The sequence below is a fragment of the Sardina pilchardus genome, chromosome 10 (assembly GCF_963854185.1).
Source record: "Sardina pilchardus chromosome 10, fSarPil1.1, whole genome shotgun sequence".
NCBI classification, from domain to species: Eukaryota; Metazoa; Chordata; class Actinopteri; order Clupeiformes; family Clupeidae; genus Sardina; species Sardina pilchardus.
In genome coordinates this window covers 2,345,777-2,484,467 of record NC_085003.1, presented here as the reverse complement: position 1 = coordinate 2,484,467, position 138,691 = coordinate 2,345,777, and the positions used below count along the sequence as shown (strand labels likewise).

At 42.0% G+C, this 138,691-nt stretch overlaps 9 protein-coding genes across 15 annotated transcripts; 6 read left to right on the top strand and 3 right to left on the bottom strand.

The window, feature by feature from the left end:
- The first annotated feature begins 10,237 nt into the window (after positions 1-10,237).
- LOC134094058 (iroquois-class homeodomain protein irx-3-like) lies at positions 10,238-12,727 on the top strand. The gene is made up of 2 exons (XM_062547439.1): positions 10,238-10,593; positions 10,996-12,727. Exons 1-2 carry the CDS (start codon positions 10,381-10,383, stop codon positions 11,956-11,958), a joined length of 1,176 nt encoding a protein of 391 aa, XP_062403423.1. The 5' UTR covers positions 10,238-10,380; the 3' UTR covers positions 11,959-12,727.
- A 28,783-nt stretch (positions 12,728-41,510) lies between these two features.
- rpgrip1l (RPGRIP1 like) lies at positions 41,511-56,528 on the bottom strand. Its single transcript, XM_062546605.1, has 28 exons — positions 56,441-56,528; positions 54,750-54,886; positions 54,519-54,644; positions 54,235-54,326; positions 53,984-54,128; positions 53,277-53,587; positions 52,995-53,100; positions 52,661-52,804; positions 52,171-52,276; positions 51,569-51,715; positions 50,994-51,067; positions 50,744-50,883; positions 50,344-50,450; positions 50,184-50,234; positions 49,904-50,077; positions 49,690-49,807; positions 49,140-49,592; positions 48,894-49,036; positions 48,371-48,731; positions 47,953-48,215; positions 46,537-46,626; positions 46,300-46,374; positions 46,003-46,162; positions 45,080-45,177; positions 44,204-44,390; positions 43,781-43,865; positions 43,232-43,368; positions 41,511-42,341 (listed from the first exon to the last, which is right to left on the bottom strand). The coding sequence occupies exons 4-28, from the start codon at positions 54,320-54,322 to the stop codon at positions 42,217-42,219; spliced, it is 3,888 nt and encodes a 1,295-aa protein (XP_062402589.1). The 5' UTR covers positions 54,323-54,326; positions 54,519-54,644; positions 54,750-54,886; positions 56,441-56,528; the 3' UTR covers positions 41,511-42,216.
- bmal1a (basic helix-loop-helix ARNT like 1a) lies at positions 54,624-70,403 on the top strand. 3 transcript variants are annotated; one of them, XM_062546608.1, is made up of 19 exons: positions 54,624-54,687; positions 61,985-62,049; positions 62,203-62,347; positions 62,440-62,460; positions 63,707-63,745; positions 63,908-63,946; positions 64,213-64,370; positions 64,759-64,838; positions 64,933-65,025; positions 65,113-65,230; positions 65,708-65,857; positions 66,251-66,497; positions 66,865-66,971; positions 67,093-67,243; positions 67,449-67,534; positions 67,919-68,027; positions 68,186-68,279; positions 69,457-69,550; positions 69,676-70,403. In XM_062546608.1, the coding sequence occupies exons 2-19, from the start codon at positions 62,037-62,039 to the stop codon at positions 69,831-69,833; spliced, it is 1,902 nt and encodes a 633-aa protein (XP_062402592.1). In that variant the 5' UTR covers positions 54,624-54,687; positions 61,985-62,036; the 3' UTR covers positions 69,834-70,403. The 3 variants fall into 3 exon arrangements, with proteins under 3 accessions (XP_062402592.1, XP_062402590.1, XP_062402593.1); XM_062546606.1 differs by lacking the exon at positions 54,624-54,687 and adding an exon at positions 56,727-56,856; XM_062546609.1 differs by lacking the exons at positions 54,624-54,687; positions 63,707-63,745 and adding an exon at positions 56,727-56,856.
- Positions 70,404-72,016: 1,613 nt separating this feature from the next.
- btbd10a (BTB (POZ) domain containing 10a) lies at positions 72,017-84,694 on the bottom strand. 2 transcript variants are annotated; one of them, XM_062547314.1, is made up of 9 exons: positions 84,545-84,694; positions 83,189-83,339; positions 79,512-79,708; positions 78,702-78,951; positions 78,506-78,608; positions 75,048-75,168; positions 74,374-74,571; positions 73,486-73,596; positions 72,017-72,873 (listed from the first exon to the last, which is right to left on the bottom strand). In XM_062547314.1, exons 2-9 carry the CDS (start codon positions 83,284-83,286, stop codon positions 72,557-72,559), a joined length of 1,395 nt encoding a protein of 464 aa, XP_062403298.1. In that variant the 5' UTR covers positions 83,287-83,339; positions 84,545-84,694; the 3' UTR covers positions 72,017-72,556. The 2 variants fall into 2 exon arrangements, with proteins under 2 accessions (XP_062403298.1, XP_062403299.1); XM_062547315.1 differs by lacking the exon at positions 83,189-83,339.
- A 7,651-nt stretch (positions 84,695-92,345) lies between these two features.
- si:ch211-176l24.4 (uncharacterized) lies at positions 92,346-94,502 on the top strand. Its single transcript, XM_062547045.1, has 3 exons — positions 92,346-92,551; positions 92,860-92,939; positions 93,116-94,502. The coding sequence occupies exons 2-3, from the start codon at positions 92,889-92,891 to the stop codon at positions 94,202-94,204; spliced, it is 1,140 nt and encodes a 379-aa protein (XP_062403029.1). The 5' UTR covers positions 92,346-92,551; positions 92,860-92,888; the 3' UTR covers positions 94,205-94,502.
- A 3,065-nt stretch (positions 94,503-97,567) lies between these two features.
- On the bottom strand, positions 97,568-111,985 carry vac14 (vac14 homolog (S. cerevisiae)). Of its 2 annotated transcripts, XM_062548428.1 has the most exons (20): positions 111,848-111,985; positions 110,489-110,631; positions 109,913-110,063; positions 109,313-109,480; positions 109,077-109,139; positions 108,843-108,950; positions 108,213-108,322; positions 106,446-106,567; positions 105,268-105,405; positions 104,786-104,929; positions 102,638-102,701; positions 102,205-102,349; positions 102,014-102,079; positions 101,780-101,924; positions 101,410-101,542; positions 101,095-101,269; positions 100,797-100,915; positions 100,447-100,526; positions 99,853-100,003; positions 97,568-99,627 (listed from the first exon to the last, which is right to left on the bottom strand). In XM_062548428.1, the coding sequence occupies exons 2-20, from the start codon at positions 110,590-110,592 to the stop codon at positions 99,468-99,470; spliced, it is 2,346 nt and encodes a 781-aa protein (XP_062404412.1). In that variant the 5' UTR covers positions 110,593-110,631; positions 111,848-111,985; the 3' UTR covers positions 97,568-99,467. The 2 variants fall into 2 exon arrangements, with proteins under 2 accessions (XP_062404412.1, XP_062404411.1); XM_062548427.1 differs by lacking the exon at positions 111,848-111,985 and having other exon boundaries at positions 110,489-111,120.
- On the top strand, positions 111,324-114,527 carry zpd (zona pellucida glycoprotein d). 2 transcript variants are annotated; one of them, XM_062548435.1, is made up of 9 exons: positions 111,324-111,487; positions 112,338-112,395; positions 112,471-112,584; positions 112,682-112,890; positions 113,043-113,200; positions 113,279-113,521; positions 113,655-113,838; positions 114,107-114,218; positions 114,379-114,527. In XM_062548435.1, exons 3-9 carry the CDS (start codon positions 112,554-112,556, stop codon positions 114,504-114,506), a joined length of 1,065 nt encoding a protein of 354 aa, XP_062404419.1. In that variant the 5' UTR covers positions 111,324-111,487; positions 112,338-112,395; positions 112,471-112,553; the 3' UTR covers positions 114,507-114,527. The 2 variants fall into 2 exon arrangements, with proteins under 2 accessions (XP_062404419.1, XP_062404418.1); XM_062548434.1 differs by lacking the exon at positions 111,324-111,487 and adding an exon at positions 111,999-112,237.
- A 325-nt stretch (positions 114,528-114,852) lies between these two features.
- Positions 114,853-120,644, top strand: mmp15a (matrix metallopeptidase 15a). 2 transcript variants are annotated; one of them, XM_062548433.1, is made up of 11 exons: positions 114,853-115,226; positions 115,329-115,496; positions 115,866-116,014; positions 116,339-116,461; positions 116,615-116,922; positions 117,105-117,266; positions 117,395-117,642; positions 117,767-117,905; positions 118,375-118,525; positions 118,672-118,787; positions 119,051-120,644. In XM_062548433.1, exons 2-11 carry the CDS (start codon positions 115,380-115,382, stop codon positions 119,479-119,481), a joined length of 1,944 nt encoding a protein of 647 aa, XP_062404417.1. In that variant the 5' UTR covers positions 114,853-115,226; positions 115,329-115,379; the 3' UTR covers positions 119,482-120,644. The 2 variants fall into 2 exon arrangements, with proteins under 2 accessions (XP_062404417.1, XP_062404416.1); XM_062548432.1 differs by having other exon boundaries at positions 114,854-115,496.
- A 9,547-nt stretch (positions 120,645-130,191) lies between these two features.
- On the top strand, positions 130,192-137,367 carry LOC134094340 (involucrin-like). Its single transcript, XM_062547836.1, has 12 exons — positions 130,192-130,246; positions 130,949-131,252; positions 131,785-131,955; positions 132,414-132,473; positions 132,775-132,834; positions 133,471-133,530; positions 133,875-133,934; positions 134,228-134,287; positions 134,583-134,642; positions 135,850-136,288; positions 136,548-136,581; positions 136,841-137,367. Exons 1-12 carry the CDS (start codon positions 130,192-130,194, stop codon positions 137,365-137,367), a joined length of 1,890 nt encoding a protein of 629 aa, XP_062403820.1.
- Positions 137,368-138,691: the final 1,324 nt, after the last annotated feature.

The window sequence follows — 138,691 nt, the reverse complement described above, 5'->3', positions numbered from 1 at the left end:
ACTCTGGGAGTTTGCCTGGTGGAGGTTGGCCTGGCGCTGAGTCTGTCTGTCACTTGGCCCTGGGGAGCCAGGAAGCGAGACTGGCACCGGCTCAGCGCTGGGTTTCACGCGCTCTATTTGTGTCTAGCACAGACTGCACTGCACACACCCACAATTACTCAGCCGCCGACTTTCGCTCAGGCTTGGGTTTCGCTCTTTGTCTTCCGTTGGGCAAACAAAACCAAAAAAAGTGACGGAATGCTCGTTTGAGCAGCTGAATGTCCCGGGCAGAGGAGAGGGCAGGCTGCTGGTCGTGAGTGCCCTCTTCCCCTCAGCAGGTGCCCAGGGATGCCCTGGACGAGATGGACACAGAGCACGCTCAGTAGGGTTAGGGCTTGTGTGCTGTGTGAGAGCACAGTAGCAAAGTAGGAGTGCTGTGTGAGTCGGGGGAGCACTATCAGCATGTGTCCTGGGTTGCGCCCTCTCTGCACTGTTGAGAGGCTGAGGTCACATGGCATTGAGATGGCACAAGTGTGGTAAGACTCTGCAGTGTGCTGCATTACATTACCCATGATGCCGTCAGAAGAGGAAGGGGATGAGTGTGCAGACGGGGGTCTGCTAACGGGCGTGATCACATTCCTGCTATTGTGCCACTTGTCCTCTCCAGAGAGTGGCGTGCGGATGTGAGTGAGTGGGTGGCGTGAGGCGGGCGCTGCCACAGGCGCGCTGCTCTCTGGGTGTGCGGGCGCTGTGCTGGGCAGCTGCAGTAGTGGGCGAGAGTCCCGGAGAGTCTCACTCCTCCCAGCAGCATGATGGATGACTGGCTGGGCTGAGCAGGCCTGAGGTCAGATGCAGAGGGAGCGCAGCTGACAGTGTCACTTGAGAGGCACCTTTACTTCTCATCTATCTCGTTATCAATGCACTGCCATGTTCTGTTTACGATACCAAATGAACCTCACACTGACCCAATGCAAAAGCACACACATCACAACAGAAGTCGGAATGTGTATTCAATTACGTCTGCTGACAAGTTTTTGGAAACGCGACAAAATGACAAATTCATTGATGTAACAATGAATTGTTTAAACACGGCCTACACCCACAATATAAACATGTTGCCATGTCCACCATCTGATGTTTGTTTGGTACAAAACACAGAGAATTGAAGAAAGGTGTGTACACTCCATTTGTTTTGGATCAAGTACAATTGATTTGAATTGGCGGTGATCAAGGACTCCTTTAAGAGTAGTGGTGTTGTGATGAAGTGCTGGTGTGTGTTGTTCTGCACTCGTGGAGAAGAGAGTGGTTCATGTCAGAACAGTCACAGTTTTTGTTGTTATTTTCAGTCCCTTTTCTGGATTAAACACGGACCGTACAGGTGTTTACAAATAAACACATTTGAACTCCACTCAGCAAGAGCACTGCAGCCTAATATCATTATGGTGTTTCATTTCCCTCAAGCTGTCTCCCAAAACAGAAGTGCCAAACACACATAGCCTACACATCTATTTTTGTGTCAGTTATTATGCTTACACTACATTCATCTTGCAAAGAATGTCCTCAATGTACTCATCCAAAAGCAGTATGGTTAGTATAACTATGTATCTGGTTCTTGCAAATGTGTTATGACAAACACATTAAACTGATTGTTGTACAGAGCGGAGCATTGAACATAATCAACAAGGGAAATAATAAAGAAAACGTGATCTCGCCCCCACGTCTCTGCTCTGGGCTGAAAGAGGAGAAAGCCCGGTGGAGACACAAGGGGCATCTTTAGTCAGCCCTGTGGTTTGCCGCCATCATCATTTTCCACCCAAACAATCCAAATCCACGCTGTGCCGAGCCTCCTCTTCAGCTGAGCGTGATCTTTCCACTCTCCCGTTGTCCTGTCTGTCGGCCCGCGTCTCTAATTACAGCCCTCCACTTCAATCCGATCCTCCTGTTAACCAGGCGCACCGGCGCAGCTTAAAACAGAAACAACATGTTAGCGCCGCCGGCAAGACGGGGTGAAATCAGAGGACGCCTGAGTCACCTCCTCTGCACCTCTCCTGCTGGAGGAGGCTGAGACGGACAGGGAAGGATCCTGTGTCACCGCCATAGAGAGCGTTTAGCTGCAGGCAAAAACACAAAGCCAACAGCTCGCTAATCAGCTTTAATTTGCCTGTCCTGGGGCACACACACACACGGAGACTGAGAAATGATTCTGTTGAAGTGAGTGTTCTGAGAAGTGGTGGGAGAGAGGTGTGTGTGTGTGTGTGTGTGTGTGTGTGTGTGTGTGTGTGTGTGTGTGTGTGTGTGTGTGTGTGTGTGTCCGTGTGTGTGTGTGTGTGTGTGTGTGTGTGTGTGTGTGTGTGCTTATGTGGTGTGAATGTCAGTTGAAAATAATGTGTTTCATGTGGCAGTAGCAAGAATTTTACTTGCAATTCTCTAAAGCAGAAGTGACATGATATGGATATTCAGCATACAGTATCTTAGCTGCACAGTTCTTCTTCTAAGGGCTGTAAAACAATGGGAAAGCGTTAGACTCCAAATGGTCCATATCAGTTTCAGCATGTTCCCCTCTGCTCCTTGTTATGCAGATATCCATTTCCTCCATTTCTCAAAAGAGCTCCTGCATTATTTATTATCCATATTTATTATTCAAAACCACTGAAACTGACAGTTTGTTCTGTAAGAGGAAAGCTTCAAATATAAATCATCCACAATCATCAGCCAAATAAAGACTCAGTATAATCCCTAAGGCCAATAGAAATGTATGTCTTCACTGATAGATCATCGTGGTGCTCCAAAGGTCCAAGGGAAATGTTGATGTGCTTGTCTATTATCTTAGAAAACATCGAATTACAGCCAACCTCATAATACATGTTACAGTGCACCTGAAGGAGGATTATCTGTAGGGCTGTTATCACAACAAGGAATCAAGGGACAGATTGTATTTCAAAATCCACATTTTATTCCACATTAGTGTATCTCAATATAGATATGTATAAAGACTGATGACTAATGAATGAATATAATAAATTGTAATGCATAATACAATGGGTAATGTAAATATTCAATAGTCAAAACCCGAGGAAAAAATAGTCAAAACCCGAGGAAAATGCTACAGTACACATTTGTGGCTGGAAAGCTCATTTGTAATCTAATTTGTGAAGTTCAAATTGCTCAGTTTTGTGACCAACGGAACACAGTGATACCAAACACTGTGTAACCAAAGACAAAATGCAATATCAAATTCACCACAACAACGTTTAGTGTGGTTATTATGTCCTAGATATTTCTCATCTGATTCAGCAATGATATTACATTGTATACAAAGGTCATGCCAATGCAAGGCAATGAATGTGAACTAAAATCCCAAGAGTTGTGTATTAATATGTAGACATGTCGTGTAGAAGCCTCACAGGAACTCCACTATCTAATGACCAGAGTTGAGAGTTGATCAGTCCCCTCAGAAGTATTTCCTCAAGGTGAAAGAGCGGATAATGTCTCTGCAGACAGGAGCGTTTCATCAGCTGGCCAGTTGGAAATCCTCTTACCGCTAAGCAGCCGATTCCCTCCATATAGACTCATATAGAGGTGAGGGGAGACGCTCACCATGGAGGGCTGTGGGGATGCTGGGGTCGTGTGCTGTGGTTGATATGGTGGCTATGTTCTTACAGTTTACAGTACTAAATACACAGTGTTGCATTTGTACACGTTCATGTGGCAGGCTCTTTTGTGTCGCCCCAACTCCTGATGACTGTGCCGCCAGATATCCAAATACAGAGTACTAGTGCCATATCATAACTCAAATGTCTCTTGGTGCCACTGAAAGGCAAGTTTCCCATCATAAAATATGATTGCTTGCTTAACCTATTTAACTATTTATGTAGATAGCACATTGTCATAGGCTTTGGTAAATCCCAGCCACCTCCTATTTGGCATCTCAGGCACTTGAGAAGAGATGACAATGAATAGCTAATCTGCTGCCGTAGTTAACACTGCACATCAGTGGTGCCTGAGTTAAGTGCTGCTGCTTCAGTGAGACGCACAGCACTCCTCAGTCCTTCACTCTTTCTCTTCTGCTGTGTTGTTCTGTAATCTACCAGTCATGTATGTGATTGGATTTCAGCTCAACAAAAACCTGAAATTACATAGCTATTGTGCGGAGGCTAAACCCAGTTAAGCAAGGAGTATGCTTGGGTGCTAACTGCTCTTTTGGTGGAGGCTGGTTGAGATCCAACCCTCCTCTTCACTGATGCTGGGGAGCTGCTAATGGGATTAGCCAGTCTTAGCTCCCCAGAAGCATGGGCCGACACATTCAGCCTGACAAATGGAAAATAATGGGGAGCGTTCAGCAGAAGAACCCCAGGTTTTTGGGCTGCCCCTGTCATAGAAACGCAGTGCACTGTGCCAAAAAGAATAACTTGTGTAGCAGTGGAAACGGCAAGGCTCCTCATAGCCCTGATTCAGAGCCATCCGTCATGCTTCCCAGTAAGGCTGCACTCACGCTGGAGTATCACAAAGACAAAGATAAGATAGAGTGGAACTAATGTGCCACACAATATCTAATTCCACATCTCAGATAAAGAGAAAAACGCTGCCTTAGAGCTGGAATACATATTATCTGTTCAGTGACCATGTTAAGAGCACAGGCTACAGAAGTTCTGTGTTAATAATGGTGTAAGTGACCATGTCTGTTTTTGCTGCAGTAATGCTTGTTAACAGATATTTAAAGTGTAACTTTTTCCTTGCAAAAACTACCATTTACAACACTCAGTCTTATCAGTTAGAGCATCATGTCAGTGGAAGAAATAACGGATGCTACACCACTCATGTTAATCTAAATGCATTAATGCCAACAGGACCAAGGGCACAACCAATATAAATCCCTATAAAAAGGATGCTTGTTTATTGAGGATGGGGGAGAATGGTTTTCAAATTGAAATAAAGTGACATTGACAACTGCAGGATCAACATCTGGGTCAATAATACTGTCTCATCTTATGTGCTCTCTTTGACCTAGCAGTATGGCCTATGCACACAAAACACCTCATATATTCTGTTAACAGCCACTGATATTTCAGCAAATGCAACTTCATTTATGACCGAATAAACACTTAACTATCCACACACGATAAGCTAATTCCATTCTGGCAGAAACACATAAATGTTGCTGGTATGCTGATTCTTTAAATAGAAATAAATCTCAAATAATAGCTTACATCCAGGTAAAACAAACATTGACCATGTGAACAATATGAACCTGTTATACACAGGTGGATCTACAGCTAGAGTCAGCTGCCGTTGGCTTTTCCAACCATCTTGTGTCTTGTGTCATTTAGCTGACCTTAGAGTAATCCGTTGTCCCCACTGTTTGGAGACTCCCCAGCAGAGGGGCTGGATTATCTTATTAACGAACATGGAGGCCTTGTCACATGTGTCTTCTGAAAACTCTCTGTGGACTGCATCCCCTCACCACAAATACTGTCAGACACTTGCTATCAGGTGTGTGCGCGTGTGCGCGCATGTGTGTGTGCGTGTGCGTGTGCGTGTGCGTGTGCGTGTGTGTGTGTGTGTGTGTGTGTAGGAGGTAGTATAAATAGTATGCATGGAAAACAGATCCCACAGCTAATATTGCTGTTAAAACAGGTTCCATTCCCGGTCTTGGGAGCCTGTAGTCAAAAAGACATCACAATTATTGGTAGTGGGGACTTCGCTGGAAGATGATGGTTTCCCTGTGAGGACTGGTTGAGCAGGAAGACAAATGGCTGTTATTGTGTGGTCTGCCAGAGAGCAAGCCCAACCTGCAGCGGGCAGGAAAGCAATTAATCTGGAAATGAGCAGGAGAGCAGCTGGCCAGAGAGATGGAGTCTCCCTCCACCCGCGCTCCACACCGGAGAGAGGACACCACGCCACAGCCCAGCACAGCACAGCACAGCACACTATTTATTGTACATTTCAATTAAGCGCTTGTTAACACTCTTTATCTCAACAGTCACAAAATTACCATCGCAATGCATTCTGCAGGAGGAGCGGGAGGACTGAAGGGCTGCTGATTGTGGCTGAAATGAGCAGCGGCTGAGCGCTGGGACGCGGCGAATAGATTCCGAGGAGGCGGCATGTTGTAATAGATGTGGGCCTGGCCGCTAATGGTTGTTTAATATGACCATCACTGTTCCCAACTCCCCCAGCACACTGGGCACGCTCGCCAGCGCACCCCCCCCAAGCCCAGCGCCAGCCCCCCCCCCCCACAGCCCCTCTTAACACTCATTCAAGATGACAGGAAAAATGAAAGCATCTGAGCTCTCAATGGAAAAAGTAATCATTGGTACATTATCCCCTGCTTGCCCTGTCATGCTAATGCCGGCCAGAAATGTCACCAAAATGTGGTTAAGGGCTGACGCCGTGTTGTTGAAGCGCTGCTACCGGGATGATTAATAATAATAAATAAATATAAAATCTTCAATTTGTATGTAAATGCACTGAGGGTTCTCATATCACTGTCTGCTGCTACCTGCGTCTGGAGACAGATCATAATAAAGTGAAGCTTAATGTGGTCATTATGGGCCTTGATCATGATTCAGCTGGCCTGCTAGAGCAGAGGGGCCATGCAGACCCATAGAGCTCGCCGCCACACTGTCTGTTCACACACACTGCACGTGCTGCAGGTGTGTTTGGCTTCACGGATTTCACTTCACATCTCAACGTTTATTCGATTCTTGTGTGGACTCATATGTTTTGCTCCATCAAATTCTCGGATCTTTTCATGCAAAAAACTTCCACTTTCTTATACGTTATTATATTCTCAAATCACGGGCCAGTACACTTCAGATATCTGTAACAATTAGCATATAAAACACACAATATGCAGACACTTTGCCTGAGGATAGAACAATTTTGCCTCTTTCTGTGAAAGTTCATTCCCATCACAAAGGAATAAAAATCATGCACCTGCATCTCTAATAGCTTCAGACAGAAGGCATTCAGGTCTGCTTATCTCCTGACTCACTGTAAATAAGTCTGCTTTGTATTAAATTGGATTTCACAGATCACCAAGGCTAGCAAAATGCTTCCACTCAAGTGTACCTCTTCGGAGAAACTTATCAACATCTTTAATAATATTTGGCATAACTGCTGCATTCATGCAATGCCTTTAAATCAATAAACAACATATAAATATTAATAGTTTTGGATTGTGGAGTTGGAAGACAGGCCCAAAGAGTGGAGTCAATAAACCTAAACCCTATTGAAAAGGAAGCATGAGCTAACTCTTATTCATATTTACGAATATTATGATAAAGGAATGTGGAAATGAAAAATATAGAAGAAAGAAATCGGGACATAGGCACCAGGCATAGAACAGTAATGGAGAAAGTGAGAGAAAAAAAAATGTTTTCATTTAGTGTCAATAGGCTCAACCAGAAACCGTTTTAAGGACAAAGGTCTGGAAATTTTAGCTGAAAATATTGCATCACTCTTTATCCATTCTACAGTTTTTTCATTATTCTATGAAATCTTAAACATTTATCTGTGATACCCTCTGAGTAAGTCCCTAATGCAAGATGGTCTTCAACTGCAATATGTCTTTGTATTGAAATTTAATAATAGTTGGCAAGTGTGCTGAGCAAATCTACATGTGATACAGTTAGGCTATATGATGTGCATCTTCAGTCACCTTAACCAAAGGCTATATTTTCATTTACCCTATTTAATATATTCATATGAACCAATGAGATGTATGCATACAATTTCATATTATAAATGATTTCTTATATGATCTCCACAATCTTGTCAGTACAGTATGACCTTCTCACAAACGTTTCCAACTTTGACTTTTTCCTCTGTCTTCTTGAGCTATCATCTTAAATCATTAGGAAACCATCTTTAGCAAACCTCAAGAGTTTAAGGAGAGGACGTTCTACAGGGAACCCTCCAGAGTATAAACTTTTCAGTGCTTCATATTATTATTTTGTCCAAGTGTAGCGATGAGATAACTCTTTTCCATAGACAAGAGTGTGTGTTGTGTTGGACATTTTCAGGGGATTGTCTTAATAGCTCATCTAGGGATATGTGTCCTCAGTGGCACAGCACACTAGATACAACATTCATGAGTCCAGGGAAGCAGACTGCAGACACTAAACAGTTGGTTAACATAGCTGAATTCATGTCTACAGGAGCTGAATGTTTTGGCCAAACCAATGTTTTGTTGAATTTGGTAAAACCGTGGTCATTACTTGTCTCCACAACTCAAAACAAATGCAGACCATTACAGTTTGTTTCTGGATTCCTTTTTCCTGTCTTTGCGTCTGACCTGAGGATAATTGTTTAAATGATACTGTGTTTTGTGTCTTGGTGATGTTACTGTTTTAGAAATGTAGAGATGTTATTGTTTCATTTTAGACATTTTATTCCTGTCCCATATGTTTCAACTTGTATCTAAACTGCTGAATATTGCTGCCTTTATGGACATGTGGGAGAAAAGCCTTTACTTCCATTTGTCTCATCCAAAGAACTTGAAGTTGTAATTAAATCATTAAATTCTTGTCCATGCTTCACAGAGCATGGAGAAATTAACTTCCCACCAACCTCATTTTGTATTTGAACACGAAATAATGATTTTCTGCCCGTCTAATTACAAACCTAACATCTGATCGCACCAACATCCGAAGGGGTTTAGCAAAAGCAAAGGCATTAGACCTCATTACCAGCTTGAGTGCAGAATTATTGCCTCTTGTAATTGGATGGTGAGATTTATATACAGATCAGGCAGGTCTCCGTAATACTGTAATAACAAGCTTCATTGGTCAGCCACTTATCTGAACTTCACAGGAAAACAAAACAAGTGACTGAGCTGAGTACGCATCTCATTAACCTGTAACCCCTCAGCACAGCTGCAACGTTCATGTTTACATTAAGGGAAAATGGATTCATCCACTTCTGCAGCTCACTGTAGAGCTCCTGTGCAAACAGTCTGTTTCATTTATTTAACAGAGGTAATCTGGGCCGGGGAGAGGGGGAGGAGGGGCTGAAAATGAGCCGTCTCTTCAGCTTCACTGAGCAGATCTATTACTTAAGGCTAACTGGCTGTGAAACTATCCATTTGGAGTGTTCTAACGGGACGCTTTCTTCTGATTAAAAGGAGCGTATTGATTCTGGTGAAAATGAGAGACACATTTACAGATTATCAAGCAGATATTATTTTTCTGCTTTTGTATTCTTCTCAAAATACATAGGCCTAATCTAAAGTATTAAGTGAGTCTAAAAGATTGATGTCCAGAAACCCCATGGAAACCATTTTATTGTAAGTTCATATGAGGTTACACCTTACAGCCACAATGCAGCAGTGAACTTGAATTAATCAATGTTACACTGTGTTGAATGTGACAATTTTGCTACATATTTACATTGAGTTATGTGAAATACGTACAAATCACCAACTGAATTGATGAGCTCTAGGGGAACACTTAAATAAAGTACCAAACCAAGACTTAAACCTCAGTCCTCCAAGCAAATTACACTGTGGTCTGACACTGGTTCCCCCTCCTTGCTATACTCTGTAATGCCTGAAGTTACTGAGTCTGTGTGTGCCTTTTTCTGAACCCTGACTGGGGGAGATTAAGAGGACTGTGTATAGGGCTGTTCACCCCACTGTTGTCTAACACCACAAGAGTGCTGCTCTCAACTTCAAATGTATTCCTGTCTAAACTGGTGTTGCATCAGGCTTTAGCATTTTTGAATACTCATTTAGGGGCTAGCATGTGGACCAGGCGACCAACAGTCTGGTAGTCCTGGCTGTGATGAACCACTTTCTTTCCCCCTTTTCTATTAAAGGGAACAAGAATTCAACCATATCGCCACAACTGACATATTCACACGCACCCTTGGAAAACTCGGCAATAGCAATTGATATAGCCTACATAACAATTGTGCGCTCTAAAACTAAATTCGGTTCAGTTAAACTGATCAGGACATGCACTATGGACATTCAATTGAGCATTCCTACTCAAATGCAAAATCACTGTCAAAACATAAACATAAAGTTGTGCATTAGTATACCTGCACAAAACACATTCATTTTTGGCCATATTACATGCAAAAGCACAAGTATATGCAACAGAAGAACAAACAGAGGTGGGGGTTGTGGTGCGAGTGTGTGGCTTTGAGAAAAAGAGGAGGAGTTTCGTGTGGAACAGAAATGTCACTCACACCAAACGCTCTCATCTGAGGCAATCTGCGACGACCTGACCCCCAAGTAGGCAGATCAATTGCAAAGTCAGGGAGGAGAGTGCAAAGGGAAAGCTCTTCATATCGCTCTCAGAGACAGACGTTGCCGTTTTACTTAACTGCTGTAAATTGGATCACTTTGTCAAGGGAGATTCTGGACTCTTTGCGGTGGCTGCAGCCTATGGTGTGACCATGTCCCTTCCCCAGCTGGCATATCAGTATATAGGACCACCGTGCTCTTCCGAGCGCCACGGCGTAGTAAACGGCCGAGCTGGAGCGGAGTTTAGTCCGTCCGGCACCCTGTCCAATGTGTTATCCACGATGTACGGAGCACCTTTCGCGGCCACACAAGGATACGGCGCTTTTCTTCCGTATTCATCAGACATTGCTCTTTTAAATCAGCTGGTAAGTCGACTATTTTCTATTCTTAAAACTAAGTCAGTAAGAATAGGCCTAACTCAAAATATTTTTTGTTTCTCCAAGAGGTAGTAACCTAATTTATGTTGGAGTAGTATTTTTGGCACCACTATATTTTGCTCACCGATTTAAGAGTTGCGATGGAAGTACACTAAACGTGCAAAGTAGGCTATGTTTCAATAGCAAACTTTTATTGGGCATGGCAAGGTTTAATTGTTATTTACAGAGGCCTCTGTTCTGTTCGAGTTCGTATAAAACAAATACCCTACTATGATGAATTAATGCGAATATGTTTTTAATGAGCTACGATTAAGCACTTAATGTGAGTTTCTAAGATGTGTGTGACAACGCAGTTTTTCTCATTTTTCTGTCCCCCTCTAACTTCCAAAGGGCGCTCATTATGAACTCAAGGAAGCTCCTGGCATGCAACACCCCGGACTTTCTCATCACCCATCGCCGTTCTACCCATACGGCCAGTGTCAGTTTGGCGATCCGAACAGACCCAAAAATGCCACGCGGGAGAGCACCAGTACACTGAAGGCCTGGTTGAGTGAACACAGAAAGAATCCGTACCCAACAAAAGGCGAAAAAATTATGCTGGCCATTATCACTAAAATGACTCTCACTCAAGTGTCTACCTGGTTTGCCAACGCCAGAAGGAGACTCAAGAAGGAGAATAAAATGACCTGGGTTCCAAAGAGTAGAACCGATGAGGAGGAGAATGGATATGCAAGCGATAACGACGGTGAAGGAGATAAAGAGGACGACGAGGAAATTGACTTGGAAAATATTGACACAGAGAAAGTAGAAAATAAGGACGATTCAGATTATCAGGAGGATGTCCATTCTGAAAGGAAACTTGCTGATAAAAGCGATTCTGAGTTATCCGACGCTAATGAGGATATACCCAGACATGACGCAAGATTCATTGACCATCCGATGAAAGAGAGCAAAAATATTTGCATGGTCGCGGACAAGCAAGAGAGCAATCGTGTGGCTCAGCCCAATGTTACTCAGTCCAGCGATAAAAGTAAAGCTAACAATGAACCACTTCACACTAACCCCAATCCTCCACAAAAACCAAAGATTTGGTCTTTGGCTGAAACTGCAACCATGCCGGACAACCCTCGAAAGTCTCCACATCTGAACAGGACATCTGCACTTGTTACCCACCCGGTCCTAGCTCCACAGAAACCCCTCTCCTGTGCAGTCGCGAAACTTCCAAACTGGACAAAACTGGCGTTTTCATCGCATCACATTGCTTTAAACGACCACTATCTTGAACTTGCAAAACAGGTTTCTTTGAATAAAAACCTCTTATTCAGACATAGAGACGAAAAGGATCACAGTTAGATTTCCCACTGGATTGATGGACTGTTTTGAATGTGTATGAATGCTTCACTGCTCAATGAGTTCTTAAGTAAAATAATGGGATTCAATGGGATTTTGATTAATTTATTTTTTATTGTTTATTTTTTATTATTATTTCAGTAGCATACCATTTGTGGAAAATGAATGAGCAAAGCATTTTATGAAGCGATTGAAATGGGAAAAGATGAGTTATGTCAAATGTTTATTTACCCATCGAGTCTGTGTGGTGTAACCGACTTCCATATTTTAAAACCACTTTTTCACACAAATAACACTGTTCTATTCTGTGGGGGCCTGACTTGTCAATACAAAATGATGAGAGATTGCACCCTGAAATTAAAGGTATTACCGTTATATTATAGGCCATCCCCAAACAACATTGTGCCTTTGAAAATATCAAACTTAAATGTGTAGCCTAAATGAAAAATCCTGCATACGCGTTTGCTATTTTTTTGTTGATATTCTATTGCAGAATTTTTAGATGGATTTTTTCCTGATTTAATCAAGAAGGTTAGTACTCGGTAGACTAATCGTTGTTAGGCCTACCTCAGAGATTCCGAAAAAAAGCTAATCTTGAAATTGCAAGCATGCCCGGCGGGCAACAACAAATTAAATGTTTTTTAATATGATGTGTCTTGAGCCTACACAATATGTAAATTCATGTTTAAATGGGTTTGTTCATAGGCAAATACAAATAACTTGTATAAAAGAATCTGTGAAAGCTTTATATTTTTGTTATTAAAAATGTTGCAACATGTTTCATTCCTATTCTCATTTTTGGGATAAGTTAGTCTATATCCTACAGCTTAACACCGTTAGATATCTCAGAATTATTTCTCTGTGGACGTTTCTTTATCAATAGCAATCAATAGCAAACAATGTGGCTGATTTTGTAACACGAATGCTAGCTCAATTTGTTTGTATGGCGCCGGTGTTGGGGCTAACCCTAACTATTTTCATATCTGCGAACTGGTCCTCTCTGATTGCTTTCAACCCTTACCCCACACACCATGACATATAACCCCAGCATGGACCACCTGACGCTCCAGCTCCCTCTACAGTCTTAACTGAAGACGAGTTTCCTGAGCGCAAAGAAACAATTTGGACATCATTCCATTGCGCTGATGCGCTGCGCATTTAGTTTCTCCATGTCTCCAAGACATTAGGGCACAGCATACAGCCAGCATGCACATATTAGTTCTGTCTATATTCTATAATACAAGCGCAGAAAACAGAATAATGTTAAGTGGGTTTATCCAATCAGCTTTCGAAACACATACTGCCTTGCCTGCCTAGGCCTATAGTTACATATTTTAAAATTAAATTATGCTTTGGCTATAGATTACAGCCACACTCTTATTTCGGATGTAGTGGGCAAGAATGTTCGATGCTATTTGGTAGCCTATATTTTAGCGATCTTTATGTAAGTCCTTTTAGGCTGTTGGTCAAAGTATTTTTTTTATTTTTTAAAATGAATTGGGAATAGAGAATATAGAGACATATAGAGACATAGCCTACTGAACGAAGTAAGGCTAAATTGTACAGAATATTGGACACACTTCTTTCCGTTATTGGCTACACAGTGAACATTTGCCTGTGCATTTACTGTTTGAAAAGAGAGAGAGAGAGAGAGAGAGAGAGAGAGAGAGAGAGAGAGAGAGAGAGAGAGATAATTTATCAAGAGATGTCTTGGCTCTTGATGACTGACTTCTCAGGTTTTGTCTAAGTCACAAAGACAAGTCCATGTTTTGAGGACAAGGCAGAGTTTTGCACAGCTGAAAGATTACGCCCTTTTATTGGCAAAGTCGACCGTTTATTGGCAAAGCTACACACGAAAACAGACCCGCCAGGACGATTGGGTCAAATATTTTGGGTTGTCCTGATGTTTAGGATATTAGACACTATCAAACATTAACTGATGGAGTAAAACCGTACTGTATAAAATTGACAACATATAACACATTGTAATATTTGAGAAGGCCCCAGCAGTAATAATTCACACAATTGACGTTGCCAATTATTCTCAGTCGCTTTGGGCATTTCTAGAATAATTATTAACGTTTGCACAACAGTATATTTCTCGAAACAAACTGCACCAATGGATTACTTGCAAAAGCATGTCACTTGATCAAAATGCTCATGTCTCAAAAGAAACTAGCTCTACCAACATTTCAGTGGCATCAGAATGAGCATGTCCTGTGTCATTTGCACAAGATAGTCAAAATGCTCTGCCACTGGGTAGGACATCAGACAGGATTCATATTTACTGTCTACTTTACTTGAAAGATTACATATGAGAACTGGTGCAGCACTTTTGCATGTAATGAACCTATGCCTATAGATGTTTTGGAGGGAAGGACTATTCAACAGAGAACCTGCATAATGCATTTGATCATGTAAAACAGCAGACATCTGCCCAAGCACATACTGGTTATTCAAAATAATGACAAATTGCTTTTATGGTATGCACAATGCACAAGTGACTTCATGATATGGAACTTGGACAAGTAGCTTCAAGAATTTCAAGAGTAAAACTATAGGGTCACAGCAGGAGAAATGTTTGAATCTCATCATTGCTGTTTACAGAATAGGGCCAAAGACTGCATGGCATCTGGTTTTGTTACATGATACACTGTAGTCTATTGTGATGAAAGCTCTACCTTCTCCTGTGTTCCAGAGAAGACATCCAGAGTGAGTATAACATTGCCCTTAACATTCTGAGCTGTGTTTATGATTCGCCATCTTGGCCCAGAATTTAGACACCCTCTGTGAGCTAATAAGACAGTTTCTCATTGGCCTGTGTAACTATGATGGGGAAATGTAACAGGAGCGCTCCAATTTCAACACAAGGGTCGAGTTCTTCTGCAAAGCTGGAGAGCACTGCGGGAGAAATATATTATGAATCGTATCGTCAGAACCACAAGTAGTAGGTTTAAGACCACATGGATTCACATCTAACATCATTGTGGAAAGACAATTTTCTTGAAATTACTAGAAATATTCGATGTGTTTAAATAGCATGCAGTTGATGGCCAGTACTATTCCAATTAAAGCTCAAGTTTGTGTCTCTGTATGATATGAGGAAGAGAGGAAGAGCCACAACTGGGTCCATGGAAATATATTTGCCTGAAAAATACATCATGAAAAAGTTGGCAATTCACAATATATGCACAACAACTGAAATAACATTGGTTCCAATAATGTTTTGAGAGGAAAGTCATATTACTGTTGCATATACTTCCCTGCCTGTGCAGATTCATGTCACCAATTCTTCATAATCGGTTGTGGAGCTAAATGAGGACATACGTTTCCAAAGACAACCTCAGTGGAAGTGTTTTAGCACTGTCTCAGATCCTGTGCGGATATGTGGCTGTGAATGCTACCTTCTACATTTTGCTCATTAAAAGATAATTTGGTGCTGAATGTGGTGTTTATTTGATTATTCTAATTTACATTCACCAGTGTACCAATGACTTTGGCATCTACATTCCCACACAATGTAGCAATGCTGTTGCCATGCTTGTTCATCAGTCTCAGAAGAAGATTGGATGAGGGCATGAGGGATCACATCTCTACTCCACTTTAACAGAACAGACATGTGTGTTTACCAAATGTTTACCAAAACACTCACCACTACCCCTCTCAAACATTGTCTCTGATTGCTCTGATTGCAAAATTGCACTGAGTTGAGGATAGAGATGGATCCTCCATGCTGTCATGCTTGGCCATGTTCTGAGCTGCTGATGTGGGACTTGCGGCCCTGGCTACTGTGCTGTGAGTGACACCCTGTCATGGCCAAGCCACCTTTGGAACACATGTGGACACAGCCGCAGGAGCTGTCCAACACCCTTCACACGCCGGCGCCAAATAGCACTTCCAGGATGGAGATGTGCAGCTCTGGCCCTCCGGCACCAGCGTGCTACATGAGCCAGCAGGGAAGGGGAGCGGCGGCGGGCACGGCCCACCCTGTGAAAGAACACGCCGCGCCGCCCGGTGTCCTAACACACAGACTCTAATGAAACGCTAGCTCACAGCCATGCATGCACTCATTTACACATGCAAACACCCACAAATAGCTGCATGCGCTAATACAACAGGAAGGCCTGTTATTGAACTGCTGAAGCTGACAAAATGATACATGAAAGACAGAAATATACATAAACATAGCAACATTTGAATATTTATATACAGTATTGATGCACGTCTTTATGTGTTATACATTAGCCTCCTTCGGCAACCTCAGAAAGGCTCTGTGGATCACATATCAATGTCCCACTTACACTTGGTTCATTTTGAATAGAGATAAAGTGGCCATCACTTCGCTTGGCTGGGCATGGAATAAGCCGTGCAGGTTGAGCTCATCACCTCTGGATCAGTTTAGCGGCGGGGCCACTGAGGGGCTGCCTAATCTCCCGGGCTAATTTACTGTCATTCATCTGAAATACCTTTCCCCTCCCCGTGCTGCTCTACCGCAATTACCCTCCACTTCCACTAAATAATCTGCAAGCTCTTCAGCTGCAGACGCATTCAAATGAGGGGCTCACCTTAGGGGGTTGGTTTACCACGGGCAGTTCACACAGATCTGATGTACTATGTGCACACTCTGCAGAATGTTCATGCCTTACAACAGAAAAGAATATGATGTAATTTCTGTACCACTATTGGTTGTGTTTTTGATTGAATTTCACAGATTAAAAATGAACCAAAAGAGGGTCAAAAAACCACTTGTGATTGCCACCATAGTATTGTTTGAAGCGTTGTGTCTTAGGGGAATTAGAGGAGACATGCAATTAGTGCTGTTCTATGAAATCTAGTTAGCCCTGGAAATGCGTTTAGCATTCCTTGATTTGCTTTAGAAGAATAAGCTTTGTGCCCAGACAACTATTTGAACATTTGTGCCCAAATGTAGCACAGCCATTTTTGCCTTTATGTCCATCTCTGTCATAAAGCAGATCTGCTCTTCGGCTGTCTCCTGAGTGTGGACCAAAGGCCAAGATGTCCAGGCCTGCAGGGGTTTGCTATTGATTTACTTGAGAGAGAACATCTACTGTATGGTCTGTGGACACACACCTTTCCCATCTTAATGCCTCTGTCAGCAGACACAGATCTTGGCAAGAACGAGGTCATCATCAGGGTCTTGACACACCTTGAGATCCTCCAGAGCAGTCTGTCTCTATACTGTAGCTATCAGTAGTAAAATACTAAAATATGAGAGAATGTCTCTGTGTGTGGCGTAACTCTTTAAGTGTGAAAGTATGAGCAATATTAATGCTTTTATGAGGAAGTATAATATTTCATGAAGCTTGAACAATTCCTTTTGCATCTCTTCATTGGCCCATGCTGGGTAGAGAAATGGTTGGAGTAGTCAGGCTGGAAGAAACAGCAAGGCACTGATATTTTTCTAAAGCCTGTCAAACTCATTCTGACTCTGCATTCTGATTCTGTCACTCAGTTGAAGGAACATACCAAAATCTTTGACCTCTGTAAAGACTCGCGCTCTTTAAACGAGTCTCTGGTGGAAACAGCGTCAATCTAACAGTCTGCTCTGGAAGACAAACATACTTGGACTGCCCACACATAGAAACTCATGGCTTTAACGGACCACATTTACAAACAGTTGGCCTACTTTTCTATGAATAAAAGCACTGGTCATTGCAATGGTAACATCATGAAACCCAATATGCACCTTCACCAGTGTCATCACTAACTGTAGACGCATAATTCATCCCTCACATAAATGTCAATAATCTTAGTGTCAGGCAGCCTTCACCACATGCAAAAAAGAACTAACTGATCCGTAACATGGTTAGAGTTGTAAATAAAATAGCATTTCCTGCATTGGCTTACATGATGGGAACTTCATGGTCTAACATGCAAAGTTTACATTTGTGAGAGCTTTTGGTTACTTGGGCGGTTTTGTAGACTTTGGTGGACTTACAAACACACACAACACTGTTGGTCTGTCCATGCTTCAAATCACAAAGGAGTTGGTATGGGCTAGGTTGATGTGGGCCCTTGAGATCAACACACCATAAAATGTCGTCATCTTTGGTGACACTAGCTATGCTAGTAACAGTATTATCATAATAATTTCAAGGTAAAATAACCAGGATGTTATACGATATAGAACATTTTCCCTTAGTGATTCCACCAGCAGGTGCCAACAAAGTGCATGTTCTGTCCCTACAGTGGGTTGTGGACATTGACAGGACAGTCAAGATGTCATGTACATAGCAATTACAACAATCAACAATAACAATCATGCAGGATCATGCAAGTGATTACTCATAGTAATACAATTGGAACCCTTTCTGATTTAAGCAACACATTTTATATCTGGCTACTACATACCACTAATCATAATTATTTTAATGAAAGGATACAGATTGTAAGCAACACCATGAAGTGATAAAAACCTATTTAATATTTACTGCAGCACAGAAATAATAATATATAAATGTACAGGTGGCATATTGTATTCTCTTGCAGTACACTACAGTGTAGATCATTATACAGTGTACTTTGTAGAACATTTTTTGGAATTCTCTGTTACTGTACGTAGTTTCTGTGGCCTAACAGTTACAGTAATGGCACTCGTTAAGAGAGTCAAGGAGGGAGTACAGTATGAGATGACAGCACACAACAGTAGATGAGTACTACAACAGCATCTATCCTTTATCAGCACACAACCAGCACACACTCTCCACATCGTCTTCCCAGCTCATGGATCATAGCCTAGTCTTTCTTTATGGATAAAGAAAAAACATTGCTTTCTTGTCACATCACCACTCACACCTTGCACCATAAAAACAGTTAGGGAGGAGTGTGTGTGTGTGTGTGTGTGTGTGTGTGTGTGTGTGTGTGTGTGTGTGTGTGTGTGTGTGTGTGTGTGTGTGTGTGTGTGTGTGTTGGGGGGTCGTTCGGCCTCCCTGGCTTAACTCTGGGAGGTGGGGAAATGGATTGGGTCATCAAAAGATATGTGAGCTCCGTGACCCCAGACAATTCCCCAGGCCAATAATCAGCACTTCAGAAGGATCCATTATCTTATTCTGTTTGCTTTGTAAATTATCTTGATACAAATCTGGACCCAAATTAAAATGGACAAAATTGCTCAATAATGACCACATAATTCCACCTGCCATAAATAAGGTCAAACACATGTTCTTATATATTCAGCTTACATTGCCATAGACACTTCATATGTACATTATAGCAGTGGTTCTTTAAAGTTTTAGTCCAGCGACACCCCAAAAAACATCGGTCAAGTCTTGCGACCCCTTTCTCTCCAACCAGCAAAATTTGTTTTCACGTTGGAAAATGTTGCGAGATATGGATTGGAGGCAGCGGCAGAAAATGTTTTTTCTCATTGTGTAGGTAGGCTATGTCAACACCAAAGGCATTGTTATTTATTATTTATTTACCTATTTAATTATCATTATTATTTTCCAAATGATAACTAACACTCATCCAATGTATAACTGCCACTACTGTGGCAAAAAAAGATTGCATAGTGTTCTGTCACAGGTAAACTGCAAGAGGCGCAGGTAGAGATCTGAGTTTGTACTCTCTTCACTCAGTGAATTGTAAGCCTATTGAATATCCCAGTTATAAAACAAAATGGTCTAAAAACCTTTAGAAAAATATTTAATTCAGTCTGCAAATCATTTCCCAACCCCTTCCAAATGTTTGGCAACCCCCAGTTTAAGAATCACTGCATTACAGGATTATTAAATTAGCCCTTAATCAGTGTAGTTGTATATTTTGTTGGTATGTTTGTCTTCTTTCTTTACAATTAAATTCTAGAGAGCTGAAGAGTTTCCTCATGGCTATCTGGTAGGTGACAGATTAAGTTCAAGCAAATAAACTAAACCAAGATGAAAAATGTGAATCCACTAAACCAGTGGTTGTCAAACTGGGGTACGCGTACCCCCTGGGGTACGTGGACCGATTTCAGGGGGTACGTGAAAAAATATCAAAATCATATGCCTTTCCAAACGTTTTTAATATCCCACGGAGGTTACTTAACTTCCGCATTTGCACTGCACATTAAAAATGTATTTTCTCCGCATTAACTTAATATTGGAGAGTGGAGACAGAGATGGTAAAGTAGAGCTTTACAGCAGCCTGTTGCAGCGCTGATTACAGCTCGGCGTCATAATACATTTTGCTATTTGTCGCACGTAAACTACGACTAGCCTATTTGACAAAGAAAATTGCAATCGATGGATAAATGGCTGAAACGCAACGGGTTCACGCAGCGACAACAGAAAAGTATCACCTGCTGTCGGGACAAGCTTTTCAGGTCAAGACACTATCATAGCAAACTAAAACTATCATAGAGTTCGGTCAGAAGACAGTGACAGATGTCTGGGTTAGTTTGCGGACAGAGTATCCGGTCCTGGCAAACCGAGCTATTAAGACGTTGATGCCATTTGCTACAACGTTTATGCGAGACTGGATTCTCAGCGTTGGTCTGCCTTAAGAGTAGCCTACAGACTGTTTGTTGAAAATTATCGGAGACTGAAACTGTCCCCAATTCGGCATACATCGCCGCATTATGCAAGAACATCCAGGCACATCCCTCACATTGATTGGTGACGTGGGTGGAGAGGTGGTAGGCCTATTCGGTGTGGTTTACTCCAATTTAGTTTAACTATTGTTAATGTGCTTCCTTTTTTATTATTACTTTAAAGCAGAGAAGTTAAGTATATAAAAATATACAATTTTAATATGTGAAAAGCAATACTTGTTATCAGTATGTGAGAAGTTAACAATAGCTTTAATGAGATCTTGGACATGTGTTGTAGGCCTAATGTGTGTGAGATCTGTTTGTGACAAAATTGATCCGAATGAATATTAATAATAATTAAAAAACGTGTTGTTAACAATTCGTGGTGTGGGGGTACCCGAGAAGATCTATAATGTCTCAGGGGGTACATGCCTGTTAAAAGTTTGGGAACCACTGCACTAAACAAACAAACAAAAAAAATCATGAGCTCCTAAAAACAGTCTTTGCAACTGGCTCTTGAGTGATCTTCCCTCATTCACACAAATAACTGCCATAACTGAGGTGCCTCTGAGTTCCATTTTCTTCTTTATCTAATAGAAAGTAATGACACAGACAGTGTGCCAGGCCACTTTGGCAGGAATTGGACCCTCCGGGGGAACACAGGGAAGCCATTGTGTACCAGCCACGGCAATAACAATAAACGCATAGGGGAGTCTATTTGGCTGAGTGCGATGGCTAGTGAATGGCTAATGGAGGCCCAATAAATCTCCATGTCTCACTGAGAGATGGGAATGGTTATCACATCAGCGCAGAGCTGAGGTGACTCTCGTCTGACAGAGTGACAGCTGCACCCCCCCACGCACACACACACACACACACACACACACACACACACACACACACACACACACACACACACACTCACACACACACACACACACACACACACACACACACACACACACACACACACACACACAACCCTCACCCCCATATATGATTTATCCACAGGGAGGCTTCTGATGTGATTTGGAGAGACAAGAAATAAAGACAAAATGAAAAATATTAAATATGAAAAAAAAAGAAATCAGGAGATGAATGAATAAAATAGCTGATTTCTTTTTAAGATGATGACCATGCACTGAGTAAAGAGTTGATGTGATAATAGTAAATAAAGGTTACTGCAATTCTGGAAGGCTATTATGCGGCTAAAAACAGATGCACTCTTTTCCCAGTGGGTGTGGATGTAGGCCAGGTCAAGAATTGGTATACCAACATTGTCACCTTGTGACCACGAGGTGTGGATGGACGGTCAATTGAGTCAATTCATACCATTTTCAAGTGTTTGAAGTATTTTGCTACTTCAGCATAAAACTGAATAAGTGTCTTTTTCATTTTCATTTTTTAAAGATGCTACCTGCCAATTGAAAGCTGCAGTAATCTGTATCTATTCCACCCAGGGTGTAAGCAGGTAGCTACAGTTAGCTTTTATTCCTTCATAGTGCAAAGTCAAAATGCTAATTGAAGCCTACATGTAGCCAGAACAAAGAAGAACTTGGTTCAGATAGAGTTGATGAAAATCATCCACCCCAGAATCAACAACTGCAGTGCTACAGACCATGATGGGAAATGGCCAACACGCACGACACAATAGGCAGTAGACATTTGGTATCATGCAGGACTTCTTCACTTTCACTGATGTCTCACAGGTTTTACTTTTGGACAGTGTCTGTGTCATATTCACTAAACTTTCCTCTGAAAAGAGGATCACCGCGGCTAATATAGGAGTACATGCCAGAGACACTCCTCCTTTGCAGTTGTAGTGGGGTGGTGGTGCAGTTGTGTTTACCTCCAGCAGCTCTCTAAGAACACCAACCAACACTAGTCTAATTACTCCTGCAAGGCCATCTCCTCAGCTGTCACCCAGCAGCAGCTTCCAGAAACCTCCGCCACATTCATCCTGACTAACAGGACAGCAGCTCGACTATATTTAGGGGAATGCTATGTAATTATAATCAGTACTGTCACACACATCTCTTGAATCACACAGTCCCAGATTCATTGATCATTACCAGCCTTCAAATATAGCGCTGCATTTAGTGTCACTAGAGGAGAAATAATAAGGGGAGCCCAGATGAATAATTGATGTGGATGCTCTGATGTTCTGAAACAATGGCGTCTTCATCATTACTATGGAGTGTGCTGGTACCAAGTCTTACCTTCTCCGTGTGCCTGGGAGAGTGGAGGAAACCAGACAGTACACACAACAAACTACAGGAGTCCAGTTCAACCTGAGAGTGGGGAAGGATAAAAGAAGCTGTCAGTCTCTGCTAATGAAATGTTTCATTTGTTTGTTTTCCTCTGACAAGACCCCTCAAATGTCATGTTCATCCAGCCACCAGCTTCTCATTAATGCTCATAATTAACTGTGGAACTGTCAAGACCACTGGCACCTAACTAAACTGAAGCCACCACGGCAGCGCTCTGGGACGCTCATAAATCACTGAGTGAAACAGCAGCTGACAGACACACCACAGGATGTGCAGCGGCTTTTTAAGAAAGGGGGAGACACCAACACAACATCTGGGGAGCTCAGAGAGGAGACGGCAGCAGGGCGAGAGGGACGAGTCTCATCTGATTACTCTCATTATGCACCAGTGGAGAGTTAACAACGGCCAGGAGTCTATTTCCATGGTCTAGCCAGGTAGAGAGAGAGAGAGAGAGAGTTAATATCATCCAGGAGTCTTTGTATCTCTGGTCTAGCCAGGTAGAGAGAGAGAGTTAATATCGTCCAGGAGACTGGCCAGAAAGAGAGAGTTAATATCGTCCAGGAGTCTGGTAGAGAGAGACAGTTAACAACGTCTCGGAGTCTATATATCTCTGGTCTAGCCAGGTAGAGAGAGAGAGTTAATATCGTCCAGGAGTCTGGCCAGGTAGAGAGAGAGTGAGCGCACGCATGCACAACAGAGAGAGGGAGAGGCAGAGAGAGTGAGAGAAAGAGTCACATTCTCGGTCACAGTCTGGCAAAACTGCCTTTGCACTGTTCACTAGATGGGGCCGGTGAAATCCCATGGGCTTGTGCTTTGATTTATGACACACTTGGCCATCTCTGTGCTCTGTCTGAGAAGTGTCTTCCCATTAGAGAGGAGATGAGGAGGGGGGAAGAGGTGACAGGGGAGAATCATATGGCCATTATTGTCAATCAGCGCTGGATGTGAGCATCAACTGTCCTGTTTCCATATCTCACACAATGATATAGTTGTCGTGGAGACAAAGAAAGTGGTTCTAATGCAACTCAGATAGGAATGAAATTCATATCACTCCTTTCCCCTTCGCCAAGCGGGCTGTGTGAAACTCGTGCCCAAAGGCTATCAAAGTCTGATCAAGATAACATAATGAAGGAATAAGTAGGCTATCTCTAAATCTTGCTAGACTGCTTCTAGTGTTATTCTTATGGTTTCAAGATATTGGTCTTTCGCTTGTCTCCCTGTGAAGATAAAACATAAAAGGCCAACAAATATTCTATTTCTGAAAGATACTCATTTATGATTGATCTATGTTTTTGCGTAAACTAACTCTCATGCTATGGGTAAACCCGCAGATGACCATGATAACTGCTGAATAGGTCATTAATACACTACTTATCAGAAAACGTGTCAGCAGCCAGAGAATCATCCGGTTAACTTTAGCTAGCTAGCAAACGACAATGCTCAGATAGCTTTAGTGTTGAGAAGATCAACACTGAGAAGGATCAGACGCACCTTCCTGGAACTGAGCGATGATGAACAGCAAAAACATATGTTAGTTAAATATAGTTTAGTTATTTATGTATTAGCATTTGTATTAATTTGGCAAAATACTTTTTGCTTAACTGTTACTGCAAGCAATTATTTAATGAAGGTATTTTTCATTAGATATATGGCAACATTGTCATGTTAATAGCTGAAATAGCTGCCATGTGTGAGGCTGTGCATATTCCTGTCTGTATGGTTGAACACAGTTGACAGACTGTGTCACTAGATGTGGTAATTGTGCCAATAAATGTGCAGATGTTGTGTTTGTTGTGTTGTGAAGTCTTTACTGTGACACACATAGCCACAAATAACACAGCATCTGCCTTTACATGACTATCTTTTATTCATGCTGGAGTCTCTATTGATTACCCCTAACAGTAGAAGGGGCCGATGTGGCCTGCTTCAGTCAGAGGTGAGTGTGCTGTGTTGGTTTGTAAGCCAGCTGACCTCAAACCGTGTTTTTATTTTGATGTATATGATGGAAGCAGCGTTCTAACAAGATGGGAGCAAATGTATTGTCTCTTTTACAACCAACATTCAAGTACATAACGGTTGTTATGAAGGTACATTGTTAGCACATAATACACGGGAGAGTCTTTTTCATGGGATATTGCCATTGGCGTGCTAAAGCAGAAATGGAAAATAATGTCATGACATGGGTAATATGCATGCTGTATGCGCTACAGCTTCCATTTCTCCTCTGGATCCCTCTGGATCAGAATGCAATTACTGTAATGAATCCGTCAAAACATAAACTTATGCTGGACATTTTCACTCATGCATTTTCATGTAGCATGTAGCATGCATACAGTTTATTGTTCTTTACAAATGAGAAGATGAGAGGCTTACTTCAATAACTTTTTAAACATTTAAAATGAACCTAATGGATGAAACTACAGTGTGTGTGTGTGTGTGTGTGTGTGTGTGTGTGTGTGTGTGTGTGTGTGTGTATATTTATATGTGTTATTATCATCAGTTTGAGAAATAGTGAAACCCACAGGAAGTGTTGCTGGCCTTGGCCAAACTGCCAACACTGAGTCCCAACAGCATCTAACAGCCTCACCCCGCGGAGAAGCCAGTCTGTTCACTGAGCCCTAATTATACCCCATCTGACACATTCACAGTGCCAAAGCAGCGCATTTCTCCACTGAGGTACACCAGCCCAACACAAACACAGTGACAAGAATGAAATGGCAGCATGCATTAAGGTAAATATATGAAGGACTTTATCATCTGCCCGCGTCTTCTCTCTGTTGACAAGTGACACTTAGCTCTTGTCTGTTTTGCACTCCCGCACACACTGATCTCAGTGCCATTCCAGAGTATTAGAGGTGTGTGTGCCGATAGCACAGACATGTTTTACTCACTCAGGATAAGCCCCAAGAGTGTGCATCTGCTGCTATAGGGGGGTGTGGACATAGCTGTTAAGTCCTACATACTTACATACCTACATTCCTCATAGATGGCTCACCCAAAAGTAAATCCCTCATGATTAAAAGAAGTTAGCGGAGACTGGTCATGTCCCATACTGCTAAGGCCACAATGATTAAAGAATAACAGCAAACAACATTCTACAACAGCAAATGGCATCGTGTAATCTGCAGATCAGCAAACAGAGAAGGCACTGTCCACACATTTGTCATGGGCTGGAATTGTTTTTGGAATCCATATGAAGAGGACATGTAGGAATGACAGGAATAGGAATCTCACACTGCCTCTGCACAATGCAAATATTTCCTGTTATTATATTAACGCTATAATGCGGTACACATGATGTAAGGTCCTTCAGGCTTGGCAATAACTAAGATCCGAGATAATCCAATTATATCAAGTCGTCAAATATTGTATATAACATAATGTTGCACTGTATATGTAATATTGTACATAATAGATTTTATGACTTGGAGCATTTTATTATGTTAGGTGGTTCTACCACAGTTTTGTTCATTTTTAATGTTTTTCTTTGACTGTACTGGACCACTTGAACAAGCCCCACATTGTGTTTACAGTGTTCACTATGTCAGCTCAAAGTATTGCCAAGTGCACCTAATGTGGTCACATTATGCAAACACTGTGCACACCTCAGAGCTTATCCAATTCAGAACACAATTACACCTGGATCATTACCACCGAGCATCGTATCCTGTCTAAAATAAAAACAGACTGGACTAAAGCTTCGCTGATCTCCGGACGTCATGTTCTTGTGTAAAATTAACGACACTCAAAGCCTCCTCCTGGCAGGGCTAAAAGTGCTGGTACAATTACCCCTAACACTGGAATAACAGGGCACCAAATGGTGCCGTCAGCCTGTGGTTTAATTGCCTTGGCACTGCTGCCACTTATAATCACCTGTCATCACAAACAGGGGCTGCATCTGTTTCCACGTCTGTCCCGGCTGCCAAAACGTGCCAGTTTGAAGAGGAGACGGCTTTCGCTAACACCTTTCGCCCAGACCCACACAGGGAAGGTCACTCGCACAATCAGACATCAGATGTCCTCCCACAGTGAAATCATTTAGAATGCTGGGCCACATTCGACTTTCTCCCGTGTCAACTGAACAGTCTAGGGACGATTCTGACCACTGCCAAGTGTCTGTGAGAAAGTAGACTTGTCCAAGTGCTGCTGGTCTACAGACTAGAAATATGTATCCGCTCATTTAGCTAATACAAGTCTTCCTTTGAAAAATCCTTTGAAAAGAGGACATATTCACAGAAATAAACAATCCCTCTTAGACCAGCAATACTTAACTCATATATCAAAAGAGGATATTTACACCTTAGATGAGAGGAGGCCACGCGCTCTGTTGTTCACCAAGCTCCTAGCTGTAGACCAGACAGCAGCGCTGCAGTTAGCTGCACAAGCCCTCACCTCTTGTTAATTGACAGATTGAGGAATGGGTCAGGGGCTCCACACCTGATGGGAGGATGCTACGCGCTGCCATCCCACACCTGAGTGCCAGTCTCTGGGGTCGGGCTAAAGGATGGGCAAGGCGGCTGATGTATGGTTGCGGATGGGTGGCACAGCTGTTGGCAGGATGGGGCACTGGAGGGGGGGACCTGTGCCTGCTGGTCCAAAATGCTGATCCGAGGAAGTGCAGAGGACGGCGATTAAATCAGCCTTGAGCGGCCATACAGGGATTCATCTTCAGGAGCGGAGAGTAGCCTACCCATCTTATAGAGCTGATGGAAGAACAATAGTGTACACAGAGACATCCGTGTGTGTGTGTGTGTGTGTGTGGGTGTTTGAATACACCTATTTTAAAGGGACGGCGGTGGTCTTGTCATTCTGTAAAAATCAGCAGGGGGACACCACAGTGAGCGTCCTGCTCGCTCCACAACATGAATAAATGATTGTGGAATGTGGTCACTTTGGCGTTGACAGTGCCAGAGCAGGCAGCTAAAGCTATGACAGGTCCTCTGTGTCCCCCGCGGGCCTGCCCTCGCCATCAGCACAACTCCGCTGCAATGTGGACTCTGACAGGAACAGCTGTGGCTCTAAGGACAGATTGATGAAATTTTCATAAGCGCTTCCCCTAAGTTCCAGTTCACCTTCAAGATAATTTATAGCCCACTCACACGCTTTGAAGAGACGATATGCCTTACTGGAAATGAACAGTAACTGTCGTGTTAACTGTGATTAACTGCAGTGCAGACAGGAGCTGCTACCCACTAAACATGAATATAATCATATTACTATTACTATCAATGGTGATGAGGAAATGTACGTAGAGGCTCCAGAAATAACATTTAGAACCTCACACGTTGGTAGATATATTTAAACAAACAAAGAATTACATTACATGATTAATATATTATTTTAAAATCAAAATACCATGGAGTGTATCTTTATTGTGGACACTTCACACAGCATACAATTGAATTCATGCATGAGTCTATGTTCTGGCCGCAAACTAGCCTTGATCATTGGCAATTGCAATGGTCAATCTTATTTCTAAAATGCTAAAAATATCAATACACAGTGATTTTTATTGTATCATAATCACCCACTCCTGAACAATTCTTCCACACTTCTATGGAGGAAGTCAAAATAAGAGACTAGGACTATACAGTAGCATTAAAAAGGTCCGTTTCTCTTGTATTTCTTTATGTAGCCTGTCTGAAAGGCACTATAGGAAATCCAAGGATGATGAATGGGAGCATTTCAACTACACAGTGATTTCTCAGACAGCATACAGCATGTACATGCAAAGCTCCAGCATAAGCTCCAGCGTGTGAGGAGCATATGAGCATCTCTTCACAGATCATTTATCAAATGCGCCCCGCCAGGCTCTTCCCTGCCCAGCCTTGGCTGCCCACTGTGGCTCTGGAGCCCCCACACACTTAAATAAAGCGGCCTGTTATTGTGTAATGACCTCTCTAAAAGGCTCTACATTGGCCTGAACGTATCCAACAAACCCCCAAGGCCGTTTTCTGCGGGGTCAGCTTGCTTGTGGAGTCACCACCCATATTTAACCGGTCAATTCACATCCCTTCTCTGACAGGAGAGTCCATGTGAGGTCACTTCCCGAAGTAGTAATGGAGGTACGGGTCAAAGTGGAGCTCACGTGCTATCATCTTCATGCATCTGCTACACCTTGACAGGTGCTGTAATCAGCTTGTCATAAGCACATGCTCCAGAGCCTTCCACATTATTTATATTGTAATGGATTTTGATAATGCAGTGAGCACACATTGTTTGGTTCATAAGCAAAATACGTTCTACAGTGTGCCCAGACTATGTCAAATAAATATAACTCGGAATAAGCTCCAAATTACTTTTTAAAACTCTTTTGTTAACTAACATTCTCCTCTACCCTCAGTCATGAATGAATCTTAACAGAATGTTAACATGCCCACCCGGTTGGGTTTTTCACAAAATCAACATGTTGATGTCTGGTCTTATAGCTATGACAGACAGACATCTTGTGATGTTTTTAACACGTCAATAAGAAACAATGTGTGTGAAAAAAATCAGTATTGTCATTGATATGCTGATGACCCAATTCAGTTGTTATTTGCTAATTATTTCAATTTGTTTGCTAGGCCAAGCATTCCTCCATGCCTCTAGGATAACGCCAACACTGATGTATGCTACAGTACTGTGTGCAGTCTTGTTTTGTCCTTATCGTTTTCCTACAAATCATTCTAAGCATTCAAAACAAATGTTTGGAGATGATGCTCAGGATCTGTCACATCATACTAACCGTTACGGTTAACCAGTCATGTCCGTCTCCTTCAGTCCAATCCTCAACATGTGTCGGTTTACAGAGTAACCTACCTCAATTAACCATTCAACTGATAAATCATTAATTAACAAGTGCTGCTTTAAACATTACTGTTGAGGGCTATTACTTCTCACATACTTCAAGAGAATTACAGTGCCTTTGTCACCTCACATGCACTGAGTACATGAATCACCCACAGTAGAGACTCAGCTGTATACTGTATTGCATGAGATATGAGGACTTATTACCCTATTACAAATGATACTGCAGTTACAGTCACTGTGGTCCCCATCTTCTACCAAAATAAACTATTCTTTTTATTTTCACATCTATAAACAACCAGCTGGGTGTGTCATTATGTTGGTTTTGGAGCACATTTGTCAGCATCGTTGCAATACTACTTTGCACAAACAACACACATGAGGTTTCAGGTCTAACCTGATAAGTGTTCCAGGAGCACAGATGTGTGCACTTTCACTACACCTGAGCAAAGGTATCATGACACTCCTATTATTTATCTGAAGCATGAGAGGACAATGATAAAAAAGCAAACAAAACAAGGGAGGGCAAGTAATACACATCTACATGTGTGTAAATAGACAACTTTAACTGAACCCTAGCGTAGCTATTCCCAATAGCTCTGATAATACCCGGCAGTAGCTGTGTTGTCCCCTGCAGACCCATCCAACTCCCAGAGGGGCCACAAAGCGCCCTGGCCAGCACCACTTACATCTACATCAGAGTGTGCCTCCTAAAGACAGCCACACAAAGGGACTTTATGGCGTGTCAGGCATTTAAAGACGTGTCCGAATTCTGGAGGACCTGAGGACCAAAGTCACAGTGAAAAGGGAAAGGATCAACATATTGCTCCAATAATGGAGACTGTGTCTGATCCACTTGGGCATACCACAGTAGGACAGAGCTTTTGTCCCTGGGATGCTCTGTTATTCTGCCCAACTGTTTCTCACATGCTTGGCCATATGCTCCATAAGGGGCAACTGAGGCGGAATGATGGGGCCAGCCTATTCCAGGGGCAAGAAAGGAGAGAGATCTGTACAGGCTTCAATCAAACCAGCCCCTAACAACACCCAACCCACAACATGCCCCCTCGGGCTCAATCAGAGTTCAACAGGCTTGCGCTCTTTTCATTCAAAACAGACACTATTTTGTTTTCCCAGAGTGACTTGAATGAAGACTTTGCGTTTAAAATTGGCTTCAAAACTCTACATGGGTGCAGCAAAAAAAGACACACTGTCTGAGGAAGTTGACCAAAACATCTCTGGTGATAAATAAAAGAGATATAAAATATTTGATATAAAATATTAAAAGATAATGCTCTTTACATCTAAGTTGTTGCAGAATGTAGTGAATGAAGTGTTTGTCATGGTTGGAAAGAATTGAAATGATATGGAGGAGAGAGCCAACCACAGCAGTCCCTTCCCCCTGGAATAGCTCTGGGAGTTAGATATAAGCCATCACAATGTGCGCGTGTGCACGTGTCTGTCTGTCTGTCGGTCAGTGTGCATGTGTGTGAGCGTGTGTGTATGTGTGTGTGTGTGTGTGTGTGTATGTGTGTGTGTGTGTGTGTGTGTGTGTGTGTGTGTGTGTGTGTGTGTGTGCGTTCATTAATTTACCAAGGAAACCCAGGCAACAGTTGTTGTAAAATGCAGCAATGGTTGACATGGCTGTAAAGGCTGCATGGCGGTGGGAAGGGCCGAGTGGCGCGGTGTCACAGGCAGGACGGTGTAAATGCTTTGTGTCGGGCTTGACAGTAAAGGGTCAACTAAGCTGACGCACAGGTCAAAGAAGCTCAGCATCGCTCCCTTCTCCTACAGCTCCATTCAGCTGTCCTCCCAGTTCAATAGCTGCTGTGCTTGGCTGCACAGGTCAAATGCGGACTCTCTGCTCCTCAGTATGTTCCTCTTTGTGGCTCTGCTACAATGAGTGATTTAAAGCAAGCCCAGACCTCTGCTGCGGCCACTCCTTCATGTCCTCCACTACTGCACATCTAAACACGCACAAAAGCCAGCGCTCACCCAATTGTTACCATGCCATGAGGCTACCGACGTGACCTTCACTCCTGGCTGCTTTGAGTAGAACCTCTTGACAGCAACAAAAAATGGCTAATAATGCCTGAGGCTATTTGATAGCCTTTGATTTCATATGGAGTCTCCAGCTTTAAAATGGTTTTGAATCTAATGAAGTGTTAACTATGAATATGCGCTTTTCCTATTATGATAAAGAGGGTACCGGTATATAATTTCCTGTGTGTGGTTCAAATTATGGCTAATCCATTTTCTACGGAACCCGGGAAATTAGATCTTTTTGAGTATCGAGAGAATGTGCACTTATTTGACTAAATTTTGCACTCATTTGACTAAATCATGTGCTCATTTTTACCAAATCATGTGCTCATTTACTAAATCGTATGTTTGCCTTAATAATTTTGTTCCCACATTTTATTCACAGGAACTAGGAGAGGCAGAACAACAGTCTGTATGGTAAAGATGGAAGGTTTTGGCAATCAGCACATTAGACATTCAATATACCAGAAGTCACAAAATGACAAAGTGATTTTTACAGACTGCAGTAGCCAGTCTCTTTTTGGTGTTGCACTCTTTGGTGTCGTCCCCATGCACTCTTTCTGACATCCAACAGCACACAATATTGAGCCATGTATGCAGTTTGTAGGGTTTGATCTTGTGAATATTAGGCTGTAGCATGTTGTCTACCTTACTTAGTTATTGCTTTGACAATGCCATGCCTCTGACTTAATGATCAATGGGAACTTTGTATGTGTACAGCAAAGTAGTCCAAGTTGGTCTGTGGCGCTGGCCTAGTTTCTATGAATAAATAATGGGAATTAAATCTTTAAAAAGAGTGCACAATTTGATTAAAACAAGCACATGTTTTTGTAAAAGATGCCACACATATAACAAAACGAGTGTACACTGTGTACACAGAGTGCATGTTTTAGTAAAAGGTTCCTTCGATATAAAAGAACAATGACTCTGTAAATTCTCACATTAATATCATAATAAAACAATTCTAGTTGAATCACAAGGGTGCATTATTCTGGAAAAAACACAAATAATTCAATAACACCATTAAAATGCAGCAGGAGATCAACAATTATACCGTTGTTTGCACCTAATATCACTGTAATGTAATTAAAGTGAAGGCCTGAGTGCTAAAACAGCCTTTTTAAAAGACTGAATCTCAGCGGAGAGAATCAATTCTGCTCCCTGACTAACTGCGCTGCAGAGAAGTGCTTACCCTCACCGGTCAATAAAGGGGATTACTTCACACTTCAATTAATCTGGACCATCGTGCCTTTAGAACATGATTCTATGGAAACTTACTTATACGCACTTGAGAATGCCTAAAATAATTCAGCTCAAAGACCCATCAGTTTTAAAGGCTTGTGGTGACTGTTTTTTTTTCTGTGGCTTAGATTTTGTTGCTGTGGGTGAAAAGTTAAAATGAGTTTGAAACCCATCTGCATTTTGCGCGGCAAAACATGGGGGTTATGCTGAAGTAAGCAAGTAACATGGGATTTTGTTGCATGAGCTAGTGATACAATGTAATACGATGTAGGCTACTTAATGTAATTTATGGAATAAAGAGGCATGAAAACCTTTTTCAGATATCATATAATGCACCTTTAGCTTTCCTCTCTGGAGGACGGAGTAGATGTGGATGGGCTTTTGCTGTGGCCACGACGCATAGTTGATGAGCGTGACCAAAAGGGAATGAAGCAGTGTTGGGACCAGCGGCCTGGAGAGGGCTGAGCTGCTGCTCTTCCAGGGGCTGCACAGGCTTCATCTGGAGCTACAAAGCTGAGAGCAGCAGTGGCTTTACCAAACACAAGCGCAGGATTCTATAGCCATGTCTGCTCACTCTCTGGAATTCTCAGTGGAGTTGATCCATTTTTCACTGGGGTGCCATCAAAAGAGCTTGTTTATCCTGTTATAAGCACTTCAAAGAGTGGCAAATATTCTGCATGCACCATCTTTTAAGTCATGTATTTTTTCTCTTGCTGTATTTCCAGTTTACAAATGGTCTGTGTAATAACCATTGTGTAGGAAAATGGCATGTTTACTGTAGGGAAAATCAAAAGTATTATCATGACATAGGCTATGTTCCAATTTTACTGGCAAAAAAAACAAACAATTTTGCTTGTGATGCAGAAAAGCTAATATGTCCTAATTTCAATCAAATACTCCCATACTCCCATACTCTCAGCAGATCTTCTCAGATATTGTTGGCCAGTTTCTGCCATTGTAGATATTCTTTATGAAGTGGGTTTATGGTAGACCGAGCAACCTCACGAAGCACTTTATGTACTGAGAAATAATAAACATTTTAAAACAAAGACTCATAGTCATATAAATGATTAACACATTGAAACAGATAATGAAGAAATTATGTCATTTTCAAGTATTTTCTAGTCAGTTTGTGTGGCTATGCTCAGTGAAAAAGAATTTGTGATAAATGTCCAATACACCACCTGACACACTAACAAGAACAATTAGCCAAAGGAAAAAACTTTTATGCTTTATAATATATTGGAATGTATTCAAGATCATTTGAATAATCAAAGAGACACTGTTGTGTCAATTGTTTGTCCTGAGCTGAGAGGGAGAATGAGAATCTGTGTTTACAAGTATCTGTGCTCACCCATCTCACTCATGCTGTTCTGCTGTCTGGGCAACTGCTGGTTGTTACCATGGGATCCAGTGGGCCAGCAGTGCCCCCTGCTGGTGAGCATCAGGGCCGCCGCTCTGCCGACTCCAATATGAGCTTGTCTGCCGAGTGGAAGTGAGCGTGAGCCCACATAACTGGGTGATCGTCATCACAGGGATCAGCTCTGTGTTTTCTGCTGTAGACGCGGCCTTTGTTGCTGCTGACAATCCAGAGCTGTCAGATTCTCCCCAGCAGTGCAGCTCAAGGAGCTGAGAGACTGAGTCAACATCAGCCAGCAGAGTGCTTTCAAACAGCTCTCACGGCAGCGGAGTACCTTATTAATTTTGACAGGTCAAATTGTTTATTTGTCCCTTCTCACACCTGGCAATTACAGGGACTCCCATTTGGCAACAGTTATTATGGTAATGTGTCAATCATGTGGCAGAGACTGTTAGACTTCCTCGGTGTCAGCGGCACTGTGGAGAGAGCTGTCAGGCCGGCTGATTGGATGGCTGATGCTCAAAAAAGAATAAAAAAAACCAGATGGCTTGATGCGGAGGATCTCCACCCACAGCATGTGTAACATTTGGGAACAACATCACATCCTTCCAGTTCTAGAGGATTCACTCTCAATTACGCCATTAACTTGTCATGCTGCTCCTGCATCAAATACTGGGAGGTGCACTGAGTTAGAGTAGCTTCAATTAAAACAAGAGGCTTCCCCTCAGCTATAGACAAGGTTGCTAAACAGGCTGACTCTCCAGATATTACCACTTACTGCATATTCACAGCATAATGTAAAAAAGAACAATATCACCGTCCGAAGGGCAATGTTTGTTCAAAATATTCTGCAACTTCAAATTCAACTGCAGCTGAACTTCAAAATTGTAAAATGGCTTAGGAGGCTGAAACAAGTTACCCAAATATTGTTCTAAAAAAGAAAACAAAACTGTGCATTGGTTTGTATAGTGTGCTAGTTTGTTTTATAATCTGTTGTGTAGAGTGGGAAGGTGTAGATGTTCCACATGCCTTATTTTAGGCCATATAGCAGACTTGGTGAAAGTAAGGACAAACTGTGTGCTGTACATTTCTGTGTATAAGTCAGGACAGCAGTAAAGCCATGACAGAAGCTTCGATCACTACTGTTAACAAATGGTGTCGCAGAGCTTGTTAAATATGTCCTTTGCTGTGCGACTCCATAAATCACCACCAGGTTATAGGATCAAAGGTCATTCAATCAGGGACATTTCAAATCAAATATAATGTCAGGAAATAACCAATCTCACCCCTACATCTGTCTGTCTTCATTGAGCACCAGCTAGTATTCAGACAGGACACTGTTCAGAGGGAGAGAAACTAACAAGGATGTTCTCTCAACAAATGACAGATTAGTTTGAGTTGTGCCCAGTCACAACATTACACAATCTCCGCTCTATGATGATAGGGGAGTGACTACTTCGGTTGGTGGGGGGATGTGTTGCTACAGCGTGTGGACTGTGTTCAATCACAGTTGCTACAAAGTGTGAGGTTCAAATCCACACAGCTGAGAGAGCAGGCCCGTCTCTACTCTGGTGCTGTATGAGGCAGAAGATGCTATGCATGTGTAAAATACCTCACACCAGCAGCACATTCCACACAAAAGGCCACTGCGCACCAGATGGGGTTCACCCAGGTTGGGCAATATCACACCTCTGAAGGGAAATCTGAATTAAAGGATGAAGACACATGCTTCCACGCTGAAGATAATAACGAGATTAATTTGAGGTTGCGTTGCCAGCATCTTCCCTGATGTGCTTAATCCCTTTCATTGTAGCTAATGGTCTTACATGCCTGATTGTTTGATATGATACCCACAATACAGAGCTAAGTATTAGTCATGGCTCTTACATGATGTTTAGCTACAACCTTAGAACAATTCAGACTGAAGAAAAATATTGTGTCCTCAAAACGTGCGTTTATTTAAGTACACAACCATATAAAATCTATTGTTATTTTCTTTTTCTTCTTGTATTGATGTCACATCATCTTATCAGCAAAACAATGTAAACTGAGCATTTCAAACTTTTGTTTGAAGCACCGCTTCAGCACAAAGTAGGCAAATAGAGTACACACCTCTCCAGATTAGGAGCTCACGCAGACTCACTCTTCCACACACAGAGATAAGGAAATGCTTTTTTCTCCTGACAGTGAAAAGACAGATGTTGGTGTTTATTGAGCTCTCTGTTCATGTGTACGTGTGACACGTCTGCCTGAAACAGCCTGCTCACATAAAAGTGACAGATTGGCAAACATTGTGACAAGCAGCCTGTAAAATCCACAGCACCTTTGGCTCTGCCGAACAGAGCTTCAAAAATACATCATGTTCACCTCTTGGCTGACAAATCGGTAATCCTGACGACACACCTGTGCAAACAGGTACGTGTTCAGGCTCTACAGAATCCCATTAAATGCAATGAAGAAGCCCCAGACTACTTTTAAGATTCACTTTTCACTTTTCAAAAACCTTAATGAATTCATCACAACGGCACATGAATACTTCATCTGAGGTGGACGTTTTGTGAGCCGTTCAGTTGTACATGAACAGTATTCTCACTCAAATGAATCACTAACCCTGCCAATGGTGTGTGACGTCTAACCAAGACAGAAATAGGTGTGTTAAATTATGCGGGCTACTCTCTGAAGGTGTAAGAAATCATACTCATTCACCGAGGTTAAGCGCTCTGATGCCAGCACACATTGGGTCAGTGATTGACATCTGAGTGGCCGCTGCATCACACCGCATGTCCCTGTGTTATTTATTAAATCTTTCTGGGATGTTGTGCTAGTGCACAAGCAACTGCTATAAACAAGCTGGCCTTTCTCACTGAGTACAGCGAGTGGAGGGACCTCTGAAACATGCATAAGGACAGTCCACTTCATCAATCACCCCCACAGACAACATGAGACAGCAATGGTCTCATCCTGGACGAGACACTTATCATGTTCCTATAATCAGAGATGTGCACACGCACTCTGTGACTTACACCCACTCCACAGTCCACACACTCAGAGAGAAAGAGAGAGAAACTGGGATGAATATGTCAAGGATAAACTTGTGGGAGAGGTCAGACTTTGATTCTTGTCCATGTCCTCTGTTTCACGTACATATAAGATCATTAGGAAAAGCCTTACAGACCTACTGCACCGTGTTCGTCAAAAGGTTAGAGGCACAATGTTTTTTGTTTTAGGAAACTGCAAACCCAGAGTTGGTCTGAGTAGTTTCAACCTTACACTAATACTTAAAATAAAATATTTTTGAATTTAGAATTCATTATAAAAATGTTCAATGGTAAGTCATCAACAGCAAATCTTTTCATAAATGTTTCCAACTTCTGGCATGAAAAAGCAGTTATTTGAGTTTTAAAGCTTGAACACTCGCAATCCCAACACAGTGGCCAGACATGTCCTCCAGTCCGGACAAAAATTAATATGTTACTTTAAAGCAAATGACTCTGTCTTTCTTTAACTTTACCTGGGACAGTAGCTTGAAACGGTGGAATATTAACTGCATGAGAGGCTTGAACAGACTGATTTGAAAATGTAATGTTTGGAGAAACATGCTGTGCATATATTAAAGTAATGTTAATGTCGAGCTAGTGAAAACTTCAGGTCTGATGTCAGTGACCCAAGAGTGACTTTAACACCCAAGGAATGTCAAAACTGTCACGTACCGAAACCTCAAAAAAAGAAAAGACAAACTGAAGGGACAGTTTATGGCTAAGTAAGTCCAAGCACTGTTCTGCGCCACTAATAATTACCATAAATCAGTGGAGGAGCGGGCGGAGGTGCTGGAGCACGGGGCGCTCTGGGGCAGAGGTGAAGACATTACACCAGACCCTATGACAAGCAGGCCACACACATGCGCAGCGCAGCGCAGCACCATGGCTCCAAGAGGACGCAGAGGTCACAGGGGGGCTTACCACAGAATGGACTGACATCCAAACGCCACCTAGTGACTCCTCATGAGCACAGTAGAAAACCAAAAGATTTCCACATGGGAGTGTCCTTTTCTACTTGGCTTCAACTCACACAAAACTACAGTAATCAAAATTGGACAGCGGCACGGCTCATAAGGACAACAGCAACATAAACACACATACAGCCGACACTTGTAATCTTTTAGCTCAGTTAAAGGTACACTATGCAGGTTTAGGCATTTTTTGTGACTGTAGAGCTCTCTCTAGAGTCACAATATATTTATATTTTACTCTGCTGTTGTAAATAGTAAACTTCTGGTGACTTATCCCACCTGTGCACAATGCACAAAGCAAAAACTCTCCAAGGAACTATATCAAGGTAATGTTTCACAATTCTCACGAGATTTGTCGGGCCGCCGTTCATGAGTTGAGTGGCTGGTTTCTGGGCAGCGACTTGTTATGTCTGTGCTGTATAGCTATGCTAGGTGAATGATTCGTCTATATTACAAGTTTGTTTACCATCAAATTGGCTTCGTAAAGGTGAAAATATTGCATAGTGTACCTTTAATGGCCCGAGGAAACAAATATCACTGATGACATTGCTGTGCTGACCACACAAACTGCTTACCACTGATCAATGTGAATCGGGCTCCTGTTTAACTGATCAGACTTACCAACAGCACTTCCTCTTGTCTGACCTATAGCTCATGAGAGACTATTCGGAGTCTTGCAGGATCACTTGTGTTTTGTCCGTGAATACCCTTTTGCAATGCAGATGGATCTTTAGCTGACAACAGTGAGGTACTGTATGTCAGAGAGGCTGGGCCCATGGCTCCCCTCCTCCTTTAGTTCTTACCCTGACAGGAACCACTCATGTTTTCACTCTGGCATCCTCTGTGCCCAAGTCAAACTTATTTGAATACATTTATTTGGAGACAGCAGTCATTTGGGGAGAAATCTACCTATATTACAATTGAAAATAGGGCGCAGCAGCCGGAGGAAGTCCTAGTTTCATGCACTTCTGATCATGTGGCTGACAGCGCTGGTCTGTGGCAGAACGGATCGCTGAACAAAAGGCTGGGAAGCGTAATAAAGCCCAAAGGCTGGCTAGCGCTAGCAGTCAAACGGAGACAAGTTGGACGTTACAGCAGGCAAAGAGCGCTCACTCCCATCCACATCAACCTGTTCGCGCTGCGCCACAGACAAGCAGTCCAGCCCAGGGTCAGAGGTTACTGACTGGGGAGACAAGGATGAGAGGCAAACATCATGCACCAGTGCGTGCCGTGTGGACGTCCTCTGAGGAACATGCAAAACGCTCTCTCATTCTGTCCACTTAGGCACATGTGTCAAGCTCCTAAATGAGCTCATTACCAATTCATGAAGGACAAAAAAAGGATCTCCTGACACAGCACCAGTCAGACATGCCGTATCTGTCTGAAATAAAACATGTATGTATGTGAATACTACATTTCAGACGTCTTTCAATGGAAATGGCAAGAGACACTGCCTACCAGACAAGGAAAAGTGCTATTTGACATGCTTCCTGAAATGCACTCAAAATATCTGAGATTTGCTGCAGCCCATCATAGTATTCTTACCTTGTGAATTATAACTATACAGAGCTGCAGTCTATGCCATGCATACGGTCAGGATCAAATGGCACACAAGTGTAGAGAGATTTGTAGATATCTAATTAGAGTTTAATTCTAGATTTTTTTTCTAACGGTTAATTCTATTCTTTACACTGCAAAACACACAACTAAATTTGTTTTAAATATTTTAGGGGGACATTAAGGCACCAACACTACAGATACTGAATTATATTACTATGAATTCCATCCTGTTTACATAAAAGTCTGTAGAAACCCTGACATAAAATATAGGCCTACTATGTATGCTATTGCAACACATCAAAGAATGACCATGCACCTTCCCCTAGTCTTCCTGAAAACTCCCTCTCAACTCCCTCTAGTGTTTCGTAAAAGGTAAGTTGGTTTCAGACAGCTGTATGCCACTTTGTACTGCATGGCATATACAGAAGCAAAGCAAACACCTTGCATAACTTTTTCATACACTGTATCTCAATACATTTTGGGTTGTATTTTACAATGCAGCAATCTTAGAGACACTTGTGTCCATGCAGTGAAACTTCTGGAATCCTTTTAGTTTTTGTTCAGATCATATGGGGTACAAGGAGATAGCTGTGGGAACACTATTCTTTTTCATTAGATTTTCTTTTTTTTGGAGTGATTTGTGAGCAAGCACTTCTAGATATTTTTGAAGTATGTCATTCACTCTGCTTCTCTGTTCTGCAGCTATCGTGGGAGAGGGAGACTAAAGATGAAGAGGAATTTACAGTTGTAAATGTATCGCTTCTATTCTCATTTGAAACGAATGAGGCATCCCAGCAGCAGCCCATCCGTTTGTTATCCACTAAACTGCCAGAGTACCAATCTGTGTGCCTTTGTGACAGGTCCGCAGGATCTCCTTTCCCTGCGCTGTGATGCACTAATCAGGCCTCAGGGGACAGGGCCAGTCTGGGTCTTCAGTACGCCAGCCCCAAAAGGCCAAGGCACTGCTGTGAGATATTGACCAGCCATATCGGCAGACTCATGAATACAGTGATGATTATGATGAGCACAGCTGAGGTGTCAGAGCCGAGAGGCCATGTGGAAGGTCAGTGGAGAGCTGTGCTGGGCAGGCCACACCTACACAACGCTAAACACGTCGGAAGTTAAAACAACACTTTTGTGCCGTCCATGTCAATCTATAGAGAAGCTGAAACTACTACCCTTTAAACCATAGATAGATACATTTTTTCAACTGGGGAAATTAGCCTAATCCAAAAGATTGGTCATTTTTACTAAAACCTTGTGAATATATTAGATTTGGTGGAACTTTGAGTCCGACTGATCAGTGGAAAACACTTATATTATATGAACATGAATAAGATCATCAGTGTTTTTAACACACACTGAGCGGCAGGACTAGTCCATTGGATTAAAAACACAGACTGTATACCTTCATGTACCAAATAACAGTATGAATAGATTATTCATCACTGCAGTATCTTAACCCGTAAACTATGTGCTCATCTTAAACATCAGTATATTCAACAATTTTAAATGCACTTCTTGTGTTAATTTATTTACATGGAACTAATTTTAGTGTTCGCTCATGTCTCTGTAAACACTGAAATCAAACTAGATGCTTTAAGAAATAATTGAATAATCCTATACAAACAGCATACACAGACAGCAATAGCAAACGCGTTAGTGTTCACAACATTTAAGAGATTATTCATTCACAGTATTTTGTTATGTCTAGTCTAGATTTGTAGAACAAAAAACACAGAGTAAGAGCTATTTGTGGCATACAGGTTGTTTATTTAATGTGCTTCAGGTTTCATAATGAACACAGATATTGCACCACCACAAAGATCTCTTAAAATATATCAATATTTCACTATCAAAACTCTTCAATAAATAAGAAATACATTCAAATACATTCAAAATCTACAGGATTGTCCAATGTGCACTGCTTGCAACAGTATTTCCCATTGTTTCTTGATCCTTTTATGACATTTATGATCAAGAACAGTTTGAAAGAATTTCCCTTGTTTTTACTGCATGAAACTGAAACCGTTGTATTAAGCAGTTTATGAGGCTGAATGGCCATGGAGACTTACATTAGCATTTTAAACAGCTAAGTTAAATCCTATTAAAGCCAAATACATTTTATCTAGCATCTTTAATAAATAAAGCCATTTGCTAGGAAACACACTAATAAGGCTTATCAGCCTTTTCCCCCATTAAGCCTCAATACTCAGTGCAAGTACAAACACTGCCATCAGACAGCTATGCCCAGGGCAGAGCAAATGGAAAAGACCTTTCATTATGAAAATTAACATCATTATATGCTTCTTAACTCCAGGGTGCAATGTTAACTGCCTGCATTAGGGTGAACAAACCACTTTCTGTACCGTTTTAGTTATGCTATATAAAATACATGTGAGGCAATGTGCACAAACAGGGATAGGGACTATAAAAATATAGCGTCAACGCTACTGCTCTAAGCCAGGGCAGAGATGGGGTGGTCATGGTCAGGATCCTCCATGATGGACTTCAAAGCATCTATAGCCTCAACCGTCACCTTCAGACTGCCCACCACCTCGCTGCTATCAGCAATGTCCACAACTGGCAGAGGAGAGGAAAAGCAGATGGGGAATTAAGAGCTGTGGGAATAAGAGAAGCCAGAGGAGACACAGCAAGGCATGCAGACAGATGACTTTACTGTTAAAAATATAGCACTGTCCATTTTTCTACGCTACAACCAATCTACATACTTAGTGATGGTGGAGATGCACATCATCCCATCAAAACCCATCATGTATTTATAATGCCATTCATTGCAATAGCAAAATGCATACAGTAATATGTTAATCAACAATTAAGAAGGATGGGCTCCTACGTTTCTCCTACACTTTACACGGACAATCCACCCACAGACTATATACAAATGATCATATTATTACTAAATTCTCTGTTGACACTCTGTTGACTACAATGTACAGTTATGATTAAGGTTGGGGATTGGATTTGAAAGTGAAAGTTCAGTAATTGTTAAATAACAATTTTACATACCACACTTGACTCTTAAAGGTGAACTATGCCAGTATTTTAGCTTCATTTACCTAAACTGATCAGCTTCGGAGTCATTGGAATATTATATATTATATTTAACTTACTCCGAGTTAGGTTCCCCCTAGCATGTGAGTGGAAAAACCACGCTTGCAAGTTTGTGCCACTGGGCCAGTGGGATGACAAACCGAGAGTTTCGCAGCCTCGCGATCATGCTCATGAAAAGGCAGACTGACCAATTGAGTGTTGTAAAATATACACGCTAAAGCTGAAGGGGAAGCTCTGCAGAGAAACCTGCAAGTGTAAAACGAGAAAACAGCGAAGAAATGGCCAAACCTGCATAGTTCCTCTTTAACAGAAGATATGAAGTCTTTGTGGGTGGCATTAGTGAAGCGTGTCCTGGCGCTCCATGTGCAGCCCTGCTGTGGAGAAGGGGCTCTACTCACTGTTGAGGGGCACGTCCACCATGTCCTGCTGTCTGTCCAGGATGTCGGGGATCCTGAGGTAGGCCACGGCCACGTCCTCACACTCCTGCTCCTGCTCCTCCTCCTCTGGGGGGTCACTCACCACCGTGAACTTGATGCTGCATCAGACAGCCATGGGCATCACCATCACAGAGCCACAGAGCCATGGGCATCAGCAACACAGAGACACAGAGGGGTAACCAGCCATGGGCATCACCATCACAGAGCCACAGAGGGGATGAAGATGTGGACTACTTATGGGCTACTTATGGACAGTAGTATTTTGATTCTAACCCAATCCAAAACAAGAACTGCACTTATCCCTAGCACTGCTAGTCAAAAAGGAATGTGGAACACAACCTCTTTAATCTCCACTTCCAGCTTTAAGCTGCAGCAGGACCTTGTGACTTCTATGTTACTTCTCTGATATTTGTGTCCATTCACATTTTTAATTTGCAATATACAAGTCATGCAACTTGGGGACAAAACCAGTGAGAGCGCTTTGGCCAAGGCCTGAGTGGCATGTCTTACCTCTCGGAGCGCTTGGTCCTGCCCTCCAGCACGGCCCTGAGAGCCTGCCGCCGAGCCTGGTGCTTCTCCACATCCACATGAATGACTACAGCAGAAAACACACTCAGCCAATGACTAGCACTGACATACTGTAGCTATGCACAGCTTTTGGTGTACTATTAGATAGATAGATAGATAAATAGATAGATAGATAGATAGATAGATACTGTAGATAGATAGATAGATACTGTAGATAGATAGATAGATAGACACTGTAGATAGATAGATAGATAGATAGATAGATACTGTAGATAGATAGATAGATAGATAGATACTGTAGATAGATAGATAGATAGATAGATAGATAGATAGATAGATAGATAGATAGTTTATTGATCCCCAAGGGGAAATTCAATCATTATCAGTGTGGCAACCTTTCCATACCGTTGCTGTAGTTGTAGTGGATACTTTGTCCAGGCAGGGGCTTGGGCAGTGACAGAGGGGTCTCAATGGAGGGCAGGTCCAGGATGGAGTACTCCACAAACAGCCGAGCGATGCTCTTATCAGCAGCCACGCGTGAGTCGGGCCGCAGCGTCAAGGACACCACCTCCACACGGATGCGCTCTGATGGCTGAGAGGACACCGAGAGTGAGCAGCACTCTAACCAAGCACAACATGCAGCAGGAACCGCACTACACTATGGGACAAACTCCTCTATATTCAGCCAGTCAGTACTTGCTAATCACAGTTAAATGGGCTTTTGTGCAACAGTAACAGCATTAGATCATAGGGCTTATATACAGTATACAGTAATTTGAGAACTAGCTTCTCATTTAGACCAACCTGAAGTGAATCTGGATGGATAAGGCTGAGCTAACAGATAAACAACAGGCATCAGCTTAATTTGAGCTCAACCACACACCCTCCATAGACTCTCATATCTGAGAGAACCGTAGAGCTGCTGCATGTATTGATTTGACCAATTATAACCACACCATGGCAGCGATGAGAGCTCAGGAGAGGACAAAACATTCTATGAAGTTCTGCCTCACCATAAACAATGCAGCTGTGAGTTTGGCGAGAAAACATAACAAAAACAAATCAAGGAAATCCACTTCAGACCAAACTTATGCACTTTCACAAAGTTTGCAGAGTGAATCTTTCCTCTCCAATGTTGTCTCCTAATAATAACAACTTTCTCTGTGGTCCCTGACACAAGCAACCATGGAAAAAAAAAGCTTGATGTATTCCTGTTCGATTTTAAAATGTAGAGTTTTCCGTAAGGCCCATTGCTCCAAAGTGTAAACTTGCTGGACTTACCTGCTTCCGACTCTGTGTGCTATGACTTGGAACAATGCAGTCGTCACTATCGGACAGGATCAATTCATTCGCTTCAGAAGAATCCATCTGCTGCTCGTCTACAGAGAAGCCAAAGGCAGAGCAGTTACAAGCCACTAATAATAACACCACAACAAGTGTCTCTATTTCAGCCACATCTATTTGACCCAGAGAAAGGACACTGAAGGTGTGATTAATTCCCCGTCGTCTTGTGCTTATGGTTGCCACTCCAGAAAGCAAATTCGATGCATTTACAGAGACAAGATTTCTCCCCTGGAAGCAAGTTGTTGCTTAGGGATACAGTTGCCTTGCTCTCGTCACAAGAGGCACACAACATGAATGTAAACACTCACGCCCAAGGTTGTAGGGATTTCTCTTAGTGAATGGGAAGGATTGAGCATCAGTAATATCATTCACACACAGGGATTCTTCTCTCATTATTTTCTCCATATCTCTTTCTGCCTCTCTCCCCATTGCAGTAATCCACTACTGGCCTACTCAAAGCTTAAAGGGTGTCCACAGGCCAAGGCCAACAGTCATTAACATTTATGTTGTTAGTGGTCAACAGCACCTTACTGGAAACACTCAAACACTCAGGGTTATATTTGTGTTTACAGTCAGCGCAATGTTTGTGTTGGAAGCTATTCTGTAGAAAAACAGCAGGGATATTCAATATATATATACACATGAGAGTAAATATTGATCTAAAGGGAAGATTTAGAATGACTCAAGCCAACACTGTTATCAATCCTTATTGTAGCAAAATAACCATTCATATAGGAGTTATATTACACTCTTACCACTACTTAATTAATGAAACAAGAGAAGTTGGCAGTCAATTGTAGGGTTTATAAGTTTATTTTTTACTGATTAGGTTTATTTTGTAGAAATAAAAATAAACTAACCCATTTCTTGCTTGGGTATTTCCTCAGATATTTCGGACTCCTCGGAGATGGAGAGAGAACTGGATGCAATCACTTGACCCTCCGAGAAATGGGATTCTTCCTCATCTTCCTCTTCCTCATCCGCATGTACTGACTGTATGACCTCCAGAGCCTTTTCCAGCTAAGGGCAGCAAGTACACAATTATTAATGACTGCATTTCTATTTGCAATTCCCCATTCCAGTTCTGTTCAATAAGGTCATAATATCAAACCATAAACATTTGCACTATGAAAAGTCCACATGCTGAAATGCAGAACCTGTGATGTTGCTGGGGCCCTGGTGGTCTCTGGTTTGACGCTGTTTTCAGCCCCAGAGGGACCACTCTCCTCCACCTTAAACACACACACACACACACACACACACACACACACACACACACACACACATTCACACACACACACACACACACACACACACACACACCATCCTCAAGACTGGAGAACAGCATCCAGTGCATTAGGTAGTACAGCACAGCATAAGAAACATAAACTTACTGGAGGATCTTCTGATGTCAAGTCCACAAATGAGACTTTCTTGCTGGGTGCCTTCAAGCTGATGAGTTGCCTGGGTTTAGGAAGAGGAGTCTACAGAGACATGGTGAATAAGCAACTGAATGTACTACTCATTCAAAACTCTACGACTCTCTCTGAAGACAATCAAACCCTTCAGAATTCAGATCATTAAAACACTACACTGCATAGTCTGCTTTAGTGGATTTAAAGGGATATTCCGCCATTTTTGGAAATACGCTCATTTTCCACCTCCCCTCGAGCAAAACAATCGATATTTACCTTGTTCCCGTTCATCCAGCCATTCTGTGAATCTGGCGATACAACTTTTAGCTTCAGCCTAGCATAGATCATTGAATCGGATTAGACCATTAGCTTCTCGCCTGCTAGCTTCATGTTTAAAAGTGACTGTGATTTCTGGAAATTTCCCATTTAAAACGTGTCTCCTCTCAAGTTAGAAAGTGCAATAAGACCAACTGAAAATGAAACCTGGAGTTTTTCTAGGCTGATTTGACATGGAACTACACTCTCATCTGGCGTAATAATCAAGGCAACTTGCAAACGTACCATAGGCGCAGTGATATCGTACGCATCATCTGAAAATAGTCCCCATAGACAACAAGCAGTAGTAGTGCCAGTAGTTTGCAAGTTGCCTTGATTATTACGCCAGATGAGAGTGTAGTTCCATGTCAAATCAGCCTAGAAAAACGCCAGGTTTCATTTTCAGTTGGTCTTATTGCACTTTCTAACTTGAGAGGAGACACGTTTTAAATGAGAAAATTACCAGAAATCTTAGTCACTTTTAAACATGAAGCTAGCAGGCGAGAAGCTAATGGTCTAATCCGATTCAATGATCTATGCTAGGCTGAAGCTAAAAGTTGTATCGCCAGACTCACAGAATGGCTGGATGAACGGGAACAAGGTAAATATCGATTGTTTTGCTCGAGGGGAGGTGGAAAATCAGCGTATTTCAAAAAATGGCGGAATATCCCTTTAAACATTCTAATTTGGCCAATACAAGAGCCTGAACATTTTAGAATTAGAACATTAAGATGTTGACTTTACTACACCTACATAAAATGGTAAATTAGTATAAAAGCATAATTTAAATGTGTCTCAAAAGTCGCAGCTAAGTTGATAGTCTTACTAGGAGCACCCCCCAGGACTGGAGTGCATAGAGATGTAGTAAATTAAGTTGGATGGTTGACTATAAATCTGTCAGGAGGAGGATACCCTGGGTTAGGTGTATTGGTGGCCAACAGACATAATTAACCAACATCCCCATACTTCATATGGATAATATTGACTTAGTTTGTTTTGCTTATTGGATTAACAAGCAGGCTACATGCAGACAGAGTTCAGAATTCAGAGTACAGTCAGCACTAGCCACGTAGTCCTTACCACAGACAGTGTGCTATGGCTATGGACATGGGTCTGAGGAGGTGCTCTCTGCTTTGGCTCCTCTTCTCTCTGCTCCTCCTCTTCCTCTTCGTCTGAATGTTTTGCTTTGGTGGCCACTTTCACAGGTGTGGTTTTGACTATGAACTTGGCTTGTTCAGGGGTCACTGCAGACCCTGGCGGTGGAAGGTAAGTGTACTTCCACTTTAGCATGACCTCAATGTGACCACTTCCACACCCTGCAGGATCAGCCAGCTCAAACGTCCCTGTGAAAACAGATGTTAACATTCAATAAGTATCATTCAAGTAACAATTCAAATATATAAATGTGTGTGTGTGTGTGTGTGTGTGTGTGTGTGTGTGTGTGTGTTAAAAGAATATGAATTAATTAATTAATTACAGGGTTTGTAACATTACATACCAGTAATGGATTTATCATGGGCAAGGGATAGCAGTGGAACTCCAGCTTTTCCCAAGTACAACTGTTCACCTGCATCCTGGTCATCAAAGACATAGAAGAAGAGTGTCTCTGCCCTAAGATAGCGATCGAGGTCAGCGTTCATTTCCAAAGGGAAGCCCTTGCAATCGTCAAAATAAGCATTATTACTGCTAGCAATGATTGGTGTATCATGATCAGGAAAGTCGTAAAGTTTGTAGACCACATATGGGCTTGGCTGATCGTTCAGCCCTCGAGATTTCAGGTTGCTGCAACAGCGCACTGTGACATAGAGCTCATTGAGGCTGCCCTCTGTGAGAGATGGGGAAGGATTCACAGAAGCAGTCTGGAGAGAGAGAGAGAGAAAGCGAGAGAGAGAGAAAGATGAAAACATCACATCTAAATATGTGTGCATCTCTGTAATCAAGACTGACAGCACAGGACACAAGCAAACACATAAAAACATGTAAGTGTCTCTGGTGCAAGTATCTGATTGTGTGGGCAGTACCTGAGTGTCCTGACTCATGCTGGAGCTCAGGTAGCCCATAGCTTTGATCCTCTCTTTGTAGAGGCGCATGGCCTGCTCCATAGGAACCCGCAGGCGGAGCCAGTAGTCCAGAGTCCCAAAAGCCTGGGTCTCCCCTTCAACACCTTCCAATACAAATGACCAGTATTAGCTGAAAGTGAGAGAACCTCAAAGGACCTTCTCAACTAATCTCAACTTCAGTGTTTTCAATGAGTCCCCCATACTCACCCACAAGATGTAAGGACCCAAACACTTTCCCATTGCGGTCCAACAATTGGTTGAGACGCAAATGACCAGCTGCTACTGTCCGATAGTCCACGCCCTCTGCCAGCTGGGTCTCCACGACAACGGTGCTGGTGTGAAGGTACTGCAGGAAGAGGTCGTCCGTGCGCACCAGGTGCTGAGAGGTGAAGCCGTAGGCTGGATGGGCACCTCGCACCACGGGAGTGGACTGGATCTCAAAGTCAAAGAAGGCGAATGTGCAGAAGGTGGAGGGGTCAGGGTCACCCAGCTGCCCCAGGGCCTCAGGGGAGAAGCGAGCGTTGCCCAGGTGGATCTCCAGGAGGTTCTCTCCTCTTTCCAGGTGGATGGTTTCATCAAACTCATCTGCTGTATCCTCCTCGGTCACCTCAGGTCTGAACACGTGGGATTTAGTGCCATAAGCAACGTCTCGGAGCTGAGCTGTAAAGAGACACAAAAAGAGATTTAAAACTCACAGGAGTTTTGAGGTTAGAAACAATGACATTTCAACTGAAATGACTGCAATAACCAAGCAAACCTTCTAGTTTCCTGATTTTAGCAGCTCTCATGTCTAGTAGGTGGGCAAGTTTCTCAAGCTTCATTTGACTCTCCAGCTTCAAGTCATCTAATTTGCGGTTAACTGCTTCAACTTCAGTCTATTCAGGACACAAAAAACAAGCATATGTTCATACAGCTTAAGAACAACACTTTGGTACTCTCTTGGCTCTAACATATCTTCTCTGAATCTTTACCTGATAGTCTTTATTAATCTTGTGTTGCATGAAGAGCAAGTTCCTAGTTTTCTCAAGCTCTTCAACAGTCTCAGCATGGGTGGCCTGCAACTCCTTCATGGAACTCTCCAGATCCACCCTACTGTGCTCTTTCTCCAGAAAATCCAGATCGCCCCTCTTCTGAACCTTACGGACCTGAGGAAACAACGGTAAGAGTTTAAACAATGCAGAGAGAACTATAACCGTGACAACCTATGGTTAGGAGAAGAAAAAGCTGTTATTAGCATGATTTTATGGATACCTTAATAAGCATCAGTGCCTCACTGAGTTCAGCTGCGTCAACATCGCTCTCCTGAAAATCAGCAATTAAAAACATCACCCAACACAAATCATGACAATCACACATATTGCATGGATGCAGTGACTGAAACGGCCATATCAGCTTTTTTCACTTCATGTACCTTTGTGAAAAACTTCATACGCTCTTGAAGCTCATCCAGTTGGTGTTTCTGCTCTAAGTAACGCAACTGAACTTGTGAGTTTTCCTGTGACAATTTTTCATTTGTATCTGAGAAAAGAAACAAGTCAGATATGGTTTCTGTAACCAGGGATTACACAAAACTTTAGATAAAAAAAACTGTGGTATCTTGGTATAAAATGTCAGAACTTCACCAATAACTTTAAGTCAATAACTCAAAGTCAAGAGAAAGTCCAATGAGAACAACGTGAAAGGCAGAGCCTTTGAAAGACAGCTGTCTCCGCTACAAATGGAGGCCAGGCAACCCAATGAGCAATTTCAAAATACAGCCGTGCTAATTAGCAATAACATTCCCATATGATCAGATGTATTTCACCAAGTACCTCTCTCTGCCTTGATCTTGTCAAGAATCTCATTCTTGTCAGTTAGGTCTGATTTCAGTGCCATTTCCAGCTGGGCAATCTGAAGTTTGAGCTGCTGCTCTCTTGTCTTCCATTTCTGCTCCTGGCTCACGTCGAAGGCACTGTTTTAAAAAGACACATCCGAAGCATTATCAGAGATTACTGCTAAATGACAAAGAAGGGCAAAAGAAAGAACAGAGAAAGACAGAGGAAAAAAAGAGATATTTCCCACCTGTTCACCAATTTATCACAGTTTTCTTTTAACAGATCTCTCTCCTTCTCCAGGTCCACAATCTGGTCTTTCAGCTACGTGCCATAAAGACTGTTAGTCACATGTACAGTGGTGCGACAACATCTGGGAACTATTTCAATGTTTCTATATCCTATTTTTTATTTATTTATTTTTTATAAAAAATGAGATCAGATCTTCCAAGCAGATGAACATCTCTATTGGATTGAGGTCCTGATTTTGATTCAGCTATCTCAAATCATAATACAGCTCAAAGACAGATAGCCTGACATTCAGCTGCAGAACGGCACAATGTAGGATTCATCAATCAGTTAATTTAAATATGTGGCTCATAAATGTTCTGCACACAGATTGCATGATCTTTCTTTACATATGCAATTCATCCATTACATATGACATGGCTAGATTCACAACATAGCAAGTTACCATGCAAAGAAAGCTTAAACAACCATCAACAATGCCTAAGCCATTAAGCACACAGCTTTGAAATAGTGTAAAGCAGGGGGGAGATTTAACAGTAAGCTCATTTGCAACATGTTCAGCAGGATCAGATGTACCTCCTCTATCCTCCTCTGTTCCAGAACCTTTAATTGTAACTGGCTCTCCAGATTCAGGTTCTTGAGACGCTCTTCCCTCAGCTGTTCAGTCAGTTCATCTACCTTAGCCATTACCATATCATGGCTGGCCTTCAGAGTCCTCTGGATCTGCAACAGTAATAAAACAACCTTCAGACCCAGGCCGATATTATCAATAACCAACAATGACAGACTAATGTGTGCTTCTCATTTGGTCTTTTATAAATCCTCCCTTCCTTCCTCGGTCCTCGTCCTCACAGATCTACATAAAGAATGATGGGGCAACAGTGGGATAGTCTATCCAGGGTTAGTTATAGATCAGTGGGAACAAGCCTAGAGTATCGAGCATCAAGGATCAAGGAGAGATGTACCCTTTTGTCCTATGTGGGAGGCACATGCAATATTTACATTGACCAGCAGGGGGCATACTATGATCTTAAAAAGCAATTATTCATCATTCAGCCATTGATCGTTCGATTATGTAAAAAATCTGCAAGACACCTCAATCTGAAGTAACTTGTTATTCTATGAAACAGAGATATAGCAAAATCAGCTTTTTGTGTGTGTTATTTTGAATTTCTTACTTTTTGAAGTTGTAAAAATCTTTCTTCGAGCACAATAAAAGCATTCCCCTTCTCAGCCAGTTGTTTCTGAAGTTTGATCAGTTCAACGTTATCTTTGATAGTTGATCTGGAAAACATATCGTAAAAACCTTTCATCAACATGATTATAAAACCAACTAGCTATAAGTAGTAATGACCTGACATGGTTAACTCAACAGCAAGCTGATGCCACCTCAGATGGCTCTACTGAAAAGTGCATGCTTTTGGGTTGCCTCCCTCACTAGTGACCAACTGAGTAAATAAGAGTGTGAGGTACCTCTGGCCACTGGCCTGCTGCCTCCCTCACTAGTGACCAACTGAGTAAATAAGAGTGTGAGGTACCTCTGGCCACTGGCCTGCTGCCTCCCTCACTAGTGACCAACTGAGTAAATAAGAGTGTGAGGTACCTCTGGCCACTGGCCTGCTGCCTCCCTCACTAGTGAACAACTGAGTAAATAAGAGTGTGAGGTACCTCTGGCCACTGGCCTGCTGCTCCCTCAGCTGGAGCAGAGACTCCTCATACTCCCTCTCTCTCCTCCTCAGCTGCTCCCTGCATGCTTCTGTCATTCTCTCCATCTCTTCCATCTGGGCTCTCTGGCTCTCAATCACATTCTCTCTACCAACAGAAAGACAGAAGGCAGACAGAGACAAGCACATGTGAACAATCGCTCTTAACAGTCAAATAACTAACTAACAAATAATAAATAACTAAACTACAAATAACTAAACTAACAAACAATAAGTATATAACTGATTATTTCAAACGGTTCAAAAGTTAATAATAGATAATAAAATTGTTCACATACAGGTTTCGTATTTCAGCTCTGGCATCATCTAGTAAACTGTGGCCATAACGTGGAAGCAGGCCGTGAGGTGGACGAGCACCTATGTCTGCTTCTGCACTCCTGGTGGCTGGAAAGAGTCAGAGGAAAACGTACTTACTAACTCTAGTACTTTGCTCAAGAAATGTCCAAATAAGGTTAGAGGTCATGACCAATGATTACAGGTTTACAGGTTCAAGCCTCAGGTGGGAAAGGAAGACTCTCCCCCTGACAACCCTGCAATAGTTCTGAGGCCATAACATGCACCTCTGGTCTGAGTGTTGGCAGTGTCGTCTGGCATGGTAGAGAAGTCGTCCCTCAGCCTGCGGAGGCCCGTGTTGACCCGTGACTGGACATGGCCATAGGGAGTGGGACGGCGACTCTGCACCTGAAGCTGCTGCTTGGCACTTAGCAGTCGCTGTTTGAGACCCTCATTCTGTTTTTCGAGCTGATGGACCTTCTCCTGAAGCTCCTCCATCATCTCCTCCATCTCCACATCCCGACCTGCAACCATGCCCGAGGACGTGTGCTCCATGCGCTTACGGTCCTTCACCAGCCGGATCAGCTTAGTGGCCATTCTATCAGCATGCAATAATGATAAAGACAGACACACACAAGTCCAGACACCAATGCAGGGTTCCAATAAATTAAAACTGGTCAAGAACAACATGAAAAGAAATGCATAAAACAGTATAATGCTAATAAATATAGGTTGTTTTATTTCTTTGATTGTTTATGGATGTAGCCTGCAATGTATGTTTTTAGTTTTTTCAAATAATGAATTCAGTGTCAGCTTAGTTAGGGAGTCATTAACACAATATATGGCCCAATAATGTGGGATTCTACTTAAAATAAAGTAGGTTAGAATATCACATATGCAATTTAGGCTACATGTGATGGATACTGCAGTAAAATGTCTGTAGCTTCAGTCTAAAACCACCCACCGCACCCCACATGCGTGTATCCATTTGTACCTCTTGATCTTGTCCTCCTGTTTATGAGTATGCTGTTTCAGCAAAAGGTTTTCCTCGTGCAGACGGAGGTAGCGATCCTCCAGCTCCTCCCGGCTGACTTTTGACACTGCTTGCCTTGCCTTGGCATTCTGAGTAGTCAGATATTCTGTGGAAAGGATTTCACTTAAATCAGTCAACATGTCTGTCTGGTGTGACCTACTGTAAGAATCACGTCCATCTATCAACTAAACAGAGATCCCAACAACCCAGACCTGATGTCCCAACTCCTGCGAAATTCATCGATATGTCTCTGACTGGGGCGTCACCTGCCGTTTCATCTGCAAAGCTAGAACGTGACATATTTCTAGAAAAAGAACAAAGCAAGTTAGAAGCAGTGCGTTACCGTTACCTTGTGTCGAGGGGATTAGGGTGATAACCTTACACCACTAAATTAGCTAATTTGACAGCTCACTTACTGATCTGCATAAAACACTAATGTTCGATATGTAAAGTTACTACAAATATCTATGTCATAGACTAATGTTGGTTAACTTACGTGGTTGTCTTCTGTGCTGATCTTTAATTCGAATAACACTCAAAACAATATCAAAATCAGCGCATCGTCCTCCTCCTCTCTTACATCGGCTAGCAATGACAACGAGGCATTCCAGAAGAGATGACTCTAAACAACAAAAAGGACACTTTTATTAAGATTTAAGGCTCAGGTAAGTTAAAATGTTTTCCCATTAACATGCCAAAATCACCAAAAAACAAACCAAACACATACCATATGGGTGCAAGTCAGAACGCTACCGACCAACCATCGGCGCCTGTTATCCACAACAACAGTTGCTAACCAATTCTTCTCGATTTGAGTTGCAGCCATCACTCACCACTTGGCAAAGACTAGTGCCATCTACTGGCCTGGAGTAAAACCATAGACAGTAAAAGATAAGAAAACATGTTTCCTCATTTATAAAAACCCTAAATCCGGTGCATTTCATAGAGTAATGACAAAATGCCAAATGGTTTTGTAATATGCATGCGGATCAATGGACATTACAGACAGTCCACTCTGCACTCTGCATTGCTCAAATCAATCAACTTGCTGATTTATGAGAGTCTCTGCCAAAAACCTGTGATGTCACTGAACTAGCTTGTTTCTTTCCTCTATGTTCTCCATCACTTTCCTTGCAACAGCAATTTCTGTCAAACAGAAACTGTAATTTATATAACAATTGAGGAAGCGTGGTCTGTCACAAGAGCTGTTGCAACCTGTGCCCACCCATCACTGTTTACTGCTGCTACAAGAGGATAGTGGCATGCTGGGGAGGAAGCACTAGGAGGAGGGATGCTGGGCGACTAGACAGGCTGGTAAGGAAGGCTGGCTCTGTTGTGGGAGCTGATCTGGAGTGCATCACTTCAGTATCAGACAAAAGGACCCTGAACAAGCTACACAGCATCCTGGACAATGACTGTCATCCACTCTACAGCATTATCATACAGCAGAAGAGCTTGATCAGCTGGAGACTACGCTCCATGACATGCACAACAGACAGACTGAGAAAGTCATTTGTACCCAGGGCCATACAACTGTACAATGCTTCACTGAAGGGAAAAGGAGAGTTGGACTTCTATGCATAGTATATCTGCACCTCCACCCTCTTATACACTTACATGGCATGACTTACATGTCTACCCTCATGTCTAACTCTTATATTATTACTATGTTAAGTTTATTTTAATTGTCCATATATTTATATTAGTACTGTTATTATTATTACTATGCTTACATTTTGTACTGTACATATTTATTACTGGTCACTAGAATTTTATCTTGCACTGTTGCACTGTTGGACTTATTTGCACTACCAACTTGACACACACCTCAGACTGGATCACAGTACCAATCCTCAGTACATTCATGCATACCTTATCTATAGTATTCTACTGCTCCTTTAGTCATTGTTGATTGTTGATTGTTGATTTGCTTTTTAATCTTCCTGTTTACATTGTTTACATTGTACTGTATGTTGTGTGTGGTGTCTTAAGCTGCTGGGACCTTGAATTTCCCCTTGGGGATCAATAAAGTATCTATCTATCTATCTATCTATCTATCTAGTGAATAGTGGAGAAACGTGTTCTTCAGAGATGTTGAGGTCTTTTTGAATTCACACAAGGAATTTGGCAGCTATTGGTGTCACTCTTAACATCAAGATAGGAGATACAGCAATCAACAAAAACATATTATAGACAAGACAAAGTACCCATTATATATACATTATATAAATGATATGCTATACGGCTCAACGTGGTGGGTTATATTAGGAATTATTAAGTGGGCAACAGCAAGCATTATGTCATTGTTTACATCCACCTTACATTTTTATTCAGCCTAGTTGGATAATTATGCAAGTTAACTAATTAATTCTGTGCATTCATTGGAGACATGTATCTACTCTACTTCAAAGTACTAACCAGAAATGCTTAAAGGTTAGGGCACTACAGGTGGAGTATCTTAAAATCGCGACGCAACACTTCGGATACACAACAGCACTTGGTACACACCCTCTTTACACAACCATCAACCCTGCTTAGTTCGCTCTATTTATTGGCTATGGGCATAGACTTAGAGGGTGATTTGCTATTCCATTGGATGATAGCGATGTCCTTTGTGGTTCTTACTGTGTAAACTGTGTTTTGATTGGCTGTAACACTACATGCCTTATTCCAGAGAAATGATTGGATAGAAATATAGGTTAGTGTTTCGACAGTCATGACGAAGAGAAGAAAGTAGGTCACAGACCGATGCCATTTATGTCACACATTTTTCAAGTAACGTTAGACTTCGCATCTGGGAAGTGAAAGCTACGTGATATGCCCTAAAATCAGAGGCAAGTATGGGTTTTGATGATTGGAAATGTTAATGTGTTCTTGTGTCGTATGAAGTCGATGAACAATGTATTTTCTCCTCTAGTGACATAGCTATCTATTGATTTGCAGTAGGAGGGGCATTCTCTTCTTCAGGGTTCTCCCTCTGTAGGTGGAGTAGGACAACTAGCTAAAGTGGTATTTGCTGTGGTGGGCTATGGTGCGATTTCTCAAATGATGGATTGGTCATTGTCACGAAAATGAGTACTTTGGCTACTCAGATCTAAGTCAATATTGTCTTGATTTGATTCCCTGAAGGGTCCTATGTTTCTCACGAACACTCACCATGGCTAGCGAGCCTTGGCATATCTGATTAGCTTCTATCCGGATAACTTCTGTCGAACATATTTGTCATAGTTTCATAACCTGGCATCGCTATATTAGCTATTCCACGATATTGAATTCTGGTGGATATCAAGTTTCCTTACTAGCGTTCAGTTAGATGTATTCTTCATGTTATGCCATTTGATCTACTCAAGTTGCAATTATTGTGCTTTTGCATTGACGTTAGCTTATGCTACGTTTCTGTTACGCTGCGCCGAGCTGCCAAAGTCCATACTAAGTAATGTTAGCTGATTGTAGACGGCTAATGTATTAACAACATTACATATCGGTGATGTAAGTTCGTCAATGTTAAATGTGCGTCATTACTTGTGGCGACGAGAATTAACTAAACATTTAATTAGTATTAAATGATGCCTCCCTTCCCGTCTGACGTCAGACTGGTAGAGAGATGGGGTGAATCATGATTGATGTGTATATCTGGTTATTACCTATGGTTATTACAGACACATTAACGTTATGCGGAAATATTAACACACTGACATTACGTGATTTTAATCAGATCTAGTTTTAATGTTGTGTTGTTAATTTTGAGATGGCTTCCTAGATGACAACCACAAAGGCTACGGATGATTAACTAAATTGTTTTTGTTGTAACTCCATGGTCATTACAGACACATAAAACATAAGGGTTTTCATTTTCGTAGCTGTCATGGATATGCAGAGTAGCCTACGTAGTTTTTTCGGGTAACTGGGACGATCTTTCATTGAGCAAATTGGCAATCCCTTGTTTATAAGGACACTGCGGCGCGTGTTTCCATATTCAAACACACACTGGATGACAATGTTTTTTAAAAAATGTTTTTATGCCTTCTGATATACATCAGATTCTCTACGATGCCACCGGCCCTGGCAACACAAAAAGGACACGCCAAGTTAATGTTAGCCAGTTTGATTCTAGAGAAGCCCATTTTTTTCACACGCCTTGGATATTTATGTAACTGTCTGCAGGTTGAGATAAAGAGTAAAGAATTGATGTTACGTTCGTTTAAAGATGCATATGCTGTTGTGGTAAATTACCCTAAATGAATTTCAAGTGACGTTAATGCTTCCAAAGATGAGGATTGAGTTAGGCATGGGTGTCCCGCAGGTCATAGTAGGCTATGTGAGTACAGCACAGCAGTGTGGGAATATGGCTCAGAGTCAAATAAGAAGATGCCATCACCAGTAAAATGCACTATAATTCATTCAATTCAATGTCATTACTGTGCACTTGCTGACAGACGAATAAGGGGCTCAGTGAAGTGTACAGTTTTGCATTTGTAGTTTTTTTCTTTAGCCTTATCTATGATCAACACCAAGTAATAAAATGGGATTCCCAGGGATGGAAAAATGTATAGCCTATTTGGTGATACATCGAATATGTAAACTATTGTGAGACTCTGAAGTTAAAAGTTAAAAGCCTTTGCCTCATAAAAAGTGATATGTGGCCCATATTGCTCAAAACTCACCTTTTGAAAATGTGTCAATGAATGCTGGTGGCAAGTGGTTACAGTGTGAGGAAAATGGTTTAAATATTGGCTCACTTCCAAAAACTGTCTACGCACTATTGCTTTCTGTAATTTAGATCAATACTTAGCTTTTCTTTGTCAAGCGTTTTTACATCTTACCATGGAATATATTTGAAGCACTTACTTTAAAGTTCCGAGTAAACTTTCTAACCCCTTAAAAGGTGCACAGCTTTTAAAAGTGGAGTGCACAATTCTAAATTACATATTCATTGAATTGCTTTTCATGATCCTCTACGACAGGGGTAGGCAACCTATGGCACGGGTGCCACTGCTGGCACGCCGAGGCATAATCACTGGCACGTGCCACCAGCATCAGCAAAAAAAAAATCTCAGACTGACGAAGTGACAAACTACAAACCCCAGATAAAAAAAGCTCAGCCAAAAAAAGCAAGGACAGGGATCACACTGACTGGTAGGCAAGATATACCTTATAATTGAGACATATAGCCTATGATTCATTTTAGCCTCAGCCCACATGGTTTAGTTAAATAGGCCTGCTGTTGCCTATAAAATGTTGTGGCCGTTTCGTTTGTTATGCATGGCTATAATAATAATAATAACAATTACATTTTTATTTTATTAGCACATTATCAATGTAAAGTAAAATTCCAAATTTGTAGAAGTATATTCCCGTTGTTTGTGTGTGTTTTTTAACCATTATTGTTAATAGTGGCACACTCATTGACTAGAAATTTTGAAGTTGGCACTGGAGGTCTCAAAGGTTGCCGACCCCTGCTCTACGACATCAACCAAGCACTTAACAGTGAAGGGGGCGGGGTGTAGCATCCACATCTCTACCCACTCAGCAGTACACACATTAAAAACAACTTTGTTGTTTGTTCACAGTCATGGGTCTGTAAATAGGAACCAACACAAGCCATAAAGAGTCCCAGCTGACCAACGCTTCAGGAGCACAAAAGGGAGGGGTGGTGAAATATGATGGCTATTGATTGAGCACAAATATCTGAAATCTTTTGCAATGCACGAATCGCTGACTGCATCTTTAGATATGTTTTGTCAAGCTCATATCACCTTTTTGTGCTTCTGGCCTGTGTAACTAAGAACCCAACACTATAACTGTGTCATTTACATCTTATAATACATTGGAAGGATTTCCCCCCTATTCCAATGCATATGTATCTTTATATCAAGTACAGAGTAGTGAGATGGGGCTAATGTACTAAATAATAGTGGACTGTTGATAACACTGAAAATGATCAAAAGAATAAATGACCGTGTAAACTAATCTAAATCGAAAAATAGAAAATAAAGGTTACTACTGTAAATAATATCAAGGCTGCACCCAGAGAACACACCATGCAATGGTAACAAAAGGGAAAATTCCTTCATTCAGGCAGCTCATGAGTCCGATTGGCCCAATCCTCCACTTTTTTTTGCCAATTTTTATGAAAATAGATCCAGTTGTTTTTACATAATCCAGCAAACACACAATCCACACAAAACACATAACCTCCTTGGTGGTAACAAAGGAGAAATGGTAACATGTTGAATTTTAACTGTAATTTGAATTTGCATTCATTGGCATGTTAACCAACATTAAATGTTTAGCTTCTTTATGCTTAAGTCATGGTCACACTTAAATGATTTTGTCACCACAATCAAACTGCTCAATGGCTTGTTTGGACGTTGGCAAATGCAATTTATACAAAGATGCACAGCCAGAAACCCAAAACAGTAATGGCAACATTGCTTATTTACTGTGCGTTGTGCTTTACAATGATAGCCAGCATTAACCCGCTGATTTACGATGTTAGTCATGAATTACAATACAACAGGGCGTCTCTTGCCTGATCTAGCCAACCTCAAATTCTTATCGGCATTCTTATCAGAATTTGAGTCTGGTAATCATTTGGAAAAATTAAATTAAATTATAACAGTTACCTGCACCTCGTTTTTGGTGTGCGTTTGCACCTCTCCTTCAACGTGTTTCAACCTAGTCAGGAAGCCAGCCCAAATTCACCCTGGCCAGAAAATGTGAGGAGGTCTAAAGCCTTAATTGTGGTTGCATTTTTTAAAGTTATTGTACTGTCAATATCTTGTATAACAGAAGCGATACTGGAATATCTCTCTTCTCCAGTGGCAGTAATTTTGTTGTAAACACATACACATTGGCACATCTTAACCGGGCATATAGACTTCTCCAGATGGAAGTCTGTATGCACCCCCCCCCCCCCCCCCTACATTTTGTGAGTAAGATAAGTTCTAAGCACAGTCTAATAGACTTCTGAAGTTTGCCTACAAAAAGTACCCCAAGCTGCCATTTTTGCCCATATAGAGAGATATAAGGGTGTTAATCAAAGTTACCTATGGTAAGTTGCAGTGCAAGTTCGCTCTGGGGTAGCATGAATCAAAGTTTGCCGTGAGGACAAAAGTGTTTGGAGCAAAATGTCTGCATTTCAGACCTCTTTGTCCTCATGAGAGTTTAACAGGTAACGATAATTCAAAATCCCCATGTTTTTTCCCCAAGGAAAATTGCAAGATTTTGGATTTCCTTATATTGGCAAGCTTTTTTGAAGGCGAACTTCAGAGGTCTTTGCAAAAAAGCCTAAGCAGAAATTGAAGTCATTCAACATTTAAGATCAGTCAAGAGAAGCAGTTACTGTCTTTACTTGTGTTTATAAGATAGTTACAGTAAGAAGTAATCATAGTAAGTTTGTGAACCAAGAATGCTGTTGAATGCATAATTCCCGCCGTGAATAACCAAAGCAGTTCTGCAGTTCTGACATAAATAAGAACAGATGTTCTCCTATGTTCTTCTATGTACTTTTATGTATCTACTGTTGATGTATATTTGATGGACACTTTGTACGATTGTTGCTGTTGTTTGAAGTTGATGGGTAGCTAGCTACAGAATAAACTGCAACAGTTTGCCACTTTTTGAAGAACGCTTTTATCAGTCAACTAGTTGGTCAAAAGTAATTTTGATAAATGGGCTGGAACACATTACAAAAATTAAAGAACTTTTCCCAGCATGATGACATTTCAGGATATATCTGTGCAACACCAGTTTGCATGTTAGCAAACTTCTAGCAGTGGCAACAAGGCTCTGGGTGGTGTTTTCAATGCCTTTAGGTAGCTACAGTAGCTCACTAGTTTTTGGCCAGAACCTATACAGTCTATGGCCAGAACCCACATTTCCGTCTGCAATAAACCTGTTTTCAGCTCGAAGTGCCTAAAAACCTAATAACAAATGTTTAAAATGTACTTCTTTTTGTAGATCACAGACATTTTAGTGGATGGAAGGACATACTTTGATATCCTCGACCTGAATGAATCTCTGTGGTAAGTGTGCATATCTCATTAACTGCTAAATGTCCTTTTTCTCATTTGATGTCTGTTTCAACTGTGATTCCTGCCTCTCCACAAGTAGTAAGCTTAATCCATGTAAAGATAAAGTAGGAGATATTGAGTGTCTGTGCTGTTGTTTTGTTTCAGATCTAATGGCAGACCAAAGAATGGACATTTCCTCAACAATGAATGAGTTCATGTCCCCCAGCTCAACCGATCTAATAAGCAGCTCCATCAGCACACCAGGCATGGACTACAACCGCAAGAGGAAGGGCAGCACGACGGACTACCAGTGAGTAAACACCATAAAAAAATCACACGTGATGCAGATCTGTCTTCTGTTAGTGCACATTTTAAGAGTCTGTTTTTGTCTTTGTTTTGCAGAATTGATGGCTTTTCATTTGAGTGAGTATGGATAGTCGTGGCACTACACACAGCCTACACAGTCACAACTTTAGCACATTTAGAACCCTCTACATTTTGATGTCCTTATGAAAACGTTTCTGAGTTTACAAGTTTCGGTGTATAAATTGCCGTCATACTGTGACTGCTGACTGAGCGTTGGTGTATCTGCTCCCTCAGAGCCGTAGGCTTTATATACGGCTCCATGTTCCCTAGTGTTATAGCGCCCTCTAGAGGCTCAGTTTACTGATGTCTTAATGATGACCTCTCACCCTGGAAATGTCCTCTGTGAGTTGTTCAATGTACCCCTGCAACTCTTTATGACTGTATTGGATTCTGTAGCATAGTGTTTCCCAAACTGAGGAGGGCTGCACAGGGTGTTTGCTTCTTTGCCCTTAATAACACTTTTCCTGAAATAATAGGCTGTTTAAATTTGATTTCATTCTAAATGGTTCTAAACCTGACTATTTCATCTGCTGTTTTGCCCATTTGTCCATGTTGATAACATTTAAATTGGTCTGTTATTTGCAACTAACAGCCAATCACTCCTCAAACACTTCCCAACAACATAGTTGCATTCAGAAGTAGCAAAAAGGTGTCTGCTTCCTTTTACAATTACATGTATTAATTTGACACTTTTATCCAAAGCCACTTCTATATATCAATTATATTGCAAGAGCTGTTCTCCCCAGAGAAATTCGGGATTTAAGTGCCTTGCTCAAGGGCACAAAGGTGGGAGCCAGGAATTGAAAGCACAACCTTTCAGGCTGCTGCATGCCAGCTCAGCTTCTTTACCATTACTCTACCACTGCCTGTCCTGCATCATGCTATATTGATTATGCGTCAAAATACAAAAACAAACAAGTTTTTTGGTGGCGGGGGGCAATAATCTGCAATAATCTGTGCAGATTATTGCCCTTTAATTCACAATGTTTTGTTGTGGATTTTGTGTTCTTAATATTATGGTGGTGTGCCCTGTTATTTTCCATGGGAGATAGTGTGCTGCAAGAGAGAGACGTTTGGGAAACACTGCACTAGCAGAAACATGTTTTTTGAAAATCAGTTCACAAAGAGTTTGCCGGAATTGCGGTGTAGCGTCCTCACTGAATTTGATCAGGCTAGTCTGTGTACATACTGAGTTACATTTGTTTGAATTCGATCAGGCTAGTCTGTGTACATACTGAGTTACATTAGTCTGAATTTGTCAAATTTCCTATTCTCAAGCTAATGTGAATGTATGTCTTTTAAGGGATAGCATGGACACAGACAAGGATAATCAGCTTGGGAGGTAAAATCATTAAGACCATCGTCATTTTAGAATGCACAGTTACAGTATATATGGGAGAGATTTCAGTCACAGTATAATGGGTTGACCGTAACGTGACACTTGTTTTTTGGGGGATTTTTTTTAAAAGAAGATTAACATTTTTATGTTTTCTCTATTTTGCAGTGACTGTGCTGATCAACAAGGCCGGATTAAAAATGCCAGGTATGTGACCGTTATCAACACGTTAACACGCAAGAAGTGTGCACAGAAAAGTACAAGCTGTAGCTGTAATACAGTCTATCTAAATAGTCAGAATTTCACAGTAGCATAGCAGGCTAAAATGGTGGTGTATTAGTTGCTTATACAGGCTAATGTGATCCTGCGGATGATTACTGTGTCAGGTAGTTTCTGTTGAGACTGTTTGAGAGACAGGCAGTGGTTTGGGAAGAATGGCCTCTGACTTTGTGTTAACCTCCATCTGATCTCAGGGAGGCCCACAGCCAGATTGAGAAGCGTCGGCGGGACAAGATGAACAGCTTCATCGATGAACTAGCGTCTTTAGTGCCCACCTGCAACGCCATGTCTCGCAAACTGGACAAGCTGACCGTGCTGCGCATGGCTGTCCAGCACATGAAGACCCTCAGAGGTAAGACAGGGTGATCCTATCCACAGAATGACAGCTGGGGAATATTCATGTCATTCTTGGAGAGGCAGTACTAAACATGTCTATCACTTCAAGTACTATTTTTAAAGACACAAACTGCACTTACAACCAGAGGATGTGCTAAGGGGGCAGATATGTACATAGATCTGTCAGACCTGGTTTGCTACACTTCGAATGGAAGCAAAACGATTCCCAAGTCTGTTGCAGCTGCAGTCAGTCATGAACTCCAAGTTGCCTTTGAGTTGAGGCCATGGGTCATGTCATGGGTCTCCTGTTTTCCATGAGCACAGCTGGTCGCTGGTTGCTCTGCTGTGGATCAGCCTTTGTAGCCTCCCGCAGCTCTTAACCTTTACTGTCACTCTCTCTCCAGGGGCCACCAACCCGTACACTGAGGCCAACTACAAACCTGCATTTCTGTCTGATGACGAGCTTAAGCACTTAATACTAAGGGTGAGTTGAATCTCCCACCAGCCGTTTTTTTGTGCGTGTTTCACTGTTATCACAAGTGAGAAGATGTGACTGTTCCCTCTGTCTTCATATGCAGGCCGCTGACGGATTCCTCTTTGTTGTTGGCTGTGATCGCGGGAAGATCCTGTTCGTTTCAGAGAGTGTTTATAAAATCCTCAATTATAGCCAGGTACATATTGCAAAAGCTACACCATAGAACCATAGAATGTTGAATAATCATCATGCAGTGTCCGCTCACTACTGTTTTTGTTTCCAGAATGACCTGATTGGACAGAGTCTGTTTGATTACCTGCATCCTAAAGATATTGCCAAAGTCAAAGAGCAGCTGTCCTCGTCAGACACGGCACCGCGGGAAAGACTCATCGATGCTAAAAGTAAAGCTCTGAAAGACACTGAACATGGTTAAAGGAACTCGGCAACTATTTGGGAAATTAAGCAGATGCATAATTGGAACTACATTCTCATGTTGGCAATACTTGGAGGCAGTAACATGCACTCATTGTATCCATGTAGTCGTGCTTTGCCAACCTGAAAATATAGCTCTGAGTTTTTATCTGCTTAGAACATTGTTGTCTCATTTTACATTGCCATACACAAGTCACAACATGTACATTAGAACATGTTGGAGTTGTTAGAAAGTCTGTTTTGTCAGTAAATTATTTTAAGCAGATACAACCATGGAAAAGTATTACAATGTCATCTCCACAAAACTGAATGAGATTCTTAGTCAAATTGAAATTTCACTTGTTCTTAGCCACGCATTTTGTACATGTATAGCAGTATGGGAAGCAGTGGTTACCCTGACTCTAATGGATTCTCTCTCTCTCTCTTTCTCTCTTTCTCTCTCTCAGCTGGCCTTCCTGTGAAGACAGACATAACTCCTGGCCCGTCCAGACTGTGCTCGGGAGCCAGACGCTCCTTCTTCTGCCGGATGAAGTGCAACAGACCCTCTGTCAAAATGGAGGACAAGGACTTCTCCTCCACCTGTTCAAAAAAGAAAGGTTTGTAGAAAGAGTGGTTGAGTGAAGGCCCAAGGGCTGTGTGCAGTCTGAATGAGCTGCTGTAGTGTATCCCATTGTGGCTTTATGTAAATGAGAACATTGCACAGTAATTACTCTTCGCTGAATGGGGCATTGTTGGTCATGCAGAACAGCAGACAAGTAACAGAGGCCTCATGGAAGCTGTAGACTTCATTAATATTGCATTTTGCAAGGCAAAAAATAGTGACGATTAGATAGACTAGATTAGATTCAACTTTATTGTCGCTGAGTACAAGTACATAGACAATGAAATGCAGTTTGCGCATAACCATAAACTCTATCTATATTCTTGAAAGTGTCTTTCCTATTTTTGCCAAACAAGCTAATGACGTCACTTTCCCTTTGGCCCTTTAGCTGACCGCAAGAGCTTCTGCACCATCCACAGCACAGGATATCTGAAAAGCTGGCCGCCCACCAAGATGGGCCTGGATGACGACAACGAGCCTGATAATGAAGGCTGCAACCTGAGCTGCTTGGTGGCCATTGGCCGGCTCCACCCTCACATTGTGCCCCAACCGACGAACGGAGACATTCGCGTTAAACCCACCGAATACGTCTCCCGCCATGCCATAGATGGCAAGTTTGTGTTCGTTGACCAGAGGTGAGTGTGAGATGATGTGAAGTGGTCAGAGATGGAACACTTTAGATTTGAGCTTGACATCAGTGAGCCGTAAATAGTATAAACAAGCGCACTGGACTGCACTTCAAATACTTCACGGAGTTCTACAGCAGATGTAAACACACAGAGCATCATGACATGACACAGTGCTAAATGTCAGTTGCTGCTCTGAATAGTCCATGTGACTAAATAGTCCACAGACAATAACAGCTCACCGTCTCTCTCTATTTCCACTTAAGAAATCCCAAAGTAATTTTTAAAATGTGTTTTGATATCAGTTAATGCATTTGAGTTGACAGTAATGCTATTGTACAATTAGTTGTTAATCAAAGTTTTTCTCTTTGTTTAGGGCCACAGCTATACTTGCATATTTACCCCAAGAGCTTCTAGGTACTTCCTTCTATGAGTATTTCCACCAGGATGACATTGGACACCTGGCCGAATGTCACAGACAAGGTATCATTTCATCAGTAGCATAATTTGACAAAGATATGACTCCAACTGTAAGATGGTTTCTAATTGAGAAGCTCTAAGTGGTTCTTGTTGAAGTCTGACGTGCTGTCTTGTGCACTTCCAGTGCTGCAGATGCGGGAGAAGATCAACACAAACTGTTACAAGTTCAAGATCAAGGACGGCTCCTTCATCACCCTGAGAAGCCGCTGGTTCAGCTTCATGAACCCCTGGACTAAAGAGGTGGAATACATCGTCTCCACAAACACCGTGGTCTCGTAAGTCCAACCACATTCTGCTCTTTATGGCACATTCATATAGGGATCAGTGTACATGACCTCTTCCAAATTAAGTCTGAATTTGTGCTTCTTGTGGTTAAATATTTTGGGTTTGTGAGAAATTTGAATAGTGAAATAAATAGTAACTGTCAACCAATAAATGGGTTTCGTGTTTGTGAATTTTAAACAAGTCCTCTCTCCACAGAGGGAGTGTGCTTGATGGAGCCGATCCCAATTACCCTCAGCCAGCGTCATCGCCTCAGAGCATGACATCAGAGCTAACATCAGAGGGTGAGCTTCATCATAGCGCTCCTCTTCTCTGTATGCTTTCCTTCAGTTGTCTTTTGGTGTTCAGTTATAGTAAAAAAGTGTGTGCACATCCCAGGTCAAGGTGCAGAACAAGAGTAAATCGTAAAAAATGTTTGCACACTTGAAATCCTTCTTTTTGGTTTTATTTTCTTTTCTTTAGCACAGAAATGACGTTTTGACTGTGTGGTCTTCTTCAGACCTGAATCTTTTAATCGTTTATAGCCACACTGATGTTTTGCCAAACTCCAAAGTGAATGCTCTTGATGCACAGAGATGTGGGCGGGGCAGAAGAGGAGGGGATTGTGAAGTGTTGATGATGACGAGATGGTGATGTGTGTGTGTGTGTGTGTGTGTGTGTGTCCACAGGAGGAGGGAGGCGTGCTCTTCAGACGGTGCCTGGCATTCCTGGGGGCACGCGTGCTGGAGCTGGCAAGATCGGCCGCATGATCGCTGAAGAAGTCATGGAGATCCAGAGGTGAGGGAAAGTGTGTGTGTGTGTGTGTGTGTGTGTGTGTGTGTGTGTGTGTGTGTGTGTGTGTCCACTACAGTCTTCTATCTCATTTCAGTGAAGTGCAATAAGAAAGTGTAGTCCCCTTATCTGACCCTGGTCCATGTCCTCCTTTTGTGTGGTAGAATTCGCGGCTCGTCTCCCTCCAGCTGTGGCTCCAGCCCTCTGAACATCACCAGCACGCCCCCGCCTGACACCTGCTCGCCCGGGGGGAAGAAGGTCAGTGCCCAGGGGAGCCGAGCGGAAGTGTGCTCCGTAGCTCCAGCACCACACACACACACACACACACGTCAGCACACTTCACTTCCACACACACACACACACACACGTCAGCACGCTTCACTTCCACACACACACACACACGTCAGCACACTTCACTTCCACACACACACACACACGTCAGCACGCTTCACTTCCACACACACACACACACGTCAGCACGCTTCACTTCCACACACACACACACACACACACGTCAGCACGCTTCACTTCCACACACACACACACACGTCAGCACGCTTCACTTCCACACACACACACACACACACACGTCAGCACGCTTCACTTCCACACACACACACACACGTCAGCACGCTTCACTTCCACACACACACACACACACACACGTCAGCACGCTTCACTTCCACACACACACACACACGTCAGCACACTTCACTTCCACACACACACACACACGTCAGCACGCTTCACTTCCACACACACACACACACGTCAGCACGCTTCACTTCCACACACACACACACACACACACGTCAGCACGCTTCACTTCCACACACACACACACACGTCAGCACGCTTCACTTCCACACACACACACACACACACACGTCAGCACGCTTCACTTCCACACACACACACACACGTCAGCACGCTTCACTTCCACACACACACACACACACACACGTCAGCACGCTTCACTTCCACACACACACACACACACACACGTCAGCACGCTTCACTTCCACACACACACACACACGTCAGCACGCTTCACTTCCACACACACACACACACACACACGTCAGCACGCTTCACTTCCACACACACACACACACGTCAGCACGCTTCACTTCCACACACACACACACACACACACGTCAGCACGCTTCACTTCCACACACACACACACACACACACACACACACACACACACACACACGTACACACACACTCGACACACTTCACTTCACTGATCAGGATATCACCATGTCTGCATGATACAAGTCGTGATGGACTCATGTCTTATGAAAGGCTTTGCTGTGTCGTATGTATAACCAAACTCACTGTAATCTGAGTGGGTGGTGGGAATGATTTGTCATTTGGAGGATGTTGCCTTCTCACCTTCTCATGGTTATGATTTCTGTATCGTGTGCAGATTCAGAACGGAGGAACTCCAGATCTTCCCTCTGGAGGAATGGTGTCAGGACCGGACTCGATAGGATACCCATACTCTAACAACTCAATCATGAGTAAGTTACGGCTTTGTGTGTGTGTGTGTGTGCGCGCGTGCGTGTGTGTGCGTGCGTGCGTGCGTGTGTGCGTGTGTGCTAACATGATGATCCTTTATTTATTCTTTTTCCGTTCCTACTTGTAGGTGACAACTCCCACCTGAGTATTGACATCATGGACGAGCCTGGGTCCAGCAGCCCCAGCAATGACGAGGCAGCCATGGCGGTGATCATGAGCCTGCTGGAGGCCGACGCTGGCCTGGGAGGCCCGGTGGACTTCAGTGACCTGCCCTGGCCCCTGTGAGGGGAGGACGGGGCGCTCTGTCGGACTGAAGGGGGAGGGGGAGGGGGAGGGGGGAGGGATGCCTAGACGCCAGCAGGTTATGGAAACTCCTGGACCTGAGAAGTTGCCACCTCATGGAGGCATATCAGCAGGAAGCATGCCACTGCCCCGGTGCTGCTGAAAGTGAGAGGTGCAGGGCTGTTGTCAAATAGGAACTCGTACTCACACACACCACATACACACACACATACACAGAACACACATGCTTCAGTTCACACATACGCCTTCCCCTGCCAGACGTACTTCCATACTGTGTGTTCACAACAACATGCAAGTAAAGGCCCTCCTGTCTTCTGTATTGACGGGATCCGTCCCCTCATGCTCTAATCCCTTGAAGAAAGTCTCATTTTTGTTTTAGTGTTTTGATGTTTTTACACTACAAATGGTTTCAATGTTAAATATTCTTTATGTGAATTGTATCAAATCTTGTAATTCTATCATGTAAGAAATATTAATGCAAAGTATATATGGTAAAGTGTATTGTATCAGCAGTGAGATATTTTTAAAATAAAAGATATTTGTTTCTCTTGCTATTGAAATGAAATTGATGTAGTTTTTGTATTTTGATGCTGATGTAGTAATTGCAGTCTGAGTGATTTTAAGCGTTATCAATTTCAGCTGGAATGTTTTTATGCTGTTCTAATCTCAATATTCATTTTAGCGTGACCTGGATGATGCAAACCATCCCTCTGCCCGGTTACTACACCATGAGAACATGGCTAGTTCCCCCATTGGTCCTGGGCTGAGATATTTTTGTAATATGTTGCCATCCAGTGGCAGAATGCTGGAAGCCAGTGACTGATGAGGTGCATTGCCTAGCAACGTGATGGAGAGTTCCCGCTCAGTCTTTCAGGCCTTTCTCTGGTTTTGAATATCAGTTACCGTTCTCTAGTTTCATATTTATTGATCTGTGCCCCCTTCTATTCACCACCAGTATGCTGCTTGTATGGGGAAGAATACGCCTCCAACAAACTGAATATTATATACAGTATTCAAACACTTCCTGATGACTTATTGGAGTTAAATATAGTATTTATGCTTTCACAATGGGTAACCATTATGAATTATTATCTAAAGATATGAAACAAGCGATTGTAAGATGATGTTAGATGGAATACTCCAATGCCCAACTGCACTGATCCCTTAACAGTGGGAGCAGCACTGCAGATCTGTAATTTCATGCCCACATACACGTTGGCACGTCTGCCAGGAAGAGAAGCCCTGAGTCAGCTGGAGGGGGAAATGCCCACTCAGGAAACGCTGATGCCATGACTCCCAACTCCTGATGTAGGAAAGCGCAGAAATGAGTAACCTCATTATTTCGCCTTTTGCTGAGAGGTTCTCGTTTCTCCGTCCTATGTGTGGTAATAAAATGAGCATTTAAACTGCTGTAGTCAGTTTCAGTTACAAATGCATTTGAACTGGAGAATGACTGACTGAAGGTATACAAACATAATGTTGCTACTGTCTACAGAGTTTGTGTTTCTCCTCATGGATTGTGGACTGAAAACACACATTCCTCAGTTAAACGCAAATATCCAAACAAAAGTCACCTTGGGGACATCTCCTGCTTTCTGCGCAAGACAACATAACAAAATCACAGTAAGTCAATTTAAATATGAAAGGTCAGGTTGTTAAAAATCATAAGCTTGAAAACGTGAACAGAAGGATACCGCCGGTTAGTATGGTTGTGTTGTAAAACCTGGAGCACAGAATGAGAAATGTACATTACTACTGCATTGAGCATTGGGGTAAGTATGAAGGAATAAGAACTGACCACAACTCTGAGTCATTTCTGAGGATGCCATGAGTGTCTTTTTAATTACTGCGCTGCGCTCCAGTCTTCAAAAGAATGCCAGTCTTTCTATAGGCTCATCCTGACCATGTTGGCCAAAGTTAGCACAAAGTTATGTTGTTTCATACCAAAGTGACAGTTTGATGAGGATAAAAAGGTGAAGTTATGCCTATAAAAATGTTTGGTGGGCTCAATCGTTCATGAATGCCCAAGTATGGAGGTCAGCACTAAAATTATTGAGAGCATAGTGAACCTCAGACGCAAAATAGAATTCCCATAAATCAAGTCAATAAGGGTGCGAACAAATTTAGATTGAGAAAAACTTCCACAAATAACACGGGAAGTATCATTTCACTGCAACAAAAGAAGGTACTTTATTGAAATGTGACATCATTTCTGCACGTAGCCTACATGGTGGACATGTTCAGTGCTACTCAGCTGAAGCCATGCTTCACAGTGAGGCCACACTCATGCTGGGGTCCTGTCTGCACTCAACTTATGCTTTCACAGGAAAAGTGAACCTGACACACACACACGCGCGCACACACAAACACAAACACACACGCACACACACACACACACACACACACACACACACACACACACACACACACACACACAGTGCAAAACCACTTGACTAAAGAGCCCAAAAAACTCACTGTCTCACAGTAAAAAACACAGACACACAAAGCCGTTCTAAAAAAAAAAAAAATCTACAATTTGAAAAACTCAAAATGTTTCCTAATAAAAGGAGGGCGAGGGGGTGAGGGGGTGAGGGGGGCCGGTGGGGCTGCTTGGCGGCTGTAAGGCGGAAGAGCAGGTGTGAAGGCCACAGTGTCTGGGCTGGCTCCTCGTGGCGGTGCTGGTGAGCGCGCCGGGCGGCCGGGGGTCAGATGGCGGGCGAGGGGGCGTCCGGCTCAGGCTCGTAGTGGTAGCTGGGCTGCGGCTGATGGTTTGGCAGGATATCGAGTTCGTCCACCTGGGGCCCGGGGTGCATGACCACCAGCTGGTCCTGAGGAATGTCCGCGGCAGCTGCCGCCAGGTTGGTGATGGATTTGCTCTTGACACACTGGAAGTCCACGTGGCGGCTCTTGCCCTCCTCCTTCTCCCAGGACATGCGGATGAACGGCCGCTGCACATAGTTGTAGATGACCTCAGGACGACCTCCGGGCCGCTTCTTCACCTTCTCCTTGTATGTGGGGTAGCCTGCCAGGCAAGGGTTCACAAGTTCATCAACTAACAACATCACTCTACAGAGCTACTACTCAAAGTCAGTAACGCTCTAGCCCGAAAATGCAGTATTATTGTGCAGCTTTCTGCTTTTGTTGTGTTGTGAAAAAAGTGTAAGTGAAGAGTTTGATTCCAAAACGCTACATATCCATTTTTAAAAACATTAAAAAGTCATGCTATTTAATTGTGTATTTCAGGTAATATCAATAAAAATGCAGTTGTTTTGTTTTGATTGAGTAAAGATAAATCAACTAAACATAAACCAATACAGTTCCACTGTAATTACTTGCAAAACAAAATATATTTAATATATAATATTAATATATTATAAAAATATTTATGAAAATTCATTAAAATGGTGGATATAGCATTTTGGAACCAAACTCTTCAAGTCAACATTTCAGTATTCAACACACACACTCATGTCTAATGAGTCTCATACTACTCTATAGTAGCTACTGACACATAACTGACAAAGCATGTCTTTCAAATGACATACCATCCGACAGAAACAGTATCACTTTCGCTGTGCCATATGACATATCGGCTGACAGAAACCATATGGCTTACTGTTAACAGTCATCTTACCTTCAATGCCTAATCGGATCTTCTTCAGTCCTCTCTCCTTTAAGACTGACTTGGCGACATCTCGATTTTCAATGTATTTGAAAAATCTGTATAGTTTTGTGCTGTATATTACTGCAAACAAAGGAGAAAAGAACAAGAACACATTAGTGGGTCCATCTAGAATGCTATGACACAAGATTTATTTCTATCTACACTAACAGAGGTTTTGGGACCTTACATGTCAGCTATAAAGAGTTTTAGAGGCTCTATTAGACACTGTGAGTACTCCTCTCCCATCTGCACATTAGTGGGTCTATCTCAATGAGCATGCTATGGTATAAGATTGGTTTCTATCTACACTAAGACGTTTTGGGACCTTACAAGTCAACTACAGTATAGGCTGTGACTCTGAGAATACTCCTCTCCCATCTGCTATTCATGGGTTTCATCAGGTGTCCTTTCCACAGGTGTATCAAATCAAGCACCTAGATTATGAATGCAGACTGCATGGTGCTTGATTAAAAAACACCTGTGGAAAGGGACCTGATGAAACCCATGGATAAAGAGTGTTAGAGGCTGTAGTGGACACTGACTCTGAGAATACTCCTCTCCCATCTGCTAGAGTACTAGAGGCTGTAGTGGACACTATAAAGAGTTGGAGTGGACACTGACTCTGAGAATACTCCTCTCCCATCTGCTAGAGTACTAGAGGCTGTAGTGGACACTATAAAGAGTTGGAGTGGACACTGACTCTGAGAATACTCCTCTCCCATCTGCTAGAGTACTAGAGGCTGTAGTGGACACTATAAAGAGTTGGAGTGGACACTGACTCTGAGAGTACTCCTCTCCCATCTGCTAGAGTACTAGAGGCTGTAGTGGACACTATAAAGAGTTGGAGTGGACACTGACTCTGAGAGTACTCCTCTCCCATCTGCGGTGGGTACTCCTCGTCCCAGTCCACCACGTCGTCGTCGGTCAGCACCACCACGTGGCACTCGCGCTCGCCGCTCTGCGCGCTGGCCACCATCAGCGGCAGCACCATCTCCTCCAGGTAGAACTCAAACTGGCGCCGCGCTCCGTCGTTAGACAGCTCGTGCATCAGGGCGCCTGTCGTCCACAAGAAGCACAGGACACCTCTGTCAGCTCCCGTTAAACAAACATGGCTAAAAACGCATCGGCACGCTGGACATTAGCTTCGCATTGTGCTAGAGCACTGTCCAGAATAGCCCAAACCAATTAACACATTACAGCTGGTCAATACTCGGAGCCATGATGCAGACCTCGCTACAGCTGACGAGCAGCCAGACCACTGAAGGCACAACATATCAGAGTGCTGCTGACCTACTTCCTGAATAGCCACGCACTGAATGACAAACACCTCAAATAAAAGCTTTGTCAGTCGGCACTCTCATGCTGGAGAAGAAATGAGGATTAGAGCACAACAGCCAACTGAAAATGATACCATAACAGCACTGATAATAACATTTGAGTGCCATGGCGAACTCGGTTAGTGCATCCCACCACACGTCATGGCTATCTGGCGTTTTCTAACCCTGGGCTTGAGGCCTAGAACGTATACTCACTCAGGTCTCTGCACTTGATGGTGCTGCAGTCGAAGGAGATGCAGAGGTAGTCACATGCCTCCCTCAGCTCCGGAATGGAGATCCCATCAGGGCAGCGGATTATCCCAGACTTGTAGTAATCCTGCGTAGGGAAGCGTGGAGGGGGGGAATATAAACAGGCGGCCATTACTTCAACAGCACAGCGCACAGCCTCGTTACCAGAGCAGGCATCGAGCGCGCCCCTCTCACCCCTCCCACTCCTCTCCCCGTCATGGCAGATCCATTTACAGCGAGCGAGGCGGCCGCTAGCTCACGCAGAAGACACAAGCGCGCGAGAGGCGCTCGCCTGCCATCTCGTTGGAAATGCCCGGGGTCTCCTGCGGAGTGTGCCATCCTCGCTGCCCTGATTCAGACTCAGATTCAGATTGTGACGCTGGCGCTGCCAAGGAGCAACAGCGTCTGCTGCTCACGCAGCACGATCATGATCACAACACAACCAAGGAGATTCAGACATTCAAACACACAAACACATCAGTTTATGCTCGCTGCCAACAAGAGCTAGGCGGATCAGTCCAAGACAAAGCAGTGCTCTGTGTCCTCGGCAACACAGCACACAAATATAGCAACACCCCGGCTATCAGCCCCAGCGGAAGCACAGCAACAATGGAAAAACCACACAAGGCTAATTCGACTGGGAGAAACATTGCTCACAGATACCTCATACTCCTGCTCAACAGCCCCAAAGACATGAAGACAGCGTCAGGTGCTAGAACTTGTGCATGCAGAAATGAAAGCTCTGGCATGTTGTTCAGTATTAATAGTTGATCCCTGAAAATCTGTGTTATGTAAGACACCACACATAATCTGCTGGCCCGTAAACTCTTGTGTAGCTGGTTGTATCAAATGCAAACAAAAATTCATCATAACAAATATCCATTAGGTACATGCAAGCTCTACCTCCGCCAAACACATAAACACAGCTTTATAAAATATACAGGACATTTCAGGGTCAAAATGAAAAAGCCAATTATACTTCAAAACAACCACAGAGACCAATGTGGTTAAAGGCATTAGTCTATTTTCATAATTTCATTAGCCTATTTTCATAATTTAAAGACTTTCACTTAAGACAGTCTATCTGAAGTGTTCTTTGCTTTGGTAATCCTCTTTGTGCAAAAATTATGGCAGTATTATTTTGTTACAGTAACCCAACATGACATTTCTTGTGGCTTGAACATAACATCATACACTATCTGTGCCTAACACAATGACCTCATCTCAGGCATTACTGTAATGAGTGGCTCATGCGTTATGACACACATTACACTTGACAGTGAGAATTTCCCAGCTCAATATCTAGTTTGCATTCTGACTGTGTCCACCATTAGTACTACTAATATCATTTATACTTCATGGATATGCATTTCTGGATTTCAGTACTTATTGTCAATAGTATTCGTCAATACATTTATTGTTATTCATTAGGCATAATTATTCTCCTTTCATCTGTTTTCATCTATTTTATTTATAATCTCTTTGAGCATTTCACTGCTGGCTATAAACTGAGATTTATTAATGTGACAAATAAATCTCTTTCGAACTTGCTGTAAAATATTCAGTCAAGCATCTATTGCACAAACTCATGCAAGGAGCTACAGTCAAGCAGCACAAGACTTCCTTTGAGACCATCACTATGACTGAGTATGTGTTCTAGCTGCCATACCAACCAGCTGGGTCACTACTGCCTTGCCCTTCCGGGAGATTATTGTGGTTTGTGTTCCTCAAAACCAAATTTCATCAGACCACTGTCAACACAGACAACATCCTCTAGCAATGAATTATTCCGTTTATCACAAGGCAAAGAACAAGCATAGCACTGGTGGCAATACAGCTTGTGTTAACTCTTAATGTTAAAAGTAGTGGTTAAAAAAAACCATCACTGACAAACTAACATTAGACTCATATTAGACTATTAGAATAATTCCAATAATCACAGATGAAACTTCCAAGTCCAAGTGTCCAACACATGTGGGCTAATGAAAGTGGTAGCAGCAGGGTCTGCCTTGTCTGTCTAGTCTAGTGGTTAGAAATGACTCCAAACCTATTCACTGCACCTTAAATGAGTTCACACACGATACAGGAATACCAGACTTGAATTTAGAAATCAAACACACACCGTGTTTCAGTTAAGTGTTGACTTCATAGCCTGACCACAATAACAAGGAACATTAACACTGCTGATGCAAGGCATCAATTGGCCTCTGTCTGCCAAAATGTCAAATGCCCTGAACAGAATTTGCACACACTAGTGCATAGACAGTTGAAACACAGCATATAGCTCATGTAAAGCCAACTGTAACATCAAGCCTTGTGGTGTAAAGCATTTTTTAGACAGTAACCCAAAATGAACTAAAGCTTGTCTTTCATATCAGTCAGACAGTACTCCTGATCGGTAAGGGGAGAAAGAAAAACTCGCTTAATCTGGTTGTTCTTTTTTAAAACAAACTAAAGCATATTAAGCATTTTCCTTGTACAACAATACTTGTTAAACTTGTTTTTGAGGTTTTAATCATATCAGCATTACATAGCATCACTCAAGTTAAAAGTTATGGTAATTTAAAGTAAATGAAACTGTTTAGCCTACTGAACACAAATCTTTATGCTTCTTTATAACATAAAGGGATCATCATTTTAGCTACAGATAGTGTTTGCACTGTGCTGTTGGTTAAATATTTTCCCTATAGACTATATTATACTATATTCATATTGTACTATATACTATTAACTATAGAGAGACAAATCCTCAATATTTGGTTTGTTCATCTTGCAGCTCACAGTGTTCAAGATCAATTTCATGTGCGTATAATTTGGTGTTCCTTTACCAGTGTTTGTGTACACTAAGCTTATCCCATATTATATATTTTAGGACATTGTTTCAACCGTAAATAGTTATTATACAAATTACTGCTTCATCACAGCTAAAGAATTTACCAACTATGTTTGACCACCTTCAGAATATTTGAGCTCACTCTATGTAGGTACACAAGTAAGGAGGTGTACATTGTTTGTGCCGTAATGTTACATTTGCAAGATCATCTGCCGTAGTTCAAAATGCCGCACAATTGGTAGAACTTCAATAGATCTTCAATAGACAGGCACAATGATGACAGTAGCTAATAAACTGTAATAGCTTTAAGGGGTCTAGAGGGGCTTTATTTAGTGGAATCAGCATTTGCACCTTCTCTAAGAACTGCATAGCAAAGCAATCCCCTGCATATTGCTCTCAGCCCAACAAGAATCACCACATGATTAATAAACAAGCTCAGACATCTGCAAGTGAAAACTCAGTGGTTTCTCCTTTCTCCCTCATGTCACTGCGGAGTAATTCTACTCCAAAGCCAACAGGAACTGGTCTGGGGCTCTGCTGAGCTGCGGGAGAAGGGGTGGGGTAATGTGAGAGGCTGCAGAAGCCTCCTTACCAGAATGGCTCGGAACACCGTGGAGCTGATCCCCTCGGCCACCTCAAACTCTCCCTTCTCGTTGGGTCTGGTGAAGTTGTACTCCCGTCCGGATCCAAACATCCTGCAACAAAGCCAGACAGACACACTCCTTTAAGCATGTCACATGGAGCAGGTGTGGGCAGAACCTGTAGAGTGTTGTGGTGGCTGGCCGCACCTGCCCAGCATGGTGTTGGGCTGAGCTGTGAACACGGACGGATCCACCACAAAGCGCGTGTGGTCCACGATCAGCGTGACGCGCTCACATGTCCTGAAGCTGCGCGGGCCCTCCTTGGCGCCGTCGTAGGTGTAGGTCAGGTCGACGGGGCTGTGACCCTTGCAGGGAGCGTCTGCACTCAGCAGGCCACTGGTGGCCGCTCGCAGGGGCCGAGGGCTGGTGGAGTGTGGGGGGGCGCCAGAGTCGCGGTCTGTGGGGACAAACGTGCAGGACAACATGCTTTAGCCCTTAAGGCATGAGGCCACTGGAAGAGGACTTTTCAGGCCAGATGGTCAGAAGTAATAAGAAGCGCTATACTCAACAAATAATGGTTAAAGTGACAGTGTGTGGAAATGAACGTGCTAGCTTTGGTGTCAAGAAATTCATTTGAATAGCATACAGTGACCTAAAGCAAAGGGCAGATGTGCTTGTCATTCTCACTAGTCACGCAGGCTATGCACTTCTACCATCCCCATGAGAGAGAAGCTTTCATAGCCTAGTTCCCAAAGACATCAAAAGCAGGCCTTTTAGGGAGCTCCCACCAACACAAAACACTCACTGGCCCTTTAAATAATTTACTTTGAGGAAGAAAATGGATCAACATTTCTGAATGAATGAGGATGAGGCTGCACTCCACTCAGCCTGTTGCTGTGTTCACGCTACTATGGTCATTTCAACGCTGAATAAATTCTGCATAAGATATTCCCTAGAGCTGCTGCATAGTCTCACACCGCTGCTGGACAGTGCCGCTGGACCTGAGTGGACACTCACCGCTGAGCTGCAGGCGGGTAGGCGAGGTGACATTCCGGATGCAGGGCGTGAGCTGGCCCTCGCCACGCTCGTGGGAGGAGTCTCGGGAGCGGTCGCTGGACCGCCGGCGCTCCCTGGAGTGTTCCGGCCCACCGCTGGCTCCCTGCAGGCTCATGGTCGCCAGCTCCGACTCCAGCGCAGAGCCTCGCGACTGGGCACTGGGCAAAGGCAGCAGGAAGGTTAAAATAAGGTCAGCCAAGGACCTCTCAGCAGCATGCTGCCCTCTCACTCATACATGATGCCGGCTAAATATGGACATGGCATGGTCAATTCAGGGCATTTCATATAATTTTAGGCAAATGTCATATAAATATCAAATATCATATAATTTTAGGCAAATATCAAATATGTGTTGTTAATATGCTATTACCACTGTATGACTAACTTTCTGCCTGCGCAAAGGTAGAATATTTACTAAGACTATTTCAACATCTGCTCATTACAAGAGCTAGGTAGCAACGTCAGTGCATTCGGTGCACCATGCAAGAATTGTCAATGAAATGTCCCTCCTCATTACACATGGACAAAGACTAGCTCAGACGAAGAGCACGGGCACAGAACAAAGAAGCTACATCGTTTCTCTTCAAAGTTTCTGACCAATCTTAATCCCACAATAATGGGAATCTACAAAAGTATTCCAAATACTTAACATCAGAATTGTTTTCAATTCCTCATGATAATGACAGAAAGAGGTAACAGGACTCGACAAGGATGCTCTTCCATAGTCCCATTTCACAGATTCTGTAGGCTTAAGTAAAATATTCATTTTTAAAAGTATCTATAGGAAAATATCTACAAATATATAAAGAAAATATATTTTTAAAAACCTCTTGCATAGCCAATGTATAAAATATCCTCCAATACATACAATAGATAAACCATTATGCTAAAAGCTCATTCCATTCTTGGCTCAACATGATCTGGCCAAACTGCTGGCAGACTATTCAAGTCATAAAACCCTCTTTACTATTGTGTATACTCATCCCAACTACATTAAAGAGGATGCTGACACCAGAAAATTAGGTCAGCTAGATAGCTGCCAACATCCAGCACAGAGACGTGCTGGAGTACCCTGAGCCTCAGGGAAGAAATACAATGGAAAAGCATTGTGAGACTACGCATCTGTGAACATGACTTTTGTTTGCTGATGAGGGGCACTAGTGAAACTCGGAGTGTTTCAGACACATTATTTCTCCTTTTCATCTACGAAGCAGATGCCCTTTACTTAAAGAGAAAGGGTCCAATCAATAATGCAACGCGCTGACACAGGCGGGCTAATGTTACACTGGAATGCGCCTAGACTTCAAGGGCAGAAAAGCGAACTATATTTTGACTTGACTGCATCAGAATAGAACTTCACTGCGATGCTATCTGAGAATCACTAAAACGCTCAATAATTTGAGTTTCTAAACACAGATTAAACGACGTGTGATTTTATGCAAGTCCAAAGCATCATTGCATCGCCAAACAGAAAAAGGAGCCCGATCACCTACCCCTCTTTACCACAAGGCGCTTTAAAGACAAGGCAGCAACACGGAAAGATCTGGGGGATAAGGGCACAAAAGACTTGCGGTCCTCCAAACAATGCGGGCTTCCCAGCTGGTTTAGCATCCTTGGGCATTACTTTCCAACTTCTGCATATTTCGCATACTCCCTGACAACTTGTAAGGTGTGCATACAGCCGAACACTATTCCTTTGTCACTCTGACTACCACAAAGGGAGGGCACGGGGACAGTCATTAAGAATCGTAACAGGAGTGCCGTAAGAAATGAATGGCCGTTTGCTTTATCCAAGACTATGACATGTGCGGCAGCCTTGCTGACGTAGACCGACCTTTCCAAATCTCTCTGTGTTGTAGCTGTTCTGTGACCGCGCAGGATCCTCCTCCCATTGGCAACGAACGACCGTCACATTCAATGAGGTGAATTGGAGGGGCTGATGAAATACATGTAGACCACAAGATATCAAAGATTTCCAATAATCTTACAATATCAAGAGGCGTGTCTTTCAGGATGTTGCCAGCAAGGGTGCAGTGGATTGTCGGTGCGCTTTGAGTAACCTAATGATCTGAGCGCGTGTTTCTGACATTAACGTTTGTAACATGAAAGGGATAGCCACTTAATAGGCTTAATAGGCAATAGGCTAAGGCTATGTAAAGTATTTGGCGTAAAAAAACTACATTTAACAATTTTGGATTTATTTAGCCTATGGGGGTGCATACCATATTATGTGTGTTCGTATTCACCATTTGCTCCAATACAGCAGACAAGAATTTTCAAGAATTTCAATCATCAACTGAAGCATACACGAGTTTCTCTCTTTTTTTTTTGGCCCAGAACACCAAACTGAATTGAGGGTGGCAGTGCAGACCTTCACACAAATTAAAGAGGTCCATTGCCCTGTTAAGCTTTGAATAAAAGTCAGAGCAGAGGAAAAAACAAACATTGGAAACTCAATGGGTCTGGGACATTTTGAAGACATTTTTAAAAACCCTTTTCAAGAATCAAAAGAGCAACATAGCTGAACTCCTCCAGCATGATTTATTATAAAACACGGTGACAAGATTATAATTTAAGTTAAACCTTAAATGGAATGGATGATTCCTGCTTCACAGCCTGCATATTCAGGAGTGTGTGAATGTTTCAAGTCAATAGAATGCTGCATTTAGGATGCATTGGTTCATTTGATAACTGCAACTGCAAACTGGACTGGATTTATTCAGATTTTTCATATTTGGATATAAACACAGCTTATGTTAGGGAATCAAATTGACAAAGGGTAGCTGCATAGTTGTCTTGTTGGCCAACAGCCAACAAGACAACTATGATTGTGATGATTGACTCTGCACTTCACTGCAAAAAGTTCACCTATTTTGGTTTTGAACTGTAATAAAAATAAAAACCAAAGCGACCACTCAAAACATCCACCCCACTGCAGACCTCGCCTACTTTAGGTTGGAGGAGTCAGACTGGTTTATTTTATATGGACTATTTCAACAGCATCGTTTGGTCCCCACACAAATTTAGATCATGTTCTCCGATCAATGCTTCCAGATCGGATTAAGACATTCTTCTCAAGACAACAATGAGAGGCTCTGATCTATATGTATGCTGTACATTGCATCTGTGTGCTATAATGTATCTGGCTCAGCAATAGAATTTACACTGATCGTTTAAATTTTGAACTTGATTAAGCATAACATTCTTCTACATTCATGTCAATGTGACAACAATGTGCGCACAAATTCCTATACAGCAGCTCCAAACACATCTCATCTAGCCTGGCAATACAGTCACGGTGACAACAAATGATGGGAAGCCTCTTTATCATAATATAAATCACTCTCCTCTGGTAGTCCAAGATTTCAAGACTTCACTCCATAAATTGAGGACAAATCATCTCAAATTTTCCAAAAGCCAAGTAAACATCATTAGAAAGACAAACTAGTACCCACAATTAAATAACCAACAATATTTACTTTGCAAATGATTTTGCAATCCATACACCATGCCATCATGGTGCCTTCGGCAATTCATTTCAAATTTGGCCTATGTTAAGGTTGTCACCAGAGCTCATTTTTAGCATTTTAACAAAGCACTCTATGAAAACTCAATTTATTTATTTATTTTACATTTACCTTGAGTGTTTACAAAGTTTACGAGACCGGCAGTTTGCCTTATGATCCCAGGTTTCATTATCGCTGGAGTTGCTGTCATATAGAGGACATGAAGCCATCACACTTGCCTCTGGGTTAAAAGGCTGGAAACCTCGTCAAAAACAACCATATCCTGCAGAGATCAGTAAAGATGTATCAGCAACATTTCTGGCAAGTTGAATAGAATAAGTGAGCATCATATCCTTATCTAATTTCAGCAGCAAAGCATCTTTGTAATCACTGTTGCCAACAAACAATGTCAGAAATAAGTGAATGTGTTTACTGAAGTCAACTGAATATTGTCCTTGGATATCATTTTTCAGTGACATTTATTTGAAGCAAGGGGATTGATTCTCAATCAAAAGCTACTTACAGCATCAAGTAGGCAAGCTTGCCTTAACACAGAACAAAGCTTAAGCTTCAAAGAATAACTGCGTAGATAATAACTTGGCAATTTGGAGAGAAATGTGCTGACATTGTAGCACAGACTACGGTACATCTCAAATTGAAAACTTTCCTTGCGAGTCGCCTCTGGGTGTCGCCAAAGTCCAAAATATCAAATATGCATGCCAGCAGTGACGCTGTACCCTTCGTTTAACGCTACTTTTCATTAACAAGTTGTACAGTGGAGAAAGCCATTTTCCAATGCATAATACATGGCTTCCATACAACAATCCAATGTATTCAGTGTAATAATGTTTTCTGCTATATTCACATATAATGCTGTCTAGTTGACGTTACTTTTGCTAAATAAACACTGTAAATGCTGGAAAACTCAGCGTTAATATTTCCAGATTTCTTTCGTTTCAAACGTTACTAATAATTACATTAATTACACATGTAACAGGTCTATATTTATTCAGCAAAGGATAGTTCGATGTTGGCAAGGTTACAACTTTTTGCCTTCAGCAGACATAGTCAAAAAGACATTGTCCAAGACAACTTAACAATGTAAACATTAGTTTAGCTAGCGTCAACGTCAATGTTATACTCAATGTAATCAGCATTTCCGTTATTTACTTTTCTCACGAAGCCATCTGAAAGACCGAACATTCACGTTATTTAAGTGGCAAGGCCTTTCCCTTACAGCCTAGTCAGGTACCAAGAATCTAGGATCTAGGAGCTAAGTTAATGTTTATTACTGAAAGATCTTCCAAATAAGGCAACAGTTGGGATCACTTCCCCACAGGCTCTCTGCTAGGGATCACCAAAGCTAACCAAGCTAGGGTAAGTTATACGACACCTGCTGCTAGCATAGCTGAGATGGTTTTTGACAGACAACCAACCAAGTAAACTACTGTTAAACACATCAAAACAAAACTTCCGATGTTCCTTTACCTGTCAGTTTAGAATGAAGGTTATTGTTAATGTACAATGTAGCATCGTAGATCTAGATGAATAGCGTGTGCCCGGTAAAGTTACAGTTAACGGTAACAGTGTGTCTACGCACACACTGCTCTATGTATCTAACTAACGTTAGCTCTTCGTTCTGGCTAATGGCTACATTGCTTCCGTTAGAGTGTTGGGCAATAACGTAACATAGTTCTCGCGAGTACATGACGCCATAGCAGTCTGTCTTTTTGTGGGATGAAGATGCTCAGGCTATAATTGGCAGAATAATTTGCATTTTTAAAACACTTGTCAGTATTTCAGGGCATCCTTTTGCATTCGTTATTGAAATTGTTTTGTTGTTATTTTGACACTGTTAATCCCTCCAATGGGTTAGTCCACTGTAATTCCAAATATAGGCAAAATGTAGGCATTGGTCCAAATATAGAGTAGGACTAAGTTTTGCGTTTTGAGACTATTTAGCTATCATGATGTGCACATAACGTCAGCCCTTATTTGTACAGTATAAAGGTGTAACTATATGCATATGAAACAAACTTTGTGGTTTGATAGGTAGTCTACGATATTTGAGGGTAGGCATGGGTAATTTTTTCCCCTGAATGTAAGCTATTTCCAAGTCATTTCAATGCACTTCAGGTCTCATTTTTACTATCATAAACTCAATATTTGAGTCATAATTTGGAAAGCGTCCATGCATGCACTGGCTAGAGTAGCCTATTCAGTATGCTGGACTACGTCAAATGATTGTCTTCACTTCTGAACTTATTCTGAAAAGGTCTTAGGGCATTGCGATGCTTATTACAATTTCGCAGCAGGACATTTCGAATAGAACCTCTTGATGTCAGCCGTCAGAGATTTTTCAACATACAACGTTGGCAACAATTGGTTCTCAAATGAGTAATTTAATAAATAGAATATCGTTAGTGCTGACTTGAGGTTACTCATATAGCAAACAGTGAATACAAAATTGATATGAACGAACATCAACAATCATAATTGATAGCAAATTACAATAAAATAACAAGTGAATCTTGTGAATATTGTCAAGAACAAAAATAAATACATTCTCAATAGGCCTTTTGGTGAGAAAATAGTTGTGCATATATGTATATAAAAAATACACTGAAAGCTATAGCTACATGTCAAGAGCTCAATTTGCTAGAGGCTCTAGGTGAGCAATGACGCCTCGAGAAAAACAGCTACAGTAGGCATTTTCAGAAGTGAAATAAAACAGATATAAACGTTTGGTCCCTCTCATCTGTTCTTGCTGAATGTCTCGCTGGGGTTTACAAATGAATCAAAAGTGCATGCTGTAATGGCTTTGCCACATTTTTCTACATTCAAATACTTTATAATGAAGGAATATACATTAAAAACAAAACACTTGTATAAATATAAATAAATAAGCAGATTAAAATATCATTATTTCATATTGGAATAGTCAATAAAACCCACAGAACTCTGCTTTCAGGAAAGATTTAACTTTTCCAAAATGTCCAATATGTATTCAACATCACCAGGAGGTAACTGCTCGAGTCCCGGTAAATCTTCTGGAAGCAGCCTCCGCGCTCTCCCTCGGTCTCCTCTCTCAGAGTTCCTGATAGCTGCAGTGTGGATGTCCCGAAGCTTCATTTGGAGCCAGTCCTGTCTCTCCTGGATGTGTTTGTGCACTCCAACGTTGTGCATTAGCTGGACCTCGCTCACAGACCTCTTTCTGTATATAAAGAAAATGGCAAATTTCATCAGGCTATGCACAAAGTTTACAATTGTTTTCTCAGTGTGATATACACTATTTACTTTGAGAAGACACTGGGAAAATAGTAAAGCATTGCAATGGAAAAATGAATTAAAAGACCAACCTCAGTGGCCTTGCGTCCGATACTGAGTAGTATAATAAACCAAGGATAAGAAATACCGTTCTTCTAGTGGCCAACATTGTGATTTGAAACCTGCAAAGCAAAGACATTTTCAGTTAGGCTACATGTTTTATTGCGTGAGCATATTGCAAAAATACAATTAAGTAGGCTATATGACTAAATAGATGAATGTATCATTCCACTTGCCTCTTGTAGGTCAGCCTTCTCTTGGCGAAGTTTTTTTGCTGCGCAGATTTTGAGGCTGTAGATGAACAGATCAGATAAGATTAGAAGCCTCGCTGAGTTCCTTTTATAGCCCTCTGCCCATTGATGAGCCGCCTTCATTATTGGTGTTGATGTCACTCCTCCCTTGATAGGGATAACCACGTGTCAAACTCCCACTGACTTGGTCACTGCCGTTTTCAACACCTTGCGTGATAGTGCGGAGGTAATTGTCGCCCACTGAATACCTCTATGTCCATTAATGTTGTTTTAGTGGTTCAAATCCTTAATTGCAATGTCGGTTTGTAGGCTACCACCAGGACACAAATTATTTAATCGTAGCCTACTGTTGTCGAATTGATATGTTTTATGAAAACAAAAATGAAAAGAAGGTTTTGTGTTACCCATTGCCAGATGCTCTTTTAAACTCTGGAGCGAATTCTGGAGTGTTTTGGTATTTGCCTAATCACAGTTTCATTCATCTTATTTCCAGGAGATGGGATACATGCATAGGCTTCAAGGCACACTTAGCCTACATGTCATCGTGGAAATGATAACCTATTGTTGTTTTTTGTTCGGACATGGAAAACATCTGAAATTTCTCCTCTGTTAGGCTATGAAAGAAGACATTCTTCGTCCTTCCCAGTCTTTCCTAGGCATATAATGTAATGTAACTTTGTTTTATGAGGATGTCAGCACAATAAACAATTAACATAATAGTCTATTTTCAATTAGCAGATAGAACTTAGCTAGTTAGTTATTGATCATATTGCAGCAACAACAACAACAACAACAACAAAACAATGTCTGCCATATATTATTTCATCATTCAGTCTGAGCCGTGTTTCTTATCCTCATGCATGTTGTGTATTGGAGAGTCAGGGCTCCCCTATGCAGCTCCAGGTGTCTCAGGGGACCTCGTGGGAGCCGGACAGGCCTGTCCTAGTTTTATGGCCTCAAGATGACACATTAGGTAACTATGACAGAAGTTTTCTAAATGGGGAAGAGGAATGGCTATGTCATGACACAGGGAATACGTCCCAGAGAGGAACCAAACAGATCCGACCTATAGATGTTCCCTTTTGGGCTGGTTAGGGTTTCTGTCAGAGCTTCAAGCATGCCTGCTGCCACTCACATGAGGAAAAAGAAGATGACGGCAGAGAGCAAGCAGTCCATGACGTTACATGAAGACTTCAGCAATTTTCGGCCTGTGGGGCACAGAGGACAAGAGGGTCATCACTGTCACTTAACTTAATCTATGTAATGTTATTTTCTCAGATACCCCCATACAGCACTCAATGATGATATTAGAAATAAGAACATAAGTTTCTCTTTGCACCTGTTGATGTGTTTATTCTTTGATTTACTGTCATTCTGTTAAACAAACTACACAGGTGTTAAGCAATTAAAGTTGTTTACATACCATATGCACAAGATTTATGATGCTGTGGGTCTGCATGGTAAAGATGTTGACCCCCTCCTCGTTTTAGGTAGTGCTGGTATGGCCTGCAGTGGGCATGGCCTGTTTAGATGACACCCACCAAACAAAAAGACCTTTGGCCTTTGCATGTGATCCTAAACCTTGTCAGTACAATCCCAGGCAGTATTTAGCTTCATGGGGCACGGGGACCTTTCAACCTCAAAACTTCAGTTCTCATTACCTCATGCTGGATCAATGTGTGCTATGTCACTTAAGATATGTGACACAAATGTGTATGTCATTTTGAGATGGAATAAGAATCACAGGTCTGAGAAGATATCTGATACCAGTGAGGGTCTTTAGGTTGCATTAAGGCTTTAAAATGATTCCGTAACTATTTTGGAGTTTCTCCCTGATTTATTGTAATGTAAAATGTGTGAGCTTATTCAAAGAGAAATATCAGTATGAAATAGAAAATTGTTGCATTGTTTGATGCATCACAAATTCAGCCTGACCTATGACCTCTTCATGATTCATTCAGATTCCAGGACAATATATGAACACATGTGAACACATTATTACATGCTAAACGAGGGTGTGTCAAGGGCAAGTGACTAACTATTACACATTTACAGACAGAAAAAATTGCCTTTACGTCAAGCCACCTCTAACCAAACATCAAATCCGTCATAATAGCCGCTTCATGCCGGCAAGAATAAATATAGGAAATGCGTAACTTTCTAAAATGGTGAGAATTCCTAGACCTCTTTTGAAGATGCCGCCTGCAATGAAAATAAGTCTAGCTGTGCAGATATGGAATGACGGAATATCACTGCAGTGTCACCACCAGGATTCATGCATGAATGAACAGAAACAACATTATTCTGCCTTTGGAAATAAGCGGCTGTAAACCCACACTTCCTCTGACTGAGACGGTCCTGGGCCCAATAGAGGAGAATTCCATTTGTTCATTCAAGACTTTGTGGGCCTGATGAAGAGATGTAAAGGAGGGACATCTGGGCAGGACAGTGTTTTTGTTCGACATACACTAGTGTGAAAATTCTGAAGAGGACTCCAGGCCTCAGCGGTACCATCTATCAAAGATCTCATCATAATTCATCACTACCGAAAAATCATTCGCCACCCACTTTACTCTCACGTGTCGAAGTGATGAATGTTTATATGACAGCAAAAGCGTGTGCCATTTCAAAGGCTATTTCAGGGAAACAAGTGCTACTGGAGCTGTTATTTGCAGCCTGTCACGGGCCTAAGACTCATGTCAAGTGTTAAGTGAATAACATGTAGTGGCCAGGCCATTAAAAACACCTCTGCATCTTCACACCAAAGAGAAGCAACAAAAAGACCATGAAGGAGTTCTGCAACTGAAACAAGTCATTGAGACACAACACTTTTCCCAGATGTGTGGCTGAAATCGGACACAAGAAGATTTTGCAATAAAGTAGCACTTTAATATCAAACATCAAATTGTTTGAAGTCATACCATTACTTACTATGCTGTAACAATTTATTAATCAGAGTTAAACAATTACTTCTTATTGTGTCTGTCAGGTGAGCCAGAATATTATATTTGAAATCTTCTCATTTTCCCTGGTATTATTTTATAGCGCCTCTCTCCCTTCCCTAATGAAAAACACTCACATGTTGCATGTTGACAAGCAACCAAACAGGCGCCAACAGAGGTCACTGGAGTTATAAATACAGACTGTAAAGCTAGCTACCAAGGTAATAGGTAAATAATTTGTTTTAGCATGCCTCCACCACTATTATACAATTGTATTATCAGTAAAATGCTTTCATGGTTGTGGTTTTATCCAACCATTTCTTCAACAAACCTCATTATTTCTGATACAGTATCTCTATGCTCATGTAATCTTTTGGCAGTCTTGAACGATGGAAGGTGATTGTTTTTCACTGTGTCTTTACACTGAAAACAATAAAACACTCGGAAATCGGAGAAGTGTATAATCTGTTTATCAGTACCCTACTGTATATCTGTCTATATACTTGTAGTAATCTGTGCAACTTGTTTTATCAAAGTTGTGATCCAACTCTGAAGCCAACAAAGGCTAAATGCGTTTTAACTCAATATTGTATGACTGTACACACTACACGCATACAGTTGTCCATATCACTCACAAAATGTGACACAAAGTTTGTGTAGCCTATGTATCTACACAGTGTACATTATTGTACATGATAGCTTCATAATCAGATTATATCCAAAGAGGTCTCTAATAACTCTGTTGTATAATCTAAAATCAAAAGAATTTATAATACAGGAGACCAGTTGATGGAAAGACCCATGATTGAGAACATTGGATAATAATGCACTGTGACCTTCTACTTAATTCAGGGATTTACAGAGAGCTGTAATGTCCGCTCTACATTGACGCCATCTCGGAAAACACTCAGTAGCATGGTGTTAACCAGTCTGGTCACTGCAAGACAATAAGAAGCACAGCATGATGGTGTTGTAATGTGACATTAACAATCTTGCAGATTATCACGTTCTTTTAATAGAAGGTCCCGCTTGGTTGGAGGCGCTGATGAGTGAATTATGACTTTCAGTATCCGGGCGCTCTGCTGAAGCAGTGAAAAGCTTGTGGCTACAACCAAGTGTTTTAACACTTAAGGGGTCATGCTGGTTTCCAAAAATAGGTAAGACCTATGGTTTGAAACATTCATCACCACAGAAGTACAGATAAAACAAATCCGTTGACTGTGCTGGACATTTACAGGCAAAATTAATGTAGTGCTTATGTGAATGGACCATCAAAAGAGTAAAACAAATGAGAACCTCAGTCGAAGTCATTGTCTCAGTCAAACCATAAAAATTGGTAAATCTCAATTAGCTGGTTCAATCAAATAATAATTTAAGCATTTCACTGTATATTTAGGCCTACTGTATTATATGGATTTATGATGGAAGCCAAAACCAACAGGCAGTTATGAGTATTATGTTTTATTTTCACACTTAAGTGTCATTTTGGTGCTATTTGCTCATCTCTCTCATGATTTACTGCATCTGCATGGTAATGCATCAGCAGGTAAGACCAAAGCCACCAACAACTGTTGTACTTCACTCCACAAACAGGAAGTGCTTCATTAGGCCTACAGCAGCTCTGACCTCATGTCGGCTCTGCGTATTACAGTGGCAGCAGGTAAAGCCCATCATGCCTGTAAATCACCCTGACACTACAAAGCAGTGCAAAAGTGTCTGCCCGCATGACATCAGTGCCCCTGCCCCTCTCTTCTGCGGGGGGATGACAGGGGACACACTCTATTGTCTTACCTAACCTCATTCTAATTTCAACAATGGTTATGGTTATGGGATTTTGGCAGATGCTTTTGTCCAAAGTGACAAACAAATAATGTCAATACAATAGTTAAATTTAACAGTAAAACCATTTAAAAAGTTGGTAAGACTACATTAAGGAGAATAGCGATAATAAATAACAATGTCAATTCAATCAAAAGCTTCATGAAAATAAACCAATAATATAATATACAAACCAAAACACATAAGAAATGGTTAATATACTAAGTGCATTGATGCAGATATGCCTTTAGACCCCTCTTGAAAGACCTTAAAGTATCACAGGAACGCAGAGCACTGGGCAGCTCATTCCACCAATATGGAACCACTGAGGAAAAGAGTCTTGAACTTGATGTTTATGGCTGGTTGGCACAACAGACACTCATCAGAAGACCGCAGTGGGCGGTTGGGGATCCATCTTGATCACTGAATTAAGATAGCAGGGAGCAGATCCAGTCAGTGTCCAGTCAGGGTCAAAGTGACAGATTTAAATTGGAGAGTAACTAGGAGAGGAGTGTCCTCTTTGACTAATTGAACTCTGTATGGATGTAAATATAATAGCCTCCATTATAATGATTCATATGAATCTGTGTTCTGGCAACCCTTTACGGATCAAATAGAATTGGGGGAAAAAGCCAAGCCATATTTTTTTAGTGTTGCAATGGGAAAGACATGAACAACCCCATAATATCAAAGCAATTGTTTACATAATCATTTTATCATTAATACAATATTATTTTATGAGTTCTAAAGCTACAGACGTCACATTTGTTTTTTGGGGGAATTGGAAACTGCCAGCCATTAAAATAAACCTATAAATCGTGAAGGATTTCCACAGCAGTGACTAGCAAGAAGAGAACCAATAGGAAATCAAATATCTCAGACAGGATATGATGCAGATGCTTAGGATGCAAAGGTCCGAAAGTGTAGCACTAGGCCTAGTTTATGTGACATTGTGAAAGAGTTATCCCATTTCCCACTGTTCAAACGAGCAGGTCAATAAATTTGCCTTACAATCTTAAAATATCTATCTTATTTGGGGTAAGAGGAATGTAAAGAGGAAGTCCCCACGTCATATCTTTAGGCCTACTTGTCAGCGCAGATCTCCCGCCAGACTCATTACTAGCAAGTTGATTTAAGAGCTATGGTACCTCAGAAAGGTAGGTTATTTCATGTTTAGCCTAACGTAAGTGTATTAACATTAACTGAGACTAGGCCTATAATACACCGCACTAAATGTTGAACTGCTTATCTGCCAAAATTATTTTTAGTAGGCTAGGCCTTGGTATGATAGGCTATGCTACATTTTAGCGTGAAACAATGTAGCACGTATAGGACGGACAATCTAAAAGTGGTCAGTCCGAAGAAAGCGCTGTAAAATCATTGCTACAAAATGTCTCATCCAACGAATCGTTCATAGGTTAATCTTATAAACTGGGCGTTTTCTTGCGGCTTTTTGTCTCTTTAGCTGGCGATTGGCCAAACTGATCAGTTGCCATGAGTTGGGATGAACATGGGGAAGACCAGATGGCCTGCGAGTTGTACTTGGTAAGTTATCCCTGGCTTCATTTTGAGTCTTTATAAATACAACTCACTGACCTGCTGTTTCTTCTCGAAGCTATACGTTCATCACTGTAGCCATGTATTTTCTCCTGCTCTGTTAGCTCGAATATGTCTGGGTTATAGCACGTTTCACACATTGATTCAGTGCCCTTACTGTTTAGAGAGAGATGGCCAACTGTGTTGAAGAGGATTTCCTACCACCAAACACCTCAAGGAAGGTGGAAAGTGGGAAGAAAAAAAAGAAAAAGAAAAAACGAAAACATGAAAAGGTTAGAAACCAGGGAGAGCCTTCACTCTGTCTCAGCTTCAGTCCAGACCATCACCCAAGGAGGTTAATTGATACAGAGAAAAAGAAAAGAAAGCATAAAAAGAAAAAAGATGAATCAGCTTTAAAAGACAAATTGGTCCTGCAACAAAGCAATGTATCACCTGAGTTAAAAATGTACACGCCCTGTCATGAGGTAGTTGCCAAGAGCATCACAGATCACCCAATCAGGCCCCATGCACTTGAAGAAGTTAGCAAGCGTGCACCAAAGGCTGTGAAATGTGTTAGTCAAGATCATGGCAAAGCTCGACTAAAAAAGAGAGTTCTCTTTGATTTGTCACCAAAGGGCTCAGTAGTTAAAGCATACCGTGATGCACCAGAATTTGCCGTTTCCAAGACCAAATCTATTTGTCCTGGTGAGGCACATGAAACATATGCATCTATACTCCAAGGATCCAAGCCCTGTGAGGAATCCCAGGACAGCGCTGAAGGCATACATAGCCAGGATCTGTTCATAACACAGAATACATTTTTATCTCCATCGCTATTCCCAGTGCCCAGTGATGATGAATTGACATCAACACCTGAGCTTAAACTACCGTCACGGCAACAGCCATCTCAAGAGCTACTAGAAACTGTTGCGTGGAAGTCAACAGCTGAAATGGCCACTCAGACAGAGAATTTCTTCACATCTCCAGAACGCTCAACCTTCCTCAATTTTCAATTCAATACATTGACCAAATGCACTGAGCAACCTGTTGACCTGAGTTTGGCCGACAGACAGCGAGGGCAGACGAGTATGAGCACGAGAGAGGAGAGTGACCTGTATCAGCGTAGCAAAACAGATCTTACCCAGCTCAAAGTTGTGCAAATGCGTCTCAACGAATCATTCTTTTTCAAGATGAAAGGAGAGAAAGAGTCCCCAAAACCACTATGCCCATTAATGAAACTTAAAGAGGACTATGGAAAGAAAAAGAAAAAGTGAACATTGACTATTGTTTATGGATAAGCTTGACGTCTTATAGACCAGTTCAGGCCAGAATTTCACAATCAACATGTTCAGCTTTTGTTTCATGGCCTTCAAATACAGGGCCTACTTTTAAATGTTAAGTCTACCTTGATTTTGAGTCGTTCATCAAATTCATGTTGATGAGTTTATGCCCTTTTCCCCTCGCTTACAATTCAAATTGATTTAATGATTTTTGTTAAAAAAAAGTTGGCTGTATGGTATTTGGCACAAATTATTTGCTACAGTAATAATAATAAAAGAACACATTTATTGTTTTGTAGGAGTGTATTACAATAGTCATTACCACAATAATACAGTTAGTTGTGTCTGAACAGTTTGATTCCCATCCATTTCCACAGGTGGAAAAACACATAGACAGGGATTGTAACAGGTAATAGAAGACTGTAAAAACACAAACTCCCAGTGCTGGTACAACCCTGGGGGAAATTCGCGTCCATGGTTGCAGAACAAAGAAGTCCCAATAGGGAAACGACAGGGATGAGAATAGTAATAGTAGACAGAGATGATAACATATTCTATAGTAAATTAATAATCAAAACGTAACAACTAAATAGGCAGTTCGTTAAGTCAAGCTTTAGTGGAATCGGCTGGTGCTGATGGTTCTGGGTTCTTCTGAATCAGCCTGGCGTCCTGAGGAATCATATTTGGAATTCCATCAACAATGGGGTAAGCGATGCCAAGTTCCTCATTTACAAGTTCGTTGTTTTTTTCGTCGTATCTGAGGGGCAGAAACATTCATGAAAAATAATGTTAATAATTTGCTGTTCGGCTTACTCAAGAAAGTAATTAGTTACATCTCTAAATTGTAGATCATTTGTTACTTCTCTAGAAAAGTAAGTATTTCACTCATTCCTTAACTTGAGTTGGTCTTGTAAAGTTCCCATATTTACCAGATTCAAATAAGAGAAGAAACAGCCTAGTATTCTAGTTGCACATTTCTGACCAGTGAGAAAAAGTGACATAGCTCGCGCCTAATAAGTTTAGTTCAAGACTGGAAATATTCATTTCAAACGTTAGCCTACATTTAATTATTCAACAGAGTAAAAAAGAATGTAGCCTACTAACAAGGTACAAAGTCCCAGAAAAGGATAGCCTATTTCAATAATCCAGTAGAGTAGACTAATAATAACTAATACGTTTACTGGAATGTTAACTCAATGCCCTAATGAAATCCAGAGATTAAAGAACATTTTAAGCCATTGAATGTAATCATCGGTCGTTATATAGCCCATAATTATAGACGAATCCAGCGCCGGATTCGTCTATACAATATTAAAGGAACCAAAGATTCTAGAACAGAGCAGCTCTGTTCTAGAATCTTTGAAAGGAACAGTTAGCCAAAAGTGACACAAATAGACTACCTAACTCCAAAATGTTTTGGTAACTAGCTAAAGGCTAACAGGTGTAACCCACTTCACTAGAATTATGTTATAGCCTACCAGGCAAACGGTGGGGGTATCAGAATAGGTTATTGCACGCACAGAGAGATAAGTAGGCCTTGTCTCACTCTTGGGCAGACAGCAATCCACTTTCTCAAGTTGACGTGTTCCTTTTTATGGGCCAGTGTCTAATGTACTTTGTGAGTCTTAACTCCCATCACTGACAATGAAACAAATGGTAACCTAAACATACTCTTGGATAAATTGATAAAAAAAACGTGTTTTCGAAAGTATATGGTTACATAATATCACAAGTTTTCCCATTACATCCTCACCTGAGCTCTTTTTTAGATAGTGGGCATACGATAATCTCGAGAAGGGATGTGTCGAAACGCTCTGTGTTGACCTTTCCCCCCGCGTTGTCAGCTAACATTTGATATCTTTCTGATGTTGACAGAGGAGTAACGCCTCGCAAGAATGAAACTAAATCGCCGGATCCTTGAAGACCGCTAATTTTAAGAACTAATCGTCGGTAAACAGCCAGAGACATGACCGAAAGAAATGCCCTCCAACGAAAACTGTTCGTGTAAGAGTTGCGTGCGCCCAATTTAAATTCTCTACGTGCAACTGAGTTGCGAACTTTGGTTCCGACTCAGTTCAGTTTAGTGCCTCAGATGCTACAAATAGCTACCAAGTAGCCTAAATTTAAATATAATTGTTAATTGTTTATATTCCAAACAATTAAACTTGCTTCTAAAAACTTGAAAACAGTAGAACGGTAACATTTGCACAATTGGGATGTAGGTTAAGGTTTGTGCAACCTTTTCTAAATCTGTTCTGTGTCCAGCCGAATTTCAATCACCACAGGATGGCAATGTTGTGAAGATCTCAGACCAGTATTCACATCTTGGCTGATTGTGTCTGATGTGACTCCACTCCTCTAAGGCTCCTAAATTCTCTCTACAAAACGCAAAACTCTTTATTGTATAGCCCATACTGTATTGTATTGTATTGTATTGTAGGCTATGTAAAGTAGTCTATATTGATAGGCCCTTAGGCCTACCACTCTCATTTCCAAATAGCCTAACAATCTCTTCTGTGAGTACAGCTCAAGGAGCATCAGCACTGTAACTACAGTAGCGGAACATCCTGAAAATAAATATCTTAAGTGCTTTGAATGGAAACAATTAAAAGAGTGCCTGTGGTCTAGTGTGAGAGAGATGCTGATGTGGTAGTAAATTGTGAAGAAATCTTTATCTCATAGCAGAAGATAAAAGGTCGGCTGCAATCTTGGTTAGCTTGGATCTTGACATCCATCTGCATGTTTGTAACTAGAATGCATGGGGATCAGATCACAGTGGAGATCGTAACATACAGCCTGGGAAAAGACAATACTGTTGTTAAATCAAAAGGCATGACCAGGTATCTCAACACTAAAGTCACTAATGCTCTTTTTCACTAGTTTCAGTCATTTTCACATGTGAACTGTAGGTGGGAGTTGGGTGAGAGATTAAACATAGGTGTTCTGTTATGTTGGGTGTTGTCAGCTTGGAGCAATTCATATCCATCCTTGCACATCTCAAAGGGATTGCAGGGCACTTACTAGAAAAGCTTAATTAACAGCCTTTAGTGTTCATTATAAGGCTACTCGCAGTGTGGAGAAATGTCTTAAATTTTGGGATTATTTTCATAGGCTTTTGTCAGAGATGGCACTCAAATCAGTTATTTGGAATGTTTAAAAGTGTGCGGCTAACTGACACTAACATGTTCTTCATTCTTTTCTCAAGCACATACCATACAATACAGTCAGTATAACATGTCCAGTTAATATGCATGGTATAAAAAGGTACATCTTTATTTTTAAATGTTTTCACATCAAGAGATTACCAGTAGCATCAACGTCGAATCAGTTAAGAATCCACATGCTGTCAGGCAACTGGTGACTGGTAAAACGTAAACCTTAAGAAGTGTCCGTAAACAACAGATCCCACAGCTGTAGCTGAAGCTGAATAAACTGAAATTGTGGGTCCAGATTGGCTGGCCAAGGTCCTTGTTCCTTGATCATGCCCCAGTGAGTAACCCCAGTGTGCCGTTGTTCAGAATAATAATGACCAGTTTTGCTTAAACCAGTGTGTTAGGTAATGTTGATGTTGAAGCATTGCCTAAAAGCAGAGTTATGTTGTGTTAGATAGTAAGATAGTAATAGATAGTTAGGCCTGTGGTTGTAGTCCCCACTGCTGCCACCAAGGAAAAGTCCATAATAGCAGAACGTATATAAACTGAGTATATTGCTAGTGTGTTCACCTCACTGTGTGTTCACTAATCAATGGATGGGATAAATGCAGAGACCAAATTCCTCATACGCATGTATACACGGCCAATGAGCCTATGATTTGATTTGATTTGATTTATACATTTTTGTTTTGCTACTGACCTTTTTATACTGGAGAGCACATCTTTCAGCTACCCAAACATCAGAAGACAAGATTTGGGAAAGATTGGAGTCTTTCAACTAATGCCCTCCATTCAAGCGTTACTCAGATGGCATTACTTGAACAATACATCCTTAAAATGTAGTAAAACAAATGGGTAGATTTATAATATTATCACTTACAAATACATTATTTCTTTAACAAGACAAAATGGGCAAAGGGAATTTAATTGGCCACTGTATACTACTATATGATGTCAACATATGAAATCAGTGTCAATTGTAATTGCTGACAAATGTATTAGTGTAAAGTATTTCACAAACTGCAAGCCAATTTTAGAATTATCTTCAGCTTTTGTAGGCCTAAGCCTAATGACAAAATTAGCTGCTTAATTGCTCTATGTAGGGTGATGGGGAATCAATATCCAGAATGTTACACCTCAATAGTATACTCTCTCTAATGCCTCTACACATTGAAGTACAGTACAAGTAGTAAAGTACAGTCCTAAAATATCCTAAAATTCACTATTTCTGATTTAGAAAAGTTCTGAATACAATTGTTAAACAAAAAAAACAACAGACCTGAAAATAAAAGCGTATAATATGTACCCTAACCCCCCAAAGGGAACACCCAGTCAGTGATTAATTGTTCATGAAAGAGCAACATGGAAGAGGGGATTAGGAGGATGATTCATGTCATCTTAAATACCAGTTTATTTAGCGATTACTATTATTTATTGTGGTCCTCATTTCTTTAATGATAATTTAGACAACACTTACATTTGTTGTTTACAATTAGATTGGTGATCATATCAGGTCAGAGTAGCATACTGTATGTTAGCGTGAAAAGATGTGAAGGTAAGGAATGTAGTAGTCATGAATAGAGATGCATCTTCACCAAGGTGAATCAAGACTGAAGAGACAGTAAGGTATTCAACAATGCAGAGTTGATGCTTGGCATCAGAAATCAAAGAGTGCTGGTCTTTTTATGTGAGATGTGAGGTATAAGAAAAGCAATGCCAACAAAACTACCAAGCTGCTGAAAGCATTTAGCTGTGTAATCGGACACTGCTTGCATACTACCCTGACAATGAAAGCTTCCTAGTGAAGGACTCACTCATGGCTAGTCTTTTAGCATCTCAGCCGGCACTGGTTTGAAATAACTACAATACAATGATTTGAAAACATTCCAATCACTGGTCAAAGACTGCAGAAGAAAGGATGGCATATACATTTCACAAACAAACAAGAAAAAACGAATCATCTTATCTTAACATAAAGCACTTGAAAAATAACAGTACAGTACATCCAGTACATCCAAGTGATAAAAAGTTCCCGCTAGAGGTCCAACATCAGTTAATGTTCATGTAATACTTGAAACACTGTACTCCCAACGGCGCGCTAGCTCTCAGAGCGCTAGCTTCCTATCGGTGTGCTCTGCTCGTCCCGTACGCTGGTGCCTCACCTCCAGGTGTTTGCTCTGGACGCGGTCAAAGTGCTGCAGCAGCTCCGTGTAGTCCACATGAGTCTGATTGGGACGTTTGATGTTGCAAGACTTTGAATCATCCCTGGGGAAAAGAAACGTTCACATGTGGTCATTTCACTAACTGATGACTGACTGCTAAGACTGAGTGAGCATTTAAGAAGGTGGTGTAGTTTGTAGTTTGTAGAGTACTTGTAGAGTACAATAGTGTGGATGTACACTTCAGAGTACACCAAGCATTGATGCACTTGGGTCGGTGGGGTGATTAAGTAAGAGGGTGACCTAGCTGGGTTGGGCTGAGCATACATACACGGTCCTCATGAGTTCTGGGTTTGGTACGCAACGCAGTCGATGAGACAGCAGCTGAAAGGCCTGGCTTTGAGGCAGCAGCATCAGAAGCCCATACAGAGCTTTGATTAGGTAAGGGTTGTTTTCCACATCCAGAAGCTGCAAACGCAAGTCTGTAAAACACAGCAAACAAATGACAGACCTGTTAAGAGCACCAATAGACCTCTGAAGTTCGCCTACAAAAAGTACCCTAAGCTGCCATGCTTGCCTATATAAGGGAGCTACAGTAATCAAACCTGTTGTACAGTAAGTGCATCTCAAGTGGAGTAGCAAAAATAAAAGTTTGCCATCTTAACATACCAAATATCAATGAACCCACTAAAAGGCAGATGACAAAAGTCTGTAGGGCAAAACGTCTGCATTTCAGATTTCATTGTCCCCATGAGAGTATAACAGGTCGATAATTCAAAATCCACATGTTATTTTCCCATAGGAAAAATGCAAAGATACTGGATCTCCTTATATGGGCTGCTTTTCTGTAGGCGAACTTCAGAGGTAACCAGGAGGTACAGAGACCGAGAAAGTCAGAAATGAAAACAGTCTAGCTCAAACTCACAGGTAAAGATGGGACTCTCAATAAGTTGCACCAATTTGTCCACTTCCATGAGGAAATCTACAGTCACCTCCAGGTCCCCACTGAGAGACACATCTTAAGGAATCATTTGATACACTTACTCTAGTACAAAACATAATGGGCTGGTTTCCCAGACATGGATTAAGCCTAGTCCTAGACTAAGAGAGAACTGAAAGATCTCTACTGAAAAAGATTTTAATCTTGGAATACACTTGATCCATGTCTGAGAAAGTGATCCAATGTCTCTGAGAAACATTTTATTTTCTTCTTGATAGAACCAATGGAGTCTTGTATTTCAATTTCAACAAACTGAAACATGAATTCAAGGATACAACTTCTGGATGAGCTCATAGGCATGACGGTAATTCTGTGTCAGGAAGCAGAGGGACACTGTGGCCACGGGATTGTGGCACCAGGATCGGTACAGACAGCAAAAGAGAGCGCAACTCTCCTGAAACACATGGCATACGAAAGGTGCTTAACATACTGCAACAACCTCAATGTGGGGGGAAATCAACACTGAGAAAAGGAGACTCTGGGATCTAACCCATCTTCTTTGTCTATGAACAGATATCAATTACACTCACAGAACAAGCCTCATCTCAGCAAAGGAGTGGGACTAGATCTAACCTGAGTGCGCAAGTCTTTGAGCTGGTTGCGCAGCTGGAACAGCTCGGCTGACGTGAGCAAGATGGTGTTGAGTGTCTGCACCATGGTTGAGGCAAATTTGAGGTCCTCCTCCTTCAGCAAGATATCTGCCATGGAGTGAAAGATGTTCTCTGCATGCAGAAGCAGACAGAGCTGTCTGCAGAGTACAAAAACACACAGAGAGAAGCTGTTACTGTCTGCCGTCTGAAAAAACACTTTACAGAGACACCTCAAAAGTAATCTGAGCATTATCTAGGAAATATCTGAGAGAAGATGCTAGTGTCTGAGCATGATCACCTGATGATGAAGGCCCCCCTGGTCTCCAACAGCTTCCTCTCCAGACTGAAGCGCTTCAGCAAGTTTATCATGAATTTGTAGAAGTAGGAGTTCATGCTGGGGGTGGAGGGGGAGGAATCAGCCATTTTGGATCCTGCAAGAGTGCAAGGTTCAGCTTTTAGTCATGGACAGGGGGCAGGTACGCAAATGAATGCAAAATGCTGTTCTAAGCCAAACAACCCACAGCATCTGCTAATGAATTTCCCCATAAATCAAGATGCTTCACACCACACAGACCAAACTACACGCTATGTCTATATTCATCTATATTATCTTACACTGCAGACAAAGTCAACAAGGAGTTTAGTTGAGAAAAGCACAAAGGCCTCACCAACAACCAGCTGCTGGCCAATACTGGGCTCAGGAACCTGGAGTTCGCTTTTGCTGTCAGAACCGTCACACATCCCGGAGTTGTACGTCTGTCCAGCCGGCGATGATGCAATCTCAGCAAGCACTTCCAAATCTTTCAGGATCACCTGAGGGTGCAATGATTGAGAGAAAACTTTTCCCACAAATCACTTTGTATGTATTTAGTGGACAGTCTGGTCCAAAGACAAAAACATACCTCATCAGATTCATCAGAAAGAGTCTTCAACAGCATTGGGAACAAACTATCCGTGTGTCTGAACATCTAGGAAGAGAACACACATAGGAACTCTTACAGTGAAAGTAAAAGCATAAAAGCAAGGTCATACTTAACAAGGAAAGAGGTCTATACTGCACAAGTGTGGTGTGAAACGGTACGATTTGGCTCACCTTCCGTGGTGTTTTTATGTAGAGATGGTACAACCACTTGAGCACAGCAATCCGAGTCATCATACCAGTGGAGGAGTCATGCAGATGCCGATCCAACACCTGAACTATTCCATCCAGGTCCAGAGTAACCTGCGCCCTGTCTAAACTGGGATAGTGAGATCACATCTGACCGTCAGTAGAATGCAGTTCTAGAGTTTCCTCTTCAGACGTCAAACTTTAGAATTGCTCTCCTGTTCCTGATTTTGTCATTTCAGTCACGTGTGTTTATACAGAATTGCAGTTGATGTAGCCCAAATGTTAAGAATGTGAATATGTAAACAATAGCTCCTTAATCCATACTGGGGGTTTTAATGAGTTTAATGGGGTGTCCAAACAGGAATGAGGAGAGTTGTACAAATATTGTTCAGGTATGCTTTGACACTGTATTACTTACCTTGCTGGGGTGAAGAAGCTAATTTTGCTAAGACCGATGGACTCCTGAGAGGCATTGAGTGAGTCTAGACATACAAAAAAGAATCATGATTAATATCTGATATCACATGAGGCCACCAGCAGCACAGCAGTGTGTATCTCAATCTCACAGAACCATACATGTTGGCTTCCATTTCAGGCATTACAGTCACACCCCAGTTCCTTCATGTTAGTTTCAATAACAGTTCAACATCTCTGTGGTCGACGAACCGAGAACAAGGGAAAGGTCTTAACTGAAAAATGCAACTCATTCTGCTGAAACAACAATCAAAACATTTTAAAACACGAAAGTTAAATGTTTGCAACCACGAACCACCTTTCATACATATGGTTGTGCACTACTGCTAGGCTTTCTTGTCAAATCATGGCTAGATTTAATGTGTCTGAAGTGACAGATATGGCTCTCTGTAATCAGTCATATTAAAAGTGTGATTTGGTAGATCAAAAGTGACCACACTATCAGAAAATCAATACATGAAGCTTTGCTAACTGAGATATAGAAAACTAACTTCATCACAGATACAGAATTTGCTAGTTGCTGCGTAACCAATACAAGAATCTACAAGAATCAGTTAAATTACTGTCAAAAGAAGGCTGTTTGAAAGTGTTCTTAGTTCTTCATTGAAAAACAATTCCTTACTAGGAACTATGAATCTATGGCCCAAAAGCAGAATCTATGAACCTATGATCCTGAAGACAGATGTAGTGTACACTGATTTCAACTGTGTGTACCTGGAGCACACACTGACAGATGTTTCTCAGTAAACATGGGGCTCAGAATGAAGACTGTGATAACCCCTACGCTTGTCAAAGGAACTAATCAGGGCTTTCTCCTCTCTTCTCAAACTAAATTGGTGAGTGGAGGAACACATCACATGAGGAATACATTCTCATCCTTCAACATGATAAAAAAAAAAAAAATAACATCAAGAAATGCAAGCCCTTCTTACAGCACCTCCGTGTCGTTCCAGGCTAGGGCATGTGATTGACAGGCCATTGCTACGTGACAGGCTATTGCTAAATGATTTGTTGGGACTTCCTTTTCCTGATTACTTGGATGTTAGTGGACCATGGTATTTATTTTCCCAATTACAGAGGATGCAAGAGGCAGATTCAACTCTTAGGATGGGCTGTTGCCGACTGCCTTGACATTTTGCAACAATATGTCTTCTGCAACTGAATCAAATCCACCATGGTGAATGAAAGTACACAAGAAGATTGACAGCCAGGCTACAGTTCATCGCAAGTGCAACCAACACCAGTTTATTGGAGAGGGGTTCTGGAAAGACAGAGGGCATGAGTTGTTTAAGAGCTAATAAAAATGAAGCACGAAATAGCTTTACTGTACGAGCTAGAAAAGAAACTATTCAAATGAAACTCAATATGCTCCAACTGTATATACTGTACCTAGGATCAATAGTGTCAAAGTAGATTTTTACTAATTCAATGTTCATTTCATAACATCTGGATGAAGCCTCTTTTACTGATGGAACCACACATTGATCAATATGTAGATGGAGTAGCTATACATCTCAGCTACGCTGTGTGAATGTGGTTAATGCGATACCCTCTCATGCATGCCCTCTCAGTTTGGCCCACACCAACAACATAAGCTTCATGACATGTACTGTACAGAATGCTTACAACAGAAACAAATAAAACCAAGGTGTTCTGAGAAGTAATCACAGGACTGGAATACATTTAAATGCTGGAATGTTTCCCCACTGTGGTCAGACTGTTGGATTATTAAGTACAACTGTATTACATTTTACATTATTATTACAAAAGGAATCTTTTATGAGAACCAATCTCATGTCTTTTATGAGAACCAGTGCTACAGACCTCCCTGTAATGGAGTATCATATGCCCCATATTTCTACATGGTAACATGTCAAATGTGCATGTTATGTTTTATTGCTGTAATAAAAATGTGCATATCCTGCAAGAACATTTCTTTGTTTTTGCCAACAACTGCCACTTTTGATAAAATAAGTCATCAGAAGTAAAGATATAGTAAAATGTCTCAAATTATTTTTGTTTAATGGTCATCTACAATAAATGGATACTTCGTCGCCAACTCAGCATTCTCACATTTACTTGTGTTACTCACCATTGAGATCTTCTTGGGACTTGGGCGGGCTGTCCTCTTGGGGTGGGGATGTTTGTGACCGCGTGTCCTCTTCCTCTTCATCATCCTCAGGGGTGACGAGTTTCATTAGACTATGATTACATGCACTGGCTGCTTCTTTAGTGCCTGGACAACATAGATTAAGGACCGGTATTTTCCATATTCCTTAGATTAAGGACCCGTATTCCCATATTCCTTGCATTAACTGTTGCAGTGGATATTGTACAGTTATTGTATTTCTCTCTCTCACAGACTTCCTGTTAACTACATGGGTAACCATCACTATCTGCAACATCTCTCTCTCTCTCTCCTCCCTCTCTCTCACACACACACACACACACACACACACACACACACACACACACACACACACACACACACACACACACACACACACACACACACACACACACACACACACACACACACACACACACGGGCTGAACACTTTCACTTAAGGATACTTTTCTTGCGGTCATCATAGGAGAGACCAGGCAGCACAGCGGTCAGGATTCCTGAGGAGTAAGGCAGCATCACACGACCAGCCAACTGAATGAACTCCCTCATCCACGTCATGGCTGTCAGCTGGATTAAGTCATTTGCTGAAATAGAACAACGGAACAATGGGTTATTGACTATGACTGAGCCATCCAAAGATAATACATAAAAATGGTGTCACATTTCTGCTCAGATATTTGGATGAATGAATAGCTTGTACTTCTCAGTGACTATGTTTGGACCTCAGCATATAATATACATTTCAGCCATAATATGGTTTATTTTCATTAACAGGGCATTTTCTATTTATAGACATTTAACCTAAGGGTATATGTCTGCACACTAAGTATGTGACTACGTCACAAATAATGAATCTACTGGGATTAATTGAACATTTAAGGTGCTTGATATATCCAAAATTCATACAGAGAAATGAGTACACTTGAGTAGGAATTCACATATAACCAGTTGTTTACACCCTATAAAGTAGGGTTCAGACCAAAGATTCCCGACGAGACGAGCCGCAATGTTCTAAAACCTTGCAACTGAGACTCAACATGTTGAATGCTCTGTGACGGCTTGCAACTACGTGCAACTTCAAATTCACACCACTGCAACTCGGTTTTGTCAGGAATCTTTGGTGTGAATTGGGCTTAAAAAATAAAGGTGCTTAAATGGTTCTTCAAAGCAGCACTAAAGAACTTTCCCCTGTCACTCTATAGATTCTTCAATATAGAACTACAGATTCGCTACCCGACCGGGTAACATTACATGGTTACATAGTGCGTTTATAGGCGATAGAGGGGCCGCAAAGCAAATGCAGAAGTGCCGTTCACCCTATTACGAGTTGATGAACCACTGAAATGTTTTTGGAAACATTACTTTAAGCTAATAAAAACTCTTTAGTGTTGCTTTAAATCTCTGGATGGTCCCATGGAGAGTCAAAACTCTGTGTTAACCCATTACATCAGGCAAAAGGTTGCCTCGATGGTTCTTTGAAGCACTGAAATAGGTTCTTCTATGGCATCGCTCTGAAAAACCCATTCTTTTTTTTTTAGAGTGTACATATGAAGAGAGGACACAATGTGACCCATACATTGCCAGTTTAAGCTCATTATGTGTTATACGAGTACATCACACTCACTGAGCTTTGACTCATCTGACACCTGGCAGTGGATGACCAGAATGTTAGCCATCTCAGCAAACTTCACACTAGATGGGGTCTTTTTGATCTCCTTGAGAAACTCCCCCAAGACCACTTCACACCTGAAAAATAAGGAATAGTCATTGTTTTTTTAACCCCAGATGAGTGTAGAGACAGAGAGTCAAGCAGAGAGAGATCCAGCAGCAAAAACAGCAAAAGCAGCACAGACACATGTTCCATGTGCTGTATAGGCGTTCCTGCCCTATTCCTCCAGGCTGGCCAGAAAAGAGCCCCTTGGGATATTTTATATAGGCCTGTACAGCCTGTCCCGACAATAACGGCATGTCAATCAAAGGTGAGCAAGGCTGACGTAATACTACCCTGCAGGTTGGGTAAGGATTAAGCAGACATACAGTATGTAGAAGGGGTTTGCACAACTGACAGACTGAGCAAGTCATTTGTACCCATGGCCATACAACTCTTCAATGCTTCATTAAAGAAAAAAGGAGAGTTGGACTTCTCTGCATAGTCTATCTGCACCACCACACTCATACACTTCCATGACATTTCTGTACAGTACTGTGTACTGCTGACACCGTTTACTGGCTACATTAGCCCACATGCACAACCCCTCCCTCCATCCCCTTGACTGGACTGTGGTCTAACTTCACACTTGACCAATGGCTGATACCTTCATCCTATCAAATTTATCCTTGCACTGCTGCTATAACTCTTATATTGCTGTTTACTTTTCTCTTATTTTGTCCATATATTTCTTAGTTCAAACTTGACCAGTGACTGATGTCTATACCATTATCTAACTTATCCTTGCACTGCTGCTATAATTCTTATATCGTTACTTTTCTCTTATTTGTCCATATATTTATACTACAACTGTTATATTACTGCTTACATTTTTATTGTCCATATGTAATGCTGGTCACTAGACTTTAACCTTGCTAATTTGCACTACCACTTTGACACACACGTCATACTGGATCACAATACCAATCCTCAGAACATTCATGTGCATCTTTATCTTTAGTATGTTTTACTGTTCTTTTTAGTCATGTTGATTTGTTTTTTTTATAATCCTGTTTACATTGTAGTATATGTTGAGTGTGGTGTCTTAAGCTGCTGGGACCTTGAATTTCCCCTTGGGGATCAAACCTCCCTGCATCCAGAAGGCCTCTAGCAGGTCGACATGACTTGGGGTGGCTGAATAGCAAATTACTATTTCATAATAGGCTTCTAAATCAAACCTGCCTGCTATGCTATGCTTGCCACTTCACACCGACTAGTCGTGGTTCATCTCACACAAACTGGATAACTCTTGGAGGATATAGTTGGTACGTATTGTGCTGCATCAGTATGATGACGTACACCGTGTTGTGTTACAGTCAATAGTTTAGCCATTTCTATTTGATTACTTGTTACACTGAAAGGCCTAACTTTTGTGGAAAGTCCTAATCAATAGCACAACGAATGTGGGCTAACATGTTGTCCTGTGTATAAACTGCAAGGCAGTTCCTTTGCATACAACCCCCACCAAAGTGGAAATAATATAATGACAGCAGAATACACAGAATCTGTCTTGTATGGTAAAGCATTCCTAAAATAATAATTCCTAAAACCTTATGATGATTTTCCAATTGGAGAAACACATCACAAAAATCCAAAGCTTTATTTAACAGAGAAAACAGCATTATTTTAAAAGGAAAACCGTATTAAAAAAAGAGAACAGAAGACAAATAAATGAGCACTCACGTCCGTCTAATTTCCTTGCTACTGTCTCCCAAAATCTGAAAGAGCCCATCCAGGATCTCTGGCAGGTAGTCTATGAGGTTGATGTCAGGGACGGATTCCAACACCAAAATCTACAAGGCAGTTGGACAGAGAAAATAGGTATGAATTAAATCTAAAAAACACGCATGTTGCCTGCACTACAGTAAACATTGCACTTACTTCATTACTCCAAGAACCCTTAAAATACATACAGAAGTGGATTTAAGATGTGTGCATGTATTTCAGATTAGATGAGATTCAACTTTATATTCATAGTGCAGAGTACAAATACAGAGACAACAACATGCAGCGTGTGTCTAACCAGAAGTGCACAAAAACAGAAAAGTGCAATGTGACACCATATAGACAGGTGGTGCAGTATAAACAGCACAAGATCTAGTGCAGTGTAGACAGTAGCATACAGTTAAGAAAGTCATTTGTTTGGCATCTTGCATTGAAATGCATTTCTTAACTTTGCTATGTCGTGTTGGACTATCTTCATAATGAATAGTTTGTAATGTAACAAAACCGGACGGCTTTAAGTTTGTGGGACAAAAAAGATTACAGTTCTCATCATTTTCATAAAACTAAATCAAAACAGGCTTCTCTTACCCAGGAGATGATAAACTGCCGAGCATATTGGTTGTTGGAATAGATCCGCTCACGTAGCAATGGGACGAATGCCACCAGGTCAAATTTGTTACTTTCTGTGACGATGTCCTACATGAACACACAAGAAAATGTTAGTCAGGAGTTACAAACTCTACCTGAGTAATCAATGTCACTATGGTAGACTTGAGGCTTTAATACTATTTTTCTATGAGTAAATAAACCACCCTGGCTTACCTTTAACAGTCTATCAAGGAGCTCAGAGCCACTTTTCACATTAGGATCAGGATCTGCTGCAAGCTGGGAGTGAGAGACAAACATGGTCTCTATGTAGGAGCATTAAATATATACACAGGGCTTTACCCAAACTATTTTCCAATTCCTCTTTATAAAAATAGATCACATTCATAAATGCATTCATCAAATGAATATAACATATATACAGTACATGGAATAAGGAAAGTTTGCAGTACCTTACTAAGCCCGTCAAAAAGCACATTGAAATGAGGCAACACCGCTCCTCTGGCCACCTTCACGATATTGTATAGGGCCTCACAAGCATAGTATCGCAATCGGCTATCAGAGTCATTGAAGCAGGTAAGCACAGGTTCAATAAGCTCTTTCAGATACAGGCCAGAATCCTGAAAATACAATAAACAAGTCACACTATAGACATGTCTACGGTTATATTTACATTTAAATATCACACAATCTATGGGCAGCGTATGTGTGCGTCATACAAATGGCATGTCATAGGGATAGTCATGTCCAACATCCTGACACTTGCATTCTTCCAATCTCTGGTGGCCTACATTTCTGTTACATATAGCCTATGCATTTAGCTAAATTGCTAATTCCAACAGTGTGATTATCAGTAGGCTACAGGGAGAGCATGTCAACAATGCGTTCCACAGTATAGAGAACTAGGACATGCCTCCAGTCTATGCTAAGTGCATCAGCATTCATCTAAAAATCATCATAAAAAATGTTTATGATAGGGTCTTTAAGACAATTCAGGAGACATAGGTTAGGATAACATCACAAAACAAGTGGATTTCACATTGTTCTCTTACCTTGCCAAGAGCAATCGAACAAGCTGCCAAGCCAATAAGCCCACCTTTGCGACTGTGGGGGTGTTGGGAGAGGGCAAACTCTGATGCCAGGATTTGAATAACATGCCTGATTTGAGTGGAGTTATTTTGAGCCACAAATTCACGTACAAGTCTGTGTTGAAAGACAAATGTGTATTTACTTATACCTTCAGAAATGTACAAACAAGAGATCATGACAACTTCAACAGAAGAGACTCTCATTTAGAAAGGGACAGCCCTATGGAAAAGAGTGGAGCTGTCATGACTTTCTCTCAAGAACACACCAAACTCATTCTGCTCAACACAACTGAGATATCATTGCTGAGAATGGGCCGTAGTTTGTGGGCTTTAGCGCAATGCCCAGTCTGGCAGATCACCTGATGCGTCAGATGACAAGTTTCAATAAGAAAAATAACATTAGTCGATTAATCGTACTAAATGATTTGAGTTAAATATGATCATGTCAGAAAAAAACATAGCAATAGTAAACCTACAGATATCAAACTGGAATGTTTAGTAGATAGACAGAAATAACCGTAGATGCACAATGACACTTACTTCTCAATTTCTAGTGCGGCAACTTTCCTCTTCTCGTACAATTTATCATTTAGAGCTCGTACTATGTTTGGGGTCAAAGGCGAAAAGTCCTTTTCTGTATTCATGTTCTTTACTACAATTCACGCTACCAATGACAAAAACACCTGCACGAACGGAGTTTTTTCAGTGAGAGACCTTAATGCCACAGATACAAAGAAACGTCCAACAATTAAATGTAACAATGTAACCTCGAAGTAGGCTACAATGTATCACACGCTACAACACATCATAAACTAATCACGCGAACAGTCAATCGATTTCCACGAGTAAAGGCGACTGTCATCCGTCTTCACACACCAAGATTAGGTTTTTAACCGTTTATCCAAACAGTATGCCTGTTTGTTTGCATACACTAAAATCAAATATATAACGGTAGGCTAACATTATCCTCCATAACCTGAAGTGTTCGTAAAGGTTGACTCTCTCACGAACCGAAAGATCGCTGATGTTACGACCCTCGACATTCACAATTGAATGTTGCAGATGTGTTATTTCCCTAGCTATATAGGCTACAGCGATAACACTTATTCATTTGTGGCGATCATAACAGAAGTTCCCTTAAAGATGAACTGAATTGTGTAGCCATTTTTCCCGGCTCACATGACTTTCTGCACTTTTCCAGGATGATAAGTCAAACTCCGATCAAGACGTGCCCTGCCCCTTGTGTAGTTTCTAGCATAGGCTACTGCAGCCTGCAGGCAAATCGATGTTTCCTTTTCAATGTAATCGTGTAGCCAAGCCTACTCTACCCATATGACTAAAGAAACGCTGTCATTTAGCCTACCTACAATGAAGTGAGCAATGTTTTGATGCCGTTGCTGTTTTCTCCTCATCAGTGTCCACATTGCAATCGAAAATAAGCATTAGTCACCGCAGTGCTCACTTTAAAGGGATGAGTTTAATGCAACGGGTTCACAGCTGGGTCGACAGAATGTGTCTGGTGGAGCCTTCAGCACTGAGGTAGTTTAGTGCTGTTGCAGAATCACCTCCATGTACTTTGGCTACGGGGCCTTTTGGAAGCCCCTTCACGTGACCACTTTCTGAAAAACACATTTTGGTATCTCAAGAGCACAACGACCCTGGCACAATTAACGCTGAAATGTTCAAATGCCAATCAACGGAGTCGATTAGAATACAATCGTGCGTGGCATTTCTTCATGTCTAAACGGCTGTGCGTTGCAGAAAATGGCTGGTTGTGGGGCATGACACAGCCCTCACACCACACCACACCACACACACGCACACACACACGGCCTACACTCCATATGCTACACGTTGCGTTTATCTGATGCCATGAAGTGGATGCGACTTTTAGCCTACCTTGATATCAAACAAGCAGGGCCAACTGCAATTATTCCGTCTGTTCATAGTTGACGGAATAACTGTTGCCCATTTAACATCACAAAAGGTTAAACATCAATATATGTGTCTACTTCGACGACTGCGCATGGGATGTAGGCCACCACAGAGACGCTTAACCAATAGAATATTGCCTGTTAAAAATTGCACTGATTATAAACACACCGGTGTCCTTCATTAAGTCCAATCAGAGAGTAATTGTGAATCGGGTAGTCTGTCTATAGGCCTGAACTGCGTTCTCAATTTTGAGCTTTTGTAGCCCTCCAGTTCGAAAAATATAAGCGCATTCTTTTCCCTTTTCGATCCAAATTAACTATCTAGTAGGCTATAATGCTTCGTCCTGGACTAAAGGTGCCCACACAATTATAAGTATGATGTTGACATTGATGGTGTGCTGTTGAAACAATGCATGGCTCCCATAAATAGCCTAATTCTTATTTTTGTATTTCAGGCAACTGTAGGTGTTGTGGTGTTTTCCATCGTCCTTTTTGTTGGTGTTAGGCCTACTGGTAAGCAGTAGAGGTCTAGATTTCACACCATATTGATATCCTAACAACAATACCTAACTATTTAATTTGTTGTAGGACTATGCAGCGTTTCACACTGTACCAATGCCAGCACCTGTAGGCTTGTTCCATCTGCTGATGGACAGGTCTGTAAGTGTGTCATGGGATACTATGGAGATCTATGTGACAAAGGTAGGTAACCCAAGGTCAGGTCAGGTCATTCAGTATCAGGATATCAAACAGTGTTAACCTGTAGCCCATGTGGTCCTGCTGTTTTTGCCCCATTAAGTTGCTTCGATGAAAGTAATGTGCGGAAAGAACTTCATTACCATCACAGTCATCGAGGATTTTTTCAAGTATTACAACGTGCCAGTGAAGTCTCTGCACTTGGCAAACACAAGCTGCAGAGCACATAAGGAAGTGATCGCTGGTGTTCCATACTACATAGTGCGCACACCCAAAGACCAGTACGCTGCCTGTGGAGGCAAACCTCTGGAGGTAAGCGAAGAACTTACTCCCTACAGGACCCAGTCCTCAAGTCTGCTTTTGTTTAGTCTTTACAGCTGCAGTTTATAGGTCCCGCCTGTATTTGATTAGGTCATGATAGTTTATATTAGCCCAACTTTCCCTAAATGTTCTTCCTCCAACAGAAAAATATCACACACATTGCATATTCCCTAACACTGATGTCAGACCCAAATGTACATGAGAATATCATCAGAGATCCAACTGTGAAAATTGATTACACATGTGTGTATCCATATATGCGAGCAGTCAGCCTACCCTTTCCCATCCACCCCTTCTCCAGGTACCATTATATTTCATATAGGAATGAATTTCTTCAACATAAGAGTGTATTTCTGTAATAAACAAGTGCCCTTTTCAGTGAGACAGAGGTGCGGGTTGATGAGTTGGATGCAAAGGTTGAAATGACCTTGTTTAAAGACCGCACCTTCACGGATGCCTTCAGCAGTGCTCCGTCAATTCACCTGAGGGACAAGGTGTATGTGCAGGTGTCTGTCACAGAGCCCAAGGATTTCTTCCTGTTGAACGTAAATGAGTGTTGGGCTTCACAGTCACCAGAGCACAACGAAACAACAGGCTTGACTCATGCATTGCTTCTGAATGGGTTGGTTCACCTATTTAAACCTCACCATGTGTCATAGTGTGGACAGATGCATATTTAAAATGGTAGGCCTATATTGTAGAATCTAAACCTGAATGTAAGCATGTAAAAGCGTTTTTTTTTTTTTTTAAACCAGGTGCGCCAATGATGAGACTGTCATTTTTGAAACCGGGACTAAACGTGAAAAGACTGGAAATGGCAAAAGTTCCACAGTACGCTACTCTTTCAGTATGTTCCGCTTTGTGGATGAGCCGAGTGTTGTCTACCTCCACTGCAAGGTGCATATTTGTGCTCCAGATGAGGATGAACCATGCAGACCAGTAAGTTATTTGCCCAAGTTTTGAGTTCATTTTCAGCAGTCCATTATGGGAGTTAATGTTTGTGTAATTAATTAATCTAATGTTTTTAATGACAAACTTAAAACACATTTATGTTAACTTTCTGTTTAAAAGAGTTGACACACACCGACAGCCAGAATGTGTTCTTAGATGTGTGGTCATAATTTAACAAGCATTTCTTTCTTAAGCGTTTGATGCTTCCAGGTTTGTTTTGACTTGTGTACTCATGGTCCCTTGTTGACTCTTTCAGAATTGTAAAAGCATCACTAAGCGAGAAGCTGTAAGGGCAGACCCAACCCAAGGTCTTCTGTCTTATGGGCCCATTAAAATTGACAACACAGAACCTTCCACACAACAATCTAGTATGTGTGTGCGGTACTTTGTCCTTTAAAAGCTCTTAAATTCCAAGTTTAGAGATCTCATCTCAAACCTTTTATTGAAATGTGCACAGACTGGCTGGCATGGGCGTGTATACAGATGCATTGATAAGAGCGCTGTTTCTTGTTTATTAATCCTGTCCAGGGCTGGTGCTTATGCTGATGCTTCCTGTGGGCGCTATCTGGGTCCTGGGGTTGTTTCTGCTAATCCTCATCACCTTTGCCAAGGCTGGAGCCAGAAGACAGTCTTCAATTTCAACTATAGATGGCTGAAATAAAATATGTATTTACTTTTGTGGTGTCCCTTTACAGTTTATAGATGATGTAAAGGCATGGGGGACAGTTAGTCTGACATGCTCTGATGGACATTCTAAATAATTTGCTCCTAGACATTTATGGTCAGATGGACAATATTTTTAAATCAGCTAGATGGCAGTGGTTACTTTTGTTCATTTCTGTCAGTGATATAATTAGCCTAACATGCATGCACAGATGTGATTATTAAGCTAATAATAACACGGGATAGCTTTATGCGATGGACGCACTGACAGAATGAGGGGGAGTGGTGTGTTTGAGTTAGGCCTAGTATGTAAAGCGGGTGGGGCAGCAGCCTGAGAGAGTGGGCTACAGGGGAATTAATCTCATAGAACTCTCGCCCGGACGCCATCCAAAACATCTCGTGAAAAGTTATGCAGGATTTGGCCTATCTAGTTCAGTACCAGCCACAACATATGCGTTTGCGCTCAGAGTTTCGTTAGGAAAGTTCAAATCCGTGCTAATATATGTCGATAAGACCGCCAGTTGCGACGTGATTTGAGGCGTACGAGCAATAGTCTACATTCAGCTGACAGACGGTCCGAAACTTGATCAAAGTTTCCAAGTATTGGCCGTTCGGCTGTAAATTTGCCATATTAATGACAAATGCTCTGAAGCAGAGATTTATCGAAGCTTGAAGCGCGTCAGGTCCGCTTTCGTCGGTGAATGATCGCGAATGTAAGATAATATTGGTTATTAGTTATTGAGTAGCCTATGCTGCCATGAGGGTGGTCTAGCGTGTTTCTTAGCCACTTTGCTTTGTGTTGTCGGCCCGTCCAGATTTTTTGACGGTCAACGCTATTCTGCAGGCTGGTGAAGAAACGGGGTGCAATGTTATACCGATGCGGACGCTTTTCTCCTGGATTGTTCAAATGGATTATTTTTCCGTTGTGGTTGTCACTTATTAGTAACTTCGAGGCATTTGCAGATGACCCCTTCAACGCTGAGGTAATCCTTTATTTATTAATAGACTATCCTACAATGTTATGAGCGACGAAATCTCACTCCAGGTGTTTATACTTTCGACTATGCCTCCGTTCACGGGGTAGGGGGGCTTGCAGAAGAGGCTATTCTATTGTTCCACTGTAACCTACGACGGGGTAGCCTCACAACAACTGGGGTGCATGTCTTTGACTTTGACAAATGAGACATTGTAGCCATTTCAGTGCGATGTCACAGTGAGCCAAATATCACACACAGACACATCAATATATCTCTAGTGTAGACCGACCCTTGACGTCCTTCCCAGTAGGCTAATTCTTCTAGTTTCCTCCCTCAGTTTTACAGTAATGTTGTGTTTCCCTCTCGCAATCTCAGTCCTGGCTACGGAAGTATGGCTACTTGTCCCAGGCTAGCCAGCAGATGTCCACCATGCAGTCTGCACAAATCCTCTTGAATGCGGTCAGCGAAATGCAGCGGTTTTATGGCCTAGAGGTTACTGGAGTGATGGACCAGGCTACCCTTGGGTATGGATGCCCTTTATTCTGACATTCTGTTTACCTTTGGAAGAGCATGCTGTGGGCATTAAAAGTGGGTGATTCATTTGAAAACCGTGCAGGGTAATGATCAACTGGTCTATTTTTAACATTCAGTTTGCTAGAACTGGGTAGGCCTACTACTGATTTATTTTAAAAATGTAGGTAATGATCAACTTACATATACTGCAAAATAAATATAATAAATGCATTTGTAACATTACCCAATTTGTCTTTAAACAATGCAAAACAAGAATTTGTGCATGGTAGAGACGCCTGTAAATAGTTCTAATCTAAAGCATTATGCCACTTCAGTGCTATGAAAAGGCCTCGATGTGGTGTGCCAGACCGATTTGTGCAGCCAGATGAGGGAAGCACACGAAGAAAGCGCTTTGTACTCACTGGTCAAAAATGGGATAAGGATAAATTAACGTACAGGTAAATTGCTTTTTCTTTACCCAACATTTGATTATGTCAGACCAATCTGTGTACACAACATCAATTATATCTTCTAAACTCTTAATTATGGGTTGACATCATGTAGAGATCATGCAACAGATGCATTTTGTTTCCTTTCTTTCTGCTTCTCAGTATTCTGAACCACACACCCAAAATTGGAGAGCAGAGGTCATTTGACGCAATTCGTAAGGCCTTTAAGGTTTGGGAAAGGGTGACACCTCTTACCTTTAACGAGATCCCTCATAAGGATATCAAAAATGGCAGCCAAGGAGAGCCAGACATATTGGTGCTGTTTGCCTCAGGATTCCATGGCGATATGTCTCTGTTTGATGGCGAGGGAGGGTCCCTTGCTCACGCCTTCTTCCCCGGGCCAGGGATGGGTGGAGACACACACTTTGACCTGGATGAGCCCTGGACACTTGACAACCATAATGAGCAAGGTGACTAGATTCAAAGATCATCAGACCCAGCAATACAGTGATGAATGTTAGCTTATATGTTGTACTCATCTTTGTGGATATTATTGGGTATATGGGATATTATTCTGCCATTTGTCCTCTGTGAAGTCAGAGGAGGAAAGTACATATTTCACATTATCACACCACCGTTTGTTTGTGTTCAGGTGTTGATCTTTTTCTGGTGGCCGTCCATGAGCTCGGTCATGCGCTTGGTCTGGAACACTCCAACGATCCTTCAGCCATCATGGCTCCTTTCTATCAGTGGATGAAGACGGATGATTTTTCTCTCCACACGGATGATCTCAATGGAATTCATGAAATTTATGGTGCATTTCTTCAAAAAATTGCATCTCATTTTTAGTCTTCTGCCATCTGGCCTGTCATTGTACTGTAGATCTGTAGTAATGTATCTGCTCAGACCTGGATGTGAATATGAATGTTTAATGTTTTGAAGGACATCCCGTGCATGATCCAACCCAGGCCACCCCTACTCCATCATTTGACATCATCTCTACAGTTGCCAACCGCGTCACCCCGAAACCCAAACCAAGACCTACCAAACCTTGGGTCCCACCGGTAGCTCCGACCAGAAGGACCTATCGACCACGGCCGACACAGCGCTCTGATGGAGCTCCCCCCAATATTTGTGATGGCAACTTTGACACAGTCACTTTGCTGCGAGGAGAGATGTTTGTTTTTAAGGTACATCAAACATTGATAACATTGCATGTTATGTCCATTGTTTTAGTTATCCCTGCATTGTTATGTCAGATACCATTCCATATACGGATGAGAACTGCTATCTTAATGTCTCTTTTAACAACAGGGTCGTTGGTTCTGGAGGGTGCGAAGGAACAAGGTTCTGGACAATTACCCAATGCTCATTTCACTGTTTTGGATGGGCCTGCCGGACAACATAGATGCTGCCTATGAACGTCATGATGGGAAATTTGTCTTTTTCAAAGGTCTTACTCTCTTCCTTTTAGCAGCATGCCACGTGCATTCAGTGTACAGATTTAAATCGTGTGTGACTTCTTTCACTTCTTTTCTAACTGCAGGTTTGAGTAAAAACACTGAGTATGCAAAGCTTTGCTGCTCTGTCTTTAAGCAGTCTGTTTCTCCCATTGACATTCTTTTTGCCAAATTATGTCACTAGTAAAACACTCTGAAATGTTAATGTGGAAAAAGAGTCTCTTAGTGTTCAGCACCTGGCACATCTGCTTAACTGTTGATTGCGTCATACACTAGACCAGATGCTGACTGTTCTGCTTTCAGTTTGAAACTTTTTGGAGGAATCGAGTTAGAGTGTGGCCTCAGTATGAAGAGCTAGCTGCCTTTTATGTACAGTATGCATGGCTCAGAACGCATTTGTTATAGATAGTCTCATTTTGATAGCATTTTAGTCATGTTGAGGTGTCTTATTTCATATTGCAGGGAGTCGGTACTGGGTGTTTCGAGAGGCTGACTTGGAGCCAGGATATCCACAAGAGCTCATTCACTATGGCCAGGGCATTCCCACAGACAGAATAGAAACAGCCATTTGGTGGGAGCCAGCAGGCCACACATATTTCTTCAGAGGGAATCAGTAAGTGCACATGCTTTGTGAAAGTCCATCCTTTGATTGTCTGATGCTACCAGGAGCAAGTCTCCAAAGTCTACATTAAGTGTACATTTTGTACATTAGTGGACATTTATACAGTAATAAACATCTGTTAAATCTGTGCTCCTCAGATATTGGCGCTTCAAGGAAGAAACCCGTAATGTAGATGAAGGCTACCCTAAACCAGTGAGCGTATGGAATGGCATTCCTGATTCCATCAAAGGAGCATTTCTCAGTGAAGATGGAGGTGAGTCAGCAAGTGTGATGTTTTCTCCAACGCAGAAATCAAATAAGGAAGATTTTGAACTTTTATTACATTGTAAAGACATTTAATCATCAAAATACTCCAGCTTCAACAGGACACTTTTAGTTTGTTTTACTTGTAGTTGTAAAAGCAAAACTAGGGCAGAACAATTGTAACTACATTTGGCACATAAAAACTGCAGAACCCCACCATTATCTGGTTTTGGTGTGCACGCTCACTCGTGATTGTTCCTTTTCTGCTTGCAGACTACACGTACTTCTACAAAGGCACGCAGTACTGGAAACTTGACAACACAAAGCTGCAGGTGGAGAAGGGACACCCCAAATCTATCGTCAGAGATTTCATGGGCTGCACGGTGGACTGGAGCCCAGATGTGGACACTGATTCTGATCCAGATGAGGGCCAAGGTGCCGATGAAAATCCTACCGTCAACGACGACTCAAGCCATGAGGATGGAAAGGAGGAGGAGGATGAGGAGAAGGACAAGGAGATCGATGTGGTAGTGAAGGTCAATGACAGGGATGATCATGTGATAACCCTAGTCCTGATCACTGTGCCTTTGGTCCTGATCCTGTGCATCTTGGGGGTGATCTATGTCATCATTAGCACTCTCCAGAATAAGGAGACGCCAAAACTTCTGGTCCACTGCAAACGATCCCTGCAGGAGTGGGTGTGATCTGCGTAGTCGAGCGGACGGATCCGAACCTCTCTCATCCTAACACACAGCACTGCACTCACCAACATGCCTCACACTCATGTCACTCCACACACTAAAACGTCCTCCCATACACAGAAGATTCGCAGAGGTCTGGATCCCGCTCCTCCTCTGCCCATGGTGCTTAACCCTTTCGTAGATATGGTTAAAGAGACTATTTGCACTTTTATGTACTCAAGTGTATATGTTCAGGGGTTGTTCGTGTTGTGGTCATCTGCTCTCATGGCATACCTGTGTGTCCCTCCCCCACCGAGCTCAGACTCTTGCCTTGAACTGAACGAATGTCACATCTGTTATGATGAGCCTTACACCACTATATGTACCCATATGTCTTTAAACGTTGGTCAGCGTTAATTCACTGAAGGCCAAACGTACAGGCGAAGAATGTGTAGCTGCCTGCACATCTTTAAGGGGCCTTTTCAGTTTCTGTCTGTGCAGAAACGCTGGCCTGGTTAATGCAGCCCAGATGTTGCTGATTTAGGAGTTTGCAAGCTGGGGATTTTTTGGACTGTCAGTATTTCCTTCGTCTGTCTTTAACAGTCACTGCCAAGGAGGAAGGGGTTGAGGGGTGGGCGGTGCTCCCCTGGCACCCAGCCAGCTGACCTACATTAGTGAGCCCCACCACTATTTATGGGCTCTCTCTCTCTCAGAGCTCGGCCTGAAAACTCTTTTTTTTCCTGTGAGATTTTGGTTGATTTCCCTTCCCCTCCTTTTTTCGCTGTAGGCGCACTCAGTGTGGAGTCATTGTTTAGACATTTGATTCCCAGTTTGTGTGTGCCATTGTTCATGATCTGTGGTGCTTTTAAGTGATTTAAAATGAAGGAAAGTGTAGAATTATGTACCTAATTTTTTTAACTCTTGACAATGTGCCACGCTTCCCTGCTGTTTACCAACAATCTGATGTTTATCTATGTTTTGCCTTTGCACCTTGTGTGGTGACTATGCCTAAGTATTTTTCCTGACGCTTGTCTGCTTGTTTGAAATAACAACGTTTTGAAGATTTTTTGAAAATGTTATACTTTAACATTGTTTTCTTGTTGCTAAAAGAATCATGCAGGACATGTATGGCTTTTGCACAGATACATGTAACAATTTGTTGCTTCGTAATAAACACCGCTGTAAGAGTCTTGACTGTTTTTATAGAAATGTTTAGATGCTTTCATTGCAAAGGCAATTCAATTGAAATTGTCATCTGCAAGGAATGAGAGAGCTAAACATCATGTGCTTGTCAAAAAGCATTTCCTGAAATGTACATAATTTGTAAACATTCTTGCTCCATGTGTTGGTGTTTTCAAACATCTAAGAGGATGTAGACAATATCCAGCTTGCTGAATGGGGAAAACAGCTGCAGAAATGCAGGTGCAAGCAGCAATAACCAGGCAACACCTGTCAGAACTCACTTGTGTCCCTCCTGGACATGGTTACCCTCAGACTGTTCTCTGTCTCCACAATCTATGAAAAAAATACTATGTATAATAAGATGAGATGTAAGTATTTATCAGTGTTGTCAATACAGTTCTACAATTTTACAGACAATTGTACAAACAGGTTCCTTAGGCTGTATGAACGCTCACCTTATTTTGCTCAAGACTTAACTGTCATTGAGTCATTGTGTCATGCTGTGGCTGTGATTTCCCAAGACATGTGTAAGCCATCTGATGTTATGTTAGTACCACAGGGGAGAGCCCTTAAGTGCCCCATTTGTTGGTCATTATTCTGAGGAGTATCCTGCTAGTCTAAACCAAAGATCATAGAGCGCTTGACTCTAGAAGCTTTGGTCTGAACCCTGTGTTCCTTCACCATAAAGATAACAAGAGCAGTCAGGCAACTTCAGACCCTCACGGTGAAGTAAAAACAAATTGGTTGATTTAATTTATTTTATGGTCAAAAAAGAGTACCAAGATATGAAACCCTGTGGCTTGTTTAAGAAGGTGAATTCAATTGGATCAGCAGTTTTAAGGCCCTTAGGGGGGGGACCCAAATAATGGGTACAGTGCAAAGTCAGTCAATAAGCACAGTATTGTGGTGAACTTCATCTATGGTGGGTGTTTGGGAGTATTGAGCTGCCGCACCAGTGTTTGTGCTTACAATGGTGCTCATGGTATTAAATAAGCTAATAGATTTAGCCTCATTATTAAATTAGCTTGGGTTAGACTTTGCACTTTACCCACCATATAAATTAGGGCCCTTATAGTTATATGAGCAGTCACAGGCAGGACTTTAATTACCATACAGTAATTACAGGGCACTGCGGTAAAAATGTTATGGCAGGCTACATTCATAAAGGGCTTTGACAAATGATAAATATATCATCATTGATCAGTCATTACTCTAACGTCTTGTTTTTATGAACCATCACAGAGAACCTGGTAATACTGCGTAATAAAGAGTGGCTCATGTCCTGGAGAGTTGGCCCTTCTCCAGCAAGAAACCAGCTGGAATTTTACAACATTAGTGGTCGCAAAAGTTAAACAGGGACAGGTACAGTATACACTCAAACCCATCTGCACCCTGGACTTAATTACCAGACTTATTATCTCAGCTGGGAATGGGGCTCATGCGATCAAAAACAGGAGAAGGCAAGGAGGGCAGTGTATTGTTAAAGAGTGAGAGAGGAGGAGAGACCTGCATTTAAACATGTAACTGATTCTAATGACGTGATGAGGTTCCCACACCCTCGCTGGACGTGCTGAACTCAACACAACACAAATCAAGCAATTAACAGGCCTAGGCAAGGCCTACATGAGGATTACAGCATGGGGTGGTTCAGCTCCTTTATTCAGCCTAGTTTTGATTGCTGCATCACATTGTAAGTGGTCGAACATGGTTGAAGTGGGCACAGGAAATATCTCGGCACAGTGGAATTGTTTCCTTTCTCCTGTATTTTTCTTCAATTCCATCTTTCTTTATGTCTCAGCTGCCATGATCTGTTTCACTATCCTTTGGTGTTATGTTGATTGGACGGTTCAAGTGTCCAATCACATGTGAGGACATTGCTAAGCTATGCTTTAGTGACCTGGCTTAGTTCCACTGGTTGCGTAATTGCCATAGCACCTGAGCTTATCCTTCCATTATCTCGTTATGGGATCTCCTGCCTCTGAGCTGTCACAATCCGCCTGACCACAGGGCCACTGACTCCATGCTTACCTTTGCTGTAGCCTCAGGTGTCGTGTCATCACATATAGGAAGTTGCTGATGTTGCCTCAAGGTATTGATATCATTGAAACTGTGCAAATCCTAGACTATGTTATTACCTTAAAGAAAACAGAATCTTGGTACGTGTGCATTTACTTGCACATATAAGCACACATCACAGGTTTGCCTTTTTAGCCACATTTGAACACAGACGAACCTGTTAGCAAATCTGAATTTGTTCTGCAGGTACTGTACGTCTGGAAAGGATTACAATGATGCCCATTTCCGAACTTTAACGTTTTACAACTTCCAGGGATGTAACAAGCAGTGAAATTAAACTTAAATTGGTGCATTAAACGCTAACCAAATCATTTCAGAAGTGAAGCAAACACATCTTTCTTGTAAACAAAGGTGCTAAAATGCGGTTGTTTACTCAATTGCAATGAAATAACACATTCCTGGGTTTTGGATGATATGGAATGTCAGTGGGTTCCTTTCCCGAATGAAGAGCAGAATCAGCTAGGCCACATTTTTTGTGTTTATCATCACTGCAGATCCCTTGTCTTCAGAAACAATTGATGAATGGGAGGTTGAAAGGAGAGTTTGTGATCTGGCCTGGCCTCACACTGACAACTCAGTCCAACTGCTCATGCTGCCTAGACATGTGCACATGTGGTACTAGCAAACTGGCTCCAAAACCAATTAGCCACCTGATGTGTGATACTGGGAGGATAAGAATAGTGCGGTCCAGACATCTTTGCAAGACCTTGAGTGTCCACAACTTGAACTCAAATGTTTTGTCACTCTTATGCTTGCAATAATGCAATTGCAATAATCTGAAATATTTGAAGTAGCACCAATGAGGAACGGGGGGTGGTGGGTGGGGTAGGGTGTAATATCAAGGTGATATTATACTGGATATACTTATGTGATCACTAATATAAGTGACAAAAACAAAATATATGAAGTGTTATATACAAAAATCAACCGCTGTTTTGTACTGAGATGCCCCTATGATAATGGCCTTTCCTTAGAGGTCTGGGTAGACCTCAGAACCTGTGGTGTTGGCTGGGATGTTGCTTGGCTAATCTCGAATGAAGAGTCGTGTACCTCAGGTCTTAATCCTGTTAGTGGAGTCTTCTCTCATCTTAATCCACACAGTTCGCTGCTGCTCCCCCAGGGCCAAGTTAGTCCGACCAACATGCAACATCTCTGCTGATGACAGGTAACTGTTCCTCCTCCAACTTATGCTGTTTATTCAATGAACTTTCTACAAATTATGCATTTAAAGTGCTCTGTAGATGTTGGTAGATTGATTTTTAAACAATAATATATATGATGAGCTTGGGAGTGGAATATATTGTTGGATTTGCAGTGAAGAACACTTGAGAAACAGTGCAGTAGTCTACATGGTACAGTAGTGTACAAGGTATGATTTTCTGTTTGCACTGCTCCTCATGTTTCAGTACCTTGGAAGGCCGGAGTCAAGCAGAATTGTTGTTTTGGGTCATTTCGACGAAGCCACATACAGGTCTTATTTGCTTGTTGTCTTGTTTTGATTCGTCTCACAGAAGCTGGCAGTTAAAGACCTTGAGCTTGGAATACTGCGTTGTTTTTCTCTGGACATGTGGGCTGCGTGCAGCAGGTTCATGTGAGACAGATAGAGAGAAATAGAAGAGATGGAGGCGAGCGGAGCGAGGGACAGATGGGATGGGAGAGAAAGTAAAAGAGAAATCAGGTGTGATCAGCAGGGTGTTGCTCATATACACTTTGTCGTGTGTCTCTTGTGTCTGTTGTTTGTGCATGAATTTGTTGCCGTTGATTTAGATACCATGTAGTGTGTTTGTTGTTGGATTAAAGAAAAGGCATAGTGGTGCAGTCCGTGGACTACTCTGGTGTGTACTTGTGCTCTAGTGTGTTCAGATGGCTGTGCCGGGACTAAAGGCCAATCCCCTCTTCTCAAGCCTAAGCAGTGACCTGCTGTTGTCTGAGAGGACTGACAGCTGATCTTTCAGCTGATGTTTGTCTCTTCTGTGTGTGTTGTTGTGGATTTCCCAACCATTGTTGTCTATTTAGGCACGTTGCCATTGTTCCGTAGAACAAGTCTGAGAATCATCAATAGCGTCCCTTTCCATTCAGATGATTGCAGCATGTCTGAGTGGGTGGTGTTCCTTTACGTGTGTGCATGCTGTTGGTATTTGGATGGGTGACCCCTGCCCCCTCATGTTTCAGGATGTTCAACTGGGTGGTGAAAGTAGTTCCACAGCCGCCTGAGTCTCTGGGTGAAGAGCAGGTAAACCTAGCCACACAACTATCTGTTCACACCAATTCACCACTTGACCTATATCTAATAGTTGCTTTCTCCTGATGTGTAAATACCATCCTGATTATGACCCCAATCATGTTTCTTTTAAATCAGGACAAGAACAATGGTAATGTAACCCATTTTTACTAGTTGCTAAATGATTCCATATTAGTTTAGATAAGATTAAGCTACATTTTTGTGAATAGCAACAACAAGAACAATAACAGCAATATTAATTATAATAACCATAATAATAATAATAATATGTTGTTGTTGTTGTTGTTGTTGTATAGGCTAACAGTAGAAGCAGTAGTTGTAGTACTAGTTGTTGCTGTCCTGATGAATGTTATGGGTATCTAGAGAAACCAATATAATTGTCTTGTTGTTGAGACATCAACATTGTATACAGGATATTGCTGTTATTCGCATAATTATCCTTTTTAATATTATAACAGCCAAGAAAACCCCCCTGCAACCCATTGATGAGGACCAAAACTCCCTTGATAGGTGGGTCCTTGGTTAAATCTGCAAGATGTCTGTAAATTATATACAAGAGAATACAACATAACTATCTCCGGTGTTCTGCATCTGTCATTCATTTGTGCTCCTAGCAATGCCCAAAATGGGGTGCTGACCTGGCTGTCCAATGGCTTCGTCAGCGCTCTGCCCCAACCAGCCGGGAGTCTTCATCTCACCAACGCTGATGCCAAGGTACTCCCTCGTCACTCAATAACACTGACTGGACCACACTATGGGTCATTTATGCGATCTAATAACCAGTTTCTTTATTGTCTGTTTCGACCTCTCAGTCAATTGCTTCAGAGGATGATGCAAGGTAATGAAGGCTGAGATTTGACTGAGAACAACAATAGCTGTATAAGCCACAATACCTGGGTATATGAATGTCTTTTGTGCATGCAGACAAGGTGTGATTGGCTGGATCTCCCAGGGACTGGGGAAAGTCGTGCCACAGCCAGATGACAAGTACAAGGAGGACAACAAAACTGACGATGTGACAGAGGTGAGAGCTCGTCATTATCTTATCAGCTCTATCAGACAGCAGTCTGATATGTTAAGCAATATATATGGTGTTAGATGTTTCTTGCACATAAAATTATATGATATAATGAAAGATATGGGACCAAAGGCATTATCTGCTTTGCTTTGCTTGGTTATGTACCGATTCTGTGTACATTGGAGTCCCTGCCAGCCCATCTTTCAGTAAAATATGCAGTCTGTGTCAGTAAGACAGATGCCTTGTTTAAGATTTATGATGTCTGGAAGGTTGTGGAGAATCATGCCAAAGGTTCCTCTGTTTGCTCACACTTCCATTCTTTCATCTTATACTTTTGGTGACTTCACTGTATTTTCACACTACATCTAATTGCTGGTGTGGAAGTCTTATAAAAAAAATATATATAAATATAGCCTAACTTCATTCTCAGTGAAATTTCACCCAACTCAAAGGTTCAAAAGAATAATGTAGGTTTCAAAGGTTTAGTGATAATGTTGCAATGTATTGGTGAATGACGTCAGTGTATGAAATATGAGTATGGCAGCTACAAGTTGAGGGCACAACATACTGTAAGCCCATTGGGATTCCAGTAGGCGGAGCATGGCAGGACAAGTTCAAACACTGGTGATGTGTCTCATATGACTTCAGTATTTCATCTGTTGCCTTTCCCTATAAATTTTGGCACCATCTGGTGATGGGGGTGAGGAAATGCATTGCTCTTTCTGACGTTCATCCAGTTGGGGTGGTGGAGGCAATGTTGGGAATGTTTTGCCAGTGGTTTGAGATTAGAGATTAATTTGTGCAATCATTACATGAGATAAATATAATTGGATGGATGGATATATATCTATTTTAATCAACCAGAATAAAACTAACAAGACCAGTCCCTGAGAATTTCAGCAGAGATCTCAATTTAGAATTGAGGCTTAAATCCACAGCAAATCATCATTAGGAATTAGTTCAGTAAATGATGTCTAGCAGATGAATTGTTCTTTAATCTAACATATTGCATATCACCATTCCTCCAGGTCTATGATGCAAAAGACCTTCCAGGTATGTAATTACTGACATTGTCGTTCAATGCATGTGTGTTTGTTTTATCAAAGATCCTCCGCTTTAACCCTCTCTGGTTTTATTATAAGTAAAATGGCGTGTTCATTGTGTTCTCAGCCATACCAGTACAACGGTAAGAGTAAACGCCTTGTCTTTTCTTTTTCTAGATGCTGAGCCACTGCCACACATACCAGTTGTGGAACTTTTTTCTGAAGACGAATCTGAAGTTGACAGCATCCCAATTCAGTTCCCTCCCAAGTAAGTAAAATGATGAGCAGACTCAGCACTCTAGGCCACCTCAAATCCAAAGGATGGGTTATTCACAAGTATCACCAACATCCCAATGTAGGACGATCCTATGGTTCTGTGAGCAAACAATCATGACTCCCTTTTTCATGCTTCTTGGTTCATTTCTATGGCCTGTTTCTGACCTATTTTCACTATTATACCAATGTTCTATATTTGAAGCAAATGTCTACATGATGTGTGTGTCTCTTTGGCTGGATAGAGTGATTGACTGGTTAAAGAACAGTGTTGAGAATGCCATACCTCAGCATCGGCCTGGCTTCTCGGAGCCTTCCTCAAGAAGGACAACACCATGTTCTGAAAAAGGTACAGCGGCAGACTCACACCTGCTGGCTTACAGGCTATTCTCCACTCCACAAGGCCTTGGCTTTATTTGGGGAGGTAATGGAGGTCTTTTTGTGAGTGGACCTATTTGTGTTAGCTGTACTGCTGTTAGTCAGTGGTCTCGCTGTGAGTGTGCTCAGGTGTTGGTGACGAGTGTCCATAAAAGTGTTTCATGTGCCCGTAGTTTACTCACCGCCTCCAGAGTCCATCACCAGTGCGAATGATGAGGAATCCAGAAACAAGTGAGTGTGATTTCATAGGCCTGCGTGTACCTATCTCTGTGAGTGTGATTTCACAGGCCTGTGTGTACCTATCTCTGTGAGTGTGAATTCATAGGCCTGTGTGTACCTATCTCTGTGAGTGTGAATTCATAGGCCTGTGTGTACATGCTATACTGTATCTCTGTGAGTGTGTGTACTCCTCATGAAGGAAATATATATTTAATAATTTTTTTGTTTTTATCTGTTTTATTTTGCATTATATTTTTGTAGCACTTTGAGATTGCCATAATATGCAGTGCAATACAAATCAAATGTATTGTTGTTATTCTTAAGGACATGTTGTGAGCCCAAATGTGTTTGTTGTGCAGGGTGGTCAGCTGGCTTATGCAGGGTCTGGGCCGTGTATTACCCCAGCCAGCGCTGAAAGGCGGAGTAAGTGTATCAATGATGGCGAAGACAAACATTTTACGAGTTTCATCCTTGAGTATTGTACAATCCAACTGATTCTCTGTCTTTTTTTTTTTCTTCTCCAGGAGAATGGTGACGTTGTGGTTCAAAATGGTAAGTAAACTTTTCCTCATCACAAGTTCTCTCACGCAGCATAACTGTAATTCTTTTCAGTCTAATTGAATCTGAGAGAGAGATAATTCTGTAGAGATCAGATCACTGCGTGAAAACAATGAGCCATAATCAGCATATAGGGTTACTGCAGGCTTTTCTGCCTCATCTCTCAGTAGTTGTCATGAGACGCTCGCGGTGTTGGTTCGTCAGACTTTAACTCCGTCCATCTCCTTCTGTTTCAGGGGGGAGCGCTCTGAGAGCCCCTTAAACAAAAGGAGAAAGAAGACTGAGGAACTGTCTGTACACACCACACAAGCTTGCTCACAGAGCCACTTACATCCCTTACGTTACCACCACCGTGCTTTTACAGCAGCATACCACAACAAAAGACAGTTTTGCACATTTATTATGTTTAAGATGTTCCAGCTCGAAGGAGCGATCAGGCAGCTTTACACTGACATTGGTGTTCTTAAAATGTACTTTATTGTATGGAGAAAATATTTATTTTTTCATGAGTTTGATATACTGTGAAATGTGAAATGTGACAGTGGCTGTCAGAACTGTTGTTATTATGTAGTTTTACGGCGTGGAGTAAAATGGGTTGTTTTCACAGCAGTGATCAATATTGTAGACAAGTTAAACTCAATGAACTACTGGTAGTTGCACACTATGTGGTATTGTGTTTATTGCAGTACATCATTTCAACAATGTAAATGTGAGAATAAAGAGATCTCTGAACAGGACAATAACAACCAAAGAATGTGGCACAAATCACAGACAATTTGATATATTATCGAAATGTCGGTAATACCGAGGCACCGGCTATACCCATTTGGATTTGATTTGATTTGATTTGATGCCCATATTTGACACTTGAAACATTGCTGAATTATTTGTGATGTTGGGTCCCATTCTTTGGAATACTGGACGAGATCAAATTGGGCTCTAAGTACAAAATGATCTCCACTCCCCTGTTATTAATCTGGTGCCTTGGAACTCTGAGGCCCATATCGGCACACGCAATAAACTCACTTGAAACGTTAACTGCAGTTTGCACAAGCTTTGTTGTTACAAGCGTATACAATGCAGTGAATGTGCTGTGGGTGTAATGATTAGATTTACATAGTGTCATGCATGCAATATTTTTGGCACTATGTATAATGTATACAATAAACTGATGAACTAAGTCATGTTGTGTTGTACATTGAGATATTTGGCAGATTGTTTTAGATATTAAACTGACAAAGTCTTGAAGGCAGCATGTAATTTAATAGTATAGACTAAGAATGCAATGAATAAAACGATGAGAGCAATATGAAAGTCAGCAGAAGTTAACAAAAATGTTAGACTGGCTTATGCCGAAATAGAGGAATTACAACCCTGTTTTCCAAAGTTGTAAATATAGTGAAGTAAAGTAAATAAAAATAAAAAGTAAAACTGAATTTGCAAATCAACTAAACCTTGTGTTTAATTGGGAATAGTGCAAAGAAAACATATCAGTTGTTACCAAATTTCTTTTATTTTTCTTGGAAAATATATGTTTATTTTGAATTTGAATTTGAAAGATGCTGAGCAATGTGGGGTCTTCTTAATTGTGTTTTTCGCTCCAAGATGAATCCAATTTGACAGGTTTGGACTGCAGACAGGCCATTTTAGCACCTCAGAGTTTGGCATTGATTTTCTTGAAATATTCAAGGTCTTCTCTGATAAACCTGTACATATTATTCAGCATTAACTGTGCCTTTCCAGATATGCACACTGCCCCATCCATAGGATCATGTCTAAATATAGTTTCGTCCTTACACGGTAGAGTTTTAACCAGCATGTGTGGATGCAGCATCAAATTGTGTGCATATGGCTGCACACTGGAATGCTCTATCTAGACCCAATCCTGGTTCCAGTTAATCTCATTAGTAGCAAAATGTTCCTCTTTGTTTTATTTAGTAATTACACAACTTTTCCAGTCTTCTCCAACATGTCCCAACTTTTTTGAGATGTGTTACTGACCTCAAATTCAAAATGAACATATATTTGTAATGACATGATGAAATATGACAGTCTCATCATCATGTTGTCAATGTCCTTTATGCCACTAAATATGTTTTTAAGAGATTTGCAGATCTGTTTTTCATCTACATTTCATACAGTGTCTCAAATGATGCATTGGGATAGGAAGAGAGATTACAGGACTGTAACCACACTGTAATACAGTGACAGCTATTGATTTAGTGGCGAAAGGAGTTTATACTCAAGTACAAACACATCAGAGCAAGCGAGAGAGAGAGAGAGAGAGAGAGAGAGAGAGAGAGAGCGAGAGCGAGCTGAACTCATATTCTTATTTGAAAATGACCACAACTTTATGGGGAAGTGGGGGAAAAAACTAAACAATTTACATTCTTTGAAAGGTCCCAAGGTCAAACACCCCACTGGTCCAGAGACCAGGAACTCCAAAAATGAGTATAGCCATTGTGTGAGTCGTGTAATATGAATATCAGTATTGACATGCAGGACTCTCCACAGCTTGGAGCCCTCCAGTACCTGAGGAAGCTCCAAAGGCTCAACGTCAGAAGGAGGAGACCGTCCAGCCTGCCCCCAGAGTCCCCTCAACTCAGGCAGTAAAAGCAGCGCGCTCTGCTCAGGCGGACGCAGAGGGCCAGTCCACGCAGCCGGGACAGTCCAGCGTCCTGGACGTGCCTGACCCTGACCCTGTGCAGATGGAGGATGCCGAGACGCAGACAGGGAGATGGACGCCCTTCATAGAGACCATCAAGAAGGAGGCCGAACACGCAGCCATCAGCTCGATGGAGGAACGGTTAGAGACGAACAACACTGTTCTATCCGTCCTGATCATTGTGAATAGTCCACATGGAATTTTACAGATTATCATTGACATTAAATGTATAAATCAACTTCTGAATAAACACAAGTGCTATTCAATTCATATGTGACTTCTCTTGTCACAATGGATGCCAAAATCTGCCAAAGCAATACACCGTATGAGCCTTTGAATTTTGAAAAATATAACTTTTCCCGGTATTGTATATGGTGGATAACACATACTTACCAAGTAGATCCAATTCAATCATATATATATGGGAAAAGTCTATAAAAACATAAGAATCAGACTTGTCCTGTACAATACCTCTGTGTGTATTTTGCATATACATTTCCGACTAAAATGGCATAATTTGCTTCAACATGGTAAGGTAAGTCTTGTTTTGGTTATTGGAATGGTTTTTATATAACATGAAAAAGGGTGTTTCCTGTGACCAACTGGGCCAGCGTGGTGTTTGGGACAGTAAAGGAAGCACGTGACCTGATTTATGTTCTCCGTGTCCACCCAGCCTGCGCTTGGAGCGTCTGGAGACCGCACGGCTGGCCGAGGAGGTGGCTCGGCAGGCCGCTGAGATGACCATCAGGCAACTGGCCGAGGAGAAAGGGATGAGTCTGGCCATGCCAACACAAACCCAACTGGAGGATCTGGAGGAGGAACTGGAGGAGGAACTGGAGCCAGAGTAAGTGGGGCTCTCCGACATCTCCCCGCCAAACTAAGCTCACAACGCATAAACACACACACACACACACACACACACACACACACACACACACACACACCACACACACACCACACACACACACACACACACACACACACACACACACACACACACACACACACACACACACACACACACACACACACACACACACACACACACACACACACACACACACACACACACACACACACACACACCACACACACACATAAATCAAACCAGCAACTACTGTCCAGGTATTTGCTTTTGGATGCATTTGTCAAATGTAGTTGTGGGATGTGCAGCATCTGTCTGATGTAGTTGTGGGATGTGCAGCATCTGTCTGATGTAGTTGTGGGATGTGCAGCATCTGTCTGATGTAGTTGTGGGCTGCCTGCTGTCTCTCAGCCGTGTTCCTGTCACGCTCTGCACAGGTTACAGGTGCTGCAGCTGGAGGAGAGTGAGGGGGCAACCTCACAGAGTCTAATAACAGAGTAAGACTCAACATGAAACTGATGCCAGTTTTATCATATGAGTGCACTATTCTCATATGATCTACCTACTGTAGGATACAGTAAATGTTCTGTTCTAGCTCTCTTCTTATTTGGAAATGAATGGTTCAAACTTTAGTGAGCATTCTTAAGATGGATGAGATTGGTTGTCTTTTAGTGTTGAGTTGGCAATGAGACAGACCAGGGCGGTATGCATTGCTAGACATATAAATGCAGATCAAATCTCAGATGTCAAGATGAGCTGCTGATTATATTTGCCGTGTTCCTGTCACGCTCTGTGCAGGTTACAGGTGCTGCAGCTGGAGGAGAGTGAGAGGGCAACCTCACAGAGTCTAATAACAGAGTAAGACTCAACATGAAACTGATGCCAGTTTTATCATATGAGTGCACTATTCCCATATGATACTCTATCCATGATGAATGGTTCTACTCTACAATCACTTAAAGGTGCTCTAAGCAATGTTCCGCGGTTTCTACTGTAAGCTAAAACATTGTGTCACATACAGCAAACATCTCCTCACCATCCGCTAGCTGCCTGTCCTCTCAATACACGGTAAATAAAGTGTGGTCTCTGTGGACAGCCCAGGCTCCAAAAACGGCAACAAAAACAACCTGGTCCAGCCTGGACCATGAACATTAAAAACTGTTCCAGCCAATCACCGACGAGATGCGCGTTCAGGAGAGTTTCAGTTGCACAGGAGGGAGGGGCGAACTACTGTAGCTTTCTCTTTTGTTTGAACGTCAACAGAAGTGTCGTCACCCAACATCGCTTAGAGTACCTTTAAGAGCTTTACTTTTAGAATGATGAGCTTAAGAGAAGGCTGGTTGGGGCTCCTGAATTTGTATGCACAGTTTTGGGACATCCTGACATATAGGTTAGGATAGATGTTTGAAAAATGACTGTACAGCAACTGGACATATCCAGTTTTCTGTGTAGAAACATGTTCACACCTTCCTTCATGTACCACGCTCTGCACAGGTTACAGGTGCTGCAGCTGGAGGAGAGTGAGGGGGCAACCTCACAGAGTCTAATAACAGAGTAAGACTCAACATGAAACTGATGCCAGTTTTATCATATGAGTGCACTATTCCCATATGATACTCTCCCCACTCACTATAGGATACATGTACTGTTCTAGCTCACTTCTTATTGGGAAATGTATAGGCATCATAACAACAGACCAAAAGGTCTTCATTGTTACTTTAGTGAGCATTCTTAAAACTTATGAGATTGGTTGTCTTTTAGTAATGCGTTGGTCAAGAGAAAGACTAGGGCACTACAGTATGTATTGCTAGACATATACAGTAAATGCAGATCAAAGTCTCAGATGTCAAGATGAGCTGCTGATTATATTTGCCGTGTTCCTGTCACGCTCTGTACAGGTTACAGGTGCTGCAGCTGGAGGAGAGTGAGAGGGCAACCTCACAGAGTCTAATAACAGAGTAAGACTCAACATGAAACTGTTTTATCATATGAGTGCACTATTCTCATATGATACTCTCCCCACTATAGGATAAATGTACTGTTCTAGCTCTCTTCTTATTTGGAAGTTTAAAGGTTTAAACTTTAGTGAGCATTCTTAAAACATATGAGATTGGTTGTCTTTTAGTGTTGAGTTGGCTAAGAAACAGACCAGGCCGGTATACATTGCTAGACATTTAAATCCAGATCAAATCTCAGATGTCAAGATGAGCTGCTGTTTATATTTGCCGTGTTCCTGTCACGCTCTGCACAGGTTACAGGTGCTGCAGCTGGAGGAGAGTGAGGGGGCAACCTCACAGAGTCTAATAACAGAGTAAGACTCGACATGAAACTGATGCCAGTTTTATCATATGAGTGCACTATTCTCATATGATACTCTGCTCATGATGAATGGTTCTCCTCCACAATCACTTAAGAGCTTTACCTGTGCAATGTTGAGATTAAGACAAGGCTTGTCAAGGCTCCTGGATTAGGCACAGGCTCAGGAAATGTATTAGGATGCTTTTAGACAAATAGCACAGCAGCAAATGGACTACGGGGCTGTCCTGGCCTCGCTGCACATAGAGCGCTGGAACCGTTCCCTCATGTCCCTGTCCTGCTCTACACAGGTTACAGGTCCTGCAGCAGGAGGAGAGTGAGGTGGAGTTCACAGAGAATGTTATCACAGAGTAAGACTCCATTACTGTCTGTGCCACTGGTTGGTTAGCTGCCCATATTAAAGAGATCCAGGGTTGTTCTCAAACATAAGTGTATCATCTGGATGGTTTGAATACATTTTGCAGTCAATCAAAGTATCTTTTTAAAAAATATTTACACTATGGTGTAATTCAAATAATCTTTAATATGGGTGATCCTAATTTCACTAGCTGTGTAATGATTCTATTCTTTTTTTTAAAAAAAATTCCATTCATCTTTCATGATGAATGTATTACTAGTGTTTTACTGTTTGTACTTCCATTCAGTGTGTGTTTCAAATAGCCATTAAAGCTACAGAATACAGTTACCAGTTAATCAAGGGAGAGGCATCCAATCATCTAGTTCTTTTAATAATTGTCATGAAGAATCAATCCATGAGCTTTGTCTGGCTTTTGAGCCCATGCCAAACAACTGTAGCTTTAATGGTAGGTTGTCATTGTGTTTCACCCTGCTGCTATTTCACTGGACGGGAACAGTAGGCTAATTGTTTTAATTACCGAATTCAAATGAAAAAACGGGGCTGAACCACTCCCCACTGCTTACTCATAGTGGACTGCAGTCAGAGTGAACCCAGAGCTTGGGGTGGGGGTGAGTGGTTAGGATGCTTCAAATAATCATCATGAATTTAAAACAGCACACAAACAAACAGATGTTTGAACAAACTGATTAAACATAAAATCATGACTGAATTGTGTCCTTGGACTCAACCGTAGCAAACCACAAGCTCTCTCCTGAATCACGTTAAGCTTGTAGCCATGAGAGATTCATAGCCCCTAATTAATTTTGCAGCCATGGCAACATGTTACTCATCATAGCAACTGCATCACCATCATAGTTACCGCGGATTCCCTCTTGACCGTTGCCTTAGTTACTAATCGTGCCTCAGGTCGTATTTGTCTGGTTTGGCTGTTGAAGGAAGGTGCAGGTAAGATCCTGTGAGTATTTTGCTATTTGGTTGTCTACTATTTTCAATTAATAGCTTGCCAGTTTGTTCAAATAATGCACAATGTCATGTACAACATAGCATTTTAAAAGATTGCTAGTTCTGTTATTCACATTTCTGTATGTGTTCTGAATTCAGTTTTGTAAGTTCTCCTTCAGGCTCCTCCTGTTGCTCTTCCTTTATCCAATGAGGATTTCATGTTTATGAGGGTCATGGTTGCACTCCTTTTCCTGCAGGCGCCAGGAAGTGTGCTACGTTGAAGCATTTCAACAAGTAGAAGAGGAGCTAGAGGAAGTGATAGAACTTCCACCTGAACCGAAGCCGTCCGCAGAGGAGGCCGAGGAGGCTCCCTCACGCAGTGGCCAGGCCTCCCCTCAGCAGGAGCAGCCAGAGCCAGAGGAGGAGCAGCCAGAGGAGGAGCAGCCAGAGAAGGAGGAGGAGCCTTTGCCTCAGACACAGGAAGTCCCCTCACCTGTCAGAGTCGCGTCTCCTGTGCGGTCCCCGTCGGCTGAGCAGGAGCCTGCCCCAGAGCAGGAGAAGAGTGCTGAGCCAGAGCAGGCGGCCCCAGAGGCTGAGCCCGTCCCAGAGCAGCCGCAGGCAGCACCAGAGCCCGCTCCAGTCACAGAGCAGCCGCAGGCAGCAGCGGCCACCTCCTCTCCTCAGACCACCACTCAGGTAGGACAGACACAGCCCACCTCAGAACAAGTGCAGCTCACTGTCACTGCTACAGTATATTGGTTCTCTTCCACCCACTGGCTTTGCATCTCCTCAGCTATAGTCGGATCACATGAACTGTTGTTGGCCTGTGATTTATTTATTTTTGAATAAGACATACTGTACTTTTTATTCAGATGCCCATTTTGTGGTCCATGCTATGAGCTCCTGACCCTGCTGATCTTATTCATGTGTGTTTGTAATGTGTGTTTCTGTGCAGGAGGCCGCACCTGCAGCAGAGGAGGAGGCTGGAGGTGAGGACTTATGTCATTACAGAGGGCGTGGCAAAGCCCACAGGGTTCAGAGAGTAAATGTTATGATGACTTTGACACTTTGAATATGCAGTGATGTGAAATGATTAAATGTATGCAGTAATGTCACACATTCTCTAAAATGGTGCCCTGGGTGTTGATGTGGTGTGCTGCAGTGTGACTGCCTCTACTGTAGTGTGTGTCGAGAGCTCAGATGACCTTCCCATGATGGCCTCTTGACTCCCCCGCGCTCTTCTTTCAGTTTCCGTGCGCTGTGACACGCTGAGGAGCTGTCTTGTGCACGTCCCTTACGGGCCGGAGTGTCTGAGCAGAGTGGAGCAGCTGATGCAGGAGAACGACATCGCCCCTCCGACGCTGCCCCGCGTCCCCGGCTCACTGGCTGAGCTGCAGCAGGAGTTCACCAAGCAGTTCCCTGGAGCCCAGCAGCTCTCGCATGAGCTCTCAGAGCTGCCCCAGAACCTGTCCCACCAGTTCTCCCAGCTCCAGCAGCTGCCCCAGCAGTGCTCCCAGCAGGTCTCTCAGACCGCTCAACGGGTCACTCAACGGGTCACTCAGCTGACCCAACAGGTGTCCAGCCTGCCTCAGCAGATATCTAGTTTACCACAGCAGATCAGTGTGCCGACAGAGCTGACCAGCATATCCCAGCAAATCTCCAGCCTGCCCCAGCAGTTGTCCAATCTACCGGCACACGCCTCCTCCTTGTCACAACGTGCCCAACAATACTACTCGAACGTGGCCAATCGCCTGAACAGCCTTAAGCCCCAGTAGGATGCCTAAACAGCAGCAGCAGCAGCAGCAGCAGACGCGAGATGTGGAGCTGGACAGGCTTGTCCGCCAGTCCCCCCTCCACCACCCACGCACCCCCTCCCCCTCATCCCCCAGTAGTGCCCTTGAGTTGCCCAACGTCCCTTCCTACCATCGGTTACCCCCTCTTGCCCTCCCCAGGCAGCTATCCGGAGTGTCCAACCCTGCCTTCCATATTGAAGATGACATTACCTCAGCGCGCCATTCAGGTGAGTTAAATGTTCACTTCTGTGCTGCCCTGCACTGTTTTACAGCTGTTGAGTCGTTCACGTTTGGTCCAGAAATGTTTGTAGGTATCCCAAACCAGAGTAAGTAACAGATTGCTCCTCTCGTTTTACCCTAGAGAGTTCTAGGCTTAGTTTGCACCCTGCTGTCAATGTTGAAGATGTAGATTCAGAAGGAGTGCTGACCAACCGATCTCACAGTGTACCCCGGGTGGTCAAACACCAGGGCCCAAACCTGAAAACCCTCACAGTGCCTGGACCCCCCCAAACCAACCGCTCAAGGTAAGCCTCCAATGTGTCCAATGTCCATGCAACATCATATGATTTTATTGCCTTGGGCTTGTGGTTCTGAAATATTATTTCAGTATTCACTTGATCATTAAAAATTTTTACCCCCCTGCACACCAATTCAGTTTTATACTTAAACTTATAATAGTTGTACTATTAAAGGTCTGTTCTTCACATTTTATTTTGCTGAACAGATCTTTTTAGTCACATAAATGCTTTTTCTGATTAATTTTTCCTTCTTCCTCTTCATCTACAAAAACGCAATTGACCAACCTTAATACACATAAATGCACCCACACTTTATATGGTGGTGCACTGTGTTGGGCAGAGAGAGGAAGCAGCACCATATCTGGAATAAAATGTAAGACATTTTCCTTTGGTCAGAATTCACCAGTCCAGTCATTTCCCCACTATATGTCAACTTCTGATTTCATAAAGCTTCATCAGTTTCAGTGTGTCTGCACTGTCTCCATGGGATGGAAGAGCTAGCTGACAGTGTAAGCTGCAATATTTCAAACTTTCCCACCGAAACTCTCCCATTTCTTTCTGGAACACCAATTAGCACTCTGGAACAAAGCTTCCAAAGGAACACAAAGCAGATAGAGTATTCTGCAGACTGTTGATTAATTCACTGCAGTGAGAATACAGTCCAACAGACTGAACTGTCAAGACTGAACTGTCAGGCCAGCTGGTAACCCCTGATGAGATCCAAGTAACTGATGGCTAACTGAAACATCACCAAAACATCACTCAGCCAGAATTGAGCTGGGCTGATT

Excerpts from the sequence above, each read along its gene's own strand:
- LOC134094058 (XM_062547439.1), top strand. The coding sequence starts at position 10,381 with ATGTCCCTTCCCCAGCTGGCATATCAGTATATAGGACCACCGTGCTCT. Across the intron at positions 10,594-10,995 it reads TTGCTCTTTTAAATCAGCTG|GGCGCTCATTATGAACTCAA; the intron begins GTAAGTCGACTA and ends TAACTTCCAAAG.
- rpgrip1l (XM_062546605.1), bottom strand. The coding sequence starts at position 54,322 with ATGTCACGTTCTAGCTTTGCAGATGAAACGGCAGGTGACGCCCCAGTC. Across the intron at positions 53,588-53,983 it reads CAGGAGGACAAGATCAAGAG|AATGGCCACTAAGCTGATCC; the intron begins GTACAAATGGAT and ends GCATGCTGATAG. Across the intron at positions 49,808-49,903 it reads AGATTAATAAAGACTATCAG|ACTGAAGTTGAAGCAGTTAA; the intron begins GTAAAGATTCAG and ends TGTCCTGAATAG.
- bmal1a (XM_062546608.1), top strand. Across the intron at positions 65,858-66,250 it reads CACCTGTTCAAAAAAGAAAG|CTGACCGCAAGAGCTTCTGC; the intron begins GTTTGTAGAAAG and ends TTGGCCCTTTAG. Across the intron at positions 67,244-67,448 it reads TCCACAAACACCGTGGTCTC|AGGGAGTGTGCTTGATGGAG; the intron begins GTAAGTCCAACC and ends CTCTCTCCACAG.
- btbd10a (XM_062547314.1), bottom strand. The coding sequence starts at position 83,286 with ATGGCTTCATGTCCTCTATATGACAGCAACTCCAGCGATAATGAAACC. Across the intron at positions 78,609-78,701 it reads CCCAACACCATGCTGGGCAG|GATGTTTGGATCCGGACGGG; the intron begins GTGCGGCCAGCC and ends GCTTTGTTGCAG. Across the intron at positions 72,874-73,485 it reads GATCCGATTAGGCATTGAAG|GCTACCCCACATACAAGGAG; the intron begins GTAAGATGACTG and ends CTTGCCTGGCAG.
- si:ch211-176l24.4 (XM_062547045.1), top strand. The coding sequence starts at position 92,889 with ATGAGTTGGGATGAACATGGGGAAGACCAGATGGCCTGCGAGTTGTAC. Across the intron at positions 92,940-93,115 it reads TGGCCTGCGAGTTGTACTTG|AGAGAGATGGCCAACTGTGT; the intron begins GTAAGTTATCCC and ends CTTACTGTTTAG.
- vac14 (XM_062548428.1), bottom strand. The coding sequence starts at position 110,592 with ATGAATACAGAAAAGGACTTTTCGCCTTTGACCCCAAACATAGTACGA. Across the intron at positions 106,568-108,212 it reads AGCAAGGAAATTAGACGGAC|GTGTGAAGTGGTCTTGGGGG; the intron begins GTGAGTGCTCAT and ends CTTATTTTTCAG. Across the intron at positions 99,628-99,852 it reads CCAGAACTCATGAGGACCGT|GGATGATTCAAAGTCTTGCA; the intron begins GTATGTATGCTC and ends TCTTTTCCCCAG.
- zpd (XM_062548434.1), top strand. The coding sequence starts at position 112,217 with ATGCTTCGTCCTGGACTAAAG. Across the intron at positions 112,238-112,337 it reads TGCTTCGTCCTGGACTAAAG|GCAACTGTAGGTGTTGTGGT; the intron begins GTGCCCACACAA and ends TTTGTATTTCAG. Across the intron at positions 113,522-113,654 it reads CATGCATTGCTTCTGAATGG|GTGCGCCAATGATGAGACTG; the intron begins GTTGGTTCACCT and ends TTTTTAAACCAG.
- mmp15a (XM_062548433.1), top strand. The coding sequence starts at position 115,380 with ATGTTATACCGATGCGGACGCTTTTCTCCTGGATTGTTCAAATGGATT. Across the intron at positions 116,923-117,104 it reads TGACAACCATAATGAGCAAG|GTGTTGATCTTTTTCTGGTG; the intron begins GTGACTAGATTC and ends GTTTGTGTTCAG. Across the intron at positions 117,267-117,394 it reads TGGAATTCATGAAATTTATG|GACATCCCGTGCATGATCCA; the intron begins GTGCATTTCTTC and ends AATGTTTTGAAG.
- LOC134094340 (XM_062547836.1), top strand. The coding sequence starts at position 130,192 with ATGCACACTGCCCCATCCATAGGATCATGTCTAAATATAGTTTCGTCC. Across the intron at positions 132,835-133,470 it reads TCACAGAGTCTAATAACAGA|GTTACAGGTGCTGCAGCTGG; the intron begins GTAAGACTCAAC and ends CGCTCTGCACAG. Across the intron at positions 136,582-136,840 it reads AGCAGAGGAGGAGGCTGGAG|TTTCCGTGCGCTGTGACACG; the intron begins GTGAGGACTTAT and ends CTCTTCTTTCAG.